Source organism: Cervus canadensis, chromosome 22 (assembly GCF_019320065.1).
Source record: "Cervus canadensis isolate Bull #8, Minnesota chromosome 22, ASM1932006v1, whole genome shotgun sequence".
Lineage (NCBI taxonomy): Eukaryota > Metazoa > Chordata > Mammalia > Artiodactyla > Cervidae > Cervus > Cervus canadensis.
The window spans coordinates 30,533,071-30,677,249 of record NC_057407.1 but is presented as its reverse complement, the minus strand read 5'-3'; the positions used below and the strand labels follow the sequence as shown (position 1 = coordinate 30,677,249).

The 144,179-nt window shown below is 44.5% G+C and overlaps 1 protein-coding gene and 1 long non-coding RNA gene across 2 annotated transcripts; both read left to right on the top strand.

Moving 5' to 3' along the window:
- Positions 1-22,934: 22,934 nt before the first annotated feature.
- On the top strand, positions 22,935-97,044 carry LOC122424529 (RING1 and YY1 binding protein). The gene is made up of 5 exons (XM_043442400.1): positions 22,935-23,160; positions 23,905-24,030; positions 92,219-92,395; positions 92,490-92,588; positions 93,038-97,044. Exons 1-5 carry the CDS (start codon positions 23,129-23,131, stop codon positions 93,288-93,290), a joined length of 687 nt encoding a protein of 228 aa, XP_043298335.1. The 5' UTR covers positions 22,935-23,128; the 3' UTR covers positions 93,291-97,044.
- Positions 97,045-99,173: 2,129 nt separating this feature from the next.
- Positions 99,174-139,235, top strand: LOC122424920. Its single transcript, XR_006264616.1, has 4 exons — positions 99,174-101,360; positions 135,226-135,444; positions 136,475-136,664; positions 137,876-139,235. It is a non-coding gene; the product is annotated as an uncharacterized LOC122424920 (long non-coding RNA).
- Positions 139,236-144,179: the final 4,944 nt, after the last annotated feature.

Here is a 144,179-nt window from a genome sequence, read left to right as displayed (position 1 = left end):
GCTGCCATGCTGGGAAGACCCCCAGACATCCTATGGAGAGATCCACATGGCGGGGAGGAGAGGCCTGCCAACAACCATCTGTGTGAACTTGGAGGTGAATCTTCTGAGGACTGCCAACATGTGAATAAATCTGAAAGTGGATCTTTGACACCTAAGTGGAGTCTTCCTGTTAAACTGCAGCCGTGGAAAACAGCTTGACTGCAACCTCCTTAGAGATTGAAGGGCAGTCAGGTAAGCTGCATATGTTTTCTGACACATGAAAGCCATGGGATAATGAAGACTTGTTTTAAGCTGGTAAATTTGGGGCAATTTGTTAGGCAGCAGTAGGTGACTAACACACCATCCAATGCATTTTGCTCAGATTGCAGTGCAGATCCCACCATGTTGGTCCACCTGTAACTCTGTTCTTCAGGATAGAAAAGTGTATGTATATCACAGTAGGTCAAATAGTAGAAACCCCAAAATGTCCACATCCTAATCCATGGAACCTATGAATATGTTAGGTCACATGGTAAAAGGGAAATTGCAGATGTAATTAAGGTTACAAACTTTAAAATAGAGAGATTATTCTGGATGATCCAGTGGGCCCAGTCGAATCACATGAAGCCTTAAAATCAGAGAACTTTCTCTGGCTGGAGGTAAGAGAGATTTGGCAGAAGTCAAAGTTGGAGAGATTTGAAGTGTGAGAGGAACCCCACCACTGCTGTGCTGGGGAGAATGTGTCCAGAATAAGATTGATTATGGGCAGCCTCTAGGGGCAAACACCAGCTCCCAGCAGACAGCCAGCAAGGACCTGGGAGGTCGGCCCTGCATCTGTCAGGAACTGAATTCAGCCAAAAACCTGAACAAGCTTGGAAGCAGTTCATCCAAAATGTCTCCAGGAGGAATGAAGCCCTGCTGATACCTTGATTTTGGCCTTGTGAAACCCAGAGCAGAGGAATCAGTCCAGCCAACTGGGACTTTGGATCTACAAAGGTATGAAAAAATACATTTGTGTTATTTTCAGTTACTAAGTTTGGGGTAATTTGGGTAGCAGTGGGAAATTAATATATTTACTTTATGATATTATATTATGAAAATTGTATTTGTTGGTTTTGAGTACTTTCCTATCAGGTATCATAGCTAAGCAGATGTTTCATAGTGTTATTTATCATTTTCCACTTAAGCCGCTGAAGCACTCATTCACCTTCTCAGTGCCTCTCTGTGTGGCGGGCTTGAGCGTTCCATGCATTGTTTTTCAAGGCTCGCTGGGAAAGACACTCCTTCTTTGGGAGCCTGGCGTCTGGCTGGAGAAAGACTGAGTGCCTACTGGTTGTTTCTGAGGCTACTAATCAATACTTACCATTAGGACGACAACTCCATGCATCACTAAGCTTTGACCTCTGTGCCCCAGAGTAGTCCCAAGATGCCAATTGATGTACAGGCAATATACATATTCCTCAAATGCCATACCCGTTTCATAGACTTCCCTGAATTAAATTTTAGAGGCTTTAGTGATGGCAAAATAATGTTGCTAATGTACTAGCACGCCCAGAATATTTAGAAAGGGTGATTGGATGAAAGTAATTATGTTTGTGCCTTTTAAAGAGATGTTTTGGATGGACGCTACATTTGGATTGATGGCCAGCTGCTCCTGTCTGCTACACAGCTGGGCGGTGCTGCCAGAGTGTCTCTTAAGTCAGCCTTGAAAATAAGTACATGCGTACAAGCCCAAGACCTGAAAGCAAACAACTGGCCCCCTCTAGAAATCACAAGGCAGGCCTAAAAATGCCTAAAAGAGCTTTAACTGCATTTTCCTTTTATCTATAACTTTTGGCAGTATATTTCCCCAGAAGTATGTATTTTTCAGGGAACTCTTCCTAATGGTCTACTATCATATAACATTGAGATCCTCTGAGTTAGAGGGGAGGATACTCCAGTTTTCCTGGATCTGTTCAAATGGGATCAATTGCCAAACAGTTGTTTGGATTAAAACCAAATGGTTAATCTAATCAGGCTTTTAAAAGGCAGTTATTTTGATTAAAGGAATCATATCTGAATGGCCTTTGGCAGCTTTTTATATCTAATCAGTGGGTCCCACACATTTAGCCCTTCTGTAGAACAAGGGGGTGTTAATTGCTCAGGTGAAAAGTGGTTTATCAGAAGAGAAGACTCATGAAACCCCATTGAAGGAAGGATAGCCAAGCCTCATAGGAACTGAAAAGCGTTTAAGAACCCAAAAGGGCAATTCTGTAAAGCAATTCTACTTCAATAAAAAATAAATAAATTTTAAAAAATGCAAATAAAAGAAAAGAAAAGAAGGAATCCAAAAGGGCTACTGCCTCCATCTCTTTCTGGAGCTGCCTGGTCTCCCATCATTGCTTTACTCTGGAATTCTCTGCTTAATGGTTGATGTGCCCAAGGCTAAAAGTTCTGTCAGCCTTGAGTTTACATCACTGTGAGTTCTGTACCCATCACCATCATGACAGACTTAATCCCAAGTCTGAATTCAGATGTGCTTAATTTTAAAGTCCCAGGGAAGAATCGTACTGGCTTGGTGTGGTCAGGTGTTTAGTTCTGGTCTAATCAACTGTGCCCAGGATGAGTCAGGTCATGAGACATGAAAGGCTGTTTCTACCAGGTGGTGGATGGAGCAAGGAGAAAATGGTAGATGCTTCCAGAATTTTTTCTAAACTGGTAATAACAGATGCCTGTTTTCTGCTTCTCTTCTTGGGTGTGTGTGCTCAGTCATGTCTAACTCTTTGCAACCCTGGAGACCGTAGCCTGCCAGGCTCCTCTGTCCAGGGAATTTTCCAGGCAAGAATACTGGAGTGCATTGCCATTTCCTGCTCCAGAGGATCTTCGTGACCCAGGGATCAAACCTGTGTCTCTTGTGTCTCCTGCATTGGCAGGCAGATTCTTTACTACTGCGCCATCTGAGAAGCCCACTTCTTTTCTTACCAGCCTGCAGACTCTTCAAAGGTAGAGGAGTTTTTTTCATCTTTGTCTTCACCACCACTTCAGCACTACTTAACTCAGTGCCTTATATATAGATGTTCTATAAGTAAAGAAAGACTAAGTAGCTCATGCCAACTTCTAATCATATGTACTTCTCAAAGTTCTTACCATATTGGTCATAACCTATCTGAGTGTTTAGGCAAAAAAAGTAGGATCAGGTAGGCTGACCACTCTTGCTTTCTTTTTTCTAGCACTGCTTTGGTTAACAATGACTATTACGTACTGTCCATTTTCCAAAGAGCTAACATAATGTAAAGTGTTTTATAAATCATTATCCCATTTATTTGCTGTGATAATCCCATGAAGAAACTGGAGTTCAGAGAAGTTAAGTAACTTGCCCATGGTCACACAACTCCAAAGAACTATGGCCAATTCTAAACCTAAATCTATAGCCCTGTCCTCTTAAGCACTGTCTATGCCTTCCTCCTGGGCCAGGAGGAGCTGTGAATGAGGCTGAGAGATGAAGCTAAGAGGAAAGATATTGGCTGAGTCAATGCCAATTTTGTGAACTAAACAAAATTGTTCCATGCTAACAGGTTTTGAAAGATTTTTGAACACAGCCTTGGGCCTTTCATGGTTCTGAGGTTTTCCTACAACTCCTCTTGATTGAGTCTTTCTAGATTGAGCTGCAGGATTTAAGTAATTCAACAAGAAATGAGTCCTCAGAATTCCCTTCCTTCCCTTTTAAGCTGGGTGAGAAGGTGTCCTTCATCTTTGTGCTTTTAACCACTGGAAAACGTTCCAAGGAATCCAAGACAAGACCTGGGTCAGGGCTGTCATTTTTTTTATTGTACTTTGCACAGTGAGAGCTAAAATCCAGGCTGCCCTCCACTCATCAAGGCATGAACCCTGATACCAGGCTGGCTGTATTGCTTAGAGGGAGAGGTGCCCTATTCTAATTCCAAGCTAGGGCACCACATGGGTGCACTGTGGTCCAGAAGCAACCTTGGATGGATTTAACATTGTTTCAGATCCTCCTGCTTTAGGTTTGGATTATGATCTGTGATGATGCCATTTCTGGATAATACCTCTAATCTCTGTAATGGTAAGAGGAATTCAAATTCTGTTAAGTTCTTCTCAAGCAAAAGACGTGTTGACATTGGTGCCTAGAACTTAGTTTCCACATGTTGGTGAGAAGGCAGGGTCATCTCCTTGCCACTTCCCAGCTGGTCTCTCTACCCACAGCTCTAATCCAAGCCACAGGGCAATCTTAGCAGTCTTGGCAATAGTAGGGAAAGAAATTGAAAACTCGGTTAGCAAAACGACTCGCCCCAGTCTTAGAGCAGGCCAGTGTTAACCCAGTGAAAGGCTGGCTTGCCTTAGAGCTCTTTCTTTCTGAGGACACTGAAAGTACTTCCGCCCAACCCCCAGGATGCTATGGGCACAACTAAAGGGTTACATACTATTTATGGCCTCTTTACTTTTGTTTCTAGATACTGTTAAGATGCCTTTCCAACAGGAGGCCATGATTTAAATTAGGCATGTGTGCTCATCCTGAAATACACACACTGGAGTATATTTGGAACAGAGATAGGATTTTAAAGAAAGAGAGTTTTGAGTTTCAAGATCCCCTCCTACCTGCTCCCTCACCCCAGTCTCATTCAATACCTGGAGATATTTATAACACAGCATTACCTTGGTAGTTACTGGTTATGAAACAATCAGTCTGCAGGGACAGAGCTGGGTGGGTTCAGATCTCATCCCTGTCTCTCACCAGCTCTATAACCTTAAGCAACATGCTTAAACACTCCAAGACTCATTTTCCTCATCTGAAAAACAGAGATAATAAGTTTCTTCTCCATAACCTCATTGGGAGGTTCAGTGAGAAAACACATGTAAAATAGTGAGGACAGAGCCAAGAACATTTGCATCCATAAATGACAGTTCTTCTTACATCTCAAGATGGGAAACTAAATTCTGGTTGAGAACTTGTTGAACACCTGAGACAGTTTTTGTCACCATTTGTTGGAGGTCCCCTGTACTCCATGTGAATGCTTTCAGAATTCAATCCTAGTCCCCCAAACCTTGTCTGCATTGCTTCTCATACCAGGAGGAAGTTCTGGCTACCGTGATGTGCACTTAGCCATGAGCACGCTTCTCCCTCTTGGTCTCCAGGCCCCAGAAGTGCAGTGTTAGGCCAGTGAGCTTGCAAACAAGAGTGCAAAGCTGGAAGGAATGGGCTGTCCATTGGATGTACTTGGGATGCAAAGTTGTGTGGAAAAATGAAATACTGAAAACTCAAAACACTGGTGGAGACAGAAAGCTCGTGACAGCAAATTTTCCATTCTTAGATACGATCGCTTCTACCTCTGGGATATAGTAAAACTTCCCAGTGGCTTCTTTTTAACCTAAGGAGGCAGTCAGTGAATGCACTGACTTTGGGAAGAGACAGCCCTGAGTTGGCTGTTACTAGGGACCTCGGGCAAGTTATTGAACTGCTATACACCCCAATTTTCTCTTTGATAACATGGGAATATTAATAACATCTATCTATCTCATTTATGTTTTGAGGATTAACTGAGATAATCAATGTAAAATGTGAGGCATATAGTAAGCACTCAGTATTTTATGGCCAGCATCATCATAATTATTGCCTACATCTTGTTGATGCCCTGTGTATGATCTCCAAAGCAATCAGCCTTCTGTCAACATCTCCGTTGTGAATATCAAATGTAAAATTTAATTGTTCTTTTTAAACTGAGGGCTTGTCCCATTCTGTAAAGTCTCTGGTTTGCTCCCCCATGATCCATTCTCTCCCTGTGAAAGGATGTTTTCTTACAGCAAACACTGCTGGTTGCCAACCCAGCTGTCAATTGCCCTTCTTTCTTGTAAACAGAACACCAATTCTACTCAGGCAGCAACCCACTCCAGTATTCTTGCCTGGAGAATCCCAGGGACGGAGGAGCCTGGTGGGCTGCCATCTATGGGGTCGCACAGAGTCGGACACGACTGAAGCGACTTAGCAGCAGCAGCAGCAGCCATATTTCATGTGACTAACCCTGAGGGAGGAATCATGATTTGGGTAAGCCATTTATGGCTGTCCCATTTACCTTTTTCTTAACTGGTCTAGAAGAAGGCATGTGCTTGAGTTTCCAATGAAATATAAGGGAAAGTCTCCCAAGAAAAGGAGAGAGTAGTGTGGGGTGAGCCTCATTTTGGCCACTGCTGTCTTCCTTTCTGCTTTAGGTACTCTCAGATGAAAATGTGATGCTTGGAGCTGCAGTTGCCATTTTGTGACCATGTGGTTATAAGCATGAGGGTGACAGAGCAGGAAAAAAAAAAAAAAAAAGAGGCCAGCTTCCTAATGACATTGCTAAGCTGCTAGACTGACTCTGGGGATGCTTGCTTTCAAATTTCTATTTTAGTACACAATAACTGTTCTTATGATTTGGCCTATTGTGAATCTGATTTTCTGCTACTTAATTGATATCCTCCTTTTCTGTTTGCCAAGTCTGGAAAATGACTGCTATACAAATTTTGCCTACATATAAAGACATTCAGTTTCCATTTTCTTTTCTACATTTGGATAATCAAGTGTCTTTAAATAACTTCCACACTCACCATTATAGTGAAACTGTTCTTGAAAAGGTCACCAATGACCTCTTGACTGACATGTCCAACAGCTTCATCTAATTTTACATCCTGCTGAACCCCTGATCCATTGGACAGCTTGACCGCTTTCTTATTCTTAAAGTGAGTCTCTTCCTTGGCAGATGTCACTGCTCTACTTCTCTGGTCCCTTCTCTGTTTTCCCTTCTCTTCCTGTCCTTCAACTATGATGAACCCTGACATCCTGCCCTTTGCCTTTTCCTTCTCATCTTTCTCTAGGCATTTTCCCTGAATGCTTTCTCCAGTTCTAGGCCTCCACAGACCCAAGCCACCACCATAAACGTGTTTCCAGGTGCAGGTCTTTCCTCAGTATCTAATCCACCTTTCTCTCTGTGCAAAAAATGTGCTCAGTTAGATGTCCCCCAGGACTATAAACACCATATTGCTAAAGTGAACTACGTCCCCTGCAAATTACTCCTCCTCTATGACACACCTCACTACTCACACCAGCCCTCAGCTGGAAATCTCAAAGTCATCCTCAGCACTCCTTCCCTCTCAACATTCAGTTAATCACGGAGTATAAGAATGCCTCTGCTCTCAGGAGTCTGTGGCAGCTTCTTTATGTTCATGGCCTCCATCTCCATTTGTCTTCTCTGTATCATGAAAGCCGCTCATGTGCCTCCAAGCTCTCCCCTCTCCAATCATCTGCATCACTGTTAGAGTGGATTTTCTCAAAGCAAATGGAATCATATCGCTGGATTTGAAATTTTCCAAGTGGATAGAGGTGTGTGTAAGGGGGTGTGGGTGGGAGATTGTATCAGTCCATCATGCCTTCCAAATAAAGTCCACACTGTACAGTATGTAGCATAGAAGACCCTCTAGTCTCTCTGGGAACAGCCTGGGATTTGTGTTTCATCTCCTATTATCTCCCCTCTACCTTCCCTGCATCCTTAGCTCGACTCCTCTTTCCCTTTACTGTGTCCTCTGATTTCATGCCAGACCCCCATTTCCCAGGGTTCTGAATTATCCTCTAGTTCTTAAATCCAACTGCATTTCTTCCCCAAAACATTCCCTGAGCCTGGGACTAAACCAGAGTTTCTCATCTTCAGCACTGTTAACATTTAGAGTTGGGTAGCTCTTGTTGTAGGGGCTGCCCTGGGCATTGTAGGATGTTTAGTAGCTTCCCTGGCCTCTACCCACTAGATGCCTGCATCTCCCTTCTCCCCACAGTTGAGACAAGAAAAACGTGTCTAGAGACTGTAAAATATTCTTTGGAGGATGAAATGCAACCCTCTGTACCACTGAGAGCGATTGAACTAGATCAGGTTTCCTTCTTATCACCCCATAGCTCCCTGTTCTTTCCCCATTGTAACACCTGTGGCACATTTTTAGAATGACCTCTCTGACTGTCTCATTTGTTTCAACAGACTTTTATCTCCAAGAGGGCATCTCACAGGGCCTGTCCCCAAAGAGGCATGCCATGCAGCTTCATGAAGGAGGCAGCTTCATGATGGGAGCCACCTTTCCTGTCCTCAACCTAGGGCCCCGTGTGGTGCTAACACACAGTAAGGCTCACAAATACCTGCTGAGTGAAGGAATGACTGAAGGATCCCATTAAAACACTCCTTCCCTGGTGAAACTTTTGTCAAATATTTGAGTGAATGTTAGAATTTTTTTTTCTCTTTACCCCATAATATTGTGTATGTGCCCCAGCACTTATTCCATTGGTTAATAATTACAGCCAACTTGTTAATAAATGTAAGTAGAAATTAAACCATGCCCTCTCTCTTTAGGCCTCTTTCCAGAAACAGGAAAACTAGGTCCATTCTTATGCCCAAGAAATGCATGATCTCCCTTTTCCTTAAACTGCTACACCTGTTCTGCCCCCGGCTGCTCTCAGCCACACCCTCCACACACGCTCATCCATCTTCCTTAGCTGACTTCAAAGAGGGCGGTCTCAGAGTTGCTGAGAATTAAGAACCGACTTCTGCTTCAAGGCCCCACCTTGCCCTGCTCTTCTCTGATTGTGCTCCCAGCTCTGGCAATGAATTCTGAGAGGTCTTAATAACATATGGCGCTCGCTCGTAGCCTCTCCTGGGGATGGGAAACACCACCCCGGCAACAGGCCCATCACCTGATGACTTGAAATACAAGAGGCTACAGTGGGCTCCTCTGGAAAGGAGTTGTGATATTATTCAAGTAAACAGACATTCAGACTGGTTCGCAGTGCTTTTCAGGTCTTTTATATCCTTCTACTTCTCTGTATTCTATTAATTTTTGAGAGATTGATATTGGAACTCCAACTAAAAATCTTAATTTATCGACTTAAAAAAGTAATTGTAATACATGCTGGAACTATATGTAACCTTGTTCTGTATTTTACAAATCTCCTGCAAATGTGTCATCCTACTTCAAAAATTTTTAAAAATTAAAAAAAAAAAACAAAAAAAACCCAAACATTCAAAACAGGGATCAAAAGGGAGAGCAGCCTGCTTGGGCAAAGAGAGTAGGACTCAGAGAAGAGTTGGGTGGCTTTCCCTGCACAATAGATGGTTATCATGCATTTTTTTAAATTCACAAAGGCCTATAGGGAGAAGATGCCGAAGTTAATATTTATATTTGGCATCCAGCCCTCCACATAGATAACAGCGTGGGGCCCGGTGTTTGGTTTGAGGTCAGCCCCGTTTAAACAGCCAGGCCGGGCGCAGACCCACATGCTGCACCTCTGATCTCAGTGTGTTGCAATCCAGATGTTCGGCAGAGGTGATGGACTCGGGTCATGGACAGTGAGAGGGTGTGCGGTGTTCTTCTAGCATCTTCCACAGGGAGCCCTGGACAGTAGACTTGGCCCTGAGCCCACTTTCCTCGCCAGAGTCAAGAAACAGTAGCAGCTGCAGTTGTTGCTAGGGATGAGGGATCATCCACTGGGGAGTTGAGATAGCCAGGAGGGGGAGGTGGGTAGCAGAAAGGAGGTCATGAAATTGACCGTGCTCAGCCACGGCCCACGTTTGGATTACTTGGAGACATTCTGCAACAGGAAAAATGTTAAGCTTTTAATGACAGCCCTGACAAACGTGATCCGTATGACCAAATCAGTCTCAAAAGCAACTGCTATCATTTATTAAAGGAGGATTTGCCAAATTGCATGGTTCTTCTAGGGTTTTCCAAATCCCACAGTTTGCCTCAAAAATGTGCACAAAGTGAGAGGGGTTTGAACTTTTTGAATTTAATGCAAAGCACATATGTTGTTTGGGTTTTGTTTGTTTGTTTGTTTTTGCAGTTGCAAAATATGTTATATAAAAAAGAACCGTATAGCAATAAAACGGTAATGTAAACACAAACCCTCCAAAAGGATGCAACATATTTCTAATGAAAGGAAACAACCACCTTCGCTTGATTCACACAAAAATAAAAAAATGATGAAGAGGGGCTGTTTCATTCACAGATTGTGGAGTCCTACTGTTTACTGCTCTCTGAATGAGTATTTTTAAGGCAAGACTTAAAAAAACAGGAATTTTCAGAATGAAGGAGCTCCTGGCATAGCAGAAAGGACGCTGATGTTGGCAGCCAAGCAACTCGAATTCCGGTCTTGACTGCTGACCCCTTGTTTCCTGGCTTCCAACCCCAGCACTCCATTCAAAGTGCTCTTGTCAAGGGTACCAGTGACCTTCTAATTGCTAAATCCAAAGGGCATTTTTCAGTCCACTTCTGACCCGACCTCTCTTCAGCAGATGACATAATTGCCCACTCTTTCCTCCTTGAAATCCTCTCGCCCTGTGCCTTCAACAGCACCACCCCATCCTAGGCCCTTCTCTTTTCCATCAGTGGCTACCAGCAGCTGCTGTGTGCTGAAGTCACACAGGGCTCTCTGAGTCTTTTCTTATGAACGTTTCACAGCAATTCTGGGAGCTAGGACTTAATGGTTCCACTTTACAGACAAGGAAAGTAAGGCTCTGAGCAATGAAGTAATCCTCACCCCAGGTCACATAGCTGATAAGTAACAGGACTGGAATTCCCATCTGGGGTTCTTTGAATCCAGACTCAAATTCTAAACTACCACACAGTCATTTCTCTTCCCCAGGCAGCCCCCTAAATACTGTTGTTCCCAGACCTCTGTTTGGCCCCTGTTTCTCTCTCTGCCCCATCCCTGCAGAAGTTCATCTACAGCGTTCCTCTCACAGCCCCTCTGTGGTATCTTCAGCCAAAATCTGTCCTCTGATCCACCTTTCCAAGATTTCTCTGTTTGCATGTGTCCCAGTCACCCTGTAGAGGTGGTGATGGTAAACTCACTAAAGGCCACTCCATTCCAGATATTTAGTCAAAGCCTATGGATTATTTAAGGAGTGGGAGCATGACCTGATTCTGCCAGGAGAGAGTTCTGAGAATGTCTAGGAAGTGTTTTTCTCCCTTTTATTTTTTTATTTTTGTTTTTCTCCCTTTTAAAGAGATAGATGAAAAATGGTTCCTTTTCTTCTTCTAGATGTTGTATTGCCTTGTAATACTGGAGTAGTGACAACCATCAGCAACCATAAGGGAAAGATGGAACTTGGGTTTTTAAGGACCAGTTGATGGCATCTTAACTAGGACAGGGGCTTCCAACTATGTTAAATAATACATTTTCTCATTGTTTGTATGGGCTTTTCTTTTGTTGTTTTTGTTGTTGCTACTTGCAGCCAAAAGCATCCTAAGTGTAACATCAAATTCATCATATCCACAACTCAACTCATTATCTCCTCCTCCAAACAGCCTCCTCTCATAACACTCTATCACTGTTAATATCACTATAATTGACTCATTCACCCAAGTCAGAAAACTGGACATCATCTTTGACTCCTCCCTCTGCTTCACCCACAAAGTGCAATCATGAATTAAGTCCAAGAGATTCTACTGTTGAAAATCTCTCGCTTTTTCCTTTCCATTAACCCTCTCCTTTTCTTTTCTTTGTCATTTTACTGGTTAACTGCCCCCTTTCTCAGTCTGACTCAAGTCACCACCATCTATACTACTCTCAAAGAGATTTTAAAAACACAGTACTGATTCTGCAACTTCCTTGATTAAAATGTGTCAACAGTCTACCCTTGTCTTCAAGATGAAATCCTTCCAATCCACATGGTTTCTTAGATGCTTCAAGATGGACTTACTTCTCTGGACTCTCACTTCTACCACTCCACACATGCTCTGAGTTCTAGCGCACCTGTATCTGTGGTCCACGAGCCAAGTATCACTGCACGTTTGGTTCCCTCAATGTCAGATGTCCTCCCTGAGTTGTTTCCCTAGACAATCCTGGCTGACTGTTCTCATGCACCTTACTTTGCTTCTAATATAACATAGCAGATGTGCATTTCAGTCATGTGAGAACAATATCTTTCCTTATTTTTATTTCTCTCTTCTTGATTTTAACTTGAACCCCCATCCCAACTCAATCTCGGTCCATTTGGTGCTTCCCCTTTCTCCAGCATTGTATTCAAGTTCTAGACAGTCTGGTGTCAGGGTGCTGAGCAGCGTGACTCCCTGGTCTCAGGGCATCTGTTCATCACAGGTCTCCACAGAGACATCTCTGGTTTTCTCTTCATGGCCACTTCCAGTCTAGGTGTTATCTTGGCAATGCCCGTTCCATGCTGGGTCCCTGGAATCTCTACAAGGTGGCTTTTGCTATATCTGCATAGATAGCCCCATACCTGCTTTGAGATCTTGCCACCTTCCTGGGGGTCTGCAGACAGACACCCCTGCTGTTCACCCCTTGCCCTCTCCGTCTCATTACCTCTTTGCCTTTTGTCTTTCCTGCGGCACCTGGGAAGTTTTCTTGTCTCATAAAAACACTTCCAAGGACCTCCCTGGAAGTCCAGTGGTTAAGACTCTGTGCTTTGACTACAGAGGACACAGGTCAGGGCACTAAAATTCCGTGTGCTGCATGGTGTGGCCCCCCAAAAATAAAACTTCTGTCTGCTTTCTTCTTCTGAAGATTTGCTTATTCCATACTTCCCCTAAGCTTCCCCGGGAACATGGAGAGTTGGGAACACAAGAGACAGAGACTGACAGGCCTTTTTTGCTTCTCCTGTGTCACATCGCTTCCTTTCAGACAGGGAATTAGCTGCTTGGGAAAGGGGGAAATGCCAGGAGACAAGAGAACGCAGGGCAGTTACAATCACCTGGCCACCGCCGCCTTCCCCCACCCGTCATTTTCTGCTCAAGGCTCATTTCTTTCAGCCCATGAGTTCCGGGAGATGAGGCCTGCCATTGCCTCTCTCCCAGGGCTGTCAGCACCTGAGAGCTGGCATGTGGTGGGTGCCTTGTAAGTAGGCTAAAATCTAAAGCTAAAAGTAAGAGAGGACTTTGGAGTCAGGGAGAGCCGAATGAGTCCTGCCAGCTGCCTTCCTTTTTGAGGGACCTGGAGCCAGTTACTGCATCTCTGCCCATGGGCAGTAGCCACGGGGAGGCAAGGGTGTGAAGAGGAGGTAAGAAACAGTGCTCCTCAAAGACAATGTCCCTCCTCCTAGCCTGCCCAGATTCTGATTGGACATTATCACCTCCCCTCAACCTTCATGTGGCCCACACTTCTATATCAGATGCCTCTCCTCTGCAGGTGCATTTAGTGAGACCATAGCTTTTTGTCCTGACCCACCAGGTGGGTCCCTCCACCCCTTCCAATGAGTGACTTCCAGGATTCTTGAGTTCCAGGCATTTAGTTAATGATGAAATATAAGAATTTGGAATTTGGTTCTGCCACGCCCTGGCTGTGGGAAATTGGACAAGTTTCTGAGTCTCAGTTTCCTCATCTGGAAAATGGGAATGATGATAAGTAACTTAACCCAGGCCTCCTGGGTTCACATCCCTGCGTGTGTGTGCATGTTCAGTCACTCAGTTGTGTCCGACTCTTTGTGGCCCCATGGACTGTAGCCCACTAGGCTCTGCTGTCCATGGAATTTTTCAGGCAAGAAGACTGGAGCAGGTTGCCATTGCCTACTCCAGGGAATCTTCCCCAATAAGGATTGAACCCGCGTCTCCTGCATTGGCAGTTGGATTCTTTACCACTAGCACCAACTGGGAAGCCCCTGCCACTTTCCAAATGCGCAGCTCAGGACAACTGATTTTTGTCTTAGTTTCCTTCTGTATAAAAGAGGCTCCATCACAGAACCTACCTCACAGGGTTTTTGTTAACATTCACTGAGTTAAAAAACCTAAATTGGGAATTCCCTGGTGGTCTAGTGGGTCAGATTCCACCACCCCCTACCCCCAAAAGAAAAACTCAGAAAACGAAAGCAAAACAAAAAAGCTTAAATTGTTTACCATCTCAACTGTAAGTACTCTGTGTATGTTGGTTATTATGATCCTCCTGTGGCCTCTCTTTACTGCCCACAAACTCATGACACTATATTAGTCTGCTTGGGCTTCTCTAACAAAATACCACAGATGTGGGTCAGGGTGTGGCTTAGACAACAGAAATGTATTGTCTCACAGTGCTGGAGGCTGGAAGTCCAAGATCAAGATGTTGGCAGGTTTAGTTTCTCCTGAGGCCTCTTTCCTTGGTGTGCAGACAGCTACCTCCTGGCTGTGTCCTCACTTGACCTTTCTTCTGTGCATATACATCTCTAGGTCTCTTCCTCTTCTTACAAGGACACTGGTCAGATTGGATTAGGGCCCACACTAATGGGCTCATTTCAGCTTTAACGCTGCTTTAGAGGCGTCTCTCCAGATATAGTCACATTCTGGGGTGACTGGGGTTGGGGTTTAACATATGAATTTATGTGGGGGACACAATTCAGTCCATGACAACATGTAAATAAATCCCACCATTACATACATGTTCTGCAAGGAACCTCTTAATCTAATTCTTGAAAATGAAGTCCAGGGTGTTTGGCTTTAGGGGATTTCTTTTGTGGTTTAGTAGTGAGGACCTGCTCTCAGAACAGCAGGTTTTGAAGCTCCTGTTTAAAACCTGCTCAGGGGTCTGTGACTTGCCTGATCTTCATGGAGCATCTTCATTCTGAGGAAGAGGATGATAACTCACATGAGGATAGCTGTGAGGACCAAGGGCACAATGTGGGTGAAACCCTGCATAACCTCCGCACCCACAGGTTTTTGCCTCTGCCCTAAGAAGACAAAACTAGATGGATTGTCTTGACTCTCCTTTCCATCCTCAAAATTCTATGACTGTGATTCTAAGGGTGGAAATGCAAGCATCAAAAACAAGCTGCTGGGGCATCAGTTTCTGGGCCCAAGGTATCAGTAGATATACTTGAATCAATGCAGGAAATCACACCCGTCACAGAGACCCCTTGCTCTGCATATTCCGAAGCCCCAGCTGCAGCAGTGCCGATGTGTATCATTCAGTCCCATGGTCCTGGCACATGTGGCTTGTCTGCTTTGGCAAGAACTCACAGTAACATGGGACCATAAACTAGATATGCTGGTGCAGAGAACCTCCTTGTCTTTAAGAGGACCCCGTGATGCTGTCAAAAAAGACCACCTGAAGTTCCATCTCTGCCACCTTCCTCAGGCTCCCTCCAAAACCGACGGTTATTTTTCAGTGAAGGTTGTCCTCTAGCAGCAGAGATGAAGGGATGGAGCTGGGGAATCAATGTTGAGTTTGAATTCAAACCCTGTCCCCGACTCTGGGCACTTCGCTGACTTGGTTTCTTCATCTGCCAAACAGCCATAATAGTTCTTGGCTCACTGGGGTGTCTGGGGTTTCCATGGGGTAACAGATGTAAAAGTGCTTCATTCATTCCACCAGTAATTTTTGAGTAGTCACGCACGACTTAGTAACTAAACAGCAACAACAACTGTGTGTAGGAACATTTCCTACACTCTTTTAGGCACTAGGGATACAGAATGAAGCAAAGCCATCATCCTAGAGAAATTAAATTCTAGTGGACACATCAGGCAAAAACAAATAATACATCATGCTATGCCAGGATGTGTAAAACATAATGAGGAGACAGCACTGATGGGGGTGGTGGGGGAGGGTGGTGATACCAGGTAAGATGGCTTAGTCAGAGAAGTTCTCTTTGAAGAGGGGGTGTTTAGACCCATGTTTGGACCATGAGAGAGACGAAGCCATTGGAATATCTGGGGGAAGAACAGGCAGAAACACCCTAAGGGATGGCTGCACTTGGCAGGAAACTGCAAGAGGCGCTGAGTTGGGAGTGGATGAAATCAGCAGGCCTGAAGACCAGGGTCAAAATTCTGGGTTTCATACCATTTTAAAGCACTATATGTAATTTTTAGTTATTAATTCCATTTAGCTCATGAATCACTCAAAAAATGTATGATTTATTAATTTTTTATGTACTGTGAGGTTGGAATAAAAACAGAATGTTTACTTTGTCATCTTAAAATTGATTAAGAAGAAAAGATCAACATCTTTGATACATTTTATATTGATAAAATGAAGACTATTAAATGTAAAGACAGAAAGAAAATGTTAGGGGAAAAAAAAAGGTTCTGAATTTTAACCAAAGTGTCATGAGAAGTCATTAGAGGATTCTGAGCAAGCGGAGTGACTCTGTCATCTACATCTTAGAAGGATCCTCCGACTACTGTTTGGAGAAGAGACTTTAAAGAATCATGGTAATCACTAAGCTGATTGCCAAGTATTTCTTGCCCCTCCCGGGTACACGGTGGGTTGCATTCCCTATTGCCAAGTGGGGCTATAAGACTCTGACCAACGAGTTGGGGGGACAGAAGCCACAAGTGTCACTTCCAGGGAAAGCAGTTAATTGCCAGTATGAGACCCTCCAGGGCTCGTTTTCCTTCTGCGTCAGCAGTCAGCAGTATTGGAGGTGAAGCTTGGGTCTGGAGGTGGACAGAGCTGCAGCTGGCCACATTGCTTAAGTGAGAAATCAACCTTCATCAGGATGAATCATGAAGATCTGGGGACTGTAACCATAACCTAACTGAATCTATCCTAACAGCTTCCAGGAGCAAGAGGGAAGTAGGGAGCCATTTAGAAGGTGATCCCAGCTTAACCTGGAGTGATAGCAATGGGGATGAAGAGGAGTGGTCAGATTCAGGATATGGATTTGCTGATGGACGGGAGATAGGGTATAAGACAAAGAGATGAGTCATGGATGCCTCCAAGGATTACGGCCTGAGTAACTGGGTGAATTACTGGAAAGAACACCTAGGAAAGCACAGGCTTACCCACAGTGCTAGGCATACAGCAAAACTACAAAAGTGTAGCTTTGCGGTTATTACCATAAAGAGGGCAGGCAATGTGGAATGTGGGGGCTTGGGGACCTTTTCAATTCCAAATGATCAAAAGTCAGATTTATTGAGGCATAATTTATATGGGCTTCCCGGGTGGTGCTGGTGATAAAGAACCCACCTGCCAATGCAGGAGATGTAAGAGACGTGGGTTTGAACCCTGGGTCGGAAAGATCCCCTGGAGGAGGGCATGGAAACCCACTCCACTATTCTTGCCTAGGCAATTTCATGGACAGAGGAGGCTGGTGGGCTACCATCCATAAGGTCACAAAGAGTTGGACACAACTTAAGTGACTTAGTACGATTTATACAGTGATAGCTACTTTTTTGGTTGACTAGGTCTGAGTTTTGTAGACACGTATTTTGTCTTAGCCACCTCCGCAATCAAGATGTAAGTTACTTCCATTGCGTCCCCAATTCCCTTTTGCTGTTCTTCCTTGTGTAGTCAAATCCTCTCTCCACCCCTGGCAACCACTGATCTGTTCTCCATCCCTGTGGTTTTGGTTTTTCCACAGTGTCACCTGAATAGAATCACACCCTATGAAACCTCTGGAGACTGGCTTCTTTCACTCAGGATGATGCATTTGAGATTCACCTGTGCTGCCCAGATATGTCCAGAGTTTATTCCTTTGCCTTGCTGTGTAGTATTCTGTGGTGTGGAGGTACCTACGGCTCATTGTTTCTGATTCACCAGCTGAAGGGCATTTGGGTCGTTTCCAAATTTTGGTGATGAGGCATCAATATCTGAGTACAGGTTTTTGTGTGAACATATGTCTTTACTTCTCTTTGTAAATTTCTAGAAGTGGGATTGCTGGCTCATATAGTAAGTGTATGTTTAACTTTGTAAGAAACTGTCAAACTGTTGTTTCAGAGGAATCATACCATATTGCACTCCCACTGGTGTTGTTTGGGGGTGGCTCCATGTCTTCCCCGGCCCTTGGGAATGTCAGGATTTTTTATTTAAGCCTTTCTAAGGTACAGTGAGTGGTATCTCACTGTGGCTTAATTTGCATTTCTCTAATGAATATGATGTAGAGTGTCTTTTCACATGCTTATTAACCATTCATACTTTTTTTGGACAAAATGTCCATTCAAATCTTTTCCTCATGTTTCATCAGATTACTTGTTTTTCAATTGTATCATAAAAATTCTTCATATATCCTGGATGTAATTCCTTTATCAACTATGTGTTTTGCAGATATTTTCTCCCAGTCTTTGACTTTTCATTTTCTAAATAGTGTCTCTCAAAGAGCAAACGTTTTTAATTTTGATGAAGTCCAAGCTACCAACTTTTTCTTTTATAGATCATGTGGTTTTGTTTGCTTGCTTTTTGTATCTAAGAAATCTAGGTCTATCCAAGTCATAAAGGTTTTCTTCTTTATTTTCTTTTGGAAGTTTTATAGTTTTGGGTTTTGCACTAAGGTCTCACCTATTTTGAATTAATTTTTGTAAATGTGACATGATATTGCCTACGGTGCAAGAAGCAGATCAATAAAACTTGCTCTCTCTGATGAGCATGTGTACAGGTGACAGTGTAGCTCGTGGAAAACGCTGGTTAAGTTTCAAACACAGATGTTCTGGGAAGCTCCACCTCTTTCTGACTCCAAGGTTGCTTCTTTAGAAGTTAATCCTATCTTCAGTAACTCTCTACAGATGTCTTCAGTGGTACCAGCACAGGCCTGAGTTTTTCAGTGAAATGAGCCAGGTTTTCTCCAGTTCCTAAGATACTGTAGGTAGTCAGATGCTTCAAGAAATGTTTTCTCTTAAACCACTGAAGGAATATTCAGTGCAAAGTAGGGCATTAAATCTTAGCAATTACGATCTAAATCTTAATCTTCCTAGCTTCTGTCCTTCTTGGGTGACTTTTTCATTCACTAAGTGATACTGGTTTTTTCTTCCTGTTTCACTCAGTAACACTATCTTGCAATGTTTCTTTAAAGTTATTCAGATCTTGGTACACTTTAAATATCAAAGATAAAATTAGTGAGGAGAGAGCGTTAGGAAGCCAACAGAGAATTGTCCACTTGTGATTTGGTCAACTGAGGACATTTTAAGCAGGCAAATACCATCTACTATTGCCAACACTCATTTAAAAAAGGAGCATTTAAATTGCCCAAACCTCCAAGAAATGAAAAAAATTGGAAGGACATAATATCAGAATAAAAAATAGTGTTTGCCGAGAACCAACTAATTGGTAATTTATTTGGATCTAGTATAGTATTCATACATTTACCCCTTTAGCTTTCTCATTTCACTGCAGATTGGGGACAATCTTATCCCAAACTATAGTTTGCACTCAGACTAAAGGAAGGTATATCATGGAGAGAGCAAGCCCTAAGGTATTGGAGAAAGGCTTTTCTCTCTCACTTAAAGTTCCAGTCTTAGTATTTAGGTTTTTTGTCTGGGAGTAAAGACAGGAGAAAGCTGAGCTGATAACATTTCAGAACTTTCCTTTGACAGGCACCAGTAGTTTTGCATCTTTCTTGGGCACAAGAAAGGAGGAAAGTTCTTTATGAACTGCCTTCCTGTTCAACTCCCAAGGAGATCTAATCCTCCCACTGTGTCCAGGCTCCAAGGGGATCAGCCTCTCCCAGGCCCTCATTCATGAAAGCAGACCACAGACAGTCCCCAGCAGAGAGTCTTGTTAAACTCATCCGTGGCTTCAACAGCACTTAGGATAAAGACTGTACTTTCACCTTAGCCCACCCCACCAAACAGGACATAGCCAAGGGCTACATCTTCAGTCTCAGGTCTCCTCTGTTGCAGGCCTCCTGGTACAGCTGCTTGCCTCGGACTTCTTCAAAGCTCCACATCCCTGAATGTTCTTCCTTTGTCTTCTTCTAGGCAATCTCGCCTTGCATCCTGTACTTTGCAGTAGTTGTCACAATCATAATTAATTACTCAGATAAAGTCTGCCTTCTCAAGTAGAATGCAAACTCCACAAGAACAGGAATCAAGTCTATCTTGTTTATCTGATCTTCTTGTCCCTGGCAAGGGGCAAGGCACCAAGTTGCTATGCAATAAATTATTGTTAAATGAAAGAAATCCTCTTCAATGCGTGATTACCAGGCACTGTTCTAGGCATTTATATATAACAGTGTGTGTATGTTGGAGTGGGGATGGTGGTGTGGGAGAGAAAAAGAAAAAAAAAAATCCTTGCTGCTATAGAGCTTCTATCCTACTGGGCAAAGATCTGCTAAACAAGATAAGTAAACGGCATGGTATGTTTAGCGGTGATAAGTGAAAAGGACAAAAAAAGTAAGGCAGTTAAAGAACACGTAGAGGGCTGGTGGACGATATTTTTAGATTAGATGACTTGAGAAAACCTCACTGAGAACGTGGCTTTTGAGCAAAGACATGAAGGAGGTAAGGCATCTGTAAATGTAGTTATCAGGATGGGGTGTGGAGGAAGAGCATTCCAAGCATAGGGAATGGCAAGTGCAAAGGCCCTGCGGTGGGAACATGACATTCCTGGAACAGTCAGCATAATGAAAGTGGTGAATAAGGAGGAAGGAAGCAAAGTGTCCAAATGTAGTCTTTTTATCTGCCCTGTGTATCCATGGAATCATTTACACCAGACATTTCTTGGAGAGTGCTTCTGACCAGTGTGTATTCTAAAATCATGGGTTTCTAATAGTTTTAAAGCAGTAGAACCTCTCCTTCCAGTGAAATATGAAATGGAAGTTCAAGATAGGAAACCTTGATAGGAAGTTCAAGATAGCCACCAGCAAGAGGGTGGCTCTCTGCCAATTCTCATCCATCCCTTCACCTCACACTAGTTCCAAGTAACATGGTAGAAGAAGATTTGTTCCCCACCCAGCTCAGGTTGAATGCACTGCTCTAGAATCATAGTCTGATGCTCTGTCTAGAGACATGCTGTTCTCCAGCATGGAGTAGACTTGTCTGGCTCCTGTAACCGCAAGGAGACTCTCAGTAGATATTTACCTCCAACATGTGAATGAACTTAAAAGCTTCTACAGTTACAACCACATGGTGTGATGTGTGGGTCTGATATGTTCCCAGAAACTAGTTCTCTATTCTGGAACTTCTTTTTTCTTCAAATTGGGTTTGAATCTTTTTCTTTTTTTAAAAAAAGGTAAAACAGGTCAAATACACAGAAATACAGGTTGGTCTCCTGTGGATAGCTAAATGACCGTGTATTTGCAGTGGTATTCTACACACTTAAGCAAGTGAAAATGAACTACTAGGACAGGCAACAGTATGGATTAATACCACACATATTTTGTTGAGCAAAAGCTGCCAGCCAAACACTTCAGTACATACCATATGATCTTCAGGCAAAGCTAGTCTGCAGGCAGAAAAGACGGAAAGATTCTATATCTTGATCCGGATTTTGCATGCAAAGGTGTAGTGGATACATGTAAAAATTCATGGAGCTATCAAAACAATTCCTGTTTTGTTTTACTCTAGATAAACAATAATAAAGTCAGTGTCCTTCCCACTACCTGTGGCTCCCAGCTACCCAGTTTCCCTCCCCAGGCGCTACTCCTCCAGCTGGGATTTCTTAATTCCCCTTTTCTCGCTGTACCTTCACGCTAGGGGCAGAGTCCTGGGAGCATGCCAGGCAGACACCAGAGGCCAAGGCTGTGGGCACTGGGCCACGGCTTGTGTACATGCCCCTTGTCTTTCTCTGGCCTCGTCGGCCCTCAGCCCCATGCCTCCCTCCCCCTCTCCTCCTTTTCTCCCTGAAGGTTGGCCTGGGAGGTTGCTGACCCTGGCTGAACAGTGTTGTCCCTCCTGGCCCTCCAGGGTGTGCCTCCCTAGAAAGGACACCTTGTGCTGATCAAGGTTATCACTGACACATCCCTCCCTCTTTTATTCTCTCTCTTCTAATCCCTGGACTGATCCTAGGACTTCTTGCTCCGTGGGTACTCTGTCTCAGAGAAGTGAGCTTCCCTGGTCTCCTGCCCTGGAACGCTTCCTTTTTATAGGGCAGCCTTGATAGCAGCCCACTCTGTGTTTGCATATAAACTGGGGGGAGGGGAGCTATCCCAGTGGAAGCCGAGGGCCCCTCTTATTTTCGCTCCACGCCCCTATCCCCACCCCTCAATTTCTAGCATCATCCTCTGACCCTGTCCCTACCCCCACCCAGGGCTTCAGCCCAGTCAAGCCTTTTATCTTATCATCCGGGTCCTCCCTCTACCATGATTCCCCACTGCGTGAGGGCAGAGGGGCCTGAGTCACGTTCAAGTCAATTTGGCAAGCGTTCTTGGAGCAGGCTAAAAAGTAAAGGGTACTACTTGTTCCTGGCCTCCAAGAAGCTTCTAAAGCAGGGGAAATGGTGCACAACTCAGGCCCAGTTATAATAGTTCTCAAACCACCACTTTCTATTGGTCCTTTCTAAGTGCCAGGTACTGACCTGCTTGCTTTTCGTGCATTACGTCCCTGAATTTGCCAAACAACCAAAGGAGGAGAATGGCACCGAGGCACAAGGTTTAAACTGCTGACATGTGGCTGCTGGCATTTGAACAGTAACTTCCCTAGGGAAACGCCCCATTTACACTCGGTGGGGTTCAAGCAGAAGCTGAGTGTCTGGCCTTGGGGGACATTTAGTTGTGCCACACCTCTTCTGCACAGTTCCCTCCTGCGTCAAGGGCTTAGGAAGGGGCTTCGGGGCGGTGTTATCGACTGGAGGCAGGGAATTTATGAGAGGCAGGTACAAAGCTCCGCGTGGCAGAGGAGCATAAGGGCGCGGGGGAACCCGGGCCAAAAGAGGCCCTGCCAGCTCCGGGGGCACTGCAAGCCTCGAGGCATTGCGAGCGTCGCGGCGGTTGAAAGCCCCACCGGCTCGCGCAAACTGCGCCCAACTACTTCCCCGGGGCGGCTTCGGGGCGCGGGGCCCGGCGACAGCCCTACGGGGCGGCCGCGCGGGGGCGAAAGCCCAGCGAGGGTACCCGGGCGCGGCCACGTGCGCCCTGGCGGGCTCGCACGTTCCGCCACGCCGGGCCGCGGGGCCACCAGCAGGCACGCGCGCCCCCAGCGCGCACACACTCCGGGGCACGCACACCGACGGCCCGGCCCACGTCCACCACGCCCCGCCCTCCCCCGCGCCCCGCCCCCGCCCTCGCGGCGCCGGCCGCCGCCTTCCCATTGGCCGCCCGGCGAGTGACGCGCGGCGCCCGGCCCCGCCCCTCGTCAGTCACTCGGCGGAGGCGGCGCTGGCGGGGACTAGTCTCGTCCGGAGACTGGCAGCGGCGGCGTCGGCGGCGGCCGGAGCTCGAGCCCCAGCGGCTGAGGGCGGGCGGGCGGGCGCGGGGGAGGGAGGGGGGCCGGTCCGCGACGACTCCCCGGACGGCGTTTCTCCTCCGAGCAGCGCCGGTGTCGGATTTGGGGGGGGCGGGGGTACAGCCCATCCATGACCATGGGCGACAAGAAGAGCCCGACCAGGTACCTGCTCCGAGCCGAGGGGGCGGAAGGGGAGGGAGGGCTGGGGGCGGGCGGGGGCCGGCGACGACTAGGCCCCGGAGCCACCCGGGGCGGGGGGAGGCGCTGCTAAGATGGAGATCCGGGGGCGGGGGGAGGCGGCGGCGGCGGGCGGTGGCGGCGGCGGCGGGAGGCGGTGTCGCTCCCGCTCGGGGCCGGCGGCCGTGCGCGCCGCAGCCATGGCGGCTCCTCCTCAGCCGCCCTCCGCCGCCGCCGCCGCCACTCCTCCCAGACAAAGGGAGATTTAACCAGGTGGGGAGGGAGGGAGGGCGCGAGCATGGGAGGGGAGAGGGAAGGAGCCAGCCCACTCCCCGCCGCCGGCCTCGGGCTGCCCCTGCGCGCCCCCTCCAGGTCCGGCCCGCGGCTCCCCTCCCGGCCCCCCCAGCCCCACGCTCAAGTCCACAAGTCCGCCCGCTTCCTGCGCCCGCCGCGGCCCTTCCCGGGGCGCCGCCGCCGCCTACTGTGCGAGGCAGCACAGCCCGGGCCCGGAGGCTGCAGGGTGCCGGTGGGGGCGCCCCGTCCCCTCCCCCGGTCCTTCCTCTCGGGCCCGAAAAGGGTGGGTGGGTGGTCGTCTTAGCGAAGTTTCCAGCGCCGGATTCCTGGGAAATTACGACGGCTCACCAGCGCCTGTGTTTTTGCTGTCGCTCCCTCTTTTTCCTGCTCCCTGACTCTTCCCTCCCCTTTCCCCCACTCCTCACTCCTCTGAAGGCCAAAAAGACAAGCAAAACCTGCCGCAGACGAAGGCTTTTGGGATTGTAGCGTCTGCACCTTCAGAAACAGCGCCGAAGCCTTTAAATGCAGTATCTGCGATGTGAGGAAAGGCACCTCCACCAGGTACTTGAAGATCTCGGTTACCTTTTGTTAGAGGACTTTTTTTTTTAATCAAGATTGGGGAGAGGGTTGTGAGCTCTACTTCCTACCCTCTTTCCAACTTGTTGATTACAGCTTTTTCTGCATTTGCGGGTTGGGGGGATTGATGTGTGGTTTTGATTGTGTGTAATTTCATGTTGGGTGCAAAGCCTCATGTTCACTGAATGATTTATGGGAGAGAATTTTTCCAGGTTTCATCTATTTCAAACAGACGCTGGATTTATTTGACACTTGTATCCATTGGCTTATTGGTATTGGCTCCAAAAGACAGGAAGCAGTACTTTTGCTATGGATTGTAGTACATTGGACCTTTTATTTTTGCCATGTGCAGAATGTTTTTAATTTGCCTATCCTGATTTATTTTTCTCTTCGCTGAGAAATTTGGTGGTGGTTGTACAGTAACGGGGTTGTTGTGTTTTTCCTGTCTTGAACTGCAGCTGTCTTTCTTTTTTTTAACCCCCTTGCACTTGACAATAAATGGTGGGGTTTGATAACGTGCATTTTTTGAAAGACCGAACTGCCAGTTTGTGTGTGTCTGTCTTTTTCTGATTAGCTTATGAGGGATGGTGATGGAGGACGGATTTTTGGAAAATGTGTAATGAACAGTGTGATTATATTGAAGTTTGTGTTTAGAGCTTTATTGTAATGAAAGAATGTTGAAGGAATTCCTTTTCATTCTAGTGGAGGTAGTAAAGTGTATGGTATCAAAAAGAGTTGAACTACTTCAGATTTAACATTTAGATATACTTGAATGAAATGTCAAAGCTGATTTTTTAAGTCTTTCGGTCATCTTTTAACTTTATCTTGTATTTGTTTCGGTGATTTTAGCTTGAAGTTAAACTAATTCTTTATGTCATTTAATGGGCAGACATTGGGGGAATGTGTGTGTGTCTGTGTGAAAGTAAGATGGAATGAGTGATTTTCCTGTGCATCTTTAAAGTTGATTGCTGAAAGTTTCATTTCATCAGGTACTTGTTTTTGAATTGATAATGTTCCAACGTGACCGTGTAGTAGTACTGCACAGTTCTAACTGAATGTTGTTCTTTGACTAAATGAATGTGTCCTGTTAGGGTTTGGTTGCTTTGTTTATACCTGGGACTAAATAGGATATTGAGTAACCTAAAGAATGTAACTGGGATGAATTGGTCCGATTACTGGTGGAACACTTCTGTGAATTTCACTGACTGTACGTAATGAGACCTTTAAGTAAAAATACTCCAGGGCTAAAAGTATTTCCCCATAGGTACTTTTTAAAGTAAATTCATATCAATATTTGGTGCTATTATAGAGCAGATTTAGTTAGAAACACCCATTGGGAGCTCAGTAGATCTTGTTTTGCTACTTAAAACAGGGAATTCCATCAAATGACATGAAAGTTTAGAAATGTATTTGTTATTTAAAGCAATAGTGATTGTATTTTATTTGAGTAATGTTTTTTTACGTGTAGAATCCCTCAGAGGCCAAACCTCTTTATTGTGGTTTTGCTTTGAGTGTTACCGTAGATGATGTTGAAGTAATGACTAGGAAACTCCTGAGAACTTGAGAACTTTACTGGTGAAGAGAAACTTAAAGCAAATTCAAAAGTTTACATCCAGTGTATTGCTGGGAATAATTATCTGATAACAAAGTGCATTTCAGTTTCTACATGTATTAAGAAAAACCTGACTCATCAACTTTTGGAAGCACGTGGAAGGTGTTGATTTTAAAAACAATGTAGATGTTTAAAATTTTTTCAGACCCATAGATGACAACATTAGAATTAAGTTTTTTTAAACAAATATATTAAATTCTTAATAATGAAAATATTTCAGGAACACGATACCCATCTATTGTCTTTTAAGAATATGATTTTTTTGAGGTCTGTGGTTGTATAGGATTTGAACACAGATTTAAGAGATCTGAGGATTTAGATTCTTAACCAACTCATGATACTTTTACATAACTTAATTTCGTGTTGGTTGTTGTCAGTATTTTGGTGTGTTAGATCTAAAAGTCTTTATAAAAAACTGTTCTAAAAGTCATTAATAAGAAGGCAAATAACATTTTGGCCTTCCTATGCTGTGAATGGGTTTCCTGTAGAAGGGTGAATTTCACAGATTTTCATTCTGGGCTACCCAGTGTATTAACTGTTGGCTGATTTCTCTGTGATACTAGTTACTACTGCTTTGTCCTTTCTCCAGGCCTTTTTTATTTATAATTTAATTGATTCAACAAAGGTTTGACATTTCTGCCTTTTATAGTTTTCTTTATTAAAAAAAAATTTTGCCACACAGCATGTGGGATCTTAGTTCCTGACCAGGAGTCGAACCTGCACCCCCCACAGTGGGAATGTTGAGTCTTAGCCACTGGATCACTCAGGAAGTCCCATACCTTGCGTAGTTTTAATCAGATGTGGTATTAACGGCAGTAGAAAACTTGCTGGGTTTTGGATACTGGGTAATAAGCAAAATTTTTTTGAGTTTTAGTATAATTTTTAAGTAATTAAAGGACTTCTAATCTGCTGACTGGTACAGAAATTGGGTTTTATTGCTCTGAGCTGATATTTTATAACAGCCTTCACAGTTGGGTAGCTAATGGTAATTCTGGAGTTTGTTCATCATTCATGTCATTGTTGTTGCCATCATCTGTCTGTCAATCAAATAAGGAAGTCAGCTTTGAATTAATGGTAGTCCAGTAGGATCCAGATTTTCTTTGAGAATAGAATTGGTATTCTTCAGTTTGATTTGGAAAATACTGTCGCTCATCCAAAGAACATTTATTAAATTACTAGGATGCGAAAGATTACTGCTTAAGACATTGAAGACAGGAAGGGGGATTTTTAGAAGGTTGGTAAGACATCTATGGACTTCCCTTGTGGCTCAGACGGTAAAGCATCTGTCTTATCAATGCAGGAGACCTGGGTTCGATCCCTGGGTCGGGAAGATTGCCTGGAGAAGGAAATGGCAACCCACTCCAGTACTCTTGCCTAGAAAATGGAGGAGCCTGGTGCAGGCTACTGTCCATAGGGTCGCAAAGAGTTGGACACGACTGAGCGATTTCACTTCACAAGACATGTATAGGAATGACCATAATCCAAGTTACAAAGGCTTTAAGAGAGGTATGTGTAAAATGCTACAGGAGGTCTGAGCAATCTGGCTTGGGCATCAATTAGAGGAACTCCCCTCCCTTCAGTTCTTCTGGAGAAGAATTGATTTCTCCAGAATTACCTGCCATCTTTCACTATTATTGCCATGTGTACCAGATAAATTTAATTCTCCAGGTAGAGTCATGAAAATGATTCAGAAGGCCTTTTCTTTTTGTAGCAGCATAGAGCAGAATGAAAGGTCAGAAGCTCCAAAGGAATCTGTTAAGGGAAGAAAGAGGCAATACTTTGTTGGCTACTTGGAGGTTCAGAGGGCAGTGGAAATCTTTATTTTGGATTTGTTTTGCATCTCTTTAGTTCTTAAATACACTCCTTTCACCAACTATTTCATTCCACTCTTTATTTTTTTTTTAACAGCTTTATTAAGACATACTAGAAGATTCACCAGTTGTAGAAGTTTTAATTCAGTGATTTTTGGTAATTTTAAAAATTGACTATACAGCCATCACCACAAGCGATAGAACATTTCTATCGCTGTGAATGGCTTCCTTATGCCTGTTCTGTGATACACTTTAAAAAAATTATTTATTTAGTGAGTGATTTATTTTTGGCTGTCCTGGTCTTCTAGTTGTAGCAAGTGGGGGCTACTCTCTAGTTGGGTGGCTTGGGCTTCTCATTGTGCTGGCTTCTCTTGTTGTGGAGCATGGTCTCTAGGGCTTGTGGGCTTCAGTAGTTGAGGCACCTGCTGCTGAAATGTTCGTTTTCCCACCATGCTGCTGTACCCTGAGCTTTTCAAGGTAGAAGATAAAGGAGTGTGTATGGAAGGTGGTGGTAAGTGGGAAGAAACACTATCCCTTCCCTAGGTGATAGCCTAAGTAGTATTTCCCAGCCCACTTTGCAATTCTCATGAAAGAGGATATCAGCTTTTAAAAGGGGGAAAAAAACCAACAAAACCACAAACTCACAAATTTACCTAACTGTTGTTCTTCTAAGTTGAAGTTCTTGAGTATTGGACAGGGTAATAACTTCCCAGACATGTTGATAAATGTATTTTACTTTTGGTCTTGTTAATTCTCTGGATGCAATTATCTGTAAATAAATATTGTAAAATAAAAAATTACTAAGATACTGCTGCAGCTCTTCTTGATTAGTGGTGCTTTGATAATAGTGCTGCACTGAATATTATCCCCCTGAAAAATGTACTCTATTTAGAGCTTTTACAGACGAGTAAAAGTGAGGTTAGGTGTGTAATAAAATGGTGTGGCCTTAAAGAAAAGGAAAAAAAGCCTGGTACTCAGGATATTGAATGGGGATTGGTAGTACTCAGTTGTCTCTGTGTAAAATAATTCCCTTGTCTGGGAACTCCCTGATTCTTTGCAGTTGTAACTTGGACGTTTTCTCCCCTTAAATTCAGATACCCTGAAAACTCAAGAGTCTCCTGACTTGTCATGAAGTTCTTTAGAAGTTTTAGGGGGAAAGTGCACATATTTAGCGAAACATGGAAAGTTTTCGTCTTTGCTGAAAGCTTCAGAAGTGCATCATCCTGTGATACTTTTCAGATAGGAAGACTCCCAGAAAGCTGGGGAGTCTCCACTGTGGCCTCATCTAGAGTGGAGCAGGGTTTCCTTGCCCATAGTTCTGGGTCATCTGCCACTGCGATTCTGCTTAGGCCACATTGTTGTTTTTGTTTTTTTAAGTTTTACAATTTTTATTAATGTTTGGCTGCCCTGGGTTCTTTGTTGCTATGCTTGAACTTTCTCCAGTTGCGGAGAGTGGGGGACGACTCTTCATCGCGGTGAACCGGCTCCTGAATGCGGTGGATTCTCTTGTTGTAGAGCACAGGCTATAGGGTACATTGTCTTCGGTAGTTGCAGGATGGGTTTAGTTGCTCTGTGGCATGTGGGATCTTTCCAGACCAGGGATTGGACCCATGTCCCCTGCATCGGCAGGTGGATGCTCAACCACTGGACCGCCAGGAACTCCCCGCACTGGTTTTATTTTAGTGTTTGCCTTTTCATAAAATTTCTCCATGAAGTACATAGAAAATTATCCATCTTCCAAATCATCAAACTTCGTTAAACATTTCAGCCTCTTCAGTTCAGTTCAGTCGCTCAGTAATGTCCGACTCTTTGTGACACCATGAATTGCAGCACGCCAGGCCTCCCTGTCCATCACCAACTCCGGGAGTTTACCCAAACCCATGTCCCATTGAGTCGGTGATGCCATCCAACCATCTCATCCTCTGTCGTCCCCTTCTCCTCCTGCCCCCAATCCTTCCCAGCATCAGGGTCTTTTCCAGTGAGTCAACTCTTCGCATGAGGTGGCCAAAGTATTGGAGTTTCAGCTTCAACATCAGTCCTTCCAATGAACACCCAGGACTGATCTCCTTTAGGATGGACTGGTTGGATCTCCTTGCAGTCCATGGGACTCTCAAGAGTCTTCTGCAACACCACAGTTCAAAAGCATCAATTCTTTGGCGCTCAGCTTTCTTCACCATCCAACTCTCACATGCATACATGACTACTGTAAAAACCATAGCCTTGACTATACGGACCTTTGTTGTTGGCAAAGTAATGTTTCTGCTTTTTAATATGCTATCCAGGTTGGTCATAACTTTCCTTTCAAGGAGTAAGCATCTTTTAATTTCATGGCTGCAGTCACCATCTGCAGTGATTTTTGGAACCCAAAAAATTAAAGTCTGACACTGTTTTCACTGTTTCCCCATCTATTTCCCATGAAGTGATGGGACCGGATGCCATGATCTTAGTTTTCTGAATGTTGAGCTTTAAGCCAACTTGTTCACTCTCCTCCTTCACTTTCATCAAGAGGTTTTTTAGTTCCTCTTTTCTTTCTGCCGTAAGGGTGGTGTTGTCTGCATTTCTGAGGTTATTGATATTTCTCCGCCACAATCTTGCCTCATAGTTGGTGCAAAAGTGGATGCAGGTTTAGAGATTATTCTTAACCCAGAAACGAAGTGATAATTTATTTTGTGTTTGCTGTTACACTGGACTTAACTGATTTATTGGTACTGACTTGATCTTATGTATACTTGGTGACCTTAAAGTGTCAATAAATTACCTGGGTAGTTGTGATTGACAAGCTTTTATTGAGTTCACAGTCATCTGGGCTCTGTGTACGTGGTGTACAGACAGGTGAGATCTTTGTTTTCATGAAGCTTAAAGTACTATGGAGAGGAAAAGAAAATAAACAAGTGACCAAAAGAAAAATATCGTTTCAGCTGGAGATCAGTGCTCCAAGGAAATTGGAGCAGGATAGGGAACTAGAGTGGTGAGAACTGGGTGGAGCAACTGCTTTACAGATAGTATTGAGATGCACCCTGGCCGTTTTAGGAAACGCTGATGCTGCTTTCTTCTCAAACAAGGGGATAACTTTTTTTTTAGAGGTTTGCCTGCACCATTTAGCTCATTTGGTTGGGGACAGTTTACAGAGTTCGCGCGTTCATGCCCAGACTGAGCTTTAGTTGCACTTGTAGACTAAAGTCTGGCCAGCTAGCATGCCAGTAGCATTTGACCCTTGAACAACTGGGAGATGAGGGGTGCTGATTCCCATGCCTCTGTGTGTAGCTGGTAACAGTTGTCCCTCAGTATCCAAAGGGCATTAGTTCCAGGACCTGCCTTGGTGGTGGTGGTTTAGTTGCTAAGTCGTGTCCGACTCTTGTGACCCCCGTGGACTGTAGCCCGCCAGGCTCCTCTGTCCATGGGATTTTCCAGGCAAGAGTACTGGAGTAGGTTGCCATTTCCTTCTGCAGGGGATCATCCCGACCCAGGAATGGAACCCAGGTCTCCTGCATTGCAGGCTGTCTTCAGTTTTGCAGCTGTGAATTCAACCAACCATGGAATGTGTAGTGCTGTAGTATGTGTTTATTGAAAAAAATCCGTGTATAAGTGGGCCTGTGTAGTTCAAATCCATGTTGTGTAAGGGTTAACTGTTACTCAAATAGATGTTAAATGGATTCAGTTATGTGTGATTTTTTTCATGCATCATGTATTTATTGTGTGCTTTCATAGATGCTGAAGAAATTCCAACTAACTGTATGTAGTTTAGCAAAATAGTTACCAGCACTAACACATCAATTTTTTAGAACTTGAGGAAATAGTGGATCTCCAGATGGCCTCTTTACAACTCGAACTAAAACATTTTGCAGTCACTGTGGTTCTCATTTGCCCTCTTGCCGCATCGCCAGGGTCTTTTCTCTTTGTGACATCTTTTATACTTCCTATCATTTGCTCTCCTGGGTTTTTTTTTTTTTTTGCTTGTTTATTTTTAAGTGAACTTCGTGAACTGTAGCATACATAGAGAGATGTGCACAGATCATAATCCTAAAACCTGATGAACTTTCACAAAGTGAGCACACCTGTGTAACTAGCAGCCAGATTAAGAAACAATATTAATAGGACTCCAAAAGCCCCTTGGGCCCCCTTCCAGTCACTTCCCCCATCCCAACCCTGTCCTTCTGACATTGGAGATGAGTTTTGCTTGCTTTTAACTTTACAGTATGTACACTTCTGAGTCTGGCTTCTTACACTCATTCTTAGGTTTGTGAATATTCATGTTGTGTGTGGTTCTTGCTTATTTTACCAGTGCTGTTTTATCGTAAGAACATCTTAAGTGTTTAACTGCATGCAGACCTCTGACATGTTCTAGAGAGAGAATCTCTCTTCAACTTCTGTTCACTACCTACATACTTGAACTCAGCCATCTCCTTCCAGCAGCAGCATAAATCCACATATCATTAGGTGCAAGGAAGAAAACCTGGTATGTGGAACTTTCTAGAGTATATAAATACAGTAAACTTTTGCCTGTCATGAGTAATATTGTTCATCAATCATTTATATTTCAAGGCATTGGTTAAATAAACAGAAAATTCCTGCTCTGAAGGAACCTCACAAGCTTGTTGAAAAGATAAGACTATAAAAAGATGACCAGTGATTGTGAATGCCAGTGATTTTTAGAGGAGGTGGAGACCCTGTTTTGAGGGGTATTTGGGGGAAGACCTCCTCACTGAACCTGAGATTTAAACTATGCCTTTTTGGTTCTTGACATGGATTTTGTTGTACAAGTTGATACAAGTTAGTTCTGTGCTTTCTCCTTTTTAACTGTTCACACTCAGATGTCACCCGTACCTTCCCACTTCTCTCTACAGCCTGATAATTCCCAGATACTGTTTATTAACCACCTGTCACCACCCCCATGCATGAATACACGTGACACAGATCCAACTGGTTCTTGGGCCACTTGGACAGCTTAGATTATCTCCTGGTTCTCATTGTTCTTGGGGTAAAGTCCAAATCCTTACCATCACAAAGGGTTTCTGATTTGATCCTTCACTGTTTCTTTAGAATTTCTGGATGCAGCCTGCGCCCACACCATCTGCCCTACGCACACAGCACTTGTGTGTTTCATACCAAACTGCTTGGTTTTCCTCGTATGGACCATACTGTCTCATTTCCATACCTCCACACATTCTTTTCCTCTGGATTTCTTCTCAGATGTGCCTCCTTCCTTAGCCTGGCTGGCGCCTGTTTGTCCTTCTAGAGGTCTTGGGAAGTCTTTTTCCAGTGCCCTACAGTCATGTATACCCCTTCATAACATTTGAGCTGTATTTTTGTTTGATTACCTGTTATGTTTTCCCCTTTTTGAGGGTATGACCTTTCTTTTCACATCATTCTGTGTATGTGTTCCAGTGCCGGGCGCTCAGTAGGGGCTCAGTAAATGTGTACACAATAGATGAAGACTGGAAGTTTGAATTGGAGTTGCCTTTAAAGCTGTTCCAGTTAAAGAGTTCTAATACATACTCTTGAACATTAGGCTTGCGTTTTGTCTGTAAAGTTATTGAATTAGGGGAAATTTGTCTTTATAAAGTATGTCCTTAAGAAGTAGTATTCTCATTTTCTGGTTTTGTTTCCTAAACACGTTCTAGAAATTAAGCACAGACTGCAACCTTGGAGACCCTGGCCTGTACACTTAAAGTACTTCTGGAGTGGCTTTGGTCTTCAGAGCTGGAGCACACTTAGCTAAACAGTAACTGGGACCGTTCTTCTCTTCTTTTGCACGTTTGGTGATTTAAGCTGCCAAAAGTCATATGGAGAAGTCTGCTAATAAAGCAGAGGATCAATCATGTTGTGTAAAACCAGTTTTGAGGTGTGATAAGGAACTAGGCAGCAGTCCATGGGATTGCAAGAGTCAGACACGACTTAGCGACTAAACAAGGAGCTAGAGTGTGCTTGTGAGCTGGCACCTAAAGGCAGTTTAAAAATGGCTGCAGAGCATCTTAAGTGTTGTTGAAAGTGTTATGCCATGCTGTCCACTGTGTTAACACCCATAACTTGATAGTTGCACCTTGTACATGGTATACATTGCTGTTATTTGAATTAATTACTGCTGTTAAGTTGAAGTCTTGGCTCATTCATTTATTTATTTAGCTATAATTTCAGTTCTATGCAGTGATTGACACAGATGGATGCCAAAGATGAATTCTCAGTAAAGGCATTGCAAATAAACCCCTGTGTAACTCAGAAATCAGAAGTACAGACCTTTTTCGACTTAAAATGGGATTATGGCCAGAACCATCATAAGTTGAAAACACTGAAAGTTGAAAATTCATTTAAAATGCCTAACTTGCTGAATATCACAGCTTGGCTTAGACTACCTTAAACACTGCAGAATGCTTATGATGGCCTATAGTTGGGCAAAATCACCTAACACAGAGGCAATTCTATAGTGAACTGTTGAATGTCTCATGTAATGTTTGAATACTGTACTGAAAGTGAAAAATAGAATGGTTGTCTGGGTACAGAATGGTTGTAAGTGCATCAGTTGTTTGTCCTGCTGATTTTGGGGCTGTGGGACCTGCCTTCTGCCCAGCATCACCAGAGAATACTGTACCCCATGCCTCTGGCCCAAGGAAAGATCAAAATTTGAAGTGGTTTCTACTGACTGTGTATCACTTTGCCCCATTGGAAAGTTGAAAAATCCTAAGTTGTGAGCCATCAGTAAGTTGAGGACTGTGTATAGTTAAAATCACAGGGTAAACAGCTGAAATTTTTATTTTTAAATATAATTAGATCTTTATTGCTCCTCTCCTTTCCTCCCTCAGTCAATTTAGAAAATCTATGTAGATTATCCTTTGATTGGGAAAAGAAACTAGGAGTTGGGGGGGGGGGAAGTGTAAAAGAAGCATCTTAAAACTTATTCATAACATTTTCTCTATAATTTGAGATCATTAGCAATACAATTGAAGAGAACACTTCAAAAGCCTTTGGAAGGGACAAGAAATTAAGGGTGCTGTAGGATGCCAGTTCTGTAGGATGCCAGTTTCATCAACTTATTGGGTCTTAAAATATCACATGTGTGGTGATTAGTTGGAGAAAACAAACCTGGTGACTGCTTTCTAAGAACAGATCAGATTTCATATGTAGGCTCTCAGTTATTGATTAAGTAGGTCTGGGGTAGCATTGCATTTCTTACAAGTTCCAAGATGATGTTGATGCTGCTGGTCTAGGGAGCATACGTTGAAAACTGGTTTAGATGACCTTAAATTCTCCTTTAAGGAGAAAACCAGCCAGTTGTCATGAAGATTGCTTTTGATGTTTGTCATGGAAAAATTATGTCTTGGCATTTTAAAGTGAACTTAAGTGATAACATTCTAAGAAGCATATTTTTAATCCAGAGCTGGTATTAGTATCGAGTCCTCCACATTGTGTGGAATGTAGGAGTATTGATAAGTTGGGGGACCATATCAAGTAAACTAGATTATTTTTTGCATCCTAAAATCAGTGATTATCTTGCATTACTAATGCTTGGAAAAAACATTATCTTGAATTTTACATATATTTATTTAAACACCTCTTTCTTTGCACCATAAGTCAGAGAGACAGAACCAGGTCTTAAAATCAATGCACCGACATTCCAGTAAAATGTTGGCAAAGAAAATGAACAGATAATTTATGAAAGTACTACAAATTAAGTCAGAAAATGTGGGAAATGTATACAGCCTTCCCATTATTCAAATATATACCAAACAAGATAATGTTTTTTGCAAGTAAGAAATTAAAGATGGAAAAATATGTTTTAGCAAGACTAGGAAGTGAACTTTCTCACAGACCATTGGCGGGTGGTGTGTATGTTGATTTAAGTTTTTTGAAGGTCATTATGGCATTTGGTAGCAAATGTCTTTAAAATATTTGTATCTCGTTACCCAATAATTTGTCATATAGGAATTTTTGTGATCTGTATGCAAAAATTTTTGTGTATGTATACTAATGGCATCATTTTAACAAAAAATGAAGTTACCCACGTAGGAATCTGCATGGAATTGTTAGAAGTTGTCAAATAGCTATAAATATTTTGCACCTTTTAAAAATGTTTTGAGATCTCTCATACAGTGGTGGTGGGAATGTAGAATGGTACAACTACTCTGAAAAAAAGTTCGGGCAGTTTTTTTTTTTTTTTTTAACAAAACTCACCGGATGCCCTGGGAATTTGACTCCTGAACATTTATCCCAGGGAAATTAAAACTTGTATTCACACAAAATCTGTTCATAGGTGTCCATGGCAGCTTTACTTGTAACAGGCTGAAACTGGAAAGAAAAGTGTCTTTCAGAGTGTGAATGGTGCATCCGTGGACGACGACTCAGGTCGTAAAAAGGAGCAAACTGCTGATGCACCCAGCTGGCCCTTGTGCTGAGAGAAAAAAGCCAGTTTCCAAAGGTCAGCTATTGGAGGATGCTAGTAACATTCTTGAAATACAGGATTGATGGTTGTCAGGCATTAGGGATGATGGGGAAAGGAGGGAGGTTGATGTGATTGTAAAGAGATAGCAGGAGGGAGATACTTGTGGTGATGAAATAGATCTGAATCTTGATGGTAGTGATGGCTTCATGAACCCACATGTGTGATGAGATGGCATAGAACTGTTTACATGTATTACAGCAATGCAAATTTCCTGGTTTTGATATTGTACTATAATCAGGAAGATGCAATTTTGAGGAAATTAGGTAAGGTTTATATAGGACCTTGTACTATTTTCCCCACTTCCTATGAATATATAATTCCAAATAAAAATTTAACTCAGCATTAAAGAAACTAAGATCATGGCATCCAGTCCCATCACTTTATGGCAAATAGAAGGGGAAAAAGTGGAAGCAGTGACAGATTTTGTTTTCTTGGGCTCCAAAATCAACTCAACGGACATGAATTTGAACAAATTCCAGGAGATAGTGAAGGACAGAGGAGCCTGGTGTGCTGCAGTCCGTGGGATCACATAGAGTTGTAAATGACTAAGTGACTGAACAACAACAAAAAGTTAAGGGAAAAAATTGAGAAATAATGTGTAATAAAGGAAAATGCTCTTAATTTATTAGAGAAAGCAAGTTATAAAATGATAAGCAGTGTAATCCCACATTAAATATTATTTCATGTGATTTCATCTGATACACATACCTAGAAGTAATGACTGATCAAAATATTGTTTGGTGGGATGATGGGATTTTTTTGTATGTGTACTTTTCTGTAGTTTCTGTAGTGTTAATGAGCCAGTATCAGTTTTGTAGTTGGAAAAACCAATGTTCATGATAGAAAATTTTAAAAATAATTACCTGATTCTAGAAATTGAAATTTAAATAAGCAAAATCATATTTTAGGTTAAGGAAATGTAAAGTTCTGTTTATGCTGATTACACTTAGATTTTTTTTAATGTTTACTTTTGAATATTTACTAATTTCTGTCTGTGCTGGGTCTTCGCCGCTGCGCAGGCGTTCTGTAGCTGTGGCCGCAGGCATCACTCGTTGCGATACACAGGCTTCCCGTTGCAGGTGCTTCTCGGGCGTACAGGCTTTAGTTGTTGCGGCACGCGGGCTGAGTCGTTGCGGCTGCAGGCCTCTAGCGTGCAGGGTCAGTAGTTCTGGCGCACGGGCTTAACCGCCCCGCAGCATGTGGGGTCTTCCTGGATCAGAGATCAAACCAGCGTCTCCTGCATTGGCAGGTGGACTCTTTACTACTGAGCCTCCAGGGAAGCCCTGGTAAAACTACCTTAGTGTTAAAACAGCTGTCAAGATGGGAAAGTACCTGTATACTCTAAAACATACTGTGTTTATAAATTTAATGTTGTCTTGTGCTCTTGTCGTATAACATCGCTTATATGTGGAATCCAGAAAAATAGAACAGATGAACTTACTTGCAACGGAGAAACAGAGACACGGAAATAGAGAACAGATGGGATACCAAGGTGGGCAGGAGATGCGGGATGAACTGGGAGATTGGTACTGAAGCATATACACTGCTGGGTGTAGAATAGATAGCTAATGAGAACCTACTGAATAGCGCAGGGAACTCCACTCAGGGCTCTGTGTTGACCTAAATGGCAAGGAAATCCAAAAAGGGGGTGGGGGGAATACATTGGATTGGCCAAAAAAGTTGTTTAGATTTTTCCATAGCATGGTACAGAAAAACTTGAATGACCTTTTCTGCCAACCCAGTTTGTATATGTTAGCTGATTTTCTTTGCTGTACAGAGAAACTAACACAACGTTATAAAGCAACTGTATTCAGTAAAAATTAATTTAAAAATTAAAACATTTAACTGTGCTCTTCTGATTCACAAAATCCTGTATTTCTAAATCAGTGTTGTCCGGTATATGCATTATAAGCCACAAGTAATTTTAAAGTTTCTAGTAGCAACAATAAATGAAATGAGGTGAAATTAGTTTTAGAATATATTTTCTTTAATCCATTATATTGAAGTCATGATTTCAGCTTGTAATCAATATAAAATTGCAGTGAGATACTGTACTTTCTTTTCTCATACCAGGTGTTCAAAATCCGTTTTACAGTAACATCACGAGTCAGTTCAGACGAGCCACATTGCAAGTGCTCAGTAGCCACAAGTCCCTCCCGGCTCTCATCCTGGAGAGTAGCAGCAGTGGTAGCTGAAAGGCAGGGCTTTGGTGTCAGACCTAAGTTTGAGTAACATCAGGTCTGTCACATGCAATGTTGAGAATCTTGGGTGTGTTACTTTAACTTGTGCTGTAGTTTTTTAGTTACGGATAGTAGCTTCTCCGTAGGAGTATGCTAAGGATTAGATGAGTGAATGTATACGGATCTGGCACAGAACACATACTGTAAGAAGTATATAACTAGTGGTAATGTTGTTATTCCAATACATTGTGTATTGAATTAAAAAGACTAACCATTCTAAAGGCACAGCTGATTTCTTAGTATTATTACTAGTGAATAAATATGTAGGAAGCATATGAGATAATCTTTGGTTCCAGAATTAAAGTTTTGGGCACTAACTTTTACGGCTGAATGAATGGACAAATATTTGAGCATTTATGTGCAAAATACTGCATGAGGCACTCAAACATTTGGACTGTAAGTTCTAAGATGATATCCTCAAATACAGTGTATTTGCATAGTACTTTACATTTTGCATACCAGTTTTATGTCTGTTTTCCCAGTACAGTACTCAGAGCAATCCCAGAGGTGGTAGTTATTCCAGCTTTCACTGTTGAAGAAGCTGAGACTCAGAAAACTGAAATAACTTACTTGATTTCATACCCAAGTTAGTAGAATAGAACAGAAAAGTGAGTGTAATTAAACAGGCAAATATGATACCAAAGTGTTCTAACTATATTCTTTTGATTCTTTCCCTTCCACATTTTCCACCTCAGGGGAGAAACACATCATCCTCATCTAGGGCCATTTAAATTAGGAGAGGGTGGTGATAGAATGAGAGTTGAATAGCTACCTCTCTCAGAATTATCCTGTCATTATTAGTTGAATCAGTTCACCTGTGTTTTAAAATGTAGATATAAGTCTGTGTAGACTAGGTGATACATTTTGCTCTTTGTGATGTTTCTCATAAAGTTGAGGGTTTATCATTCTATCTCTTGGCTAAATATACCCATAAAAATGGACTAAGTATGCTATATATGCTGACTGCCTTAAAATCATATTCTTTGAAGTGCTGTTTGTCTGAAGTGCTGTTCATCGCTTGACTTACTCAGAAAATTACACAATTCTTTGAAAGAACATTGCATGCCACCATTAAAAGTCAGTGGTGAGAGGCAATGAGTTTGTGAATGATTGACTCTCTCAAGGCAGTGGTGCAGTATAAGGCAGTCGTCTCCTGGGTGGAGTCAGGTGGAACAAGTATCATTAGGTGTTCAGTTTCTGCATTATAATATGTAGATTCTCTTTTCACTTTGTGCATTGTGGAACTTCTGGATTCTTCTTCAATTAAGAAGTTACATTTACAGGACCTCCAATTTGTTGCTCTCAAGTCATCTTCACACAAATACTTTGGTGTACATCATTGAAGCATATTTATAAGAATGGGAATTATGTTTTGGTGCTCAGGACAAGCTTGATAACTGGGGGAGGTAGGTGAAATGTTCTTTGCCCCTTAGTTTTCTCTTTGCCTTCTCAGATAGTTGTCCTTTGGCTTAGCATGATTTACCTGACAATGCCTCTCTTCCTGTCTATATTATCTTTACTGTAGATTGAGGGCTATAAATCTTACACAAAGAACCCATCAGAACTCCTACAAAAGAGTCATCATTTCTGATCTTGGTGATACTTAACAACATGAAATTCTGCTTCAGTATTTGTTTTCTTTTATTGGAGGGGTGTGAGAATTGTGGGATGTAGCTATTCTGATTGACTTTGGGGATGAAATTTGATATAGTCATGTTTCAAACATTTCTACTATTTTGTCAGGGGCAGTCCTAATGCCTAGACTTTCTTACAGGTTTCACCGTACACAGTGTCTGCTGCTACAGTTATATAATTTAAAAATAATATATTGTAATAAAACATACATGTACAGATTTGTGTACAAAGTTGGAATGTAAAACTGGGTTGCAGTTAACACTTGAAATACCCTGAAATTCACAGAACTGAATGGTGTCTGTGTTTCCTCCAGTTTTGAAATACTGTGATTTGTGTCAGTTTTGGTAGCTTATAATATAATGACCCTTAAATATCATGGATGCCAAATACTTGTCTTAAAATATATGGAAAATAATGTATTTGTAATGTGTTAACCCTCCACTCACAAGGTGTAACACTGGATGCACATTTCACAATCTCTCAATAGGAGTTCTTCATTTGTGAAAACTTTCTGGCATTGTCGAGTTTATATGTGGCTATGTAGTTTCTTATTTAAGTTATAGTTAATCTTTTTATTTTGAAATTCTTCATTTATGAGTTAACAAATCCTTGTCCCTGATTTTGCCAAATAAATTAAGCTCATTGTAGACTGACCAAAACAGAGATTCAGTGAATCTCCTATTAAGGATCTTTAAGATAAGGGCTTCCTGACAGACACCGAGTGTGGAAGATGATTTTTTTTTTTTTTTGGTAAGTAAAGACAGGTGTACTGCAGCCCTAGGGGTATTCTTACTTACCTCTTTATTATAGCATTTAATTAAAAGAACAGGTTTATAGAATGGATAAAAAACAAAGTCCTATTGTATAGCTCAGGGAATTATGTTTAATACCCTGTGATAAACTAGTGGAAAAGAACATGAAAAAGAATGTGTACACACACACATATATAACTGAGTCACTTTGCTGCACGGCGGAAATTAACACAGCATTGAAATCAGCTGTACCTCAATCAGATGTTGCTGATTTTTTTTTAAGTTTGTATTATTACTAAAATAGTTAATGCTTGCATCATACCCCAAGGCAAAGCTGGGTTCTAATAGAACAGGTGTACTTTGGACTTTCTCATGCTTAGCGTTTATTGGACAACTTCATCGAGTGAGCTTGGAACTGTAAATGTAACACAGATCCAGAAGGAGCTTCATTGGGGGTAACAGGAAGGACAGTGGGATATAGCTCTTCAAAGACTTGATCAGTTCTGCACTCAACCCAATAATAATGCTGATAAGGGCCTCCATTTAATGAGCATTTAACATATAGCAGGCACAGTGTTCATTTCATGCATTGTCTCATTTAATCCTTACATGGCTATGGTGTGTATATAGTTACATTTCCATTTTACAGATAATGAATCTTAGAGTTCACATTCCTAATGAAAGTTAAAATAGCAGTTACACTTGACATGGATCTTCCAACTTCACAGGATTTCCTTTTGTTTTCTGTTTAATCTTGTCTGAAAATGGTATTGCCATCTCTTTTGCCGTGCAATCCGAATATATGAATTTAGACACCCACCTGTAGCAGTCAGATACAGAATTCTGTTGATTTATTTCTCCTATCTTTCTGTTGTTACTACCTTAATTTAGTTCCTGATTATCTCATATTTTATTTAATCATGTACTTAATCACAAGCCTATAGTTGAGACCTGCACCTGGACCATTGCATTAGCCTTGAGGCTTGTCTGCCAGTTAATGTCACATCTCCAGAAAACATGTGGCTGATGTAGCTGATCTGCTTAGAATTCTTGGTGGTTGCCTTGTTGTCCAAGGAGGTATTGACTTGTTTCCTTAAAGATGACGTAGAAGGCCCACCTCGGTTTGGCGCTCTCCTACCCACCCGCTCATCCATGCCATCCACGTCTTATCATGCACCTTCCAGTCAGACTTAGTGTTCCTTCAACATGTTCTTTCATGCTGTTGTGCTGCCTAATGACTCTTAACAGCTGCCTTGATCCAGCTCCTGGAAACTCTTTTGGGAAACCTTCCTTGATTCTTTTCTTTTGTGATCGTTGAAGCACGTTGTATGCATCTCTAGCACAGCATCATTTTGTACCAGAACCTCTTGTTTTTGTTTGTTACCCAAGTTTAGTTTTGAAGATTTCATGAGCATGCACAGTGTGCATACGGTTACATTTTCAGAGGCAGGGTCTTCTCTGCTGTTGCTGTTGTATTCTTCATTGAACCCTCTAGGGTGTAATCCATTCTGCTAATCTCTTTTTTAAAAAATCCTGTTTCCTTTTAAAAATAATTATAGAGTATTGGTTTACCCTCTTTGCACATGTCCATTAAAAAAAAAACAAACCTTCGTAAGTGACTAGGAAATACTGCCAACCCTAGTTTACTTCCCTCTCTTTAGTTTCTAATTTTACATTTATTCTTTGCATAGTCTATTGTTACTGTTCAGTTAGGTCTCTTGATTTTCTCCCTTTCAAGTTGATACGTGCTTTTCTGCTCACAGTTGAGACAACAATTGATTGCAAAATAGAATTCTTCTCTAGTGGTGTCTGTTTTAAAAAGATGATCCTTCTCAGGAGAACTAAGAATGCCCTCCTCTTAAATTCCATTCTCTTCTGTGCTTGCTGGCTTAAGGTTTTAGAAACAGTTATCTTGTAAGTTTTGTAAAACAGTGACTAGAGGGTCTAGACTCAAGAGTATGGCTGAAGGAGGAAAAGGTGGATTAAAATTGACAGGATCGTGAAGTCTTATTTTTCCTAGAAATTTTGCAGCTGTATGGGACTCAGAATGATTGTATTTCTCTTTGCAAAAGGATCTTCAACAGGTGGACTAGCGAATTTTTTGAATTGCTTAATAATTTAGACATGTTTGAATTTTACCTGTTAATTTTTCAGGAGTGAAGTCCCGGATCTTTCCCTTTTCAGCTGGTAAGCCTCTGAATTAGTATTTTCAGAACTCTTTGATTTAATAATGAATTTCATGTGATAAGATATATTTCCTGATGCATTATTACGTTTCGGTAAAAATGAATTTGTTACATTTTAAATTAACCTGTTCGCTAATATAAGCAGTTAATAACTGGAGCATGAATTTTGAGACTAAATTCTCAGTGAAAATAGAGACTAAAAGTTTCTAAATAGATGTTAACATGGAAACTTAATGCCTAGTTTTAGAGGATATTTATTTACAAGCAGGAAATGTGCTGTAAAAATTGAATAATTTTAGTATACAGCAACTGGGCTGATCAGTAGATAGGGAAACTTTTGCTGAATTTAGTATTAGAGTACTAATCCTAGTACTTAATCAACTTAAGCTAACTTGACAAGACTTCACGATCCTCCATGGTTTTGAAGGTGTATTTTCAGAATTAATTTTGTTCGTAACCTGCTCACAGAAAATTGGTGTAAGGATATTGCTTTGTTTTTCTCAGTGACTAATAGAATCCTAAAATGTCCTTTTTAGTTTTGTTTCCTGTCACCAAAGTTTGTTTTGTTTCCAGTCAGTGATTTTGTGAGTAAACAGGTCTTGATTATCTTTTCCCATTCCCCTTTATTTTATCTAGGGTCTATATAGTTTTATATGAAATAATACTTCAGAAATTTTTGTTTGTAATTCTTGTCCAAATGTCTATAAAGTAAAATTCAAATTTACATTAGTTTAGCTTCTTAGTTATAGGCAGTATGGTGAAGTGAAAAACCTTTCAAACTCTGACATAATGACGAATATATCTTGAAAACTTTTGTGTCATTTAAACTTTTCAAACCCTGGTGCTAATGGATGAGATTTTCAATATAGGTCAGAGCTAACTTGGCTTATGGTGGTGGCTGCTATGAATTTCATTTTACAAGTCTTTTACTTTTATGTAATTGAGTAAACCTACCTGAATTGTAGAATGTAAGATAGAGTATGTAGATTTTTTTGTGTCCTTTGTATTTTTTTCTTTCCTTTAAAGAATAAACTTTTGAACTTACGAATTCTTTATAGTCAGAATATTTGTAGTGTGCAGATAAATCAGACTTCTTCTCTAGTTCTGTTCTTGAGTATATAATTTGACCTTCAGGTTAGCAAATATTTGGAATACATTGTATTGCCTGTAAATGAAGACATTTGTAACTCATTCCATTGGCTGTATTTAAAATCAGAGAAAACAGTATTCTTGGCCTCCCCTACTTCTGCTTTGTGAGATGAAGCAAAATAAGAGTGATGAATGTGGAGTGATGAATGCATCAGTTTCCAGTTGTCTTACATGATTTAGAATTTCCTCATCTAACTCCCAAGTTCATTTTAATCATTTTAGTTTCAACCTTTTTATCACTGCTGTCACACACACCCCTGCCCGCCCCAAAAAACCCCCAAATAAAACACTAGACAAACCCAAGCCCTGGAATTGGACCAAAAAAGGCTTACGGCAAATGGAAATTGATAAATTAGTACTTTTCTTTGCTTAGCTCTGAGTTTTCCAGACTCAGAACTTCCAGACTCAGAGCTGACTAGATAACTGACCTTTAGGTAAATTCAGCCTGGCTGTGTTTTGTTACTTTCATATCTTTTCTTGTGCTGGACATAAAATGGTTTGGACCAGATACTGGTGTAAATATAAAAAGAGTAGGATTTCTGTATGTAGGGAATATGAGAAATAGCATAGTGACCCCCAAATCACATGAAGTTGTAAACAAGCTTGATTTATGGTCTCTTCCAGTCATCAGGAAAACCACTCTATGCCTTGGTGAAACTCTGGCAGTGCAGATTGTTTCTGAAGAGATGCATGTTATAATTTATAGGGTGTGTGGTGTGTGTGTGTGAAATGGTAATGATCATATTGATACTAAATTTACAGCTAAAATGTCAGGCTCTATTGCCAGTTAAAATTACTAGGAATGAATATAGAGTATTTTGAAAATACTTAAGTTAGTGAGAAGATAACTCTGCTCTACAAGAAGATGATCTATTTGTAGCATTTCTAGAATGTATCATCAAATAGTACTAAACAGTTAGATTTTTATCTCCTGATTTTAAAAGATGATGAACAGTAAAAGTTGTGTAAATTATGTACACTAACATATAATTTCTGTGTAAACTGTGTGTTATACGTAATCCTTTGTATTAAGAGAAACCAAGAGGTATTATACTACAGTCAGGAAATAAAGCACAACATCTTGTCATATATGTTTATTTTTTCTCAGTTTTGTTAAGGTATATTTGGCATATAAAAAACTCCACACTTAAAGAGTGTAAACTGGGAAACCACCACCAAGAAGATAACGATCACCCGTCACCCCTAAAAGTTCACCCTCGCCCCTGGTAACTGCCTTCGCGCCTTTTGTCTCCAGGCGACCGCTAATCTGCTTTGTGTCCCTGTAGATTAGCTTGCGTTTTCTTGAATTTTATCTAAATGTTATCGCACACTATGTACTTCTTTGGGTCTGCTTTCTTTGAATTAGCTTGCTTATTTTGAGAGTCATCCGTGTTTATTGCTTTTGACTGCTGAGTAATATTCCATTGCATGCATATTCTGCTGTTTGTTTATTCCTTCACCTGTTGATGGGTATTTTGAGTTTACATTTTCTGACCAAGTCTTGAGTGTAGACGTATGCTTTCACTTCTCTTGAGTACATATCTAGGGGTAAGATCAGTGAGTATGGTTAACTTTTTAATAAGTTGCCAAACTATCTTTTTCAAAGTGATTATATTATTTCAAATCTCCAAAACAGTGTATGAGAGTTTTAGCTGCTCTACATCTTTCCGACCTTGATGTGGGTGGTCAGTCTTTTTAATTTTAGGCTAATAGAGGACTTCCAATGGTATCTCATTGTGGTTTTGTTTCCCTAATAAAGAATGATGTTGAGCGCGTTTTCATGTGTTTAGTTGTCATCTGTGTATTTTTTTTAAGTTCTTACTTTCTTTTTTGTATCTTTGTTTTAAAATTTGGTTGCTTGATTTACTGAATTGTGAGTTCTTTATTCTCGATTTGGATATATGTTTTGAAAGTGTGTTGAAGAGAAGATTTACTAATTTTGATGAAGTTTTAATTTCTATTTTTCTTTCATAATCTGTGTCATTTAAGAAATCTTTGCCAAACATTAACAGTATAGTTTTCTCAGATCATATTCTAGAAGCTTTATAGTTACAGTGTCTACACTTAAGTGTTGTTATTGTCTTCACCTCTTCCACTGTTGATGTTATCTTTGGAAATCTATGGTTTGGTTGCTTGACGGGTTGCTTCTTATTTGAGATGAGGGTTTCAAGGTGTAACTTGCTTTCTCTCACCATGTTTCTGTTCTTGAACCCGTCTGATTTCCCTCCGTGGGAAGCATGTAAGAGATGGGTGTGCTTTTTTCCTTTTTTTAAAGCTACCATCTATATGATATCTACCTCCTTTCCCTTTGTAAGATGTCCTTTGTTTTTGAATCATTTCGTATTGCTTATTCTTCTTGATGACTTTTAAAAAATATTTATTATGTATTTGGCTGCTCTGGTTCTTAGTTGTAGCACACGGGATCTGTGATCTTTATTGCAGCAGTGGGATCCTTAGTTGCAGCATATGGGTTTTAGTTCCCTGACCAGGGATTGAACCCAGGCCCCCTGCATTGGAAGCACAACTGGACCACCAGGAAAGTCCCCTTGATGACTTTATTTATAAGCAGTTGTGCAACAGCTGGACTACTCTTAAAGAGGTAGAATGCTTTACTTCTCTTTTTGAAGCTCATCTGGTTGTACATTTCTTTGCATTAGAAATACTGTCTAGAAATATGGACTGCTCACCTTGTCTTGTAGAGTTGATGTTTGATGAAGCTGCTTATGTGAGACTCCTCATCAGAAGACCACCTACAAGGACATGATGAAAGGAGTTTCTGAGTGGAGAACTGAAGTGATTTAAATGTTTTAGAGAAAATACTTAAGAAAATATCAGAATTTTTAAAAAGTTAGGTTTGTTGTGGTATTTGTATATAGTAGTATCAAAACTTTTCATGTATATGTCTGAACTTGGCTTTGTAATTACCATCAAGAGAAAGATTATTTTCATCATCCCCAAAGTACCATTTAGCACTCACATCAGCAGTATAGGAATTCCATTTCGATGTGTCCTTCTTAGCAGGTATTGCCAGTTGCTGTTTTGAGTGGTAGCTTGTGGTGGTACTGCATCGTAATTTTTATTTTCATTTCACTGATGAATAAGGATAAGCCGTTTTCATTTGCTTATGGAACTCACCCATGTATCTTTGATAAAACGAACTCAGTTTTTTGCCCATTTTAAAATGTTTTGTTTCTTTGTTCCTGAGCTTCTAAATTTTTTCATGTATCCTGGATAACAGTTCTTTATCAGATAGGTATTTTGATAGTACACAGAATATTATACATCTATATTACATAGATGTGGATTTTGTAAAAAAAAAAATTTCCTGGTCTGTAGCTTTATATTTTCCTAATAGTATCTTTCATCGAGGAGGGAGAATTTGAAAGATTTGGTCAGAAGGTACAAACTTCAGTTATAAATAAGCAGTAGGGATGTAATGCACAGCATGATGACTATAGTTTCCACTGCTTCATGATACACAGTAGTTCCCCCCTTATCCATGGGTGATACTTTCCAAGACTCCTAAAGGATTCCTGTACCTGTGGGTAGGTAGTACTGAACCCTTATCGTTGTTCAGTCACTAAGTTGTGTCTGACTCATTGTGACCCCATGGACTGCAGCACTCCAGGCTTCCCTGTCCTTCACCATCTCTCGGAGCTTGCCCGAACTCATGTCCATTGAGTCTGTGATGCCATCCAACCATCACATCCTCTGTCATCCCCTTGTCCTCCTGCCTTCAATCTTTCCCAGCATCAGGATCTTTTCTGATGAGTAATTGCTAGTATGTAGAGATAAAATTGATGATTGTATTCACTTATTTTAGTAATTTTTTTGGTATGTTCTTTGGGATTTTCTGCAAACTCTGAATAAAGACAGTTTTATTTTGGTCTTTTTAGAATGTCTGCTTACTCCCTGGGCAAGAACCTCCAGTACAGTGTTGAATAGAAGCCTTAGTTTGCTAGTTTTTTGAAAATTACTACAGTGAATGAATGTTGCTTTCTTACTGCATTTATTGAGATACCGGGTTTTTTTTTTTGGCTGGTGGGGGCCGGGGGTTGCTGCACAGCTTGTGGGATCTTGGTTTTCTGGACCAGGGATGGATCGCAACTTCTGTAGTGAGAGAGCAGAGTCCTAACCACTAGACTGCCTGGGAAGTCCCAACATACAGTTTGTTTGTTTAATCTGTGAACATGGTGAATTATTTTGATTTTTCAAATAGTGAAACAGCTTTGCATTCACAGTATAAAACCCACTGAGTCATCATGTTTATTGTTTTTATGCATTTCTGGATTCAGTTTGCTAGAAATTTGTTAACAAGTTTTGGGTCTGTATTTGTGAGAAAGATTGGTCTGTAGTTTTCTTGTGTTAGACCTTTGTCTAACTTTAATAATGCAGGCCTTTGATATTTTAAACAGTAAATTGAAAAAAATATTTGTTTTTTTCTGGAGGAGATCTGTAGAATTCTTTTCCAGGAGAGACACTAATGAAATATCTTGGCCTGGAGGGTTTCTTCTGGATTTGTTAATTGCTGTAGGTTATTTAAGTACAAATCAGTTAATTTAGTAGATACAGGTCTATTTATATTATCTCTTCTTAAGTGAGCTTTGACTGGAAAAGTTCCTTGACACATAGTTCATCTAAGCAGTCAGTCTTAAGCATAAAGTTGTTTGCAATTTTCCCATAAACTTCTAATGTTCGTAAGCGTTAGTAGTGCTGTCTCTTCTTTCATTCCTGATAGAGATGATTTTTTTATATTCTTTTTTCCTTGACTTAATATGTTAACCCCTTTCAAAAACTAACATACAGCATAATCCTCTAAGTAAATAGAAAAGTACAGAAGAGTAGAAATAAGTACCTGTGTACTCTTACCACTCGGTGTCAATAAATGTTAACATCTCTTTTTCTACATTTGCTTTATGTATGTTAATCGCTCAAGTTGTGTCCGACTCTTTGTGACCCCCGTCGACTGTAGCCTGCCAGTCTCCTCTGGCAGGGGAATTCTCCAGGCAGGAATACTGGAGTGGGTTGCCATTCCCTTCTCCAGAGGGTCTTCCTGACCAGGAATCAAACCTGGGTCTCCCGCATTGCAGCAGGTTCCGTACTGTCTGAGCCACCAGGGAAGCCCCAATGTTTAAACAGTGAACATGTAGTCGGAGTTTAAATGGTGAGTACTCCACTTCTTGAAGCTGGTGTATCATTCATGTGCGCACTTTCCTGTTCTTAGTACTTGTTTGTAAGAATTCATTATCAGTGTATAAACCTTTTTTCTTTGGGAAATCTGCCTAAATGGTGTACAGTACCTCTCCTTTTGCATCTTCTTTTTTTTTTTTCCACTCAGTTTTGTTTGAGAGATATCCATGTTGATACTAGATCTGACTTGCACATTGTAATTGCTGTGTAGTTTTTTTTGTGCTGTGTAGTATTTTATTGGGTAAAATATAGCTTGTCTATTCTTAGGTAAGTTGCTTCTCCTTTTTCTTTATAATAGCACTGTTGGAAGCATCTTAGAAAATTTTTCTTGTGATAAGTGTGTGAGTTTCTTTAGAGATCTTTAAGTGGAATTGATGGATCGTAAGATATGAGCTTCTTCAGTATTAAGAATCATAGTCATCCCTGGGTATTACCAGGGGATTATTTCCAGGAACCCGTGAAGATACTAAACTCTGAGAATACTCAAGTATCTTAAATGAACTGGCATAGTATTTGCATATACCCTACACACATCCTCCTGTGTACTTTAAATCATCTCTAGATTAATTTTAATACCTTATACAAAGTAAACGCTATGTAAATTGTTGCTGTCACACTGCAAATTGAATTTTGGGTCTTGGAACTTTTTGGAAATATTTTCCTTTTTTGCAAGTAGTTTCAGTTAGCAGTTGGTTGAACCCGTGAATGTGGATCCTGCAGATAGAGGGTTGACTGTATTAAATTGTCCTCCAGACTCTTTGCCAGCAACAAAATTCCAGTTTTCCTATATAAGGCATACCTTGTTTTATTGTGCTTCACAGGTAATGCATTTTTTTTTTCTTTTTTGACAAATGGAATGTTGTGACAGTCCTGTGTCAAACAAATCAGTTAACATTTTTCCAAAAGCTTTTGCTCAGTTTGTGTCTCTGTCACTTTTTGGTAATTATTGCAATATTTCAAGCTTTTTCATTGTTATATGATAATGATCTGTGATCTTTGATGTTACTATCGCAAAATCTTATGCACTGAAGACTTAGATGATAGCATTTTTAAGCAATATTTTCTAATTAAGGTGTGTATTTTTTCTTAAAGCCCATGACATTTAATAAACTACAGTATAGTGTAAACATACCTTTTATATGCACTGGAAAATCAGAAAGTTCATTTGAGTCACTTTATTGCTGTGTTCTGGAACTGAACCCAGGATATCTCCAGGGTATGTCTATAATGCCAGCAGTGGGATTATCAGATTTAAATTTGAGAAGGGAGAATGGAATCTATAGGATGGGGAAGGATTTTTCTTGGTTTTGACTTACATTTCCTTTGTCAAAAAGGTTAAACATCTTTTCATATGTTTGTTAGCTATTTGAAATCCATCTATATTTGTTAGCTATTGAAATGTTGAGAGGGCTTAATCTTCTGAACGTTCTTCCAGAGTTATAATTTTGAACTTTGGCATTCCTTTTTTGTTGCTTTATAGAATCTCTTCTCATATTTTCTATCCTTTTGTCTTTAGTTATCTGTTTAGCTCAGGGTGCAAAGGACTACAGTGTGTGCCCATTTTGATTATCTTTCTATTGTTATAACTACCAGGTAATGTTTATAGTTTTAAATGACTACTTTACAGCTTCTCCTTTCTTTGAAACGGACAGGAAATCTTACCCATTTCTACCCAATCCTCCTTTTCCTGGCAGCTGTTCATTCGTTTGAAGACTAGATAGTGCCATCAGTAGGTCACCAGGTTCCAGGGACTGAATCTCTCAGGCTTTTGTTGTTGTTGTTCTTCAGTTGCTAAGTCATCTCCAACTCTTTGTGACCCCATGGACTGTAGCATGCCCGGCTTCCCTGTCTTTCACTGCCTCCCAGAATTGACTCAACTCCACTGAGTTGACTCGGTGATGCCATCCAACTGTCTCATCCTCTGTCACCCCTTCTCTCAGTCTTTCCCAGCATCAGGGTCTTTTCCAGTGAGTTGGCTCTCTGTACCAGCTGGCCAAAGTATTGGCGCTTCAGCATCAGTCCTTCCAGTGAATATTCAGGGTTGATATCCTTTAGGATTGACTGGTTTGCTCTGCTTGCTGTCCAGGGAACTCTCAAGAGTCTTCTCCAGCACCACAATTCAAAAGCATCAGTTCTTCGGCGCTCAGCCTTCTTTATGGTCCAACTCTCACATATGTAAATGATTACTGAAAAAACCATAGCTTTGACTATACTGACCTTTGTCACAGGCTTTCTAGTGGGCATAAAAGGTGAAAGAAGATGAAATCAGATTTGCAAAAGACAGGTGGAAGCAGAATGGCAGTTTATAGTGATACTTCTTTCCACTAACCAGAATGCCCAGATATCCTTATCCAATGCACTTTGTTACATGCCAGGATACTAAGAACCCAGGTTAGTGATTTGAGCTTATTTGGTAAACCTGGAATTTGCAACAAAAGGTGTGTCTGTCTGTGTGTCTTACGGTTTTTTAAAGGCATGTCTTAGATACCTTTCTGATTGATAATAAGATTGTTCTTGTTTTCGGTGAAAATTTTAAGTCTATCTTCAGAAATTGTTTCATGTGACTTGGTGTAGAAGTTTTAAGTGCTGAATTTCTTTTTGCCAAAAGTTAATGATTGATTTTTGATCAAAACTTTTCTTCTGGTGAGGAAGTTTATGCCCCATAAAAAAGAATAATATATAGCAAGGCTTAAACATGCTTCCTCAGAATATGTGATACATTGGTATTGCACAGAAGTAGTAATATAAATATAAATATAGTGATTTTTTTTTTTAACTTAAAAAACCTTTACCTAGAAATACACGTAGGTTCACGTGCAGTTTTAAGAAATACTACAGAGAAATTCTATATGTCCATTACCCTGTTTTTCCCAGTGGTAATATTTGCCTGACTAACACCACTTTCAGAAAATTGACACTGATACAATCTGTAAACTTCTTTCAGTTTCCTATATTTTTACTCAGACCCCCTTTGTTGGTGGTGGGTGTGAAAGAATTTTGTGTATTTGCTTTTTTATAATACAACCATGTACGTAGTTTGACCACTATCACAGTCAAGGCACAGGATAGCCCCATTACAAGATCCTTCATGCTGTTCTTCTATAGCCATCATTACCACCCCCAGCCTCTCTCGCAGCCACTGAACTACTCAACTGTTCTCCATCTCTGTAGAATGTTATATAAATGGAGTCATACATATGTAATTTTTTGAAATTGGATTTTTTTTCCTCATTGTAATTCCTTTGAAATCCATTCAGGTTGTGTGTATCAATAGTTGATTCCTTTTTATTGCTAAGTCGTATTCCATGATATGAATGTACCATAATTGTGACATAGACCCATCAAAGAACATTTGGGTTATTTACACTTTGGGGCTATGAACAAATAGCTCGGTTCAGTCACTCAGTCGTGTCTGACTCTCTGCAACCCCATGGGCTGCAGCACGCCAGGCCTTTTTGTCCATCACCAACTCCCAGAGTTTATCTAAACTCATGTCCACTGGGTCAGTGATGCCATCCAACCATCTCATCCTCTGTCATCCCCTTCTCCTCCCGCCTTCAGTCTTTCCCAGCATCAGGGTCTTTTCAAATGAGTCAGCTCTTCACATCAGATGGCCAAAAGTATTGGAGTTTCAGCTTCAGCATCAGTCCTTCCAGTGAACATTCAGGACTGATCTCCTTTGGGATGGACTGGTTGGATCTCCTTGTAGTCCACCGGACTCTCAAGAGTTTTCTCCAACACCGCAGTTCAAAAGCATCAATTCTTTGCCGCTCAGCTTTCTTTATAGTCCAACTCTCACATCCGTACACGACTACTGGAAAAGCCATACCCTTGACTAGACGGACCTTTGTTGGCAAAGTAATGTCTCAGCTTTTTAACATGCTGTCTAGGTTGATCATAACTTCTATTCCAAGGAGTAAACGTCTTTTTATTTCATGGCTGCAGTCATCATCTGCAGTGATTTTGGAGCCCAAAAAAATAGTCTCACTGTTTCCCCATCTATTTGCCATGAAGTGATGGGATCGGATGCCATGAACTTAGTTCACAGTGTTGAGCTTTAAGCCAACTTTTTCACTCTCCTCTTTCACTTTCGTCAAGAGGCTCTTTTGTTCTTCTCTTTCTGCCATAGGGGTGGTGTCATCTGCATATCTGAGGTTACTGATATTTTGCCCAGCAATCTTGATTCCAGCTTCTGCTTCATCCAGCCCAGCGTTTCTCATGATGTACTCTGCATATAAGTTAAATAACCACGGTGACAATATACAGCCATGATGTACTCCTTTTCCTATTTGGAACCAGTCTGTTGTTCCATGTCCAGTTCTAACTGTTGCTTCCTGACCTGCATACAGGTTTCCCAAGAGGCACGTCAGGTGGTCTGTTAGGAGGCTTGCCTGTGGGTGTCCGGGAATATCTGGCAAAGGCGTGAGTCAGTGGTGGCCTGCTGCAGGGTTGGGGGCATGGACTGTAACAGTACATACCTGGGATCTTTTGAGGGAGGTCACCATTATGTTATTACCTCCATCATAGTTTGGCCCCAGGTAAATAGCAGGGAAGGAACACATCTCCACCCATCAACAGAAGATTGGATTAAAGATTTACTGAGCATGGCCCCGCCCATCAGAACAAGAACCAGTGTCCCCCTCAGTCAATCTATCCTCTCAGGAAGCTTTCATAATCCTCTTATCCTTCTCCATAAGTGGGCTGACAGACTGAAAACCATACTCACAGTAAACTAACCAATCTGAATCACATGGACCAAATCTGAATCACATGGACCACCGCCTTGTCTAACTCAATGAAACTATGAGCCAAGCCGTGTAGGGCCACCCAAGATGGATGGGTCATGGTGAAGAGTTCTGACAAAATGTGGGAATGGAGAAGGGAATGGCAAACCTGTTCAGTATTCCTGCCTTGAGAACCCTGTGAACAGTATGAACAAGTAAAACTGGTAGAAATGTTTGTGTGGCTTCCCTGGTGGCTCAGATGGTAAAGAATATGCCTGCAGTGCAGGAGACCTGGGTTCAGTCCCTGGTTTCCCCTGGAGAAGGGAATGGCTTTCCACTCCAGTATTCTCGGCTGGAGAATTCCATGGCCAGAGAGGAGACTGGCAGGCCACAGTCCATGGGGTCACAAAGAACAAAAGTGACTGAACGACTGAAACAAATGTTTGTGTACAGGTTTTATGTGAACCTCAGTTTGCTTCTCTAGGAAAAGTGCCCAAGAGTGCGATTAGTGGCAGGGCAATTCTTTTTTTTAAACACTCCAGTTAGGACTGGAATATGTGTGCTGTGTAGCATTTTCTAAACAACATGTCTTAAATGATAAATTGCTACCATCTTGAGTTTCTTTTAATTCTAATAGAATTTATATTTGAAAACAGCCTATTGTTTAATTGGTACATAAAGAATAAGAAGTGAGAAAGTTTTGAAAATTTATAATTTAGAGGATTGGGTTTAAAGTTAACAGCATTATTGCATTGTATACTATACAATTCACCCATGAAACGATTCAGTGAGCTTTAGTGAACTGATACCGTTGTACAGCCACCACTAAAGCCCAGTTTTAGAACACAGCGGCTTAGAAAGTTCCCTTGGACCTGTTTGCAGTGAGTCCTCACTGTCCAGGCAACCACTCATAGGTTTTAGTCTCTCTCTAAATTTCATGGCAGTGGAATAATTCACTGTATATTCTTTTGTATCTGGCTTCTTTCACTTAGTACAACGTTTTGGAGGTTTGTCCACCTTGTTTCATTATTCTAGTAGTATTTGGTTGCATGGTTAAACCAAGTTGTCTGTATTCTCACCATTTAATGGGTTAGGATTTTTTCCAGTTGTGACTGTTAAGAATAATGCAGCTATAAACATTTGTGTGGTTATTATTATTATTTGTGTGTTGTTTCTCTTGAGTAGATAACCTAGGAGTGGATTCCTGACTTTTGTATGTTTAACTTCTATGAGACTGTCAGAGCTTTCCAAAGGGGTTGTACTTTTTTATATTCCCACCAACAACGTATGAGGGTTACATTTTCTCCACATCCTCACCAACACTTGGTTGTACTGTATTTTTTATTGTAGTCTTTTAGTGAATGTGTTGAAACTTCATTGTGGTTTTAATTTGCAGTTCTGAAATGACTAATGGAAGAGCATCTTTTCTTGTGCTTATTAGCCATTTGTGTATCTTCTTCAGTCAAATGTCTATTTAGATATTTTGCCCATTTAAAAAATTGAGTTGTCTGTGTTTTTAGAATTGTAAGAGTTTTATGTTCTGAATATATGTCCTTTATCAAATATATGTGCCTTGTCTTTTTCTTATTGATATGTTTTGAAGGGCAGAAGTTTTAAATTTATCATTTTCATCCTCTTATGGAAACACATTTTTTTAAGAAGGCAGTCTTACCAGTGAAAAAAGATGTACTTACCTTGTGACCTTTATTCATCTGTTTCTAAAATATACTGAGCTCCAGCCTTGATTGTTTTCTTGGTTTTAGCTTTTTTTACCCAACAATGAAACAACAGCTTATAATACCCAGAGCCTTCTCAAGGTATTATAAATCTTGTGTGAAAAATTAGGTTTTCATCATTTTACTTTATAGTGAAAAAGTAATAAATAATTCTCCCCTGGGTCTGTTTCAGACCACTTCTTGAATATCAGGTAATTAAACTTGATTGAGATACACAATATACATGTTAAAACTAGTGCCAAATGCTATCAGAAATTCAGGGTAGTGGGGAACCAGTGTCTCTGAACTCTGGAGCTCAATCACACCAATGTAATTCTCGCTTGAGAGGTATCCTTCATATCTCACTTTTGTCTTAGTTTGACATTGGCTCACTAATAGTAAATTATTGAATTGCAAGGTATATCTTCACTAAATTCTGTTTGTTTGGTTTCTTAAAATTTGATCAGGAAAGGAATGCAAACTGTACACCTATTTTGGCGTTGGAGTTGAATTTCTTAGCCACTCATCTTCATAAGCAGAAGGCAGCAGAATGATACCACTTAATTGAAAGTGAACTTCTCAGGTGGATCTCAAGATGGGTTCAGGAGGATTATTTGAGTACTTTCTCACTGCTTTGCATCAACCATCTTTTATGAATCTCCCTGTTCCAGAACAGTCCTGGCTTTGGGTCAGTATGTATTCATATATGGATAGCAGACCACATAAGAGACTCTGATAATGAAGATCAGAAATTAGAACGGCCTGAGATTGCCTCTCAGGACACTTTTTAGTATGAACTGTGTGTAAACTTCCTATGCATGTTTTTGCCTGTAATAGTTAAAAATTTTGGTGCCAAGAAGTAAAATGTCATATCTAAAGTTGATGACATGGAAAAGTTAACAGGGATTTAGTTGTGGCTTCAGTGAAGGCATCTTAACTGAAAGAATTCTATGAGGGAGAATGTGCGTAGCATCCAGGGTGTTGGTGGAGTAACATGTTACGGTCTCGTGCAGGATCAATCCCATCAGAAAATTGTTCAGTTGCATCCGACTCTTTGCAACCCCATGGACTGCAGCACGCCAGGCTTCTCTATCCCTTACTATCTCCCTGAGTTTTCTCAAACTTGTATCCATTGAGTTGATGATGCCATCCAGCCATCTCATCCTCTGTTGCCCCATTCTCCTCCTGCCCTTAATCTTTCCCAGCATCGGTCTTTTCCAGATGAGTCAGTTCTTCACATCAGGTGGCCAAAGTATTGAGCTTCAGCATCAGTCCTTACATTGACTATTCAGGGTTGATTTTGTTCAGGTTTCATTGGTTTGATCTCTTTGCTTTCTAAGGGACTCTCAGGAGTCTTTTGGGAAGTTGTCTTTGTTTTACACTGTACACCATGCCATGAAGGTTGATCTTTCAGACGTGGAACACCTGCTTGTGCAGATATTTACTTGTTGCAGTTTTCCCCAGCATAGTTGATTACACAAAAGTGAAAATATGGGAAATTGTTTTAATAAGCATGCTATCATCTTTCAGACCTCTACTCTCTAGAGGTTTGCCAGAAATGTATTTCGAGTAAGTATAGTCTTCAAGCCTTCTATGGTGATAGGTCCTGCTGAGTTAACCACAAACTTTTTTGGTTAGGCTGCAGTTAGCCAAGCGGCACTTGGTTGTATAGGCAATCTTATCCTATCCTGTTACCAACCACATCTAGTAAGCTGAGGACCCTCCAACCTAGTTTGGATGCCCTCTCAATTACGAACCAGGGTGAGTGTTTCGCAGACTCTTGAGAAAATGTGGAGAGTTAACAAGCAGGTGAGTGGACTTCCTGTCTTTAATTTTCTTCCTCAAAGTAATGGTGTTACTCTCACTGACCATGTTTTAGCTATATGGTTTAATGAGGTTTTCTTCACAGCATTTACAGCTGGTGATTTTTGTCTTTCTGTTTTTGAAGAATATTCTCTGATGCACTTGTTTGTCACTGTCAGTGCCAGAGTATGCAGGGAGGATGTTTGGGGAAGGAATTCTGATTCGGCCAGGAAACTTGGACTGCTGTATCTGTAGACTGCTCTACTCCACTTAGGCATGAACATGCATTAAAAAGGTGAATCTGCTAATAAATAATGGAACCCCATTTGTTGCAATATAGAAAAAATGTTAGATAATCTATTGTCCTTTATTTGTACCATTAGTGTAGCTGCATAAGGGTCGATTGGGACCTTTCTGAGTCTCTTAAGTGATAAAAGTGACCCATCTTCCCTTTGCCTCCCTAGAGATCTCGTCCTTTAAAGTTGCCAAGGTGCGTATGTCATCCTGCTCACCTATGAAATGGTTTTATGGGCTGTGGGTCATTCTCTGTTTACATTTGGTTCTGGAGATAAATGTTGAGGTGACTTCTCATCACAGATTCACAAATTGGCTGACTCATCCTTATTTTTTGCTATTTGTTGGTCTAAAATTTGTCTCTTGGGCTGAAGTTGATTGCTCATTTCTCATATATAAGTTGTATTTAAGTTTGTGTTCTGAAGTGTCTGTATATTAATAGCTTAAAATATATACTTTAAAGTTTCTAAATCTTGGCAAAAGTTTGAGTAATAACCACTATTAAAACATGTGACACTGAAAATAAATGACTTTGGCTTGAGCCAAGTAAGTTCAAACTTAGCTCGTTCTAAAAGTATAAATGAGACATGAGATGTTAATAAGTTGAATTTATAAAATATTTTCTTATAGAAGCATTAAAGATGAAATTTACATTTTCTGACTTTTTCAAAAATTACTACAAATGAAATACCTATAGGTTTGATGGTCTTAGCATATTTCTCCTGATAGTAATCAGTTTCTCACTGACTTGAACAACTGTCACTAATAAGTAAACAAATCTAAAAGTATTTTCAGACTTTAAAAAAGTTGACATTGAAATGTAAACAGATAAGCTTAGTTCTTATTACAATGTGTGTTCAAGTGGATATAAACGTTGAATTTGGGAAGCGTTATAAAGTAATGCTTCTTTCCTGTTGTTGGTATTGCTAATTGTCACTGCATCACAGTGTCCTTTTTTCCTTTGGAGTGGTGTGTATCGCCTGTGAAGAGGACTAATAAATAGTGAAGCGGAAGGGAGAGTGCCTGCAAGGGCTTGAGCACGGGATGTGGCTCTCAGCTCTCCCTGCTTTGTTCCTAAGCTATAAAATGAAAGGCTTACCTTTAATAGAGCTCAGCAGTGCTTTGCAGCTCCAAATCCTTAAATGCATGGGTTCTAAATGTGTTTTACCTAGTTTTGTTCTAAATAAATAGCATCACCTGAGATGCTCAGCAATTAAATTATTTGCAAATATTGTACAGTTGTGGACTCGCATATCTTACTGCTTTCCCCCCCTCACCTCTAAGAAAAAACTATTAACACCAATGGAAATTTCTTACCATCTATTAGCTTTCAGATGAGCAGAACCCTCAGGTTGAGTTTTTATACACATACTATGTATAGAACACATATACATTCTGTATGTGTTCTGAAGAGATAAACATTCTGTGTACAGTCGTAGGATAACTAACTGCACAGAGTTCTTAAACCCAACGGACTTTCTTAATGGTTCTGAAGAGAGTTGAACTCTGTTGCTCTAAGGCTTCCATTGGAGGTAGTGAATTACCTTCTCCCACATGCAGTCACAATCATATTAGTTTATGTGTGTATGTATGTATACACACACACATATATTCCTGTCTGCATCTTTGGGAGACTTGAGAAATAATTAGATCGTTTTGTGTGTGCTCTGTGGTTCAAGTTGAGAAAGGCTGTGGACACTGATGTGGTATAGTCAGTTCTCCTGTGAATTTACGAATGCACAACAGGAGGCTGCAGCAGAGGTGTTCTGTGTAGTTAAGAAATCGGCACCTGGCATATGCTGTTAGTTTTCCGAGAACCCAGACGCCCAGTGAGCACCTACAGTCCTTTCTGTCATTGGTGATCATGTGCTTTGGCTGCCCAAATTATTTGGAGTTCCCCACACTTAAAAACTTGTTTGTCTCTCCCCTTGCATGTTTCCCCTCCTCAGAATGTTCCCCTCCTCAGAATGCCTGATAGGCATTTATAGTATGGTTTTGCAGCAGTGTATCTGGGTAACAAACAGCAGAACGTTTTGGTCCATGTGCGTATAGAAATGCAATCTTGGCTTTGTTAATACCACACTCAAAAAAAAAAAGCCACACTCAAATCATCTGAGCCCATAACTGCTATTACCAGCTGACAAAAGCATAAAGACATTAAAAAACAGCGTAAGTGATGTAAAGGCTGCATATGTCAAATACAGGTATGTTATTAGTGGCATAGAACAAGGCAGAAAGATCTTTAAATAAATAGAGCTTCAAAGGAGGTACATACCCAGAAAACCTAAACTGAAATGGTCAATACTGTCACTTTGAGGCCTTCCCAGGTGGCTCAGTGGTAAAGAATCTGCCTGCCAGTGCAGGAGATGCAAGTTCAATCCCTGGGTTGGGTAGATCCCTGAAGGGGAGAATATGGCAACCCACTCCAGTATTCTTGCCTTGAGAATCCCATGGACAGAGGAGTCTGTGGGCTACAGTCCACAGGGTCGCAAAGAGTCGAACCGTACTTAGCAATTGAGCACCAGCACATATTTTCATTATATAGAACGCTTTAAAAAGTCAGTACCATTCTTGGGCCTCTCATAGTTTCTTATTTGTGAAACTGTTATTTTGAGAGAATTGTTTGAGGATGTATGAGCAAGTGTGTTGAAAGTGAGAAAGCAACAAAATAGAAGTGTGAAATGTTAGTGAAACCGGAACAGATTCTGAAGTTTGAATTGTTGAGAAGTTTCTAGAATTGTCATCTCTTTTCTCAAAGAGGTTAATACATAAGGCTTTGCATATAGTGAATGTTCAATAAATATTTCTTGAGTCAAGGAAACAAGTGAGGCTTGGGGATATATAATGAACAAAAATGACACTGTGGCTTGGATTGGAGTGCAAAAAGAGTGGTCCAGGCCAAAGAATCTTCTGGAGAATGTCCAGAAGTGCCAGTGCTACCTGTCAATGAATTGTGAGGGTAAAAACTTAGATCTGGCTTCTAGTGCTTGAGGGAACTCATGCTGAAACTTTTGAGGGAGCTGCTGCTGCTGCTAAGTCACTTCAGTCGTGTCTGACTCTGCGACCCCATAGACAGCAGCCTACCAGGCTCCTCCGTCCCTGGGATTCTCCAGGCAAGAACACTGGAGTGGGTTGCCATTTCCTTCTCCAGTGCATGAAAGTGAAAAGTGAAAGTGAAGTCGCTCAGTTGTATCCGACTCTTCGTGACCCCATGGACTGCCACTTGTTTGGAAAATCCATGGGATTTTCCAGGCAGGAGTACTGGAGTGGGGTGCCGTTGCCTTCTACTTTGAGGGAGGGAATGGTGTAATCAGTGACAGTGAATGAACTTTGACACTCCTTGTGATAAACTGAAGACAGGACAATACTAGAGGCTTGAAGGTGTGTAGGAAAAATAGCTCAGGTGAGCTGTACATTGATCGACAGTGGGAGGTGGAATAATAACCATTTATTGAGGGACCTTTATATGCTAGGCCTGGTACCAGGCGTATGCTTTTTTTATCTTCACAGCAGCCGTGGAGACACACCTAGTTACTGCCATTTTAAAGATGAAGGTAGACATAACCCATCCAGAACACACGGAGTCAGTATGATGTATTAACTCCAGTTGCAGAGGAAGGTGTTACATGACACCTTCCCACTTCGGGAAAAGTGGGAGTGGGTGGAAATTCCTCTTTGTTTGTTGTTACACTGAACATTGTCTTACTGTGAGGAAGGATCTTTAACCACTTTGGAAATTCATACTACCGGTTCATTTGATAATGAATGGTGGGGTAGCATATTGTAAAGATCCTGAATTGGGGGAGAAAAAATAACAAATACATACATTGGAAAGTAAAACTAAGAGCTCTGTCCAGTAACTAACTTGCCACTTGAGTAACCTAAGTGTATTAACCACCCAAAGAAGAAATAAAAGTAAAATTTTGATCATTCAAGTATTTGATGGTGTCCACTGTGTTTTATTCTGCAGAGCCCCTACCTAGAACAGATGATGTTCTCCTCTCTGATGTCTTCACACTTCTTTACTTTATGTAGATCTTACAGGTTTATATGCAGCAGTCCACTTCATTTAAGCTTTGTATTCCTTCATGCAAACCGCCTTTCTAATTGCATTTCTTTCTGAAATGCTTGTATCAGCTTGTCACCTTCCTTCCCTCAGTCACCCCAGAGATCTGGATCAAGTAGATTGCTCTAGTGTTGAGGTGCAGCTGTTCTGTGGGGAGTCATGATTTACTGCTGCGCACTGCTGGCGCTCTTTGCCTGTTGATTCACCAGTCTCCCGAATGAGAAGCCGCCTGCCTGGGCAGGAGATGTGGATGTGGTGGGTTTGCGGGTTAAGAGTCAAGTATGGCTTAGCAACTAAACAACAAAATGCAGTGTTTAGCTTGCTTAAGATATTTTATCTTGTTTTTTTACTTTGTATGTCCTGAATATTTTTGTTTATATGTCTAGATCATAATCTCCAAAAGGGAACTGTAGTATCTTCCACTTGTTTGGCATTGAATCCAGTGTGAGCAGGCTCATTTCTTTTTAAAAAAAAAAAAAGAAAAATTATAATAAGGAACAAACTTAGTCATTCTAGTTTTGTGTGTGTTTTAAGCTACACCAATTGGATGGAATAATAAAGGCAAAGGAAATGGTTTTAGGACTACTAAATTACAGAGTTTATAGAAACAACTTTTAAGTACCACATGAAAAGCACTGTATTTGTAAAAGATGCCTGATGTGTTATAAAATAATTCTGACTTTTTTCTGCCAGTTCTAAGATTTATATTAAGTTAATATTTTAAACACAAAGACATACTCTTGCCTTAATGGTGGTGATGATGGAATAGAACCCATTTCCTTGAATGCAGCTGTTGTTAAAGAGTTCTGGATGGCATTTTCAAGTCATCTCATTTTTTCAAAGTGTAATTCTGGGAAGAAAATAAGAATTTGCATGAAAAGTGTTGTTTATTATATCATCAAAATGTAGAATGGGATATTCTTGTTAATAGATTTAAAGAAAAAAAAACATTTTATGTATGTTTGAAACTTAGAAGTTTGGAGGTGAGAGGCATTTGGTGAGCAGACATTGTTTTCTATTTCATTAATTCCTTCAAGACTCCTCAAGACACTTGATGTTAGGCTGACAGTTCCATGTGCTCCATCTTTCAGGCACACTGTCCAGGGTCCAGCCTGTCGCTAACAGAAGTAAAGACATTAAGGATCCCAGTAATCCACTGTCACATCAATCTGTGTATTCTGATCAGTGGAACTGGGAGAAATTGTGGGCCTTAAGGGCCACAGACAGTGAAAGGTACTTCTGCCATTGAGGTGAGACTCTTTAAATGGAAAATGACTTCAAATAATGGTGCCAAGATGGTGTCGTTTACAGTTGGCCCAGGTTCATCTTAGAATGGAAAGTTCTTGGAGAGAGCTAATTTTTCTCATTGTGTCACCTGTAATTGTTCTTAGAATGGCTTCACTTTTAAAATAGAGAAGGTGAAAATTGCATTGTATCTTTTGAGATAATTGTCACCAAATTCTGATTGTTTTCATATGTAAACTGCCTACTTGAAATCTTTATGCTTAGTGCATCAACCTCATACCTCTGGAGAGATGCACAGAAAATCCACATTTGCCAGAGAAATCTAAAATTACTCCGAAGTTGCATTTGATTTTGAGTTATTAAAAACATTACCTTTGTATATAACCAGGATTGGGGGATAGAGTCCTATTATTACAGATAATATCGACTAGCAGTTTTCTTATATAACAAACATAAGCTATAGTTAAAGTCTCTCTGCTTAAACTCAGGCAATTTTAATAGCTTAAGAGCTGACCTACATTACTTTGTATTTGAGTTCCTAAGACTGTTTGCATGCTTGCAGCTTCAGAAGCAGTTTTGAGTGCCCTTCTTTCCTCTCATTCTTGGCATCCTGCTGTCTAATATTCTCTGTTGATTTCTCGGAGCTTTTTGCCTTAGATGGCAAGTAGACACAAATCCAGTGGTTTCCTTTTCCCTGTTGTTTTTTTTTTCTTTTTTTGCTGATAATGGAGGTTGGGGGGAAGCTTTTCTCTTGAACAGAAGTCACCCTTCTTGCTTCGTCTGACATCTTATAGATTTTACTTCTTTCCCAAAATCAAGAGTTTTGACTAGTATTCAAGACTGAACTTACTTTCAGGGTTCTTATTACTCTAGCTCAGCACCTCACTCCATCTCCACCTCATTTTTTATACCAACTTGCTTGTTTGAAAAGGATCTGAAAAGAATGAGTGTGGTTCCTGGGACTCAGGTACTCAGATCTATGTTTGGGGACCCCAGCAATTGGGTTAAATCCAGGAGGAATTAGGGGGCAATGTCTAGCAGTTAAGGAAGGGCTATGAGAAACATGGGGCTATTTCTGAGAAGCTTGTTAGGAGAGTTTATTCCTACAATGGCTCTCCATGTAGACTTCACACTGGAGTCTCCCGGGGAGCGTGGTTCGTTTGCCTAGGTGGGCAGTGTCTGTTGGTGGGACTGGAGCCTCATTATGCTTTCCCGGCTGCCTTGTTAATTCTAATGTGCAGTCGGTATTGAGAGTTACTGATCTAAGGGTGAACATAGTAGTTGACAATCAGTGATATGAATCTGGTAGGACTGTCCACCAAAGCTGTTCCTTCTTTAGCAGTTTCTGTGTCTTTTAATCTTTCAGCGTATTCCTGTTGTTGAACTCAACTTTTCATTAAGCTAGTGAATTTTACTTTTCTATAAAATAGTATGTAGTAGACAGTACAGAGGACTTAGAGTACTTGAGTACCTGCTCCCTGAATAATAGTAGAGATCTGGCTCCCTGCCTGGCCTTCAGGTCTCATCTTCTGGTGCCCGCCCAGTCTGCAAATCTGCCACCTTGGTCTTCTCTTAGTATGACCTAACACCATACTATTTTCCTTCTGACCATCGGGCCGTTTCCCATGTTTTCCCTACCTGAGACCGCCTCTGTTTGATCCTCCCCCACCACCCATCTCTGGTTAACTCCATCAGCCTACCCCAAAGCCACTTTCTTTGAATATGCTCTCCGTGTTCCTGTGCTTTTTCACTTGTAATTTTCTATGCATGTGTGTGGTTATTTGCTGCTTTGATTCCCTGTTTAGACCTAGCTTTTTAAGAACAGGGATGAACCTGTTTTTACCCACCGTTGGTTGTGTCTAGCATCTAGCCCAGGGCTTGAGACACAGCGTGTGTTGAATGAGTGAATTAAAGTGGCAGTGTAACGACCAAATTCCATAATCTTGTATGTGTCTATAGAACCAAATAAATAGGAAAGCTGTTAGGAACTCAGAGACTTCTGAGGCTGGAGATACTGAGTAGCATATAGGTTTTATCTTAAAGCTTTCAGGAGTGCTGTTTTGAGGATTCTGGAGCCCCATTTGAACTCTGCACATTTGCTCTGGTTTGGAAGGGAGAGAGATTGTGCTAGGTGTTGTCTTCCATGGGCTTTGCAGGATGGACGATCAGGAGTCAGTATGGAAAAATAGTGGTTTATAAAGAGTGATTATTGTTAGAGAAATTGTTATTCAGTGGTAGCAAAACTTACAGACACAGATTAGTTAAAACTTTGGGTGCTTTTTTTTTCTTTTAAGGAAATTGGGATAATTCACACCTTGGGTTTAAAATTGGCAGGCAAAGCAACTGTTTATTAAAACCACCTGTTTATTAATAGCAGAGGAGTCTGAGGACACATGTCTAATATTTAGGAATGTATTTTCACATATCTGTGAATGTTAATTTCAGAATATTTACATGGATTTTATAAGGAAAACACTGTTATGGAATAAAAAGAGCAAGACCACTATACTCAGGAGTTAGAAGACAGTAAATAACAGTTAAAACCTTTGGTAGATCACTAAGTATCTACATTTCATTTTGTCATCTGTAAAATAGGAGAAATTGAACTAAATGTTTTCTAACTGGGAAGAACAGAGAGATCATTGTTACCTACAGCTCTTTTTTGGTCTGAATTTACCCTACCTCACAGCTTAAATGAAAACAAAATGAAAGATAATTACAGATGCACCTCCCTTAATTCCTGCTTTTAATTGTCCAGGGAATAAAGTGCATGGTGATTCATCAGTGTTATTTGCTAATGACCAGCCTTGCAGGAAGCCTGATGCTGAAGCTCACTGGCAAGCATTTGGCAAAGCTGCAGTATCCAGGACGGCAGAAGGGAGGCCTTTCTGTAATCTTGGTGGCCAGCTCTTCTGGAAAGTTGCCAGGCAAAAATCACCCTCCGTGGCCGAGGTAGAGCTTTAGGGGGTCAATTTAGAACTTGTACACATATTGAGGTGTGGGCTTTTCAAGTAACAGAAAATGAGACTTCACCTATAGATGCCTCTTCTTGCTCACCCCACAGGGAATGGTTGACCTGGTCTAAGCGCCTGCGTTGTCACGTCTCAGGACTTAACCTCTGTACATGGTTGCTAGTATCTGGGCCTTCATCAGAAAATTCCTTCTCCAGCTCACTTTGTTCAGCGTCCCCCCAAAATCTCCCCTCCCCCAAATTACTGATAATAATATAACAGTCTGTTTGTCCCTAAATTCTCTTCTTAAGGGTCCAGTGGCCCTAAGTGAAGACGGTTGCCCTCTGGTTTTTAAAAGTATGAGGGAGCCATGGGAAACTCAGACAAAATTTGAATTTCAGGTGACAATGTCAATGCCATATATTCTTTTTCCTAGTCCTAATTTTCTACTTTGGTCTTTCATTTTATATATATTTATAATCTCTGATTAAGAAAGTTGTAATCCACTTCCTCCTTTGTGGTATTCAGTGGAAGTAGAATAAAGGTTCAACAGTTTTAAGTTTTCTTAAAACATTGAATTTCTCTAAAGTACTTCATATTTTTTAAAGAATTTTATTTCAGTATGGACTCCAGATACATACACAGCTTTATGTTAAGTATATCTAAAATATTAAAAGACTTTAAACAGTATCCATATCATTCTTGGATTGAAACTGGATCCTTACCCCATCACCAAATGTGAGAGATAGACAATGGGGTCTTTCCTAAAAGCTCTCAGCCACTAAACAGGAAAACCGTGTTAACCAAGGGAATGCAAGACTATGTATAATTTCACAGTGAGTAGCCAGCTATCTGTTTGTGGCAGATGTAGCTTGATCCTGTTATTTTTCCTGTGGGGGTTTTCAGGGTCATGGCCCACCAGACTGATTTCAAGTGCTGTCAGTGATATTTCCACTTACGGGAGGACATTTACCAAGAAACCTTTATTGGGAGAAAATAGATTTCTAATGAGAAAATTAATGTCTCTGTAATTTTAGAGACAGAGACAAAATATTGTCTTAAGGCAAATTAAACAATGAGAGTAGCATTCCCTTTAGATAACATTTCACTGACTTTTTAGAGTGTTTTCCTAATAAAAGAGCATAAGCAAATTGTGTGTTTTTCAAACCTTAATTTCTTTTCATTGTCCTGCACCACTCCCCTTTTAACTATAAGAACACCTGCTTACCACCTAATAACAGTTAAGTAGACACAATGAAATTATTTTAGGCTTCTTCATATTTGTTTTAAATGTAAGAGTTGTGAGTATCTGAAGAGTTGACATGAGGTCAGAGCTGAGTTACTTAACGTTAATTATTGAATAAGATTCACTTCTGGCTTCCTTGAATTAACCATTATTCCCTCTAGAGTCGATCTGATGAGACTATATAATCTTAAAGGTTTTGTAGAAAATAGATATATTTTAACGTGGAACAGGCGTTCTCGTTCCTAGTCATTTTTCTTTTAAACTATTGTCTATTTGGGAAATGTAGGAGGCATGTGTCCATATGTGAACTATTGATATCTATTGCTGTGTAACAAGTTATCCCCCAAATAGCAACTTAAAACAAATGTTGTCTCACAGCCTTTTCAGTTCTATTGAAATACAATTGAATTATGTATAAACACACATAAATAGCACTGATACAAGTTTAAGGTGTATAGCATGACTTGACTTAAATACATTGTGAAATGATAACCACAGTAATTTTTGTTAGCATTCATCATCTCAGGTACCAGAAAAAGGGAAAAAAATATTTTTTCCTTACGATGAGAATTTAAGATTTACTCTCTTAAGCACTTTTCAAATTAACACACAGGAGTGTTTAATCTTCATGTTGTGTGCTACATCCTCAGTACTTACTTAATTTTAATTACTGGAAGTTTGTCCCTTTTCACCACCGTTAACCAAGTCTCACCCCTTTAAAAAGGCTAAGGAATCTGAGAGTGGCTCAGCAGGGTGATTCTGGCTCAGGGTCGCTAATGAGATTGTATCAAGATGTTGGATGGGGCTGCAGTCATCTGAAGGCTTGACTGGGGCCAGAGGATCTGCTTTTCTAGATGACTGCCTGTGTGACTTTGCTGAAAACTTCAGTTCCTTGCTAGCTGTCGGCAGGCAAGGCAGGAAGTCTTAGCTGCTCATCACATGAACCTCTTTTTAAGGGCTTGTAAGCATCCTCAGTACATGACTGCTGGCTTCTTTCAGTGGCCCAAGAGAGAGCAGAGAGGATGCTGCAGTCCCCTCTTATTCTCAGCTCAGAGCACCTGAGTCCTGTTCTGTCCGTTAGATGCCTGTTATAAAGTGAAGGGACAGAAGGAAGGTATAGGAGTAGGTATCTTTTGGGTGGAATTAGGAGCCCTGGTTTATTTGGGTAGTATATTTGTGTTTGTATTTTGTTGGTGTCATGGTGTGTGTTTGAAGAGCATGTACTTTTGAGGGGTGTGTGGTTTTCTGTGAAGTGGATTTGGGAGATTGTTCAAGGGGCGTGAGTGGGCATGTATATGTGTCTGTCCGAAGGGGTGTGTGCTGGTATATGTGAGATGAGATTGAGGTGAGGTAACAGTGTGAGGCAGTTTCTATCAGGAAGGAAGACTGATTGATTGGTGGAATAAGGTAGACTCTTCACCGTCTCAGGTGGATTGAGATTTCATTTGGAGGCCTCCAAGAGTCATTTCTGCTTTTGGACTCTGCCTTTGCTGTGAAATGGAAGTATTTTGTTACGCGCGCGCACACACACACATGTCGATTGTCCCTTGGACAGCAGGGACCTCAAAGCAGTGAATCCTTAAGGAAATCAACCCTGAACAATCATTGGAAGAACTGATGCCGTAGCTCTGATACTTCAGCTGAAGCTCTAATACTTAAGCCACCTGATATGAAGAGCCAACTCATTGGAAAAGACCCTGATACTGGGAAAGATTGAGGGCAAGAGGAGAAGAGGGCGACAGGATGAGATGCTTGGATGTCCTCACCGACTCAGGAGTCATAAGTTTGAGCGAACTCCGGGAGATGGTGAAGGACAGGGAAGCCTGGCGTGCTGCAGACCTTGGGGTCACAAAGAGGAGGACACAACTTAGCAACTGAACAACAAAAACATGTATTTAATGTGGATGTCCTTTGTACACAAGCCTGTTGAATTTGTCTCACCCAAGCTACCCATTTTCGCCTGTTTCCATCAACTTAGTCAAGGATCTGTTTGAAGTATCACCAAACTCTTATATTAACATTTTCACATTGGGCCTAGTGGATTCAGTTATGAAAGAGATTAAATAAATCTTTGTATAAGACTTATTCCCTCATGTTGAAACATATTCCAAAGCATTTCTATTCTGAGAGAACTTTAAAATGCAGATTTTGAATTCAGGGCTATTTGCCCATGTGTCACAGGAGAAAAGAAACAGAACATCCTTTAATACTAGACGATTGGTGATTTTTCTTAGTCTTCAAGCTAACAGTTTATAGAGGCTTGGATTTCAAAAGAGAATAAGTAAAAACTATTCTTACATCACAAAATACTTGCAGTTTATTAGTTAGGGAAATTAATACACAAGCAGAAACTCAATTTAAGAATAGACAAGCAAGTTTGAGCTTAAACTCTTGTGTTAATTCTTCTCTAATAAAAGGTAATGATGGGACCAAAGTGGAAAGGGAAAGATGGAATGATTCTGGGATGTGGGTGTTCTGTTACACTCTAATGGTAATAATGTCTGTGACTATATAGAAAAAAGGTAGGATGGCATTTGTGTGTGGCCATGTTCAGTCATTTTCATTTAGCTAAGTTTTTGGATGCTGATCAAGGACTGTCTTAAATTCAGTATTTGCAGTTTTCATAGTTGATAAAGAGAAAGATTGGACAGCTTCAATGATACCATCCTGAGATTCTGTAAGTCCCAGATGGAATCTTAGCCTGTCATCCCTGTTGTTCTTGTTTGTTTTTATATAAACTAGTGTTTGTTGTACCTGTCTTAACTGTGGGATCTACAAATCTGTTCAAGTTAAACCCTGACATTTACTTGTGGGCACTTTTTTCTGAGTAGATTAATAGTTACCATATTTGCAAAAGTTTGCAAGAAGGACCCACATACCCACCCAGGTTAAGAATGGCTGAAGAATTTATTTGCAACACACATAGTGTTCTTTATCTCTGTTTCCTCAAGCACTTAGCACAGTGACTAAGTATGTCCTAGGGATATGAGTCTGGTATTTTTCTGGGAAAATTTATTGCTGTAGATGTCCCATAATTCCCTCTATTAATGCATGTTTTGCTTCCTTTTTCTTCTTGAGCCCCAGAACCTCAGAATAAAATGCAGAGCATCTTAAGGAGACCAGTTCTCTTGGGTCATTTTGAGAATTTTTAGTTTTTTAAAGTCACTAGGTAGATACATTGCACCACTCCCTAGAGCTTTAAAGGGGTATTAACCGAAGTTAACTATTTCAGGTCAAGTGGGTATAGAGAGGGGGAAATCCAAGCAGACCTCAAAACGAGAATACTAAGTGTATATAGGGCTTCCGTGGTGGCTCAGTGGTGAAGAATCCGCCTGCCAATGTAGGGCATCACTTGGATCCCTGACCTGGGAAGGTCCTGCGTGCCTCAGGGCGACTACGCCTGGGCGCCACAACCCATGCTCCGCGCACAGGAGAAGCCACTGCAGTAAGCCCGCACACCACAGCCAGAGAAAAGTGTGCCCAACAACAAAGATCCACCAGAGCCAAAAATAAACAAGCGTTCTTAAAAATGGTATTTAAAAATTAATTCTGTGTTTAAAATCCAGTTTTGTTTTTAAGCACGATGTATTTTTATTGCAGTGGTAGCGACTCAAGTGCTGAGTGATCCAAAGGAGTAAATCAAATCATACACTGTTTTGCCTGTTCTGATATGCCAGATTCCCATAATTTAACCTTCCTGACATGGTGACATATACAAAAATTGTTGACATTTTAGTTGGTGTTAACAAGTAGAGGTGTAAAAATTTCCCTTTGACATCTGGTAAGAAAACAAGACATGAGTTGGGGCTTGGAGTAGATGAATAGTTTTAGTTACGCACTGACCGTTCTCTTAAAAACTCTGAAAATTTTTTTAAGAGTCTTGGTTAGGCACTTACCTGGTAGTTTACTGTGTGGAGAGGCAAATTAAAGCCAGATTCTTGTGACAATGACTAGTTTTCTCTAAGCATACTGCTCATCTGTAAAATAAAGGAAATTTTTCATTATTATTAAAAAGCAATTGCTTTGAAGCTAAGCAGAGTAGCAGCCAGTGTACATGAGCCGCCTTTGCAGGTGTTCCCCTGTCTGTCTGCATTCCTGGATAACCATGCAACCACAGTAAGATTACCGTGCGAATTGTGATACGTAAAGTGTATGAACTCATTCCCATACTAGTTACTAACTTGGACTTTATCACAGACACAGCACTTTGAAGAGTTAATTTTTATTACTAGAAGAAAGAACAACAGTGAAACACAACTTCTTTCAGAATAACACAATACCACCGCTACTCCGTTCTAAAGAAAAAAAAGCACCAGTCCTCATACTTGAATTTACTTCAGTGGTGAGATGGATGGAACACAAGAAGAACACCGTATGAAAGTTACAAACTCAGTGAATATAGTAAACAAACTCAATGAATATAGTAAGGAAAACCAAAGAAGGTTCTGTAATCAAATGTGGAATCATTGGGTAAAAACAGTGCTGTGCAGATTCAGTGTAGACGTTTTCTTTAATGTTTACCGTCTGTTGAACATGTTGTGGCGTGTGTTTCTCTGGATAACTTAGCTTCTCACAGCTGGAAAACTGAGGGGGGGCCATTGCTATGTGCGGTGCCTCCCCCCACCATTGAACCTCTTGCTCTCCTTCTTGTTTCTTCTTTTTAAGCATGTTCATATTTTTCTTAACTCTATGGGAGAGTTTTAGTTTAGCCAAAACATAATCAACAAACAGTTAATCATATTCTTCAGTAGTGGGAAAGGTTAAATGAAGCTGATTCTGTTAAAAGTACACCAAGGAAGACAACAAATTGGGAGTTAATGAATATTACTTAAGAGTTTCATGCAGTTCTAAAACTTCTGAATTGAATTTGCTCATTCTTCAGAAGTCATTTGTTGTGTAGGAAACACCTCTTCTCTGTTGAAGATATTAATGGTTAGTCCCCATGTCCTTACAGATATCCCTGCCAGTCAAGAATAGATTTCCTAGCTTCTGTTTGAAGGGAAAGGTTTTGGTCTTGATTTATTGTGTTTGTTGTTCTCAGGAGATGTTTCCTATTTATAGAGTGAATATGACTGTTGATGAGTTTGTGTCTCCCTGAAGTTTTCCTTTCCGGGCCTCCTGAATTGTAGGCAGATTCTTTACTGATTGAGCCACTTGGGAATTGCTGAAGTTTTCCTTGCTAGATTTTAAGTTTGGCGAGATTATGTGGCTGTGGCTTATTTGTTAAGAACAGTTAGGTATAGGAGGAAGTTTTAAATGAATTTTTTGTGATTGATGAATTTGATGCAGTAATAACTCATGTAAAAAAACAAATTCCTTTTAAAGACATTTGGACAAGACCCTGAATTAGTGGTTAAAAATTGAATGCATTGTAATCTGCTTCTAAAAGAATTGTGTTCTCAAGTCTGGGCATGTTATTTTAAGAGCATTCCAGTTTCTCAGAATGAGCCCTGGTTGTGGGTGTGGGTGCTCTTATTTTAACAGGAAGAGTGGACAACTGTTAGGGCAACAGAGATGGCAGAAGTATAGGATATGATCATCAATTTATATACTGTGAAAACGCTGTACGGGGACTGTATGGGACCAGAGCAGCTCTGTGCACTTCTCCAAAGGAATTCAGTGTAATAGCGACCTGAAGTAACCAGAAGGTAAATTGTTTTCCGTGTAATGTTTAACAATACTGGGAATTCAAAATATAATTTTTAAAAACCTTAAAAAAGAGAAAACTGTTTGGCAAGTTCACTCAACTCACCAGTGGTGCTCAGTAAATGTTGTGTGGCAGTTAAGACTTGTCTTTTTTTCCATATTGAATGATTATTTAGGTAGTATCAACCCTCTGAGGCATTTATTGGTATGAAACTTAGGAAAGCATTTTTCTGTTTTTACTAAACCAGTTTTAAAAACTTGGATTTGCTTAACATCGTGCATACAAAAGTGTGTGTGTGTGAAGGTGAAAACCAAAATAGTTCTGCTCCTCTACACCGAAGTGTACGTTTTGCTGGTTCTAACATTTTATCTCATCTGTATTGAGACGAATGTAGGACATGTATTTTTCTCTCTGTTAAGTGGTTGGGAAAACTGAGGCTGAAGGCTGTGGTTCTTAAAAATCATTCTTCAAATTGGTAAGAGAACTGGGGGTAAAACGCCATTTTCTTACTATCTGACTCTTCACTAGACCAGTTGTATTCAGATTAAGAAATACAGCAAGCAGATTACCTGTATAAATATTGTTATCCTGTGAAATTTTACTGTCTGACCCCACATCCATGATTCCCTTCACTGAACCCCTTAAATTTCTATCATCCAAAGTGGTAGATCTCCCCCAGCTATCCTTTCTAGGCTTGCCACCTGTCTGGTGTGTCCCCATCTCATCAGTTGATCTTTACAGACCTTTATATAATACACACACTCTTACTCGTTTGGGTCAATTGGGTAACTTTTAAGAGCTAGTTGATAGTAGTTTCTTGAAAAGCTGCTTAGCTCAGAGTCAAAATGCTTTTTACTCCGTTACTCTACACCTAAATTAGACAAGTCATCGTCTGTTATTTTCTTCTTTCGGAGTCCGGTACCTCAATTAAGGTAGGCAACCCACCAGCCTTCTGGTTTGTTTATAACTTTCTTCAGTGGACACAGCTTAACCACAGAATCGTGTAGAGACATCAGCCTCCCTGCCCATCACTCGGTTTCTGCAGTTACCGTATTGACAAGCTCCTTGATCTTCACAAGCACTGCGAAAGTTATTGTTTCTTATAAGCCGTCACCTGCATTTGTGTAAATGTACCTCCTGGACAAAAAGTTGGCTCAACATCATTAATCATGGGGAGTTGCAAGTTAAAGCCACATTGCAGTGCTAGTATACATGCACTAGAATGACTCAGAGACTGGCGGTAGCAAGTGCTCTTAAGGATGGGGAGCAGTTGGAAAACCCTGCAGTCACTTTTGAGAGTTTGGCGGTTTCTTATAAAGTTAAATATATATTGTACTTGCCATGGATTTTTTTAGCCAAGAGAAATGAAAACATGTCCACACAAAGACTTGTACATGAATGTTCATAGCAGCTTGATTCATGAGAGCTGAAAGCTGCAGATAGCCCCACTGTCCATCCGCAGGAGCCTCGGTGAACAGAACACACAGCAACAGGGATGACTCTCAGAAAATGCTGTGCTCGCTGAAAGTAGCTGTGTAAAACAGCGGAGATATGCCATCTAATTCCATTTTATGTGAAACTCCAGGAAAGACTCATTTAATCCACAGTGAGGGAGAACATAGGGCTTCCCTAGTAGCTCAGCCGGTGAAGAAGGCACCTGTAATGCAGGAACCCTGGTTTCTGGTTTCCTGGGTAAGGAAACAGCTTGGGTGGTCTCCTGGAGCTGGGAGTGGAGATTGTCTGGGAAATGACACTGAAGAACCTTGATGAGAAGTGGTGATTTCACTGCTGTATGTATTTGTCGAAACAAACTGTACTCTCAAAACAACGTGTGTTTTGTTGTGTGTAAATTGTACGTCCTTCTTAAGATTTGTTCTAGGCAGAGATGGTCCAAGTCAGCAGACCTCAGCACTGGTTCCTCTTTCTAGCTCCCCTGACCCTGCCCTTTTTTGGATGTTTGGATGGCAGGTGAATAGGCACCTATAAGCAAACAGGAAGGAGTTTGGGAAGCCCCACTTTTCTTTAGTGCTTTTAGAGCCGTGGAAAGGGCAGGATAATGTCTGAAGGAACAGTGTCTTTGTTGCCTTCTTCCACCACAGGCTGTTTATTCTTTGGAACATCCACTCAGCCTTGGGTCTTGTACCTTTATTCCTGTGCAGAATACGTCCAGTTTCTTCCAGAGTCTGAAATCTTTTCCCTTTCCCTCTGCAGAATGCCAGAAAAATATATTGTGTTTTTAGAGGACACTTCATCTGACTAACTGGAATTGTATCATTATTCCACCTGGAATTTTTAACACTGGCTACAAAATGTTTGATGATTAAGTATGTCAACTCACTCCAGTCTTCTTGCCTGGAAAATCCCATGGATGGAGGAGCCTGGTAGGCTACAGTCCATAGGGTCGCAAAGAGTCGGACACAACTGAGCGACTCCACTTTCACTCACTTTAGAACACAAAAGTTTTCTGTTGATAGAAGCATTAGATTAATGATGACATTCTGAGAAAATGTACTCCTTATGATACCCACAGCTCTAATTTGCTTAGATATTACCCAGTTTCTGTTAGTGGTTATGCTGTGTAGAATATATCCCTGATTAGGATAAGATGTGATGATATATCACTTTGAATGACAAGTGTTTTATTCCTTCTCTAACTGGACTATAAGGATTTTCTCTGAGTATATAGCACTTCGGAATAGAAAATAGTCCAAGGAACATTTGATCCTAAAAACTTCTATACTTTTGGGCTGGAAAAGGGGCTGGAACCTATCAAAAAAACTCAGCCTGAAAAAAGAGCTCCTGATGACCAAAGCTGGGACAATTTGCACGACAAAAAAAAAATGATAGAATTGGGTTTTAACCTATAGGATATGAGAAATAGCCGTGAATTCATACTGATAAAAAAAATGAAATAAATGAATTCAAAGATAGAGCTCTTAACTTACAGAAAAATTCCGGTTAATAAATGTAGAAGATCAAATCACCCTGGGGCCAAAACAATAGCAATATTTGCAGAATCCATGTTGGAATGATAAAGTTAGTGGGTGAAAGTTTGTGGAGAAATGGCATATTGTTACATATATAGTTTCCAGATAACTCTCTTAAAGTATTTAATCAATAATAACTTTTAAAGTGAAGAAATCTGACAGACATCACCTTGTACACCTCATCATGGTTAACATCAGTGGGGATAAGACATGGAAACATCCGGAACTCCTTGCTGTGATGAGTCTGTAGAATGCATGTCTTTGCTCTGGTATTGTCAGAACGTATAATCTCATCGTGATCATGAGATAAGCCCAAATTGAGGGACATTTCTCCACAATAAGTGACTAATACTCACAGAAGTGTCCAGGCCATCAAAGAGACTGAGGAACTATCAGAGATAGGAGGAGGCTAAACATAAGGAAAAACAAACTCTGATGTGGATGCCTAGATGGGAATTTGATGGAGATAAGAAAGTTTGTGGGGAAACTGGTGAGACTTTTCAGAAAAGAGTGTCCTGTTCAGTTAACAGAATTGTACCAGTGGACTAGTTTTCTTGTTTTGATAATTATACTGTGTTTATATAAGATGTTAACATTAGGCGAAGCTGAATGAGGGGTATGTGGGAACTCTGTGCCATTTTTGAAACTCTAAAAATTAAAGTGAAACATTGAAAATTTCATTTCAGACTTCAAAAAAGACCTTGCAAATCTTTCATTGTACCTCTGCAAATGAGTTAATCAAATTTTCAGCAAATCTTTGTTTGATGAAAGTGCACTTGCAGCAATTTAGTTTAAGAAGAAAAAAGTCCCTTTCAAATGAAGGCATTTCAAAGTTATTTTTGGCACACGCAGAATCCTTACCTTGTTGGAAACTTATTACAGGCATGCAAATTGGCTTACTTTGATGCCAAAGGCAGATGCTTTTGAGTGGAATATCAACTTGAAAAGTGCCTGTACCAGAATGGTGCAGATACATGCATGTATGTGGTGTATCATCATCCCAGTTTAAGTATCCCTTTTTATAAGCTAAGGATTTAGATAAATCTGTGTAATTGAAGAGCTTGCTGGTACTGTGAGAATCCCACTTGGTTCTACATTACTTACTCTGGTGATAATGTGGTTTCTTTTAAGGTTAAGTAAGCAGACTTAACTAAATGTGCCATGCTTTGAGAAGTCAGCTGTTACTACTTACAGGTCTTTTTTACTTTGATAGAGAAACAGGAAACCAAGGGCATTCCTGAAGGACTTAGACTTGACTTCCTAGGAATTTTGTCCTAATTCCCTAGCCCTCGATATTTAAAAATACAGGCAATGTAAGACAGAATGTCAGAGTGTGCTTTTTTCGTACCTAGTATGGTTGTGGTTCTAGGGTGGGATATGTTGAAGTAGTTGGGATATTTGAGGTTAAGAGGAAAGGTGAAGGGTTTGGGGGCACATGTGATCTAGTGAAGGGTTAGAAGAGAATCAGATCACTTCGTATGGAAGGGCACATCCCTGAAGTGCCCTTCTGGCCGAATCACAGACCTGTTTTCAGTCTTCTTTAGTAGCAGTTCTCAGTACTACTGACCACTTCATGAAATCTTTCTCCTGCTCTTTTTGGTATACCAGTCTCCTTTGTTTTCCTCAGTTTTACTGGCTCCAGTTGAATTCCCTTTCTTAAGGTTCTTTGGGTGGGCCATGTAGGTTAGTGGAAAGAACAAAAATAAACTTGGAGTAAACTGCTCTAGCTTATTTGCTGTTGGACCTTTGGGCTTTGATTCCACCAAAAACATCAAAAAGTTATGAGAATTGTGAGTTATATATGTAAAAACTCAACACAGTGCCTTGTCATAGGAAGCATTTCATCATCTGTTTTCTTCCTTCACCTCTGACAAACTGAGAACTGTTCTCTCTGGGATAGATAGTTGTCTTCATTGAGAATCTGTCATGTCCTAGGCTTTTTGCTGAGTCTTGGCAGTATGAAAGATGAGTTATATGAAGTTCCTCAGTTCAGAAGCCCAGAGAGACAGTTCAGTATTGGAATACACTGTTATGTTACACGCTGGCAGAGCATCTGCTCTCTACCCAACCTTGTGCGGAGAATGCTGTCGGGAACAAGTGATTACTTTGAAGCAAGTTTGGAACGTGTAGCGTAAAATGTAAATGGTGGAGACTGCTGCAGAGATGTACATAATCTGGTGCAAAGCAACAAATAATATTGTACAGATATACAGATATTATAATGTAGAACATTAAGTGGTAGAGGTATGTCGTGTTTTGGGAACCCTGAAAACGTGACCACAAACTGTTGTTTGCCAGGAGAAATTGGGAACGCAGTGGCATATGAGTTGGGTCTTAAAATAGATATGACTTTTGCAGATGAAATGTGAGGTTCATTCAGCAGATAAGCAAATACAGCCATTGGTTTTGGTGTCCTCGGAGGTCCTGGAACCTGTCCCCCTCAGATACTAAGGGATGACTGCACTGACATATTTAAGTTTCTGTTCTTATCCTCCAAATTCTAATTATTTCCTTGAATTCTGAGAGATGTTTCATCCATGAGTAGCAAGTATGACCAGCATTTAATTCACAGATTATATGTGAAATCCCGTTGTTAACCTGTTCGCGGTCCTAGCACAACAGAATCCTGTATATTGAGCTGAAGGACTTCTCCAGCCCAGTGCATGTGTCTCTGACCAATAACTACAGTTAGTGTCAGAGTCTTCACCTTCATTCACGTCTAATTTTTCAACCATTTGAAATGGTTGAAACCTAAAATTTTTTCCTTCTCTTCCTGGAAATAAAAGACCATGATTAACCTCAAGTGCCCGAAGTATAAGATGTTGTTAGTTGTCAGAGTTGTAATTGTGTAGAAACCGTCTGATGGTCTTCCCTCAAGCATCTGTTTGGTGATTAAACAGACTGGTCTTGTGGTGTATTATACTCAGAAGTTGCTTTACATTTACTTCGTGTTTTTCCCCTAGAAAAGCCTCTGCATATTAAAATAACGTTACTTAAGATCTTGAGCAACTGATATGTTCCTGAACAAATGTGTGGTAGCTGCTTAAAATTACCAAAGACATCATGTTTAATCATTGTAACTGATCTATCTTATGATGGGTATGTATGTAAATTTCCCTGCTGCTATGCAGTATAGAAGTTTATCTAATAAAACTTCTGTAAATTATTTGAGAAGAGTGATAGTTACAACTTAATTTTTAAAAAGCCCCACAGTATCAATATATGAAAAGCTCTTAGGACCCTTCTTTCTGAATCCTACCCTCTTATAATCCCAAGCAATTAGAATGATGAATTATATTATATGTGTTTTTGACAGATATCTTGTGATAAAATTTTGATGGGCCAAGGGCTGTTTTTCTGCTGGGCTGCCTCCCTTTGTTTGTAAATATTTCTATTCCTTTTTATTATATTCTTGTATAAACCAGTTATTCTAACCTGGGACTGATTTTGCCACTCAGGAAATATTTAGCAATGTCTGTCAGAACTTGGGGGTGGAAGTGCTACTGGTATGTGGTGGGTAGTGGCCAGGGATGCTGCTCAACATCTACAGTGCATCAGGACAGCTCCCACAGCAAAGAGTTAGGAGCTCTCTAGCATATCACCAATGCAGTGGCTGGGAAACCATGCAGTAGACACCCTTACAAAGAGATGATAGGCTTTAAGAAAGTTTTGACTACCAATGATTTAAGAAGCCCATTATAATTTGACCATGAACTAGCCTGTTAGAACTGTTATTTTCTAGTACATATATTTTTGTTTTAAGATTAGATTTGAGGAAGTTCCTAAGATTACATTAATTTAGCCAACCCTCTTACCTCACAGGTGAGGAAACCAAGACCTGAAGAGGGCAGGTTTGTTAGACCTTGATTTCTTTAAATTATCCAAGTAGCCCCCCCCCCCCGCCCCCGAAGAATTACTAATTTTTCTGTGTGCTTTATAAATGCCCAGTTTTGTGACATGAACTATAATTTCAAAATGGTTAAACACATTAAAATGCGATCTCTGACAGCTGTAAAGTAATTTGCAGAGCAAATTGATTGCTTTAGTATAAAATTTCTTGGAGAAAGACTTGATTCGTCATCAAGTTTACTTGCATCTGAAGATACAGTTTGCTAAGAGATTTGTAGTGTCTGTGAGCCCTCTGAAAATCATTGACATGATTTACAAGGTAATTTAGGGTATCTTTGGGGGGTGGTGGGGAGAGGTCATATCAGAGCACTAAACCAGCAGTATAGTTTGTACAGTGCACTCCATGCAAACTTGCCTGTACCTTAAGAACAACTACTCTGTTCCGTTTTTATTAAATGCTGAATACAAGTATCTGAGCCATAGAGATTGCTTACTTACTCTGTTCTGATCTCTCTTATCAGTGAGGAAACTGAAGTTTGGAGAGAGTGTGTAATTCATCCAAAGTCATGGAGTTAGATTCCAAAATAAATGCAGAAAGCAGAAGAGAGAACCGAGCATCTCACCTGCTAAGTCCTGGGATGCAACTTGTGTGACAGGGACCAGCTCAGAAAACACACTGGACCCTCAGCAGAGATCTGGGCCAGTGAAATCTAATGCATCAGTTCAGTTCAGTTCAGTTCAGTCGCTCAGTCGTGTCCGACTCTTTGCAAACCCATGAACCGTAGCACGTCAGGCCTCCCACGTCCATTGAGTTGGTGATGCCATCCAACCATCTCATCCTCTGTCATCCCTTTTCCTGCCCTCAATCTTTCCCAGCATCAGGGTCTTTTAGCTCTTTGCATCAGGTGGCCAAAGTATTGGAGTTTCAGCTTCAACATCAGTCCTTCCGATGAACACACAGGACTGATCTCCTTTAGGATGGACTGGTTGGATCTCCTTGCAGTCCAAGGGACTCTCAAGAGTTTTGTCCAACACCACAGTTGAAAAGCATCAACTCTTCAGCACTCAGCTTTCTTTATAGTCCAGCTCTCACATCCATACACGACTACTGGAAAAACCATAGCCTTGACTAGACATATCTTGTTGGCAAAGGAATGTCTCTTTTTAATATGCTGTCTAGGTTGGTCATAAGTTTCCTTCCAAAGAGTAAGCGTCTTTTAATTTCATGGCTGCCATCAGCATCTGCAGTGATTTTGGAGCCCCAAAAAATAAAGTCTGACACTGTTTCCACTGTTTCCTCATTTATTTGCCATGAAGTGATGGGGTCGGATGCCATGAACTTAGTTTTCTGAATGTTGAGCTTTAAGCCAACTTTTTCACTCTCCTCTTTCACTTTCATCAACAGGCTCTTTAGTTCTTTGCTATCTGCCATAAGGGTGGTGTCATCTGCATATCTGAGGTTAGTGATATTTCTCCCGGCAATCTTGATTCCAGCTTGTGCTTCTTCCACCACAGCATTTCTCATGATGTACTCTGCATATAAGTTAATTAAGCAGGGTGACAATATACAGCCTTGATGTACTCCTTTCCCAATTTGGAACCAGTCTAATGCATCATATTTCATCAACTCTTTGGAAAACAAGCATTTCTGTACCTAGAGTGCGGAGTACCCTGCCTCTGCATATAGTTGACATTAGTTTAATGAATTTGGAAACATAAGCCAGAATGCCAAAGATGAAACCAGGATAAGAGACATCACAGGGACTGTTTTCTCTGTGCGCCTTTGCCCAGTTGGGCTTCAGGCAGCAGAGATGCTTGCCCAGAGAGTCGGGTTTTGGTACCTGCACGGACGTCCCTCCTTAACGAGGCAGGCGAGGGCGGTGTGTGTCCACCGCTCCTGTGGTCACAGCACCAGCAACTGCTGTGATTCGTGCACGGCCTCAGGTGCTGTCGCCACCCTGAAGCACTGCTCAGGCCAGATGCTCAGCCAGCAGACCACCCTTTTCAGTCTTCACGCTGAAGTCTTTTACGGTAGAATAGAATCTGTGTTGAGATATGGAATGGCAGGTGTCAAAGAGAAATGTGGTTAGCCATCTTCAGAAAAGGTCCATTTTGAAAACAGTTTAGGAAACATTTCTCCATACATGTCAACTATTCCATTCTTTGTCAGTGGACTGACTTTTTGTGAGAGAGATAAAGGACATATTTATGGGACATTTACTTTAGATATTTGAAGGACCATGATGAAATTCTGTTGTTTTAGGCACCACCTGGGTGAGGAAATGGAAGTAAGCCAGATTTACAGTCTGTAGTTAAAGTACTTTTAAGCCTCCTTCTTGGAAGTTTTCCTTGTGCTTGATAAGTTTAAAATTTGCATTTCTTAGCATTTTTTGGTCAGAGGATCTCTTGCACTGTTTAAAATTATTATGGACCCAAGTAACTTTTGTTCCTGTTGGCAATACCTGTAGATACTTTCTATATCAGATAAAACTGAGCAATGTTTAGAACACAAGAATTTGCCACGTTAGCTCTCAGAGTAGTGATGTCACTTTCCATTTAAGCTGGAAAACGAATAGGCAAGTAGTATTATGGAGATGATTATTATAGAAAATAGTTTGGGTGTTGTACACCCTCCCCAAAGGGTCTTGAATACTGCCAGGAGTCTCTGGACCACAGCCTGAGAACAGTTGGACCAGAATCTCTCTCCTTGCTGCCAGGTTGGTTTATAAAATAGAGATTTTGTTCTCAAGAATTGTAGCCACTTGTAGCTTCTCCTACTACTTTCTGAATGTATGGTCCTGAGTTACAGAAAAGTTGGTAGTGCAGACAGTTCATGGTGCTCAAGTAAGTGTGTTTTCAGAGCATAAGAGACATTTGAATACTCAAAACGACCATTTTGAATCTGTAGTAGAACATTTTAGATTCTGCTGTAAAGGATGCTTATGTTAGTTCTTTTGGAGCCAGTTTCCAGCCAAGTCGTATCTGGTGAATTTGTGCAGTACCATGTATAGTGGGGGCTTCCCTCGCGGCTCAGTCAGTAAAGAGTCTGCCTGCAGTACACAGCACCTGGATTTGATCCCTGGGTGGGGAAGGTCCCCTGGAGAAGGAGATGGCAGCCCATCCAGTATTCTTGCCTGGAGAGTCCCATGGACAGGGGAGCCTGGCGGGCTGTATCTGTGGGGTTGGAGAAGTCGGACACGACTGAGTGATTTGCACATGCACACACATCTGCGAAACCCAACTTTTGTCTTGAGATAACACAGAAAAACTGACAGCGAAGTCAGTGGGGGTCCTTAGTTCCGCTGTTGCTGTCAGACAGTGAGTAACTTAGAGACAGCCACATGAAGGGTTTCTGTTGCTAGAGAACCATTTCCTTGGAGCGACGCTTACCAGCCTCTCTGACTTGTATATCTTTCCCTTGGCCTCACAGCTGAGCAAGGGTGGTAGATGCAACTCCAGCTGGGGAGATAGTGCTTTGAAATGTATCTATTATTTTTAAGATGGTTTATCAGTATTTTGGATACTAGAGAATTTCAGAAAAACATCTTCTGCTTCACTGACTATGCTAAAGCCTTTGACTGTGTAGATCACAACAAACTGTGGGAAATTCTTAAAAAGATGGGAATACCAGACCACCTTATCTGCCTCCTGCGAAACCTGTATGCAAGTGAAGAAGCAACAGTGAGAACCAGTCATAGAATAATGGACTGGTTCCAAATTGGGAAAGGAGTACATCAAGGTTGTATATTATTTAACTTGTATGTAGAGAACATCTTGCAAAATGCCAGGCTAGATGAAGCACAAGCTGGAATCAAGATTGCCAGGAGAAATATCAATAACCTTAGATACGCAGATGACATCACCCTAATGACAGAAAGCATAGAGGAATTAAGGAGCCTCTTGTTGAAGGTGAAAGAGGAGAGTGAAAAAGCTGGCTTAAATCTCAACATTCAAAAAACAAAGATCATGGTATCTGGTCGCATCACTTCCCGGAAAATAGATGGGGAAAAAGTGAAAACAGTGACAGACTGTTTTCTTGGGCTCCAAAATCACTGCAGATGGTGACTGCAGCCATGAATTTCAAAGACGCTTGTTCTTTGGAAGAAAAGCTGTTACCAACTTATACAGCATATTAAAAAGCAGAGACACCACTTTGCCGACAAAGGTCGGTATAGTCAAAGCTATGGTTTTTCTCCAGTAGTCATGCACAGATGTGTAAGAGCTGGACAATAAAAAAGGCTGAGTGCCGAAGAATTGATACCTTCGAACCGTGGTGCTGGAGAAGACTTTTGAGAGTTTCTTGGACAGCAAGGAGATGAAGCCAGTCAATCCTGAAGAAAATCAACTCTGAATATTTATTGGGAGGACAGATGCTGAAGCTGAAGCCCCAATACTTTGGCCACTGATGCCAAGAGCCGGCTCATTGGGAAATACCCAGATGATGGGAAGGATTGAAGGCGGGAAGAGAAGGGAACAACAGAGGATGAGATGGTTGGATGGCATCACCAACTCAATGGACATGAGTTTGAGCAAACTCCAGGAGATGAGGAGATGATGAAGGACAGGGAAGCCTGGCATGCTTCAGTCCATGGGGTCACAGAGTCGGACACAACTGAGCAACTGAACAACAATCAGTATTTTGTGGAATGTCTGCGTGTTCTGTGTGTGTGTACTATGACAAGAGCTAAGTGAACTTGACCGCCTTTAATCTTGACTTAAGCCCTCTTAAGTTAGGTGTGGCTCCATTCCCACTTAGAGAATTACCCAGGCTCAGTAGCAGAGTCTGGATAAGGTCTAGAGCCTGTCCTGACTCAAAAGTCTGTACTTTGCCTATCATCTGTGAAAGCGAGGATGGAGAAGTTGATGAGAGAAAGGGAATGGCTTCCTTTTTTTTTAATCTGATAGTTGGAGTCCAGTTTGAGGGGGAAATTTTTGTTTCCTGATACAGAGCAGAGTGGTTCTCCTGAGTCAAGGAGGAGAACTCAGACCCCTTAAGGCCCTCCCAAGGGCTCATTCTAGAAGATAAGCCAGAGGATTTGAGAAACTTCATCAAGACGAGTATTTACTTGAGAGGGGAAAAACTCTTTAGGAGAGAAAAGATACTATTTGGGGAGCAGAGAGAATTTAATAGTGGCATGCAGTGTACGATCCTAGCAGTGAAGGTCCCAAGGTCACAGAAGTTCCGCACTACTTTGTGGTGTAGCCGAGTTCTCTGTGCCGAGAACAACTCTGCGGAAGGCCAAGAGTATTCCTCTTTCCAACACAAAGCCAGTTAGGTCTGGGTAATAATGACCTGGGCCTAAACCAGCAAGCTGAAATGGCACCCTAGTCACTGGGACTAAAGACTTGTAACAAGGTCTGATGCTGCTTCTTCCATCAGGGAAGAATTTGGTTGGAGTGCTGTGAGGTTTCATCTTTCCATAACTGAACAGATGTGTATTCATCTGTCTATTGGTCTATCAAGATAATCAGTCCTTTAAAATAGTGGCAAAGAAGGTGCTTAGATAGAAACTCCCTTGGAATTTACTAAACTAGATCATCTGCCATATTTTCTCATCTATTATTATTCATTGGGCTGGATTGACTCACATGGGTGATTCTTAGTAATAAGTGTACTATAGCAGTGCATCAAATACAAAAATGTACAGAAATTTTTATGAGATTAAAACCCTTAATTTAAAAACACTCAGCCTAGTTTGGCATAGCTGAAAGACTACCAGACTAATAGTCCTTGGTCTGGTTGTAAATCCTCTTTCTCTTTTTTTTTTAGGAATAATAGTGATTGTGTAACATACCTGTTAGTGTTGTTGTAAATAACCAGTAGTAGTTGTTGGATTTTAGTGTTTGTTTTTTCTTTTTAAAGAAGAATATGTGAAGGGGAAACAGGCCTAAAAGTAGTCTGATTATTCAAATCTGTTTTGACTGTGCCTGTTAGATATTAAAAGAAATCTTGTATCTCCTTTTAAGATTTTGTGGCCATTGATGTTGGAGCCAGAATCCTGACTTCTGTGTTCTGCTCACAGCATTTCTCCTCTGCTGTATCTTTGGGCTTTAAAATATAATGGGTCAGGAGTGGGGCGGGTAAGATGGACAGAAAACAACTTCTTCTTTTAGGACCTCTTTTCTGTTTTGCTGTAAAAGCCAGGAGCCATTAGTGTGTGGTTGACAATGTTGGGACAGACAAACTATGACCTTAAATCACCTTAAAAGGTAAATACAGGCATTAGCCCATGTAAAAATGGATTCTATCCCACAAATAAATTTGCTGTTTGATTGCTTTAACTTGGAATACATATTGTATGCAGACAAGTCCAGACAAAGATCAGATTTATTTAACCTCATTATGGCTTTATCAGGGTACTTCTGCAAAGGAAAAAAGTTTACAAAGCATTTTTACGCATTTGGCGTTCTATGAGGTTCCCATTTCCTTGAGGTTACATTTAACTATTCCCATTTCATTTTCACAATGTTGTAGTCGGAAATGGCTGTGCAGAGTACTTTTCTTTGTTCCCAGCTAGTGTGTGTGTGTGTGTGTGTGTGTGTTCATGTATGTATTGTGGGGCATCAGTAATAGAAAAATTCAGTCATTGTTGAGCGGGAGGAATGCATCCTAGTTAGTCCAGTGCACATGTGTAGACTCTTTTGAGTGTAGGGACTGGAAAATGGGTCATGTGGAGAAGTCTCTTTTATACAGAGTCATGATGTGATCCGCTCTCCTAATAGTGTGAGCTAAATGGACGGGCATTTTCAGAGTAGTTAGATCTTGAAATTGCTAATTCTTCAACTAACCGATTGCCAAGGCAAGGAAGGGGTTGGCTGGGGTCAGTGAAAAGGCAATGTTCAGAGCACTTAAGGGCAATGTAGGTTAACTTGGAGAAGATGTTTTGTAAGTTGCAGAGTACTTTTTTTTTTTTTTTTTTAATGAATAAATTGATTGTCTGATTCCAGAGCCTTTGAGGTATTTTTGTTGAAAATAGAGTTCCATAAGTGAGCCAGACACAAGTGATAGTTTAGGAAGAGCTGGACATTATGAAACAAAAGAAACCATGTGTTATTGCTCTTTGTTGCCTGAACTAAAGAAGTAGTTTCTCTTTTCTCTAGTTGTGGGAGCAGAGGAGATACAGAAAAGCACAGAAGTGATCTGATTCCCCAGGCACACAGTGGACAAGGAAAGGGCTGTGGGGGGGAAACATAAGGTTTGCCCCTGTTCCCCAGAAGTGCCGAGTACACACATCTAAGCGATCCAGGAAGATAGCTGGGTTTTGTTTGCTTTTTGCTCTCCTTTGTGTTCATGTGGGCTCAGATAGACAAGATTTCTTGATGGTGTCTGTTTGAAATTTCACAGCAGATTTTCTTTTGTAAACTATTATAAAAACAACAATAAACACAAAATTTTTGAGAAAACTAAAAATTTTGTTATTGACAGAATATAGTTTTGAAGAAGAAGATAGGAAAAAACTTTCATTGCCAAATGTACTTACAGAGGAAACCAGACCGACCCCCTGTTACATTTTAGCATTTCTGGTCAGGCTGTGTAGCATTTTTGTTGTTTTTATTATTTTTAGTTGATGGACTTTCAGACTTAGACACTAAAAGTAGTAAACCATGTTCATTGATCTGAGGTTTCCCCTGTATTGTGAAGGCTGTTGATTGCTTATTTAAGATTTGTTTCTTGGGAGACTTAGGTAATTTTGGAGAATCCAGGCTCTCAGCTCCACATTGAAGAACGGACTTCCCTACAACATGCTGGAAGTTCTGCCCATTAAACAAGCTGTTTACAGTGTGTTGTGTTAACATTTAAAAGATTGCATTGGGCATTGTAAATCTGTGAGAAGTAACTATTTCTCACTGATCAGCAGTATTAAATATCAGTGTTCCATAGACATCGGAAAACATTCTCACCAGTGTCTCTTCCCCCTACCCTTTCCCTTTAAGGATAACCAAGTAGTCCTGTCCTTGCTCCAGTGAGGACAGTGGGGTTATCAAGTGTGCTAGAATTCTTGCGCAGGTGTCCGTCAGAATTGTAGCCTGGATTGACCTGGGTCTTTCATTCCTAGCACCCTGAGCCCTCTCCCCACCCCACCCACCCCATACACGGGCGTGTGCACACAACACATGGGTGGCGGGGGGCAAGGACATTTTCAAGTTACTTTCATCAGAGGAGTTTTTGAATGATAGTTCAGTTGGGTCTGTGTTAAAAATCCCAGTGTAGCCATTTACTGTAAGCCTTAGCAGGGTCTTGCTCTTTCTGATCTAGAGGACATTGTGCTGACTCCTTCACAGTGTGCCTGTCCTTTGGTGGCTGTGAGGTGGTTCTGCTCCTCCTGCTTCACAGGCAGTTTAGAACGTTGAGCTGGGAGAACCCGTCAGGGTGGGAGTGGGGCTCATGTGGCTCTTATTGGAGCGGGCACATCCCCAACCCTCATGCCGCTGGAGCATGCTGGCCTAGAAATGAGGGGACGGATGGCAGGAGCTGCCAGGGCAGATCTGGCAGGGTGGTACCTTTGGAGGGCCTCCCACTGATGACCCCTTCTTGTTTCTTCATCTTCTCCTCCAGAAGTTATGCATTTAGTTCAGTAACACTGCACCATTTCAAAATGAATTAGATGCGTTTTCCTACCTCACCATGTTTCCTGATCTGAGAAAAACTGTGGAATTTGTTGGGGCAACTAGTTGGAAAAAAACACACTAATTAAAATAATGATTGTCAACTTGGTGGTGAGGGTTTTTTTGTGGGCAAGGGGCAAGTGGTGATGGAAGAGTTACTGGGTTGTTACTTGAGGACACTGAGAATGTACTTCTGAAACAACACAGGTGCCTTTAGCAGACATGCCATATTTCTTGGTAATCTGATCTCAGTTAGCCTTGCTGCTGCTGTTGTGTCCGACTCCATGTGATCCCATAGACGGCAGCCCACCAAGCTCCCCTGTCCCTGGGATTCTCCAGGCAAGAACACTGGAGTGGGTTGCCATTCCCCTCTCCAATGCGTGAAAGTGAAGCCGCTCAGTCGTGTCCAATTCTCAGCGACCCCATGGACTGCAGCCCACCAGGCCCCTCCATCCATGGGATTTTCCAGGCAAGAGTACTGGAGTGGGGTGCCATTGCCTTCTCCTAGTTAGCCTTGGGTCCTTTTCATTTGTGAAGTTTCGGTTTGGTTGCACATTAGAGGGGAGGAACACTTGTTTCACCGTTCTGGTCAGGCATTCATTTCCTTAGGGGCATGTGAGGACATCCTTATGGTTTTGTGTGAGTGCACGCGTGTAGATCGTGTCCTTTGGGTACCGGCTTGTGGCACATGGGCTGAAGCATTCTGAGGGGTTGCCTGCTGAGGTGTTAGGGTGGTCGTCCGTGGGAGGAGCGCCAGCCAGGCCCCGGGCCTGTCGCCTGTGTCCGGCGTGCCTTTGGCCTGGGCGCGCCGCCAGGGAGCGGGGTCCAGGTGCTGGGGAGCTGCTCTCAGGCGCACGAGGTGCCTGGCATAAAGGGCTGTTCGTGAGACAAGGGTGACTTCCTTTCATCTCTGCCTATCCCTAGCTCTCTGCTCTGGCAGTTCCAGCTGCCGACCATCCTAGGCACCACTTCTGATGTCCATGGTTTCAGGCTCTCTGCTCTGATTTCTCATTTCCATGTTCTGTCCATAACCCCCCAGGACCTGGCATCCCTCCCCGGTCTCAGAAGACCGTGCCTCCGCCAGTGCTGTTGTTGACTGTCTGCTGTCTCCCCTCTGCCCCGTGGCTGGCACTGCGGTCTGGCCTGCCTTCCGTCCTCCTCGCTCTACAGCACACGAGACTTCAGCCTCCCTTTCCTGTGGAAGTCTCCTCCAGCCGTGCTGACCCCTCTGTAGTGGCAGGACCATCCTTCATCTCACTGCGACATTTCTCCAAAAAAGTTCTTCTTGGCCACCCCTAGGTTATTCCTCTGACATCCTGTCGTCCCTTCACTTTCGCAGTCCCAATCTCATTGGGACTGGTCTCCTAAAAATCAGCGGTGACCTCCTGATCACCAGAGCCTGGGCTCTTTTCTCAGTCCTTATCTTACTTTGTCTTTCTCTGCAGCGTTTGTTTATTCTTCATTCAACCAGGAGGTAATTTTATTGGGTACCTGGTACTGTGCTGAATGCCATAGTGGCAAAGATGATTAAGATGCAGTCGTGCCATTCAGGAGTGTACATTTGATTGCTAGTTACATAGTGGTGTGGTAAGTAGCATTGTAGAACTTCACAGGATGTGCCTGGAGTGAGACAGGCCCCCCGTAACTCAAATTGGGCAGGCCTGGTGGACGAGGCTCGGGGTTCCTCCGGGCGAGGGTTTGGTGCGCCATGGAATGTCTGTTGAAGGTGGCCTTGGGCTGCTGTCCCGTTGTCATCTCGTCATTCTGTGTCGTGAAGCATACATACTAGCTTAATTGAAATTCTCCACCACGGTAGCTTTTTGTATGTATTTAGTTTAACTCTGATTAAGTTATTTCATCTTGAGCATTGGTTAGTGTAAGACAGTTTTGTTTTGTATTCTTACTCTGATTTACGCTGTCTGGTAATCCCTGTAGACAACTGATCTGATCTGTTTGTGTCCCTGGTGAGTACTTGTGAAATGGCTTGCAGTGGTGATTATCTTCTCTCTTAAGTATTAACAGATATGCTTCCTCTTTGAAGGAGTAGAATAGACGGCTGCTGCCTTAAGTAAGCGTCTAACTCTTTGTGACCCTGTGGATTGTAGTAGCCCGCCAGGCTCCTCTGTCCATGGAATTTCCCAGGCAAGAATAGTGAAGTGGATGCCATCCCCTTCTCCAGAGGATCTTCCTAACCCAGGGCTCGAACCTGGGTCTCCTGCATTGCAGACAGATTCTTCACTGTCTGAGCCACCAAGGAAGCAAACCTATGAAGAAGGAAAGTTGCCTTCCACATGAAAGGGCAGGGCCTTAGCTTAAGTGCCTCCCCCCTTTGTCTCCTAGGCACTGCACATCTGTGTTTGAATCCCTCGCTCGGTGGCAGGTGAGGCTGTGTGTGGTGGTGGCCCAGCCTGCGGTGACTGTATCTGGGGCGGGGTTTCGTTGTGTGCCATCCACTACCAAGGCCCGTGTTTGCTGGAGAACACAGGAGACGTGCCCTGGGGTCGGGCCTGTGTTCATCAGTTGCCTGCAAAGCCACCCAACTGTGGAGCCAGCACCGAGACACTCGGACAAAAGCCAGGGGCTTCCCCAAGCAGGCTGGCCTGATGAGGTTGTGGAGTAGGCGGCTGTCCCCCCTTCATCCCGTGTTTCTTCTCAGCCACATCACACCCTCTCCCAAGAGGTAGTTCAGGCAGTGTGTCCTCTTCCTAGCAGCAGCTTCTTCTTTTTTTTTTTTTTTTAATAAAATGGCATGATTATTTTTTGTTTTTCCTAGGTTTGTTTTTGATTTTTTCCTTCCATTTCCATTCCTCTACCACTGGTTCTTTTCTTGGATGAACCAGACCTCATCTGTCCAGTTACTTTTCTCTGGCCAGTGCCTCCATCGTGGCGAGCAGAGTGGGATACAGGGTCTGAGGGGGGTTGTCAGATGATGGCCGGCAGTTGCTTCACCTCATTAGTGACCCTAATTTAGATACATGCGTCCTACCTTGGGCTTCCCTTGTGGCTCAGCTGGTATAAAGAATCCGCCTGCAAAGTGGGAGACCTGGGTTCTATCCTGGGTTGAGAAGATCCCATGGAGAAGTGAAAGGCTACCCACTCCGGTATTCTGGCCTGGAGAATTCCATGGACTGTCTCGTCCTTGGGGTCACAAAGAGTTGGACATGAGTGAGTGACTTTCACCTTCACACCTTATACTTGGAGAGTTTATTATATTGTAAATGTCGATCTAGAAGCTGATGTCTTTGAAAATTAATACTGTGTGCTAAGCTTTCCTTTCTCCCTTTGCCATTTGGGTCTGAATGGTCATGCATTGTGAGAAACATTTGGCATCACTTAGACTTTGTGAACAATAGTGCTAAAAGCCAGTGTCAGTTGGAGACTGGCACACACATAATGGTTGACGGCACAATGAATGTATCCCTTTTCTAAGATTTTTTTTATAGTGATTTTCAGCGTTCACTCCCTTGGGAGCTCGTATGAACCACAGTTACCGTCCATTGCTCTGTGTTGTTGGGGGTGCCAGTCACAGAGCTGCAGGGGAGCAGACCAAGTCAGAATGATTAGATTGAGGAGTGAATGTCACACTTCTAATTTCATTCTCTTTTCAAGGGATTACCAGTGTCCATTTAATAAAATGAGATTAACCCTCTGCAGCAGCAGTGTTTGAAAGCTGTCAGTCAGTGTAATCTTGACAACTCAAAAGAAAGTAGTGTTCTCAGCACTCTGGAAGCAGTCATGTTTTATTGGCTGAAAGTCTTGACTGCACGGGGATGTGTGTATGTGTTTGAGCACATGTGTCTGTGTCATTAAAGGTGTACAGAGAGTGGATTTGAAAGAGGAAAAGTTTTATGGACTTAACCATACTACCGAGAAATAATAATGTAGAAATAACATCATATAATTTAGTTTTGAGTTGCCAGATACCAATAATAAAATCCCTAAACATTATGAGACCAAAATTAAAAATCAAAGAAATATAAATATTTATAAATAAAGCGCATAATGAGGCACCCTTTCTTGAATGTTGTAGAAAACCTCGGATCAACTCTCAGCTGGTGGCACAGCAGGTGGCCCAGCAGTACGCCACTCCCCCGCCCCCGAAGAAGGAGAAGAAGGAGAGAGCCGAAAAGCAAGACAAAGAGAAACCTGAGAAAGATAAAGAAATTAGTCCTAGTGTTACCAAGAAAAACACCAACAAGAAAACAAAGTAAGGTCTTGAGTAACTCAGTACAGTGCTGTGTTATTTTGCAGGCAAATCAAAGATATCTTTTAAGTGCCTCTTTTTCTGTCTCCCCATTTAGACCAAAGTCTGATATTCTGAAAGATCCTCCTAGCGAAGTGAACAGTATACAGTCTGCAAATGCTACAACAAAGACCAGTGAAACGAATCACACCTCAAGGTATCGGAAACTAGACTGAAATACATCACTGCCCGGATTTGGCTGCTCATAGTCAAGAGTCGGGGATGGTTTGTGCCTATGGGTTTGTAGGCTAAAGGGTGGGATGAAGAGCTGGGGTGGGACTGTTAACTTTCAAAATACATGCACATGTATATGAGCTATTTTTTTTAACACTGAGACCAAAACAGGAGAAAGATAAATTGATTTTGATTTCGCAGTGGTCCAAAGCTTTGCTGACTGGTCGTGATTTCCATTCTTTTTTTTTTTTTTTTTTGTGGTTTCCATTCTTGCTGCGCTTTTCAGCAGGTTTGGTGGTAAGCGTCGGCACCCGCGCTGGCGGCTTAGATTCATTGCCACAGTGTCATGAGGGGTGTGTGTGACGTTGGAACTGAAGTCCTTTGCACCCATACCTGATTTAACAGGCTCTTCCCCTGTGGTGTTGCTTTCAGGCCCCGGCTGAAAAACGTGGACAGGAGCACCGCGCAGCAGTTGGCAGTAACTGTGGGCAACGTCACCGTCATTATCACAGACTTTAAGGAAAAGACTCGCTCCTCCTCGACATCCTCATCCACAGTTACCTCCAGCGCGGGGTCAGAACAGCAGAACCAGAGCAGCTCGGGGTCGGAGAGCACAGACAAGGGCTCCTCCCGCTCCTCCACACCGAAGGGCGACATGTCAGCAGTAAATGATGAATCTTTCTGAAGTTGCACATGGAATTGTGAAAACTATGAATCAGGGTATGAAATTCACATCCTCCACCTGCCCATGCCGCTTGCACCCCCTGGAAAATCTTCTGTGGACATCGACCTCTTAGTGATGCTGCCAGGATAATTTCTGCTTGCCATGGGCATCTGGCCACCAAGGAATTTCGCACCCTGACGATTACTCTTGACACTTTTATGTATTCCATTGTTTTATATGATTTTCCTAACAATCATTTATAATTGGATGTGCTCCTGAATCTACTTTTTATAAAAAAAAAAAAAATCTGCTGTGCACAATTTTCCATGTACATTACAACTGGTTTTTTGTTTTTGTTTTGTTGGGGGAGGGCAGGGTGGGAGGGGGAGGGAACTTTTATTTATTGTGTTCACAGACTCCATCCTTGCAGCATATCCTTTTAAGTTTAGTTCTTTCTTCCAGTTATACTATGTACTATCAGTTTTGATATAACTATATATATATAAATATAAAATTATATATAAAAGGTTATTTGAAACCAATCCATGGCAACGCTGGTGCTTGATACACTGTGACGTGAACACAGCCTTGAACAGTTACAGACCTGGGACAGTCGTCTATGACCGCGCTGAAACTGAGCTAGAGTCAGTCTTAGTGAAGTACGCTCCAGCCCACGTGGGGGACTTGACTCTCATCTGTCTAAAAAGTACCGGGTGATATGAAAATATATATTTTTTAAACAATGTGATCTCAAATTTAAAGACTGCTCCAGATAGCCTGCATTTGTGGTGGAATGACTGACAAATCACAAGTGGTGTAGTCGGGAGGGCTTTGATCATTCGGAAGTAACTAAACTAGCTCCAGAATGCCAAGTATTCGTGTAAATTACGGTTACATGTTCACTTTGCTCTTCTTACATAAGCACTCATGAAAATATGGTATTCTGTAACTCGAATTCCATCCATTTTCCAGACCTCTACTCATGTCTGAGGTAAATTGATAAATTGTCTCTTAGTTTTAGCATTCAAACTGTCTAACCTGTACTTTTTGGTCCACACAAGAAGCAAATCCCTGTTTCCACTTTGCACGCGGTGTTTTGTTTAATCGAACTTTGTTTGCTTTACAGCCCCTTGTTTCCCTTACCATTCAGTGAGAATTCTTTTCCTTTCTTAAAGTCTAGTCTTGTTGTTTGACTGAACAGAGGTTATCAACCAGCACATCCAGTCCCGACATGGAGCTTTTCAGTTCCATGATGTGTCTCAGCTCCCTGCTGTGGGAAGGAATGCAAGTGGTGAAGAAATGGTTGAAGGGCGGGCAGCTAGAGTTGCAGGGAAAGCTCCTACTTCCTGTGAGCCTATGAGCTTTTACTTCCTCAACACAAAGACTCTTTTTAAAAATGATTCTTCTCACTTTTTTTTTTTAATGCCTTGCAAAAATAAAAAATGTGTAAAAGACCACTAATATGAATCCACCCCTCCTCATTTTATAAAAATGTTCTGTTTTGCTTTGTTTGGATTTAGGATCTCTCTTCTGTCTGACTCTTACATTCATATTCGCAGAGTTCGTAGACTTGAGAGTCATTTCAAGCATGGGAACTTGATGTCACCTTCCTTTGTTCGACCTGGGAGGGCAGCAGATTAGTGATGAAACGCTGCATTTTGGTGTGAAAAACCTGGTTTTGCATAAGAATAGAAGTAACTTCTGTGTATGGAGGCAACGAATAAAGAGAAAAATTAACAGCTTGATTTGAGTAGCCAACAGGAAAGGCTCCTTTCACATTTACATTAAAACTATTCTGTAGTCACTGATGTACCATCATTTAAATTCTGTTCTCAAAGGTATAGATGATAAAGCAGTGCCATTTGTTGCTATGGTCCTCTTCTCAAATGCATGGACAATGTTTCCCCTCTTTTTAAAAAATACTGCTTGTATCTGGGATGCAAGCTATACTTACCTTTTTAAATACATTTTTAAAGTATTTATTAATGAACCAAAGGAAATCAGATGCTTTCTATAAGCATCAGAATATATAATACATAGTGATTTGACTATGAATTTTAAATCCACATTTTAATATTAGTGGGGTATTGCAAAGACATTCCTTCTAAAGTTTTAATATTCCTTTTATTAAGGGTCTCAGGGAGGGTAAATTAGTCAGCCATATTTATTTTCCAGAGATGTAAGGATTGCTAAGTTTTTTAATTAACTTTTTAAAAAAACTTAAATGCCACCAAACTCATGTGGGTTGCACTGCTTTTGGAACCAGTAAGTGTTGGTATGCACTTTGTTCAGAAACACTGTGTACTTTTGCAAAATTAGTTTCATGTAAAGTGATTGGACCCCTAGACTAGTGGAAAAAGCTGATTAACCAGCTACTCAGAGGCTGCTAATTCATTGCCAATGTCTTGGTTTTTCAGTTCTGCCTCCGTGATAAATTTAAAAATAAAAAATAGGGGTGAAGGAAGGGAGGATCGCTTTAGAACAGGTGAGATGATGACATTGCCAGTTTGGTAGAAACTGCAGCTCGCGGTGGGAGTGCTCTCAGCAATCAGATGTTTTGGGGCCCGGCCTTTGGCTGCTGTTGTGTATTGTGTTACGACAGTGAAGCAATAGGTACTTTAGACTTTTAATTTCCAAAATGGATGACATCCCTCAGGCATGTATTCTGGAAATGGAATTCCTGTAACTTCCTGCTTTTGCAGTTTACCCTACAATTAGTAGGCAGCGTGTAAAAACACTAGTGTAGATGATAAAAGATATATATTGAAAGAGGACCAGAAATACTTGGTATTCAGCGGCACAGTAAGCAGGTTATAAAAACAAAACAAAAGCACAGTGTTAATGCTTGCAAGTTTCCATTTGTTTTAATACCACACAATCTTTCACACTCGTGCGTGTGCACGCACACACAGAGCTTACCCAACCTGCTCTGCTTGAGTCATGCAGTTCAAAAGGGAAAAAAAAAAGAAAAAAGGTAAAGACATCCTGATACCCTCAAAATATTTTCAATCAAAATCTTTCAGTTTTAATCTGGACATTTAAAACATTGGCAGAAGCTTCTGTGAGTTTAGTTCCACTAAGATGTTTCACCTGCCTTATCAAGACCATTCTCAGTCTACTTTTTTAAGCTACCATATCTTAAATTATTGAAAATTTATTAATTGCTGATATATAATAACCTTTGCTTGTATGTAACCGAAAATGGTTTAAGAGCCGACATTTAGAGTAAGACAATGGAGCTGAACAGTTTTTAATGCGCAAGCAGTTCTGTTCTTGTGTATGACTTGTAACCTTAATTTACTGTGTAAAGATGGTTACATTATTTCCTTAGCTTTGTTTGTTGGAGACAAATAGAGAATGCTTGTTAAGTATGTCAAAACATAATCTTATCTTGTGAATTTTTGTTAATGTATTATACGAGCTATATTTTTCATTTGCTCAGAAAGACAGCTTGTATAACGCTTTTGGAAGTTCTGCTCTGTAATGTCTTTAGAGCTGACAGTCTGTTAGATTTGTTTTTTTCTTCATGCTAAAGTGTCGGTGGTTTTGTGAACTGGTCAGAAATTCACAGGTCTTAAATGTTTGGGGGAAATTTATATTGGACACTTCTCTTTGTCTAGCAAATAAAAGATGTTAATATATTCCTGTTACTGGCATGTGCACGACTATGTTATTAGAAGCCACTTTATCGTTTTCCTGCTTTAAATAGAAATGTCTATTTATGAATTCTGCTTGTAGTTTTTTCACAAATAAAATAGTAAAATTTACACTGAAATCTTTATTTTTGTCTGTGTAGACATTAGCAAGTAGGAGGTTACTTTTTGTACTCAGATTTTTCACTTATGTAGTATTTCAGGAGAACTGGAGTTTTATCAGATGCTGAAGTTGATTTGGGTATCTCAGTACATGGCTCAGAGCTGCAGCAGAAAACAGTGGAACCAAAGAATGCCCGAATTTTGGAAGAAAGCAAACGAGTGTCTCTAAAGGAGTCCTTTGAGGTAGGCAGTGATGATATAATGAAGGAAGTGAAGATGATGGGTAACTGGTTAATTCAGTGCCTGAAGAACTGAAGAACCCTGGAAAGAACCCATTTCTGGCCAACTGCAGCTAACTGCAGGTTAACTGTGACCCTCGTGTAAAGGAAATAGTGTCAAACCTAAAAGCTGCATAAAGCCAGCATCTTGCCCAGTGCTAAGGAGGTCGTCACTTCCAAAGATGTGGAAACCACTTAGAACACTTTTAAGATTCACCCGATTACGCTTCCTAGTCTAGCAAATGGGAAGAGTGTAAATGGTGCAGGATCGTAATATGAAAATTGGTTTGTCCTGGTAAAAGAAAACTTAGCAAACGTCATTCTCTTTTGTCTTCCAGTACTGGGTTATAGCTGGAGTCTGGCTCTTCAAGAATCTTGGAAAGAATCTGGATGGATTGAAGAACAGGGAACAGATAGTGACTCATGTTTCCCAGGGCCCTCAGGCGATGGGCTGGCTGTGCCCTGACTCGCAGCGATCCTTGGTACCTGAGGAATCTTTATGGGTCCCCACACTGGCGCTACCCTTTGGGGAAGCTAGAGGCTGCCTCCCATAATAGATAAAGGCATACAGCTGAAGGCTGGTCCCTACCATGGAAGTGCAGGGATGTCTTTTAGTGAATGCCTTCAAGTTGTGAAGATGAGAAGGAAGGTGAAGTCTTCTTTCCTGTATCTTTAGCTAAACACCAGCCTTGATAACACATGTCTAGACACCCCTACTGAGGAATACCATGGCCAATGTATTAACACCACCATGGTAGGAAGCTCTTGCTGAGTTAATCTTGGTCGAGGTTAGGATGATGTCTTCAGCTGAAAAGTCCTGCATTCATTGTCCAGTAACATGGAAATCGGCCAGCCCCTTCCCCAGAGCAGTGAGGAGAAGGAAAGAGCTGTCATTGAGGCCCTGCATCTTTTTCATCCCTGACCTCCCAGCAGTTTAGAGCTCCTCTGAAACTTTAACATCATAGCAAGGAAAGCTTCAGAGCCACTGGTATGTTAGGCGTAAAAATTCTTGATCAATCTTGCTCGCTAATCATCGAGAGAAGCCAGGTTCTAATCTGGCCACCCTTACTGGTGCTTGTCGGGAAAGGTGAGTCTTCATCTGGCAGCCTGAGCTGTTACACACAGTAGGTATGAACCACTGAATGCTGCAAGGAAAGGCTCTGATTTTTCTAGAAAAGATCATTGGCCTTGTCTGGAGAGAGAAAGGGACTGAAATCTGGAGTGAAACCTGTTGTGTTCTGCTTGGTCACCCTGCCTTCTCTCCGGGCGTTAACTGCAAGGCTAGGGTGGCAGTCTGCTGTGGGGCATCCAGTGCCTAGTTATGCACCTGGTGCGGTTCTGAAAGATTGTGAGGAGGACTGATTATGTGGAGAAAGGGCATAGGCTGAGAGTGGCCCATTCCTGCAGCTGTTTTTAATCTAGACGGTGCACACCTGGTTTCCCTGCCTCGCTCGTGCCAGGCATCACAAATCGATCACAGTACTCTTCAGCTGAATTCAGACTCAGAAATCTCAACACGGCTCTCCAGGCATCCCACATCCGTGGGAGGTAAATGCCTTTGCCCTTCCTGCCCTGGATCAGACCTACCTGAGGCAATTGGGGAACCCTACAAGGCCATTTTAAATCAACTCTTCCGCTGTGGAGCACTTCCTGGAGCCATAGGAATCCCAAGCAGAAGGCAGCTGAGAGGCTTGAAGGAGTCAGGGAGGAAGAGAATGAAATATCCAACACACTAACTCTTCAGTAGCTCAGCACGGGACAAGAGGAGGAGGCCCGTGGTGGACACTGTCCCTTTAAGTGCCAGACGCCACGGTCCTGCCTTGTAGGCTGGACCAGAACTTGCCCAGGCTGCTGCACCGGTTCTGCTGACCTCCGAGACTCTTGGATGACAGGGCAGAACACCACGCGGATGTGATGCCGGGAAAGAACAGGACAAACCTTTGGAGCCAGAACGGGGTGAGACTCCCACCTCCACCTGACTGGGTGACCTTGGGCAAGTCAGCCTCCCCGGGCTCATTTTCCTCACCTCTGAAGCAAACCGCTCCTGCCCTGTTCTCTGCTCCCAAGTGTCATGGGCCAGTGGCCCATTCGTTGCTAATTTGCTGTTTCTAGTAACAGCAACATTTTCCTGCATGTTCATTCTACTGCTTCACTGGTGTTAATACTGGGAATGAATGAGAAGGGTTTTGTTTTGTTTTGTGATTGTCTTATCTTGTTTTTAAATATTTCCTTATCTATCTAATCTGTCTGCCACTTCCCACCGTGGAGGCCACATTTGAAACCACAGTAGCTTTGCAAGGGCATTGCTTCTTTCACTTTCAGGTTCCAATTAGTCACAGAGATAGGGCCATTCAGAGCTGTAAGGCAGCTCCACCGCAGAAGAGGGAAAGTCTTGGCGCTCGTAACTGTAACCGGAAAATCCTCCCGGAGTGTCTGCGTGCCAGCAGTGTGGTCATGGCAGGGGGCCGGCTCCACACCCTGCGGGCTTGTCCTCTCACTTTCCGGGAGGATTTAACAGCGTGCTCTGCTGTCAGCTGCGCTCTTGAATCCCCTCTCATCTTAGTGACACTCCTGCTTAAGTGAGTCATTCTTGACTCCCTGGACACCAGAAGCCTTTCTTCCTGACAGCAGGTGAGATGCTGGCAGCCTCTCAACGTGACCATCCACTTCAGTGCCTGTGAAAATCCCCACCGCCCTGCGACCCGGACATCTGAAGATTTTGCTTAATAGAGTCGGCTGCCGCTTGAGGGAGGTGTGCCCGGCTGGCTGGGGAGCCCAGCATGAGACCCGCTCTGCCTGCGCCGGGGACCCTCCGTGGCTGCTGCCTGGGAAAGGCTGGTGTGGCTGGAGGGGACGAGGGGAGGAGGCGGGCCACCTGGCATGCCTGAGGAGCGAAATACACAAGACAAAATTCTGAAATCGTGGAGAGGGGGCATGAAATGCTACTTCAACGTGAATTTCAACAATAGAACACAGGATCTCAAAGAAATTTCAGTTCTCTGTGTACTCCGCTGCCTTGATGAGTGCTTCTGTTGAAAAGTTCCAGGAAGCCTGCTATTTTCCTGCCCTTCAACCGCATGAAGCCTAGTTGGAAGAGAGGATGGAGGAGATGGTAAATAGGTATTTGACACGGTGTGGGCTCCAAGGCCCTACTACAGGCATTTCCTCGCCTCTAGCAGTCAGCAAATAGAGCCAGGGGCCTTCTCTCACAGACGCTCCTGAGCACCTCTGAAAAGCCTGCCACTCAACCCCGTAATGGCCTGCCCATAATCCGCTTCTGTTTTTCGCCCGTGTCTCCCCCCATGAAGCCGTGCCCCTCACAAAGCCCAGCACTGACTCTGCTGCTGTTTGATAGTAAAGGCCATAGTTCCAGGAGAGACTAGCTATATCCTCACCCCTCTTAACCCACTCCTCCCCACGTGCAGGTTCTGGCTTCAATTCTCTTGGAGAACAGGCTCTCCCAGTCCAGGGCCACTAGCTCTGCTTCTTGCGTCCCAAGAAGCATCAGGCCCTGTGGGATGAGCCGAGAGGGTGGCCAGCCTCTGCCCATGTTGAAAGACTTAACATTTCATTTCCTGACTATGTTTGGATGGCTGGCTGCAGCATGTGGACCTTCACTTCTGTCCACTCTGAACTCTTTGCCCGAAAGGAGTCTACCCAGGAAATGGCAGTCTGATGTGGTCTCCACTAAACCATTGCTGTGGGCCACACAGAGGCAGAACTGTCTTTACATCTTGACAGCCTTCGTCCAGTGTCACAAAGGCACAGCCAGCCTCAGCCCAGGTCTGTCTGATCAGAAGGGCCGTATGTGAATTTAAGAACAATGACATCTCCCAGTCACCAAGTAGAGACTTCACATCCTTGAATGATGGAAGGGAGGCAAACATCCTTTAGCTTTGCCTGATTCCTCAAGCTTCCAGCTTGGGACTTGAATGTGGTGGCTGCAACGCAGTCATCTCAGCCTATCAGATCACCCTAAGGATGGAAGCTACACAGTAAGGATAATAAGAGTTGAAAGATAGCAGTCTGGATGCCCTGCGCAGCTCCTGACCTCACAGGTGAGACAGAAACTTCTCTTTTATTTAAGCCATTGTGTATTAGTTAGGATTCTCCAGAGGGAAAGAACCCATAGGAGATAAACAGTTGACCCTTGACAACATAGGAGGGTTAGTTGTTGTTCAGTCACTCAGTTGTGTCCGACTCTGCAACCCCATGGACTGTAGCATGCCAGACTCCTCTGTCCTCTACTATCTTCCAGAGCCTGCTCAAATTTGTGTCCATTCAGTCGGTGACGCTATCTAATCATCTCATCCTCTGCTGCCCCCTTCTCCAAAAATCCAAGTGTAACTCACAGTCATCCCTTTGTAGTAACATCTGTGGTTCTGCATCTGCGGATTCAACCAATCAAAGATTCAACCAGCTACAAATCGTGTGGTGTTGTATTGATAGTATTTATTGAAAAAAATCTGAGTGTAAGTGAACTACCTGAGTAGTTCAAGTGTATCTACCTGAGTAGTTCAAGCTATGTTGTTCAAGAGTCAGCTACAGATAGAGAGAGAGATACAAGATTTCCAAGCATGGCTATAAAGAACTGAATTCTGGGAAGCCTACAATGGAGTTTTGGCGAGCAGGGACGCCCACTGGTACAGGTGATGGTGGGGAAGGGGCCAAGCCTTGGTGCCGGGGGTCTGCGCTGTACGGCTCAGTTCCAGTGCTTGCTAGGAAAATGAGTCCTCTCCGGCTTCCTCGAGGCTGAGGAATGCCATGTGGTATGCATTACCTACCAAGTTAATAGGCCATTTACCTTCCCCAAGGCTGGGGGCAAATGGACCTAATTGGTGCAGCCACTGGAATATTGTATGTCTCTCATTGTGGTCCCAGAACTTGAGACCCTCTTACTTTTGCATCCAGGACAACATGTGGAAAACATGGTGGTCTTCGGTCTCAACGGAAAAAGCAACAAAACCACATTTTAGATGGTGTGTGTGGGGGGGGGGTTTGAAGTGGTTTCTGGTTAATCCTAGCTGCATCAGGCCATCTGAGAGGTTGGCTAGAGCTGGGGGCTGCTAGAATGAGGAAACGATTTTGCTAAGCCAGGCTGTGTCTGCATTCCCAAATATGGAGTTCAAGGATTCATCTTGGAGAAAATGAAACAGAAGCTTCCAACAAAGGGTTCTTGGAAGTCGGTTTGTAATTAACCTTTCTGTGTAACATGAGATTTCTCAACTAGATGGAGGGGGGGAAATAGATTCCATTTTAATAATTAACAGATACTTGTAAACAGCAGTTCCAACATGCTTTATAGAGTATTGATAACTGTAGGCTGGGGTGTTAGTTGAGAAGCGTGTCTCAACTGATCCAATCTATCTCTTGCCTTGAATTTGGGTTTTCTCCTGTACTTGATAAAGAGGCTGGGCCTGGCCTGGCTCTGTGTGGGGGCTGCCGCACAGCTCCTGGAGCCTGGGGCCTTGGTTACAGGCTCTGCCCTTGATTAACTAAGCAACCTCGCAGACTCGTCTCCAAACCATAATTGAATTCCCACTTGATCCGTTTGACCCCAGCTTCCCCCGGAGCCAACTCCCCTGTGGATGGTGTGCTCTGGGAACCCGCGAGGGTGCAGGGGTGGCCACCTGTGCCCTCCTGGGCAGAATGCAGCCCCTGGACAAGTCTGATGTGACCCAGAGGAGTTGAAAAATGCTGTGGTGTGTGAGGCCGTCCGTGTATTAGTTAGCTAGAGCTGCCATAATAAAGTGCCCCAGACTGGGTGGCTTAACAACAGATACCTCACAATTCCTGGGGCTGGAAGTCCAAGGTCAGGGTGTTGACAGGGTTTCTTCTAGAGCTGTGAGGGAAGGGCCTGTCCCAGGCCTGTCTCCTTGCTTTGTCGGTGGCTGTCTTGCCGTTTCTGTCTGTATCATCTTCTCTCACTGTGTATCAGCCTCTGTCCCAATGTCCCCTATTTATGATGGAACCAGTCATAGTGGATTAGGGCCCACCCTAACAACTTCACTTTAACTACATCTGCAAAGACTCTGTTTCCTAATAAGGTCACATTCTGAGGTCCTGGGGGTTAGGGTTTCAACTTGTGGATTTTGAGGGGACACAGTTCAGTCCCTAACAGATGCCATGGCACTTCATTTGCCATGGTGCTGTCCATCCACTGGTTCTTTTTACTGGGTGCCTATCATTAAGTACGGGCTTCACAGGTACTTATAGTGATAAAGAACCTGCCTACCAATGCAGGAGATACAAGCAAGTGACTTGGGTTTGATCCCTGGGTTGGGAAGAGGGCACAGCAACCCACTCCACTATTCTTGCCTGGAGAATCTAATGGACGGAGGAGCCTGGCGGGCTACAGTCCATAGTGTAGCAGAGTCAGACACGACTGAAGCGACTTAGCACACATCATTAAGTACATTCCCTCCTGGTTTCTGTACACTTTTGGATTGTGGTTCTGCCCTCGTTTAAACGTTTTTTCATTCATTCATTCGTTTGTTCGTGCATTCATGTGTCAATCAAACATAGTAGTGCTTACTTTGAAAGATTGTTAGAAAATAAAACATTTATATTTTTAACTTCATGTCTGACAGATACTAGGTACTCAACTGCATTGATTCATCCATGCATTTACTGATGTTTATTAAGCAGCACTAAATGCCAGGAGCAAGGCTGGGCTGAGCCTGCAGAGTCGGGTGAGATATCTGCCCTGACGAACACGCAGGAGGCAGAAGTGTGTGAACAACACTGCTGAGTGCTCTGTGAAGATAGGGTTCCCGGGAACCTGGGGCTGGAGCAGAAAGATAGAGGCAAGAGGGCAAGGATGAGCTCCTAGAGGCAGTTTCTGTAGAGCCCATGGTCCACGGGAAGGCAGCTGAGCTTCCTTTTAGTGTCCTGGATGACGCTATTGGTAGTTTTTCAGCAGAGGGTGACAGAATCAAAGTTGTGCTGAGGGCATCGGGTTGGACTGGGCAAGAAGGGATTCTGGGAGAGACCATGGCAAAGCTGCCGCTGGTGTCCCAAGGAGAGAGATGGGACCTGGGCCTGGAGGACGGCGGTAGAGACAGGGAGAGGCAGTTGACTTTGAGAGATGAGGGTTAGAAGTGGCAGGAAGTGGCGATGGGCGAGTGGCTGTGCGGGGGAAGGGGGCAAGGATCGACTGGCCTGTGGAGCTTGCTGGGGGGTGTGGCTTGCCTCTGAGAGGAGCAGGAGGGTCTGGTTGGTGGTGAGATGTTGAATTTGAGGCAGAGGAGTCTGGACTTGATAAAGCGTGAAGAGTTGCTGTCTATCATGTGCTTGTGCATTCCACCGCTATTTATGGAGTGCTTGTCCACGGCCTGCGCAGTGCCGGAGGTCAGGGGTACTGCCGTGAGCAACGCAGAGCCCTATGCAGTGGACTTTCTAATGGGGAGATAGACAGCAGGCATGGGAGCACATAGATAAGAAGGTCGTTCCGAACCATGATAGGGAAATGAGACCAGGCCAGCTGATGGCGAGAGGTTAGGGGCTACCTAAGTTGGAGTGGACAGGAAAGGCCTCTCTGAAGAGATGATACTTGAGCTAAGGCGTGAATGGTGAGAATAAGTCACTTAAGGAAGAACTTGGGAAGTTCTTGGTGGACACGGAATATGCAAAGGCCCGAGGAGGGAGAGAAAGGCTTCAAATGAGATGGGAGTGAGAACCAGGGACCGGGCCCCTTGGGGAAAGACAGGCTAAAGGAAGGCGTTCATAATTTCCCTAGGACTGTGGAAAGTCAAGAAACCTTTAAAGCCAGAGAGGGCCAAATTTAAGAAAAGCTGAAGAAGAATTCTGGGGACCCTGTACCTATGGTTCTGTTTTGGCCTAACTTGGCTTGAGTTGTTTTCATCACTTGTATCCCAAGGGTCTTGATGAACCCATCTGGGAAGAAAACTCTTTCTCTATAAGGGGACGGGGGTGCAGGGCGGGGCGTGTGTCACAATCTGAGAAGCGCAGAGCTGTAGAGCTCTGAGGGGCCATAGGGCTGAGCTGGTAGAGTGAAGTGCCCACAGCTTCCCCTGAAGACTTACGAGAGCCAGGACCCAGGTCTCAGTTTTCTGGAAGAGCCACTCTTTCAGCAGTTTTTCATGTAGGGGGTCTGCATGCTCGTTTACTGATGCTGTCCTTGCCTGAAACTGTTTGGAAACCACTAAGCCAAGTGTGGGATGGGGAAACTTTTACAGATGGGGAAACTGAGGCTTCGGGAGATTAGTGAGTGCCTGAGTAGCACAGCTGTGAAGAGGTCACCCCGAGTGGGAGGCAGCCCTGCAGCCTCTTATTTCAGGGCCCTTTGTGGTGGAGAAGGCAGCCTGCCTGGGACGGGAATTTTGCTCTGGCTCAGAGAATGTCCTGCCTGGATGTGGCCAGGCAGGGGCTTGGAGGAGCTAAGCCTTGGATCCATCTCTCCTTGAAGTGGACCCAGGACTGTGTACCCAGGACCACGAAGTGCAGCCTAAAGTAGGGACCAGGGGCACAACTTTGGAATCAGGGCTGAGTTCCAACACTGGAGCTGTGCCCAGCTGACTGTGGGATGTAGGCACGTCAGTTGAAGTCCCGAGCCTCAGTTTCCTTACCTGGGATAAAAAGTGCAGCAGTCCCGGCAGGATGCAGTGAGATCACAGTGAGACCCCGCACGGAGTCTGTAACTCTGCACCTGTTGCCCGGCAAGCCCTGAATTAGCTACTGCTCAGCTATTAATGCCATTGCTTCACAAGAAACGTTATTTCATTCAAAGGCTCACACTGCAGGACTGGAGACAGGAGGCCCCCAAAGGCAGAGCCTAGAGAAGGCCCGATCAAGCCTGGTTTGTCCATTGGCCTGGAAATCCCGCCTCACAGTACATTTCTGATGGAGGGGAAGCGTGAGAGTTCAGTGTGTTCACACTTAATGGAATTGTGAATTTTTCTTCCTGCTGTGGCTCTTTCTCATGGACCAAAGTTGCAGGAAATACTGCAACTGCTGTTCTCTCATCTTTGTTTTATTTTTATCTGATGAATGATTAAAATAAGTATGTTGGCTTGTGATTTCAAGGAACTCAAGGAAAAAACAAAACAAAAAGAGAAAACCTGTATAAGGCCTGAGTAGGCCCAGCTTGGGTCACATCACCAAACTGGAACCAGTCATCTGGTTAAGGGGATACAGTATTCCCATAGGCCAAAAATGGATTTCTCCTTCTTGTGCTAGAACTATTAGAGTGTCACATATCCAGAAATTTTGTGAAGCAGAGTAGAAGCCTGAAGGCTTGGGTAGGCTATCTTTGTAGCTCTGGGACCGTAAGGTGAAGCTAATACTGAGGAATACAAGGCCAAAGGATGAGAAAGAATTGTGAGAACATTGAACATCTGGATCCAGCTGTACCTGAAAGCCCTAAAACTCTACAGTAAAGTCTTTGGAGGAATGGAAGTGGGCTTAAGCCAGTTTGAATTGGATCTTGCCACTGAAAACTCCTTAATACTAGTTCAGAAGTAGAGCTGAAGGTGGTAGAAAGAGATGACTAAGACCAGCCTTGGGTTCAGATCCTTGCCTGGCGCCTGAGAGTTGTATGCCCTGGTTGAGCCTCAGCCTCCTCATCTGTAAAATGGGCATAGTAGTACTCTCTTTGATGACTGTTGTGCTGCTAAACTAAAACAGGTTTTCTGGGTTTGGCAAGTTGTAGGTACTCAGTGAATGGTCAATGTTTACTATAACCAGAGGATTCAGAAGCGGGCTTCCTATCCTCCCTGGGCCAGGATCCAGACTCACAGTTTGTTTGTCCGCAGATCCCACAAGTCACACGACAGCCCTTCCTGTCGCCCACAGGAGGATGGGGTTGGCACGGGCTCTGAGCTCTGGCAGGCCTGCACCTTCTCTTCCAGAACCTCCCCCTCGCCCGTCCTCCTGCCCATCCTCCCAACCCGGAGGGCTCAGCACCTTGGAAATACTGCTGTCCCAGTCCCACAGACCAGCCAGGCTCTGCGCCTGGGGGGAGCCTCCTCCCTTTCCAGAATCACAGGCTCTTGGAGACGGGAACCAGGGACCCTGGGAGCTCCTCCTGCTTTGGTGGAAGGAAGAGGGAGGCTCTCCGGGGGGCTCTGCTAGAGCCAGGAGGTGGCACGCCCAGAATCCAAACCCTGCTCTCCGCCTCGCCCTGCTCCCCACCCTCAGCTCCTTCCCTGGGAGGGGAGGTGGACTTTCTCAGCACATGCCCACGTGGCAGTCACTCAATTTTAGGGCACATGCCAGGGAGTGTTTTTAATTTTAGCAGCTTTGTATTCATTTGGACATGATCCCCCTGCCCCTTCCACAGGACAAAGCCGGGTCCACAGGAGAGGAATCCCTGTCTGCTTTGTCCCAACTGCATTTCCAGAGCCTTAAATACTGCCTGGCACATAGTCAGCGCTTCATAAATGTTTGGTTGACTGAACCAGAAAATAAAATTTTGGAGTGAATGTATAGCCAGCAGTGCACTTTCTCCCCACTCAGAGATCAAGTTCTCTTTGGAAATCCACTGGAGTAGGACAACAGTAGGTCGGTTTGAAGATAAATACTAAGGGATGAGGGGCGGCGTGTGTGTGGAGGTGGAAGCAGCGGTCACGTGGAGCCTGGGTGCCTGGATTCAAACAGCGCCGGGTGACTCAGACCCTGCACCCCTGCCAGCAAAATCGCCTGTGATTCTTTGTGGGCTGAAGCAAGAAATGAGCACACCCTTCCCAGGTATATTAGTTTCCGTGGGTGTCATAACAGATTAACCACAACTTGGCAGACTTACAGCGACCGAACTGTCTTCTCTCACAGTTCTGGGGGCTAATACCTGACATCATGGTGTGGGCAGGGGCACACTCCCTTGAAAGGCTCCATGGGGGGGTCCTTTCTCATCTCTCTCAGCTCTTGGGGGCTCCAGGCATGCAGGGGCATGTGGCCACATCATTCCAGTCTCTGCCTCTCTCTTCATGTGCCCTTCTCTGTGTCTATGTTTTGTCTGCTGTCTCTTAGAAGGGTTATTGGTCACAGGATTGAGCACCTAGCCTGGAAATCTAGGGTGGGCCCATCTTGAGTGCCTTTGTTATATCTGCAAAGACCCTCTCCCCCAAGGTTCCGGGGGTTAGGACTGTTTGGTGGTCCCAGATCAACCTATGATACCAGGGGGTCTGGAACCCGTGGAGCATCAACCCCAGTCCTGCATGTCACCTTCTCCAGGGAAGCCCAGCTGTGTCCCAGCGCCTCTCAGGGGTGACATCCCTGGGGACATTTGATGGAGTCTGAGAGAGGAACGGCAGACTCCTAGGGAGGGCTACTCGCAGGCAGCCACCATGGGACCTCCTTCTCTGGCCAGCAGTTCCGTACAAGGAGAAGGGTGTTTGACTGGGAGGATTTGGCCGCTGGGGACTTCACTGAGGGAAGGAATCTGTCTACTTCTCTGGAGTGGCCTAGTCCCTCTGCAGACTTCTATGAGTATCACTTTCTTTTCTTTAAAAAAAAATTTTTTATCTTTTTGGCTTAGGTCTTAGTTGCAGCATGTGGGATCTTTATTTGTGGGATCTAGTGGGATCTTAGTTGCAGCACGTGGGATCTAGTTCCCCGATCAGGGATCAGACTCGGGCCCCTTGCGTTGGGAGCGTAGAGTCTTAGCCACTGGACCACCAGGGAGGTTCCGAATGTCACTTTCTGAATGTCTGTGGGGAGGAAGAAAGGAGCACCTGGGTGGGGAATGTGGCTCAGGGGTCCTGCAGGCCTGGATGCCCACATGTCTGTGTTACTGTCAAACATTCATACATCACCGGCTGGCAGTGGAGAGAACAGTGAACCACCCAGATACAGTCCAGCCCTCATAGGGCTGGCAGCCTAGGGCAAAAGAGAGGGTAAAAGTGAACCTGTAGATAAAATGATGACAAGCTATTATTGCTGCGAGAAAGGAAACAGACTGTGTGTGGAGATGGTTAAGCTTAACCACAGGGGAGGCCTTGCAGAGGAAATGGAATTTGAGCTGAGACTTAAAACTGGGGAAAAGCATTCCAGACAAAGGAATAGCATGTGCAAAGGTCCTGAGGTTAGAAAGAGCCCAGCCATCAGATAAATGGAAAAATGTCCAGTGGGTTGGAATGTGATCTATGGGGGAGAAAGGGAAGGAGGTTAGCAGGTGCCAAGTCCTTCTGGCCCTGTCAAGCTGTAGGGGAAGTTTGGGTTTTATTCCAAAGATTTCAAATAGGTTGTGCCAGGCCTTGAATTAGATTTTTGAAGGTTCCCTTTGGAGAAATGGGCACAAAACATGGCAGGGCAGGGGTTGGCAACCTTTCCCTGTGGATGTTCAGATAGTAAATATTTTGGGCTTTGGGGGCCATCAAATCTCTGTCTTGACTAATCAGCTCTGCTATTGTGTAGCCCAAAAGTACCCAGAAGTAATTCGTAAGCAACCTGGTGTGGCTGTGTTCCAATAATACTTTATAAAATTGGGCAGCACTTGGACTGGACTGCAGTCAGTGGTTTGCTGATTCCTGTTGCTGGGGGACCAAGTCTGAAATGAGAAGAGCACTATGGCCCTGAGTGAGTAACTTAACCTTTGGCATTCTCAGCGTTCTCATCTGTAGAGTAGGCACACCTTACCTCAAAGAGACATTTGTGATATTTCTGAATATTAATGGACAGAAAAGTACTGAGCGTAGAACCCAGGCTTGTGGTCAGAGGTGGACGCATGGTGGCCACACACCAGTGGCTGCTCTCTTATCTCATTGAACCAGGGTGGTTGGATGTGTAAAGAAAAGCCCTGAAAGCGTGGGGTCAGTAGCGTTATACACATGCTGGTCCTCACATTGCTTTGGCGGCTGATTGAAATGCTTGCATATGGAATTGCATAAATCCAGCAGTGCCATGGATTAGAGCCTCCTCTTCAGTCGGGCTGACATTCTGCACATTTTCCTCCCTGCTCATCACTGTGGCCTCACCTCCCCACCTCCTCACCCCCTGCCTTGGCCGGCCCAGCTGCTCCTCCCGTCACTCTCTTTCCCCTTTAGGGAGATATCTTTGCAGCCACAGCTGCCACTGAGCTGCCCCTCTGGGCCGCAGATGGGGTTTAATGACACAATCCTTGTTTACACCTTCCCGTGGCTTTTCTTTCCTCTCCCACCATGGGTGATTTTGAGACTTCTTTTTCTGGCTTGGTAGGAAGGAAACTATGCAGAAAGGTAAGTTTTCTGTTTTTCTTGAGCATTCTGGCTGGAGAAGAGGGAGGTGAGACAGAAACATTTTGGGGAGACTCTGAGCTCATTCAGCTTCTGGCTGATCCTGGGGGAACAGCTCGGGAGGAGAGGTAAGGAGGCTCATGCGGGACCTTTCCTGCCATGCTTCCTCCTGTTGTTGGGGTCATTACCACGGATGCTGAGCTCAGAGAGCAGGTACTTCAGGGGAGGGCGGAGCTCCTCTTGAGGTACTGCATGGGGGGGACCCTGTTGTGAAACTCAAGGAAGCAGAGTCAAGAGAGATGTGTAGAGAGGCAGAGTATGTGGCCAGGACCTCAGGGCAGAGAAATAGATGATCCCCAAACCCAGAGAGAGAAAGAGAAGGCAGATGGATGGATAGATTGATACAGATACACACACACACACACACACACACACACACACTGCACATAGATACTTAAAATACAGAGCATGTCTTCTCTACGCAGTTAAGTGAGAGCCATTCCTTCATCAGCAAAGATTTCTTGAGCACCAACAATGGGCTGGGCATTGGCTGGCACAGATTACACAATGCCAAGTGAAAGAGGCATGCTCCCTGCTCTCACGGCACATTCAGTCTGTTGTGAAATCTAATGCCCTGGGCCAACAGAAACTATTTTTATTCCTCTCGTTATTTCCTAGGGTGAGTCACCTAGCAGCACTGCCATTACCCCATCATCAGCCAGAAGGCAGAGGGCAGGACCTGATTGCCTGGTATCCACATAAGTGCATTTTCAGAGGCTGACCGGCGTCCTTGAGCAAGCTGTGAACGTACGGGAGTCAGACCCACCTAGGTTCAGATCGCTAGCTTTGCCGCAGGTTCCTGCTCTTTCCTTCTCCTCACTTTGTGAATGGCCCCATCACCCACTCTAAGGCCAGACACTTAAGGGATCACCTGGGGCACCTTCCTTTAACCCTTCTGTCTAATCCATCAAGCCCCTGTGGACCCTGGTCCAGGGGTCTTGAATTAGCGCCCCAGCGCTCCTGTCCTGCTGCAGGCCAGGCCTCCATCTTCCACAGGTGGGCACAGAGCATCTTTCTACTAAGGATCAGATGAACCCAGGTCTCAGAGCTGGGTGAATCTGAACTCCTCACTCACTCCCTGCTTCAAGCCCTCAGGGGCTCCCCAGTTTTTTTCCTAGTTTGTGTGCTGTGTGCTATGTCGCTTCAGTAGTGTCCGACTCGTTGCAAGCCTATGGACTGTAGCCTGCCAGGCTTCTCGTCCATGGGATTTTCCAGGCAAGAATAACTGGAGTGGAGTTTAGATCCCTCTTCCTTCCACAAACCAGCCCCGCCCCTCTCACTCCTGCCTCCTGGGTAGCTGAGCTCGTTTCTATCCCCAAACCCTCTGTGTTCTGGCCTCCCGAGCTTGGCACTTGCCTTGCCCCCTGTTGGGAGCTCCTATGCCCCTGGTGGTCCTCTTGCCTCCTTCTCATCCTTCAGACCTTTGCTGGGCTTCCCCTGGGACCCCAGCCCAGCCCGTCCTCTACCCTTCTGTTACCCTCCCCCCGCCCCCACCACCTACACACACAAGACTCCCTGCAGCAGCACTGCGCACAGATGAATTGAAATCAGTGTTTGGGAACCGAATCTAATTCCTGCCTGTGTCCCCTGTGGCCATGAGCTCTCAGGGGCAGGGCTTGGCCTGTCTTGCCCACCGCTGGCCTTCAACTGGCCTGTCTCCCCCACCCCTGGGCATCCTCCTAATTTCTACCCCTAGGGCCCATTTCAGGCAACAGGAGGTAAAAACAAACAAACAAACAAACAAAAAAACCTCTCTGTTTCCCCATCTGTAAAAAAGCAGGGAGTAATACTCCCAGGGTTGTTTTGAAGATTAGTGTGTAGATAACCAGTGTCTCAATATTGGGACACTGATCTCGAATTATGCCCTGGCCTTGTGTGACCTGGACCCCTCTACTTCTGAACCAAGAAGGGCCTGGGTGAACAGTCCCCTAGGGACCACAGTGGTCAGCATGCTACCCTGAGCCTTCTCTGTGAAAGCAGAGAAAGACATGGTGACCCTGAGGTCCCTGCCTAACTGAGGCTCCGGGTACTTTCCAGAAGCCACCATGGGGAGGAAGCGACTATTGACGCCTGCATGTCCCAGCCCCACCCTGGGGGAACACATCCGCAGGACCTGGGAATTCATCTTCTCTCATCTTCATTTTTAGGAACAGTGTATCTGCCCGGCGCTAGTTTGCCCTGGATTTCTTGCCTGAGCCGCAAAGGTTTCTAAAACCTTCACAGCCCTGTGCCAGTGGGCTGCCTCCCCCACCCCCGCAACGAAGCCACAGCCTCAACTAAGAATTCAGAACCCTGGTTCAGAGTGGAAGCCTGGCTCTGAGCCCCAGGTTTGATCATGCTGCTCAGTCATTTGCTGGGTGCCCTCAGCCAGGTCACAGCCCCTGCGTGTGTAACGTGACCTTCCCAGGGAGGAAAGGGCTGGTGTGCCCATTCAGTGAGAAGTGGTGGGTAAGTAGAGTCCAGAAGCCCAGTCCCGAGGCCCCCTGGAGACCAACAGCTGACCAGGATGACCTGGCTGGTAAATATAGAGCTGGGCTTCAAGCCCCAGAGTCACAGGTCCCACCGGGGCTCAAGGCCTTAGAGGGCTCTGGGATATGGACCCCAAAGCCATCTCCTCCCACCCAGGGAAGCTCTGAGCTGGGCAAGCTGGGCTTCTCACCCTCAGTGGCTGGGTGATCTTCGGCAAGTGACTTTACGTCTCTGTACTTCAGTTGCCCCATTCGGCGTCACTGTTGGTGCTGAGAACACAGCAGTGAACAAGGCAGACAAAAGACCCAGTCTTTGTGCAGTTTACATTCTAGTTGGAGGAGACAAGAAAGAAATACATGAATTTCTAATACACCCGTTGGTGATGAGTGGAATGGAGAAAAGTGAGGCAGGATAGAAGAATGAGGAGTACCAGGGTGTGGGTTTGAGCACTAGAAGAGGTTGAAGGAATAAGCCCTATGGATTTCTGGGGGAAAGGTGTTCCAAGCAATGAAAAAAGCAAGTGCAAAGGCCCTAGGCTAGAGGGACTTTCAGATGTGATTAATGTAAGGAATTTGAGATGGGAGATGACCCAGGTGAATCCAGTGTAATCACAGAGGCCTTTATTAAGAGGGAGGCAGGGGATTGGAGGGCTAGAAGACCACATGAAAAGGGAAGCAAGAGGTCCCGTGATCAAAGGTAGGGCCACAAACCAGGGGAGGTAGTGGCCTCTAGAAATTAGGAAAAACAAGTTTCTCGGCTAAAGACATCGGAAGGAGCTCAGTTCTCCTGACACCTCAATTTTCTTTGAAACTCAGCGCTCCAGAAATGTTAAGAGAATATGTTTGTGGCCATTTCTAACAATAGCCAAAGGAAACAAATCTAGGAAGTGGCTCGTTTCTTCTTTTGTAAAAGGAACAGGGATAACCCCTGCCTGAGGGGCTGCAGAATTGGGAGAGCTGCTCAGAGACTGCCTGCTGCCCTGGACATGGTGAAGGGGTCCCTCCCTCCCATAAGTGTTGCTGGGAGCCCCGAGTGGGAGGTCTTCACTTTGCCTCGACCGTCCCCAGCCCCAGACCTAGGGCTGCTTCCCCTGCCCCATCACCCTGGTACTGCACCCTGGCTCCGCTAGCCGGGTCAGGTGCCCCCAGGCGCTCCTCTCTCTCCCATCTCCGGGTCTTTCACAGACCTTCACTTCTGCCTGGAGTGCCCCCAGCCGGTGCCATCTGTGCCTTGGGCTAGCCCTCGATGTCTGTGACTCCTCTAGTCCTTTCTCATTCCCTCCTCTGTCCTTAACTTAGCCCTTAGCACGCCCTTGGTATTTAAGGCTTATTTTCTTCTTTGTTTTTCTCTCTCAGGGAAAGACAAATGGCTCCTATTTATGAGTCCTTATTGCGAGCAGTCAGGGTCACTGTGAAGAGCTGCAGAGGCTGTGGCTGATCATGTAGAATGTGAATAGCACCTTGTAGAATTGTGTAAGGTGGCAGCCACTAGGCTAAGTGCTCGTTTCCTCATTGCAATGAGCCCCAGGGTAAGGTTAAGACCATTTTGCAAATGAGGAAGCAGGTTTGGGACAGAACGGACAGACTCTCAGCTCCCAGCGCCTTTTATTTTTTCAGCTTCGATTGAGCACTTTGTCCAGCCCTCTCCATGGCTCTGAGACTGATGCTGTAGTCACCTCCATTGTGTAGACGGGACAATTAAGACTCAGGGGAGGAGTCACAGGCCCAGGGTCACAGGTCTAGAAACCGACTGAGCTGGGATTCCAATGCTGGTCTGCCTGAGGTCTTAAGCCTCAGGAATGAGGAAGGAATGAATCAGGAGATGGCCTTCAGTTCCTTGGCTGTGACCTTGGGGATGCTTCGTTACCTGGTTTGTGATAATTTGCTGCTACAGGTGGCTCTGAGAGTCTAATGAGATCATGTCCTCAGCAGCCCTTTGAGAACAGGGCAGCAGCATTACTGTGGGGGTGGAGAGCGAGGGATTTTTCTGGGTTCCACACCCAGGTTCTCAGCCCTCTGGGGAAATTCCACCCCTTGGCCCGCCCTGGCGCAGACAGGAGCCTGGCCTTTTCTCCTGGCCCTGGAGAGACTTGAGAACACTGGGTGTTCCTGGAAGAGGCCCCTGCCCCACCATGGCTGCTCAAGAACCCTGGGTCCTTGGCTCTTCCCAGGGGAACCCCTGAGACTTTCCTTCTGATTTTGCCTCCCTGTCCCCTGGGGGCCTGGCCAGGCCAGTGTCTGTGGTGTCTGCAGAGGCTGTTGGATCTTTTGGGGGCCCGGGGGCACCTCAGGGTGGCTGGGAGGGCCTGGCGGGGCTCAGTCAAGGAGCTGTTTCCCGGCTGAGTGGCTGCTCCCAGCACTCTGAGGCTGAGTGAACTTCCTGGCTTCCTTTCAAAGATCTTCATTAATCTCAACATCTTTGATATGAGTATGAATATCATGAGAGCTCACGCTGCTTGGTCCTTCACCAGGAGCCAAGTACTGAGCTGCAGTCTTTATCTGGATTATATACTTTTCTCACAAGCTTAGAGAGGAAGAGCCATTACTGACACCGTTCCCTTGGTGGGTGAGGAAACCACACATTGAATAAGTGGCACAGATATCTGTGAACCCAACTGGAGTTCTGCTAAACGGCCTGCGGTTAGAAATACCAGCTGAACAGATTGAGGAAACTGAGGCTCAGAGAGGTGGAGAGCCTTGCCCAAGGTCATTAACTTTGCTCCTGACAACCAGTGCCCTCTGGGAGAGTGGGAGCAGGTTGGAGTTCACTGCTTTCCTGAACTCCGGTGGGGCGGCCCCAGGAGGGCTGTGTTTTGGGAAATGCCTTAGGGCCCTGAGGGTGGTGGGCCTCTGTTTCCTCAGCTATAAAATGGCAGCGGTAACAGAAGTGTGCCTGACAGACACAGGCTCCTTCCTTAAGGCTTCCTCAGCCCTGAGTTACAAGGCCTGAATTTTCTAGAGCTGCATTTGGCCCGCAGCCAAGCCCCACCGTAACTCCAGTCCCGGGCCCTGCCCCACGCCTGCCGGGCTGGCCTCCTTCCCCTCCCCCACACCGGGCTCCTATAATTGGAGTCCTGTCTGTGAGTTATTGGCTCAATATTTTTACAGGTTTCCCCCCAGCCCCCCTTCTCCTCACTGCCCCCGAATAAAGGAGCCGCATGACTCCAGCCAAAAACACAGCTCAGAGCATGTGTGCCAGTGACCCAGCCCCTGTGAGGGTGAGGTGGAGAACTTTCCATGTGGGCCCAGCCCTGGGCAGGGCCTGTTCCAGTTCTCCCTCTGGCAGCTCCTGCCTGCCGCCTCCTGCCGCTCCACAGAAGCCGCTCTGTCCCCTCAGGCTGGGCCGGCTCCCTGCAGGGCCTCTAATGGTTCTTCTGGGACAAGTAGCGACTCTGTTTGCAGGCTGCCCAGGAGGCAGTCAGCCAGGAAAAGTCAGTCAGTCTGTCACTGTCTCACAGTCGGACTCCGACACACAACCTGGGCCACACAGTGAGGCAGGGCCCCTCACAAGTCCAGTCACAGCTGTGGTCAGCCGGTCACTTGGCCAGCCTCAATGGGTCAGGCAGCCGGGCAGATAGCCACTGACTCACAGATGGACTTGGTTACACCTAGTCACGGCTGTTCACACCAGGGCTCACAGGCACCGGGTCATCCAGCCAGTCTGTCAGTCACCGCCTCACAGTCAGACCCAGCGCTCCATTCAGAGCTACACTGCCAGCCCTGGCCACTCACCGTGTGGGTCACAGCCATGGTCAACATGCCTCCTGCCAACTGGTGAGTCACAACCTGTCAGTCAGCCCACCTCCGGCAGCCACCCAGCCATCTAAACCACCTTGTCCTGTCATCTAGCAGCCCATCAAAGTCAGCCGGCCCGCATGTTGCACAGTCAGCTGGTAGAATATTGTCTCACAGTCAGACTCAGGTACACAGGCCCAGTCAGGCAGGCAATCACCCGTCAGTCCGGTCTGTCTCAGGCAGCCCATGGCAGTCAAGGCCGCCGGACAGTCAGTTTTCAGTGATTGAGGCAGACAGTCGGTCCACTCAGCCAGACCAGCCTGTTTCTACTGAGCTGTTGGTCACAGTGAGACACAGGCAGCCACTGACCTGTGTCCAGGTCAGTGCCAGCCACAAGGTAACACCAGCCAGCCAGTCAGTCATTCTCAGAGAGTCACAGGTGCAGGCACCAGAGGCAGCTAAGGCCCTGGGGTTGCCGGCAGACATTTGGTCATCCAGTCAATCTGAAAGAGGCAACCCTTCCTCCAGCTTTAGTCCTTCAGGCAATAACACCACTCAAGGCTGTTGAACCTGGAGTCATAGTTACCCAGTTACCTAGTTAGTCTGAATCGGCCACAGCCCCACTGAATTAGTCACAGGAGTCGGGCAGTCAAAAAAGTAAGTCACAATAAGTTCCTAGGTATCCATTCAGTTTTAATTAGGCAAACAACCAGTCAACTACCCACCACCAAACCCATTATCATGAACCAGTCAGCCAGTTGGTCATGCAATCTGTGAGCTAGTGTGCTGATCAACCAGTCCCTTGGCCAGTCAGGCTCCATCCATCAGCCTAGTTTCAGGCAGTCCAGTCAGCTGTGGTCAGTTGCAGGCTTCCACAATCTGAGGCCAGGTCCAACCCAGTCACAGTCAACCAGCCACCATTCACTCATCTAACCTCGTGTGCACCAAGGTTCAGGCTGGCTTCTTACAGAACCAGATAAATTGTTAGCAAATCTCTGACAGAAATCCTAAATCAAACCCCAAACATGCCTTAACCCCCTTCAGCAGTATCCAGAAACATCAAATCAGGCTTTGCTCCTGATTTGTTAGGAAGAGTGGGGGTGAGGGGCAAGTAAGCCGATTTACGACTCCAGTGAAACTCACGTCAGCCAGCAAGGCTGAAGACCACCAGAACAGGGCGGGAGACCCTGGACAGCTTTCTACCCATACCACCTATATGCTCTTGGGGGTGTTCTCAGAGCAGGGACCACCCAGTGCTCTTCGCAGAGGAAGCAGGTGGGGGACAATGAGAGCACCGGATGCCCCAGAAACCCCTGGCATCCTCCTATTCCTCATGCTGCCTCTCACCTCTTGTTCTCTACTCCCTCTTCCATCCTCACCTCCCACCTGCTCTGCCCAGATCCGCACCCAACCCTCCCCCATCTCTTCAGATCCTGTCCTTGGCATCCCATAGTGCTAGTAACCTCCTCCACACATACACATGTACACGTCTCTCCTTCACTTACCTCCTCATTTCAGAGCATCCTGATCCAAGCAGCCTGGGGAGGGGGACGCTCAAGCCCCCTCTGTGCCCTGTCCCCCCTTTCTGCTTTCATGAATTGAGATACCCTTAAGGGGACCCTCTCCTGGCTTGCAAAGGGGCCTGAGAAGGAGATGCAGCTTTTCCTGCTGCAACGCCCCCTCCTCCCCGCTCTCTGCAGGAAAGGGATGACAGGGAAAAGCCTGGGAGGGTGGTGTCCATCTCCCTGACTTCCTGTGGTGGCCCCAGGATTTCCCTGGAGCCTGGCAGGAGTTCTCATCATGGGGCAAACAGGCTCCAGTCCAGCAGGAGAGTCAGCGAGGATTTCTCAGCCTGAGGGAGGGCCGGTCCAGAGGCACTGAGGCTGCCTCTGGCTGGACTGGATCTGCTCCTTGCAGAGGGGCTATGGGCCCCTGCTTTCACCGGGACTCGCCCGCTTGTGACATCAGTGGACACGGGTTAGTTTTCAGAGCCTCAGATCCTACCTCCTAGGGTCAAGGTGTGGAAGAAGGTAAGAAAACATTGAAAGGGATTAGGTCCCTGTTGACTTGGGGCTATTTTTTTCCAAGCAGGCAAACTGATGGTCCAGGCTAAAGGGGCTCATGGAAGCTTCTTCCCATGACTCTTCTCAACCTGATTCCACACACATCCAGCCCTGCCAGCAACTCCAGTCACTAAGGGCTTCCTGTGCATCAGTGATGTTAGATGGGCTGTCAACACTTTACTCCTCCAGTTATCACGTGAAGTCTGTGCTTTTGCTGTGCCCATTTTACAGAGGAAGAAATTGAGGTTCCAGAAGTTGGAGTAATTTGCCCAAAGTCATGGTGCTAAGCAGCAGAGCCAGAACTGTCTGACCCCTAAGGCCCAGGGGATGCCTCGCCTTGTTCTGAGAGCCACATGTGCACCCCATGCCCTGTCCTGCAACCTTTCATTCTTTCCTCCCCAGTGTTACACTTCCCTTTCTTCCTGCCTCCCCTTCCTGCCTCCCACTGTCTGGGACTCCACTCTCTGATTGATGTCCTTCAATATTTGTTCTTCCTTCTTCAGAAACTGAACCTCCACTTAGGTTAGGTGGATGTTAGGTGGATGCATGATCCCCTGGGATAAAGAGGACGTGCCTGCAGCTGACCTTGCTGTCCTATCTTTATGCCTGTGTTAGGGCTGACAGGATGCAAAATCAGGCTACTCTTTGCCTTCGGGATGGCTTTTCTATGAATTGAAGAAAGCTGCCGGTGGTCTGCTAGTAGATGAGGCTCCGTGGCCTAGGGCGGGGAGGGTGGCTGGCTGTGTGTGGAGGAAGATGCAGACCCGCGTCGGGGCACATTGCCGGGGACAGAGTGCGGACTGGGGTTTCAGTCACCCTGTAAACCAGTCCTGGCATGGGGGTGATGAGCGGGCTCAGCCCTCTGGCCCAGCCCTCGGTTCTGCCCCAGGCAGAGGGGGAGGGAAGGGTCAGCGTTGAGCAGTCTGTGGAGTGTTTGGCAGGGGCTCTGGGGTCTGGGACCCCAGGACCGGCTGTCTTGGGGCCTGTGACCGTCCTTACTCAGCTTCCCCCACCCGCCTCCCGTATTGGCCTCTCTCCCAGCTCCCTTCCCCACCTCTCAGCTGTCCCCATTTTCCTTCCTCCTCCTCTGCCCGCTCCCCTGTCTCCCAGCTTCTTCCTCCTCTCCCCCTTCCCTTGACCCTCCTCCGCACTCAGCCCTCCTCCTTTCTCCCCACCCCCATCTCTTCCTCTCCTTTTGGGTGTCTTTCACTTGGTAGATCCTCCATCTCATTCCCAGGGGTCTGTCAGTTTAAAGATCCCTCTTGCCCCCTCCCTCAGTCTGTAGGTCTCTTTTGGCTTGTCTGTCTGTCGGCTTCTCCTCCCCGCCTTCCTCCCTGCCCCCGCCTTCCCTTATTTCCTTCCTTTGTCCTCTGGGGAATCTCCAGCCATGAACTCAGGTTTGCAGGAGTGTTCTGTGCATGCAGTGTTCTGTATGCTAACCGATCCAGACTCCAAGCCCGTTTATCCCGCTCAGTCCCCCTGGAGCCTCCCCAGCGTCTTTCCTGCAGGGTTTGCCTGCAGGATAGGGCCTCTTCAGCCTTTCCCCACCCTCATTGCTGCCTCATTGCCAAGTCCAGCGCATCCTTTGAAGTCTCCCAGGGCAGCTCCTTCTAAGCCACACTGGGGCCTGGCATTCTTCAGTATCAGATATGGGGGATCAGCCTCCTAGGGATCCCACAGGGGAGCCATCAGCTACTCTCCCCAGCCCCACCCACTGCCCTGAGGGTGCCCTGAGCACTTTAAAGTTCTATCCCTTTCCTAGGCAATGTTCCCCTCTCTTCCCTCTGGGAGCCCAGACTAATCTAGATTTCACAACAGCCAGAGGCTATCTCCAAGCCCTGCAGTAACCCCGAAGGGCCTGGCTCCCTGCTGGAGCCACTGTGAGCCAGCACAAACAGCTCTCCTTCTTTCTGCTTCTTCCCCAGCAGCAAAGGCAAAGCAAACAGACATCAACAGAAGGCTCAGTTAAACTTCGCCCCGTCACCACCACCTGCCGCGCCCCCCTCCCCCCAATTCTCTGTATTCTCGAGTCACTGCTTTGCACAAGCTTGATCTGTCTTAAGCCTTGCCCCGCACGCAGCTGGGGAGCTGCACACCTGTGTCCCGGGGGTGGTGATGCAGCGGGAGCGCCTGTCCAACCAGATTCCCAGCAGGATCGCCGCTCTAGGCTCTCCCGACAGCCTCTACTTGGGCAGTCTTCTGGTTTAAAGACAACTCAAGCATCTTGGGAAAGAGTGCTGAGGCCTTTGAAGAGGGGTTGGGTGTCATGTTTTTCTTATCCCAGGTACAACCCCCGCCCCCCGGCCCCCACCACCCACTCCAGCTTCTGCTCCATCTCCTAGTTACCTGATAGGCTGTTTGCTGCTAACATGTGCTGACCCGAGGTTGCTGATCAGCTGGGTGGATATCGGTGGAGGCAGAGGCCCTCAGGGGACTCGGGAGGGGTGCATGGCAGCCCCAGGGACACTTCAGAAACTCTGGCTGAGGAATTGAGCTATGAAAGGAATGTAGGCAAAGACTAGGAGGCACTCAGACGCTATCTTTTGGGGATGGGGGAGGTGGTAGGAGAAAGGCCTCTGGTGTATGTATCTCCACATCTTTTGAGTCTTGGTCCAGATAACAGGAATCTTAAAAAAAACCCTTTACAGGCCCTGGCTTTGCAGGAAGTGAGGGTTGTGTCTTAAACTATAAACCTTCCCATTAGCAGTAAGAGCCCCAGGACCCCACCCAGCACCTTCTGAGATGCGGCTGCCTTGCAGGAGAGATTTCTGTAAGGGACCATCTGGTCGCCTCCCAGCGGCAGCGCTCCCCTTCTGCATCCCCAGCGGCTCTGTGGAGGACTTTATTTGGATTCATGCTTGGCGGTGATGATATTTTTTTGAGGGGCCTGCAGGGTGAAAGGCAGTGTCAGAAGCCCTTAATTCTGAGACTCGAGCGGGCTTTGCAAAGACAGTTCCTCCCCACAATGACAGTTCCTTCCCTGCTGAGCACAAACCTAGCATTTTCCTCCCTTTCAGGTTCCAAGTAGGAGGGCCAGGCCACAGTGTGAAATGCTCTTAGAGGAGTCCTGCTGGGGTGACAAGGCGGAAGAAAAAGGCAGATGGCTCCCCACTGCCCTTGGGATGACATCCAAATGGCCTGCCTGCTGGATTCACAAAGGCCATCCTCACCCTACCCCTGGGCACTGCTCCAGCCTGTGCCCTTGTTATTTGTAGCCCATTCCAGCCATTAGAATGTCTTCAGTCTTTGGAACAGGTCTCCTGGCACCCCAATCTACCCCCTCTTTAGAGAACACTCTTCCCTCCCTTTACCTCTTGGCCAACTCCTATGCATCCCTCAGGACTTGGACATCACTTCCTCCAGGAAGTCTTTCCTTAATGCTGAGAGGAGAGTCAGGAGAGTGTAAGTATTAGGAGTTCAGGCACAGTTGGGTTAGACTCTCACTTCGCTAGCTGTATTAGTTGCCTAGGGCCGCTGTAACGAAGTATCCTAAGCTGGGTGATTCAAACAACTGAAATTTATTGTCACAGAATTCTGCTTGAAGTCCAACATCAGGGCGTCAGCAGAGTGAATCTGCTGCCTGCCTCTCCCCTAGCTCGTGGGAGCCTCAGGCATTCCTTTCCCTGTAGATGCCCTTCTCCTTTGCCTCTGCATTGTCTTCCCTCTGTGTGATGTCTCTGTGTCCAAACGTCCTGTCTTTATAAGGACAACGGTCAGTCATGTTGATTAGAGCTCACCCTCATGACCTCATCTTAGCTTTACCTTTGTAGAAAGCATTTCTCCAATTCAGGTTGTATTTTGAAGTACTAGGGTTTAGGATTTCAAGGTATCTTTTAGGGGGAGATTCAGTTCAACCCGTAACCCTACTCTGTGACCTTGAATGAGTCACTTAATGTCTCTGAGCCCTGTTTTTCTCATCTGTTAAAGGAGGGTTGTGAGAGGGAAAAAGCATTGCTCCGGGATGCTGGGGACATTGGCTCAAGGCTTAGTTCCACTGCCCAGCTGTGTGACCTTAGGGAAGCCCCTTGTCCTCTCTGAATCGGTTATCTACTGCAGCAGACAAGCGCTCCCAAGCTTAGGGGCTTAAAACAACAACTGTCATATATTTTGCTCATAAATCTGCAATTTGGGCAGGGCTCGGTGGAGAGAGCTCTTTCTGAGTTCTGTGTGACAAAAGCTGAAGCAGCTCAGACTGAGGCTGCAGGATGAGTTAAGGTGACTCAGTCACGTGCCCAGCAAGTAGAAGCTGCCTGTGGGCTGGGCACTCAGCCAGGGCTGTGAGCCAGGGACCTTGGTTTTTCTTGTGAGCCTCTCACTGGAGCTTCTTGGTCTTCACAGCGTGGTGACTGGCTTCCAAGAGTGTAGTGTGGTGGTCAGGTCAAGCTTCCAGAGACCTCAATATTCCCCGACACCTCAAAGGTGCCATTTACTTGTGTCCCCTTGGGAAAGCACTTCACCTCCCCAGGGGTTCACTTCCCTGTCTGAAAAAGGAGGCTGAGAACGGATGCCTCATTGTGGGTAGCAAAGGAGAGGATGCGTGTGCAGATCTTTGCTCAGAACAAAGCACAGATGACATTCTCCGTAAATATCTTCTTTTTCCGTAAACATTGCTTCCCAGGTTCCTAAAATGGAACTAGTGTCAGAGGTGGGACCCACAGAGGTATTCCATGAAGTCACTGTTTGTGGCCATACGATGGCAGAAATGTAAGGAACCTGTAACCTACACGAATGAATGAATGAACGCTTTCTGTCTTAGGCTGTGTCCCTTCAGAAGCAGACTTTGAGGCAAAGATTGGGGAGGACTCCGGGAAACACAGGCAGGTGTGGAGAGAAATGAGACAGGGCAGGGACGCCGCCAAGGTGGTGCGTATTAATGAGCAGGTCACTGCTGTCGGCAACTGGGACTTGGTGCCATTGGGTCCCCTGGGAGAATTGTCCTGCTTGAGATCCGAGGAAGCTGGATGATTGATCCCCACCTCCTGACTGTTTCGCTTGAGGCTGCTCCTGGGGGTGTTTACTGCACAAACTCTGCAGTCAGGCTCACCCCTGAGGCCAGGGGTTCCCGAAGATGAGGGCTGTCCAGGTGCTTGCCTGAGAAGACTTTGGGTGTCAAAGAACAAGGATGTAGGTGAAGCACCTAGAAACTCGGTTTGGGGTCTCAGGGCTCCCTGATTCTGGATGTCTTTCAAAGGCAACACATGATTCTGTACATGGTCTCCCCTTGGTCCTCCACCCTCCCCTACACTCTGAATGTTCCCATAGAACAATGGGTGTCTGTCTGCATGAACCTTCCTCCCACTGGCATCTTCTCAGGCTTTTTCTCCCCATTGCCTCTAAAGCAGGTCATCTGACCTGTGACTCTGAAGAGTTGGGGCTGGCTGGGAAATTGGTGGATAGGTCTGGGAGGAGCTGGTTTGCATGAGAACATTTAAAACATGTTTGGCTAAAGAAGCAGGGAAGTTTCCTGCAGGGGTGTCTGGAGGTTGGGCGTGAACCGCTGGCCTGTTGTTGGTGCTCCCCGCCCCCTCCCTGCAGCCCCACATCTGGCTCTGAGTTCTCTGCAGGAAGGGGCTGCAGCAGAAACTGAGGTCCCCTTCTCTGTGGGCTGAGGGGACAAGCTGGGCCTGGTCACTGACACTGCACTTGATGTTGGGGTTGGGTTCTATGCCCGGCTAGGCCACTGTCTGGTGGTGACCTTGGACATGTCACTTTGTTCTCCAAGCTTATTCTTCTGCATCTGTAAAATGGGGTCAGTTCTTCAGCTCTGCCTCACAGGGCCAATGTGAGCTTGGCATTAGACCTGCATGTACTTGATAAATGATAAAGTGGGGTGAAGAGCAGCCCCCACTGCAGCCTGAAACCAGAACTCTAGGGGTGTGTTCATGGAGAATTTGAGCCTTCGAGGAACCAGAGGGGCACATACGCTATTGGCCACCTTGGCATTGGGGACGTGAATGAGGACCCCCTCCCAAGACTCCAGCAGTGAAGATTGATGGAGCGGGGCCTCCAGAGGAGAGGGTGTCTGCGGCAAACTCTGGAGGCAGTGAGTTCATAATACTGAGCAAGACACACCTTGGAAAACTCACCACATCCAGGGAAAATGGGGCCAGAAAGAAAGGACTGCGGTGCGTGCAGGGGAGGCAGGGCTACACGATGCTTGCTGACTTTACTCACAGAAACTAGCGTTGATTGAGCTTCTACTATATACTCAGCCCCATGTGGAGTGCTTGCCTCAAAAAAATCCTATTTTATCCAAGCAGCAATGGAATGAGGTTGAAACTATCTTTTGTCTTCATTTAATAGATGAGCAAACTGGGTCTCAGAAAGGAGAAGCAGATTCCCGGGGTGGGGGTGGGGTGGGGGACACACAGCTAGTCCCTGGCAGAGTTTGGGCTCGAACTCACATCTGGGGGTTGACTGTAGAATCTGGATGTTTCCCACAAACACAATTAAAAGAAAGTCTCGCTTTATTCTGAGCAGGAGGAAAACAAAGTGAGGAACTGGTCTAGCATGCGGATCAGAGGAATTTGCCAAGAGGGCCAGAGTTCTCCAGTGGGACCAGCTATGTAATTTGTTGACCCCCAGAACTTTCCAACTGCAGATATGGAGCCCCTGGTTCCAAAATGATTTGAGAATTTCAAGGTGGTGACAGTTCGGTGTGAAGCTGAATGTGTGGCCCTCCTAAGTGCGGGGCCTGGGTGACCGCATGGACCACACACCCACAGAGGCCCTGGTCTTGTACCCCTGTTGCCAACAGCTAGTGGCCACAGGTGGGGTTCTCTGTGGCAGGATGAGTACAGGGCAAGCTCCAGGGCCAGATAGCCTGAGTTCGAACCCTGGGCTCCCAGCTTTCTAGTTAATGACCCTGAGTAACTTCTTTAACCTCTCTGAACCTCAGTTTCCTCATCTGCAAAACGGGATATTGTTAATTCCTATTTTCTAGGAGTAGTGTGAGGTGGAAATAATATGATGCAGGTGAACTGTGGAGCCTGGCCCACAGTACATACCAGCAGTACCAGGTACTAGAGTCAACAGTCCCTCCGCCTCCCACCTCCCCCAGGGCACAGACGCCAAGGAAATGCCAGGTCCCAGCTGTCATTCCCTCATGCTGCTCAACCCCGGGCCAGAATCTTAGAGATTGCAGCGTTTCTGCTCTAGCAACCCTTCCTCCACTCCCCATCCCCCAGGCTTTTAATGAGTTTAGTATTTTCATCAAATCATTCTTCCTACAACACAGGACTGGGGGAGGCTAAAAATAGCTCCCCGAGTCACATGACCGCTCCAAATGCGGAGGCTCCCAGCAAAGGTACAAGTGCGACTCCCTGTTTCCTAGGAAATGAGAGTCATTGTGATGCCTGCCGCCAGGCCTCTGCCAACGCAGCCAGGGCGCTAGCAAAAGCACATTGTTTCCTGTGACATCCCCGCGTGTGACAGGCGGAGGGTGAGGGCGCCGGGGGGGCAGAGCCCCCACAGCCGGCAGATCCATGGCCTGGGGCCCTGGGGTCTGAGCCAGAAGCTGCCCCTTGCCTTCAGGAGTAAGGGGACCCCAAGGCAAGAGCTTCCCCACGCTTGGATTCTCTGACCCCATCTTTCCACCCAGGAGCGGTCAGGGAAATGCTTTGCCAGCAGGAATGATGTTTTTTTTTTTCTGTTCCTTACACTTTCTACCTCTTGTTCTCCTGTCAGCGACTTGCAACTAAAGGTATTCTATTGTTTGGCATTGAAAGTGAATCTGTAAACAAACATTCCCTCATGGAAACCTTGCCAGGTTCCTCCTCTCCCCACCCACCACTCCCCCGCTAGTATGAGATAATTCCTGGTTCCCTAGACCAGTCGTGAGACTCCCACACTTGAGTGCCTCACAGTCCCCTGGAGGGTTCATGAATCCCCTGATGCTGGTCACAGCCCTGAGAGTTTCTCATCCTGTAGGAGTAGGGTTGGGACCAAGACTTCGCATGTCCAGGTAGTTCCCACAAGACGCTGGTGCTGTGCTCCAAGGAAAAAATTTTGAGAACCACCACCCTAGATGCTGTGGCCACTATTTCCCATCCCCTCCACCTGCCCCCACCCCTCCTTCCCTTCCTTCTCTGTTGTCATCTTAGAGCAACCCCATGTCACCTCTGTGCCCTGGCCCTGCCCCAGTAAGACTCTCTGGCCTGAATCTGCGTCTTGCTGCCTGGGCTGCCCTTTCTCCCACTTCTCACTGGCTACCTCACACTTTAAGTGTAAGAATTACAGTAAAAATGATTGCTTATTGATCAGGAACCATAGAGTCCTCCCTCTTCACAATGCTGTGTGGTAAACATTGTTTTTATTTCCATTCTCTCCACTGTCATTATCTCCATCCTGTGATAAGAAAACCAAGACTCAGATGGCAAGTCATAACCCCAAGTCACAGAGCTAGAAAACAGCTGGGATTTAAGGTGGTCTGGATTTTAAGCCCATAGGTAAGTCACAGCTCGTCTGCGTCACTCGGGAGCCTTCCTAAATCTTCTAGACTAGATTTTGTATACTTTCTTGGAGTCCTCCTATACTCCATATGTGTCTTTATTAATGCACTGGCAGCCTTGTACAACAGTTACCCTTTGATGGGTCCGTCTCCTGATTTAGATTGTTTGTTGCTTAAAGCTGTGGACTTTGTCCTGACTCATAACATCACAAGTGCCTAGAACAGGGTCTGGCATTAATAAGTGCTCAATAAATGCTCATTTGCTGGCTGACTGACTGAATAAAGGTTGTTTAAATGTTTGCTGAGTGCATAAATCGTTGCTACCTGATTATTCATCAGGTAATGCATAAACAATAGGTGCTCATTGCTGGAATAAATGAATGAGCTTATTTGTTCATTCAGTTCTCTAGACATGTTGGTTGGCTGAATGAATAAACTGATGGTAGCTACTGAAAATGCTTGCTGGATATATTAATGAATACATGAATGACTGGTAGGTGTTCATTAAGTGTCTGTTGCCTGGCTGGGTGCAAGGATGGGTTGGACTCGTAGTAGGATGTATGGGTGGTTAAATGTAGACTGGATAACCAGTTAGGTAGGCTGGTGAAAGTGAAAGTAAAGGTGATAGTCAAAGTTGCTCAGTCGTGTCCAACTCTTTGTGCTCCCAAGGGCTACACAGTCCATAGAATTCTCCAGGCCAGAATACTGGAGTGGGTAGCCTTTCCCTTCTCCAGGAGATCTTCCCAACCCAGGTCTCCCACATTGCAGGCTGATTCTTTACCAGCTGAGCCACAAAGGAAGCCCAGGTAGGTTGGTAGATGGATAAATAGATGAAGAGATTGGTGAGGTGGGTGAGTAGCTGGATGGATGTGTGGGCGGATGAGGGGATGGATGGATGGATGGATTGGTGTATAGTTGGATGGATGGGTAAATAGCTGGAGAAGTAGGTCGGTGAGTTGGTGGGTGCATGGTTAGATAAGGAAGGGGCTGGGAGACAGGGTCATGACTCTGGCCTTGTTAGCATAGGTACTCTATGTGTGATGCCGCTTCTATCAGATGGATGACAAAGAGTGAGTTATGCATGGAACCCCAGGAGTCTGCAGTCAGCAGGGCAGCCGGAGGGTTCTCTGGGCCACCAGCTATGACTTGGGAAGCCAGGTGGATGATGCATCATGAGTGTCACAAGGGGGCTGTGAAACTGTTTTAAATGTCAGGATGTCATCCAGCTGCGAGACTGGGTCTTGACGTTTGTCATGTTCCCGAATCACTTGTTTTAATGACTAATTATTTTCCCTCTTCTGACATGGCTCCTTGGGGGAGAGTGGGGGCGCTTGGCTGGAAGCCGGGAACCTGTGCTTGGCAATTGAATTCACTAACAAGCCAGAAGTGAATTAACCCCGATCTGCCAGGTGTGCTGCAGAACCTGGCAGGCCCAGTTCCCAGGCCCAGGCAGGTGCCGCTCGGCTGGGAGGGCCTTCCAGGGCTGGCAGGCACCCGAAGAGAATTCAGAATGTCTAAGCCCAAACCCAGATGGCTGTCCGAAAATCTCTGAAAATGCAGGTTATTGGCTTAGGAGCTACTTGCTTTTGATCTAAATGAAATGATTAGCCTTGTAGTTTTTATAAAAAAGTACTTGCTACGTATGGGCCATTGTATAAATACTTCACCTGAAATATCTCATTTCCTCCTTGCCATAGCCCTCTTATCATTATCTTCTCCATTTTACAGTTGGGGAAACTGAGGGACAGAAATTGTTATAGAGGTTTTAAAACATGTCTTGAAAATTATCTGATGTTCCCTTCAAGAGGTGAAGTCTAAATTCCCTTCCCCTTAAATTTGAACTGGGATTAGCAACTTGATAATGCAGAGCAGAATGAGGTAGAGATGGCCTATGTGACTTCTGAAACTAGATCAGGATGGTGGTAAAGCCTGCTCCTGGCTCTTTCTTGAGACGTATGCCTCTAGAGACTTGAACCTCCATTAAAGAACTCAGGCTGCCTTGAAACTGCCATGCTGGAGGGAGATACCTTGTGGGGAGACCACGTCCACATGGAGAGAGCTCTGAAGTGCTCTAGTCATTCTTGTCTCAGCAGTTTTGCATCTTTCTTGCCCTGGTACCAGACACATGAGTGAGGAAGACTTGGAGGTGATTCTATCCCCAGGTCATGCCTGACTGTAGCTGCAAGGTTGACTGTGAGGGAGAACCACCCAGCTGAGCCCGGCCCAACCCCATATCACGAGTCATAATAGTAAAATGACTGTTGTGAAGTTTGGAGAGGTTTTTATGTAGCAGTAACAGGGACAATGGTGAAATGTCCTAGATGATACAGCCAGAGAATGGCCCAGCCACTGTGTGAACTGGACAAGTTGGCTCAGGAGCCACAAGCTTAACCTGTAAAGTAGTCCAGACTTGCCTTCGTGGTCTTGCCTCTTTAATCTACCATTGCATGGACTAGTCTCAACCTTGGAGGCTTGGAAGAGGATTCAGTTAAATAATTTGAGTAAAGCATTGTGTTCAGTGCTTGGAACATAGTAAATGCACCATCCTCGTTAAATGCATTAACTTCATCCTTGCAGACCCTCAGACATAAACTTTGTCCTTATCCTCACATTGCTTTCTTCTTCTCACATCATACATCTAACATGTCTACAGACCCATTTAGTGCCACCGTCTTTGGATCCAGAAAGTCACTCCTTCTTCCTTCCTCCCATCCTGGTCTCTTCAGTCTCTTCTCAACAAAACAGCCAGAGAAATCCTGATAAAACTCAAGTCAAATCTTTCACCTCTGCCCTAGGCCTTTAGGGAACAGCCCATTCCTCTCAGCTCAATAAACAAAAGTCCTTTCAATGGCCTGCAATGTGCTGCACAATCTCCCTTCTCATCACATTCCTCCCTGATTCATCTCCTGAGATGACCGCTGGCCCCCAAATGCTCACTCCAATAACACAAGTTCCTTGCTAGAACAAGCCAGCCCACCCTTCCTCAGGGCTTGGCTTCTGCCGTTCCCTCTGCCTGAATTGCTTTGCCAGCTAATGTTGACATGGCTTACTTCTTTGCATCTTTCAGACCATGGCTTGAATGTCACCTTCTTTTTGGGACCACTCCTCACCTCCCATTTAAAATGGCAGCCCCATTCTCTCCCCTCCTTTCCCTTTTCATTCTTCTCCATAGCACCTGTTGCCACCTAACCACTGATGTCTATTCTTTCTCATTCACCTATTTCTTTTATCTACCTCCACTAGAAAGTGGGCACAGGAAAACACAGATCTTTGTTTTGATCACTGCCCCTGGGAGAGTGTGTGGCACACAAGAGGTGCTCAATAAATGCTTGATAGGTGATAAATGAATGGTTGTTGACTGTAATTATCAAGGGGACCAGGTAGGAAGCTGTTGAGATACTCCGAGTGAGGACAGAGACGAGGGCTGTGGAATCTGGTGGGGAAGGAAGGAATGATGATGATGCCTGGCGTTCTGGTCCACGCGAGGAGCCCCCCACCAGGAGATGTGGTGGGAGGAGCCAGCTGTGGACAGAGGGAATGATGCCATGTTGGTATGGGGCAAGGTGGAGGTGCTGCTGGGATGTCCAGGTGAGGTCTAGGTTGGCGACAGAAATGAAGACTGGGGATGTGGTGGAAAGCCCAGCATGGAAGAATCCTAGGAACCCCGGGATAGTGGAACGCAGGGGGATTGGACAGTGAGAACAGAGAACAGGGAGGACAGAGGCCCTCCCCCTACTGTGAAGCCCGTGGGAGCCAGGGGGTCACATTTTGGAGGAGAGGGGCCTGTGGGGAACAGATGCGCCTGTATCCCTGCTGGAAGAAGAGGGAGCCGCTGGGGTTTCACTGGCTTGTCTTTAGGTGTGAAGACAGGTCTGGGATTGTAAGAGCTTCCGGTTTGTTGAAGGAGGCCAGAAATCTGGATTTTCATGGGAAACTTACTCTTGTCTTGAGAGAGTTTATACAAGCTTTGCAAAAGTGCTATATGGATCAAACAATGCACGTCTGTGAGCTGGATTCAGCCCATGGGCACTCAACTGACAAGCTCTGGAGTAAGATAAGGAGGGGAAGGGCTGGGGGCAGACCCTGGGGCATACAGTCTCAGGGCGTGTTGTCTGGCTGAAGGCACAGGAGGCTGGGGTGCTCTAGGCAGTGGGTTGAAGTGCTGACCATCAGGTGAGGGCCAAGAATCTTAGAAACCTGGCCCTCAAGGCATCACAGCAGAGCCTCCCAGAGCAGGTCTGTGAAATGGTAGGGGCAGAAGTCAGACTTCACTTTTCTATTCAAAAGGTTTCCACCTTCCATAGAAGGGTCAGCCAAGGGGAGACACAAATGGGGGTTTCTTTGCTTCAGACGGGGGCTGCCCCTAGAAGAGGAAGGGGCCAGGACAAACCAGCCAGTGTGAGGCCGATGCCCCCAACACCCGCTTCAAGGACACCTTCAGAGACCTCCTGGAATCCTGTGATTCTCAGACATTTTGAAATTAAATGTTAATGACGGTCACAACAGAAGAGTGAGGTTTGTGGCTCCCCGCCTCCAACTCCCATACCAAACACAGCCCGGGGTGGACACTGTGGTCTCCCCACTGAGTTACTGAGAAAGCCGGAAGCAGCACTGCCTGCTAGGACTTGCCACGCCGACGGCAGCACCATCAATACAGCACCCACAGGCCGCGTGTGGCTACCGAGCGCGTGAGGTGTGTTGAGTGCGGCAGGGCAGCAGGAAGCTTCATTTAATTGAATTTAAATGTGAGTGGCCTCCTGGGGTTAGCAGCTGCCTGAGTGGCCAGGGTAGGTCTAGAGATCTGGAAGAAACTGTCATGGGTATAAAGACAGGAGTCTGCTCTTCTCTGCCGTGGCTCCCTCCTCTCGGGGCTGGATAGCCAAGAAGAGGCTGGACGGCCTCCTTGGGGCCCACGTGCACACCCCGGCCCCCTCTTTGCCATTTCCCAGGAGCATCTCTGACGTCCAGGTCTTCTCCGGCCCAGCGGACAGCTGGACGTGAAGCCGGGCTCAGCGGAGGGTCCCGTGTAGGTTATGCACCCGGGCCTCACGCTGCAGCTCATTTCCTGCCCGAGGGCTCTGCCTACCTGGGCACCAGCCCAACTCATAATAAAAAAAGCCACTTTTAGCTTTCTTTCCTCATCTCTCATGTGAGTTTGTCTTCCAAAGGGACTTTGTGGGACCGAAGTGTGTGTGGCGGGGGAGAGCCGGTGGCTCTGGTTTGGCAGGATTGCCGCATTCCCGAGTTCCTAAGACATTTGCATCGAATTAGCTGTAAGCCCCTAACAATGGTATTTTCTTATTTTTTTCTTCTGGTATTCTAATTAAAACAAAAGAACTTCACATATAACATATGAACACAGTTCCTGTGTAAAAGGTTAAAGTAGTTCAGAAGGCTTTCTCTACAGGTAAAATGGCCCGTGGCCTTCCCCTCAGCCCTCCCACACAGACACACACATAGACAGAAACTGATCCAGAAAGACATACAGACATACACAGACATATGTGCCCATGTGCACACACAGAGACACACACAGACATTGAAACACAAGGACAGATAGACATACACAGACATTGACACACAAAGACATACAGACACACACAGACACACACACAAATAGACATGCAGACACACTCACACAGACACATAGGTGGGTGTTTTACCCCCAAAGGCGTCATACTAAATTCGTTTTTCTGTGGCTTTCTTGTCTCACTCATCACATCTTAGGGCATCTCGCCCTTTCTGTTCATGGAGTTAAGTCCTATTTCTTTTGAACTGCTGTATGGTGTTCCACCATATCCACGTGGTTCAGTTCAGTTCAGTTCAGTCGCTCAGTCGTGTCCGACTCTTTGCGACCCCATGAATCACAGCACGCCAGGCCTCCCTGTCCATCACCAACTCCCCGGAGTTTACTCAAACCCATGTCCATCGAGTCGGTGATGCCATCCAACCATCTCATCCTCTGTCGTCCCCTTCTCCTCCTGCCCCCAATCCCTCCCAGCATCAGGGTATTTTCCAATGAGTCGACTCTTTGCATGAGGTGGCCAAAGTATTGGAGTTTCAGCTTCATCATCAGTCCGTCCAATGAACACCCAGAACTGATCTCCCCCAGGATGGACTGGTTGGATCTCCTTGCAGTCCAAGGGACTCTCAAGAGTCTTCTCCAACACCACAGTTCAAAAGCATCAATTTTTTGGCATGGTACAGTTTATGTAATCACTCCTTGTTGATGGACACTTCTGTTTCTCTAGCTGTTAATAGCACAAACTGTATTGCAGCAGACATGCTTGTCTGTGCCTCCTTGTGCAAGAGTGTGAGCATAAGCCAACACACATGTGTAATAGAGTTGTGCAGTCCAGATCACTGCTCAGCACGTATTCGCTCCTCCCTTATTCCCAACTCTGTGACACGCAGGTACCTTCCCGTCCCGTTGATGCCAGGCTTGACTATGGGGCTCCCCTAAGCCTTCAAAGGCCTTGAATGTTTCTGCTTGTCCCTCTTGTCCTTCTGCCATCACCAGATGAGGGACGTTCCCCAGGGAGCTACTGATCCAAGGAGATGGGAGACAGGGTTCAGATCAGCCCAACCCCTGCTGAACTGCAGGTAAATGAGCTGGAAAATAAATGCTTGTTGTTTTGTGCAGCTGAAATTTCAAGGTTGTGACCCAGGAAAGGTTGCCTGACCCAGGAATGAAAACTGGAAGCGCTTTGAACATCTATCAATATGTTTCTTGACATGCCCTTGGACCCGGCCTTCTATTTCCAGGTGTCCAGCTTTCCGAAACACTGCACACCAAAACACATGAACCATGATCCTTAGGCCGATGCCTACTTGGTAGGAGTGGGTGTCCTCTTTCCCATTTGATGGGTGGGACTGTCTAGGCATCGAGCTATGAAGTCACTTAGCAACTCATCCTGGGAGCCCATGGGGGGCTGGGGAGTTCCTAGGGCTGGCTCCGCCTCTACTCAGAGCGACAGCCCCAGGGATCAACAACCCCCACGGCTGTGCGTGTTCAGGCACCCCCAGCCTGTCTGAGGCCACAGATCATGGACTGAGAGCCTTGAAGTTTTATCACCCTGGGAGCTTTTTCCCTGCAGGAGCTGAAGCCCATATGCAAGCAGTTCTGATCCCTAGAGGGCTGCCGGGGGCTCAAGATTGGCTGAGAAAACTCATCAGACAGAATGCCTGGGGAAAGAAGAATTTTCCATTGGATTGAAGTTGACTATTTTCCATTCATCCCCCAAAGAGCCAATCTTTTCACCAAAGAACTGCATTTTCTAGACTCTCTGTATCCCCCTGGTCCTCCAGTGGTCTCTTGGACAGGATTGCAGGAGAACTTGCTTGTGGAGGAAGATGCTCCGTGCTGCAGCCAGCTGTCTGTTGCTGGGGCTCCTCCTGCTCCCTCCCTCAGCCACTCAGCAAGGCCAAGGGGGCGGAAGATTGACTGTGCCATAAAGTCTCATGGACACTCGTGCAGAGAAGTTGTCTTTTGCTGGGGGGAAGCCCAGCTGGAATCTTGGAGCTGGGAGATAGATCTGTCTGCGGGCTGTCCCCACTCACTTCTCCGTCCCTCTCTCACTGTGAGCTCAGGGCTGATAATTCTGTCAACTTGGAGCACTCGCCTGGCTTGGCAGTGAGTGGAAAGGAGGAGTTTTTCCCCAGCAGAGACTTCGCATGTCCATGGTTATTTATGATGGATGCTGTTTGGGGACGGAAAGTTGAAGGCTGGGAAGAGGGAGTGGCTTCCTGTAGGGCGTTAGAGTCATTAGGGTCTCTGTGCCCAGCTGAGGTTATGGGCCTCTGGGCATCCACTGGCATAGCCTGCCACAACAGGGAAGGAATAGATGAGCAGAGAAAACTGTACTCCTCAACCATCCTGGCTGTCCACTAGCCCATCCAGAGGGGCTGCTTCATCTTTCATCAGGTCATGGAGGAAGGTCTTGTTCCTTTTCCAACTGCTTCCTCTTATTTCCTTGTAGGTCTGTGATGCTGTCTCTGTGATGGTAAGGAGGTGGCCCCTGATTAAAGCAGTTGTGGGCACAGGACTGATTGTCCACAGGCTGGTCAACAACTTAGGAGGTGGCAGGCATGAAGCCTTGCCCAGCTGGCATCATAGGCTCACCTCAGGACCAGATACATTCTTCCCTTTGCTGTGAGGAAGTGAGGGATCTCATTCATTCTCAAAACAACCCTATGAGGTAGGTACAATTATCACCATTTTACAGATGCATAAACTGAGGGACAGAGAAGTTAAGAATTGTGCCCAAGATCACACAGCTAGCATATAGCAGAGCTGGTATCAAAGCCAGGCCTGACTGACCCCAAATGCCACCCAGCCTCATAACAACCACTTCCCTAGATGACCTCATCTGCAGGAGAAGATCGGGAAGACAGGAGAATCGGGGATGACAGGCTTCTTCCCCGAGCCTCATAGAGTTCCACATATGACAATAACCCTCCCTACCCACACTCAGCAGCTTTATATAGCCAGGGTGGGGCTCTGGTTTCGGTCGGCAGTCTGATCAAAGTCCATGGCTTTTGGTTTGCTAGCTTTTGCCTAAAATAGCCAGATCATTGCTGCCGAAGTGAATCACTCAGGTTGAGTTGTGAAAGTCAGTCGCCTCCCTCCTGGTCATGCCCCTCCCCAGGGAAGCCTTTACCCTTGCTTTGCCTGCTTTGGAGTGATCAATGTCAAAGCCAGAGTCCTGGACCCCAGCATCAGCTCTTGTCACCCTGCAGTCAGAGAACCCAGGTCTGGTGGGGATTGATCTTGGGTAGGGATGCAGATGTTGCCAATGGAGTTCTGCCCAGCCCCAACCTCCTATAAGCAACCTGGAGTGCTGGAGGGCCAGGCTGGGGTGGTGGGGGTCCCTCTGCCTGGCAACTCCTGGCAGACATGCTGCCTGGGGCTCCCTAATGCTCACTTCTGCATACAGCACCTCCAGGCTGGGCCAACACTAATATTTACATTCAAAGGCAAGGCTGCGGCTAAGGGCTGCTTCCCATCCCCATGGCTCTCCTGGGCCCAGGGGATGGAGTTACAGAGTGGGGTGCTGGGTGACTGCCTGTGTGGGCTGAACAGGAGCCAAGGGAGATGGCGGACAGGGAATCAGGTCCAAGGCCTCAAATAACAAAAATAACTATTGTGATCACACTAGCAATTATTTATAAAGTTCTTACTTTCTGTCCGATGCTGGGATAAGTCTTTCTCATGCATTTCAATTTTAGTTCTCACCCTGGTTCTTCAAGGCAGTTTTACAAGCTAGAAGACAGAGGCAGAGGGAAATAAGTAGCTTCCCCAAGGTCACGCAACTAGTCAGTGATGAACCTGGTGTCCAGCTGGAGCGTATGAGCCTTGGCAATTCTCAAGCCCAGTTTCTACAAGGAATTGGCGGTTTAATGTAGTGACTGAAGCCTGGTAAGTGTGAAGCAGTAGGGAGTGGTGGGGACTGGGGCTCACTGGAGAGGAAACCCCTGTCTCATTCTCAGCTCAAGATAGTTGTTGCCACAAGGAAATGTGGACCCAGTGGGGCTGGCTTGTCTGATTTTCAAGAGAAAATCTTGGCATGCTTATTTCTCAAATCAGGAGGAGTATACATATTTATGCATCTACAGGTTTTTATTTGAAGTATTTCAATTTTTAAATGTTGGCAACACATCCCTTTTCTTAAAAAAACATGGTGGGAGCCAAGTCAAACATGGCTTCAGGCGATCACTCTGCTCCTCCGCAGAGCCCAGCTTGTTTGCCTGGCCCTCTGCCTCCTCCATGCAGAAGGGCATCACTGAGAATTCAGCTCAAGGCCCACAGTCCAGACAGTCACCTCTGGGCCACGTTCAGGCTGGGAACCTGGGAATAGTGGTACCCTTTGATCTAGATGATCAGGGCCCCACTAGTCCTACACTTTGGAGGGTCACCTCCCACTGTCCCCCCGCCCATGAAGAAGAGGAGGGTCTGCTGGGCCAAGGGATCTGCCCACCCAGAGCTCACACCCCTTCTTCTAGACCAGCCTCTGACTCCTGGGGACCCCAGAAGTCCCTACATCAGAGGCCCAGAGCCCGTTTGCCAGACCAGTGTATCAGTTTTCCGTTGCTATAAAAGAAGCCACATGGCCTTAACCACAGTCATCCCATTGTTATTACCTCTCACGGCGCTGGGGCTGGCAGGGTCAGTGCAGCGGTCACCCCTCGGGTCTCTCCTGCCGTCCAGTTGGTGGCGGCCAGGGCTAAAGTCATTCTGAGGTTCTTTTACCCACATGTCTGCGGTCTCTGGCTGTCAGCTGAGTCTTGGCCGGGGCTGCCAGCCAGAACATCTGCACGTGGCCTCTCCAGGGCCCCTGTTTCCTCATCGCGGGGTGAATTACGCTCAGAGCAAGGGTCCCAAGATGGGGAACCAGGAGGAAGCTGGGTCACCTTTACCATCTAGCCTGTGGGGTCACTTCTGCCCTATTTACTGGTGGAGGCAGAAACGAAAGTCTGGCCAGGTTCAAGGGGAGGGATGTGAACTCCCCCTTGATGGTGGAGGGGCAAGATGTCATGGGGAGAAGAACCTGGGTGGTGAAAGATGCTTCCTTCTGGGACCGTTTGGGAGAGTGTTTTCTGCAGCAGTCTGCGTGTTTCTCTTCTCTGCAGGCCTCCTCTGAGGACCGGCTAGCAGCGGGAGAGGCCCCGGGGCGGTTGCATGGGCTCGGAGCAGTCTGATGGGGCATAGGCTGCACAGGCCAGCGCCCAGGCCCCCTGACCTGCCTGTGTCAGGGGCAGGTTGCCTGGAGGGCAGGGCAGGCCCTCTGGATGCGCTTTGAGGAGCCCCCACTGACAGCCGCATGTGGACAAGGCAGAGGCCAGCTCCTGAGGGATCAGAGTGACGGCCGCCGCCGAGCAGGAAGGGCCCAAGGGGAGGAGAGAGACGGAGATAAATGACCCCCTGTGTGTCCACCGACCTCCCGGCCGAGCATCTTGACTGAGTGTGTAAAGGAGAATCAGCACTCGGCTTGCAGGGAGCCGTGAGGGATTCTCCGTGATACTTGCTGGTCAGAACTTGGTTTCGCTCAGATGAGACAAAAAGACACACAAGTCAGATATCAAATAATGCAAGTCACTGGGTAAGTTTGGGTCAAAGCGCAGGCCTTTCTAAGGATTTTTTTTTTTTTAATGATTTATTTATGGTCATACTTCTTGGCATGGCTGCAGGATCTTAGTTCCCAGACCGGGGATGAAACCCCTGCCCCCTGGGGTCTTAACAACTGAACGGCCAAGGGAAGTCCCAGGCCTTTCTAGAAGGAAGAGGTCAGTGTCCTGGTTCTCTTACCCCCTGCAAATCAAAATCACCTGCTGGAGCTTGGTGACCTAGTGATGCCCGTGTCCTGTCAGCTCAGTTCTGAAGCAATCTGTCCCGTGGAGGCCTAGACTTGGGGATTTTTCTGAACTTATTTTTCATAAAGGTAACATTGGTTTATAACGTTATAAAAGTGTCATGTGTAACAACCTTCTATTTCTACTTCTGTCTACACTATAGCACGCTCACCACTGAAAGTTTAGTTTCCATCACTCACCCTACTGTTGGGTCCCCTTTACCCATTTCACCCTCCTCCATGCCCCTTCCCCCTGGGAACCACTACATTCCCTGTATCTGCCTGTTGAGTTTGGTTTGTTTGTTTATTTTGTTCTGTTTTTTATATTCCATGTATGAGTGATATCATGCAGTATTTGTCTGTCTCCATCTGACTTATTTCACTTAGCATAATGCCCTCCAGGTCTCGCAGGGGGATTTTTAAAAGCTCCCCAGTGATTCTCATCTGCAGCCAAGGTTGAAACCCACTGAGCCAGAGCAGAAATAGCTGGAGGGCAAAGACTCCCCTGCCTTAATGAGGGAATGGCTGAATAGACAGAGGGCAAAAGAAGGCATTCCAGGTGGGTGGAACAGCGGGAGCAAAGGAGACCCAGGTGGGAATGTGCTTTGTAGCATTAGGAAATATCCAACACAGGGATGGACGTTAATGTACTAGCCTAGGTGATGATAATAATAAAAAAATATTGACATGTACAGACACTGTGTTATGAACTCACAGATATAATCTCATATGGTCCTCACTACTACTGCTCTGTGGGGTATTTTTTTTGGGGGGGCGGGGTAGGTATTTTAGTTCATGTTTTACAGAGGAGAAAAGTGAGGCTCGCAGAGATTCTGTAATTTTCCCATCGTTAACCCAGACCTGGGATTTGAACACCTGACTCTAATTTTGAAAATGATACTTGGAGAGTTTGATTCATATGTGGGTGAATTCTCGTGCTCGCTTCAGCAGCTTATATACACATGTGTGGACCTGAGCTAGAGGTGACAGGGAGCCAGTGTAAACTGGGCTTCAAGCAAGTGGCTGGCATGTTGGAGAAGGTCCCCATGAGGTGCTGAGCGTGGCAGGGCTGTGTGGAGGGAAAAGGTAGGAGGGGGGGGTGTGTGTGTAAGAGAGGGTGTGTCAGGTGAGGACTGACAACCTTCCTGAGCATCTTAAGCCTCCTGGCCCTGGCTCTTCTGCTTGCCTGGAACTGTCTCACCCTCTTTTCCGCCTGTCTCCCGGCACATTGTCCATGCATAGCTGATCTGTCACCTCCTCCAGGAGTCAGACAAGCTGAGTTTTGAGTTGGAAATCTGACGTGCTCGAGTCCATGTTCTTGGGCAAGTTATTCAGCCTCCCTGATTCTCAGTTTCTTCATCTGTAGAATGAAGAGTGAAAATAGTCCTGGAGGATTAGATATTATCATGCATATAAAGCTCTTAGGATGCATTATAGTTGCTATTTGTCTGTCTGCTTCCCCCTTGAGACTCTAAGCCCTTGAGGGATGAGGCAGTCTTGGTATCCACTGCAACCCTGTGCTATAGTCCTAGCAGGGTGCTTGGCATGGCATGGTTCTGGGAGGGTTCTTGGTACAAACTGGGAAATTCTGGACCTGATCTAAAGGTCACCTGATGTAGGTGTGGTAAGGACTGCGAGATAATCTCACCCAAGACGTTGCCCCTTGTATCCATCTAAATGGTCACACCTTCCAGACTCTGGCAGCCAGCGTGGTCACGTGATGCTGTGGCTATGAACCAGCCAGCCTGTCTCAGTTTGCATTCTCAGAAGCAGACTCTTTAAGGCAAAGATTCAAGAGCCAGCAATTTATTTGGAAGATGATTCCAGGAAGGATTGGTATGGCAGTGGAGAAATGAAACAGGGAGAAGAAGGCAAATGCAGACCCTGTGAGTGAGCAAGGGGGCAGCTGGGGCTCTGTTATCCTGGGAGCCTCTGAGGGTGAGAAAGCTGGAGTATTTGTCCACCATCTGCTGTCTGTCATTGGTTGAGGCTGCCCCTGGGCCCCATTAACTCTGACTTCAGGTCTGCTCTGTGTGGTGACCTGAACAAGCTACTGGGGCTGAAGGAAAATGTAGAAGTAGTTTCTGTGGTGCCCAACTAACGAGTGTCCAGGGGATGTGAGGGGGCAGGCACCAACAGTGTCTCTTACAGAAGTGTAAGTGGTTAAAGAGAACTTCCTGAAAAGCCCCACAAAAGGTAGTCAGACTCACCTGATAAGGGCTTTTTTGCTTATGACCTTCCCACTTTGCTCTTGCTTAGAATATAGTTTTAATGGCTGGAGCTGTGACAGTCACGTTATGTCCATGAGGAAAAGACCAACAGAACCATCAAGATTTCTTGCTGGTCTGACAGCATTTACTTAGAAAACAATTTACCACGAGACATAATGTCATATAAAAGGGAAAAAAAGCAACACTTTATAGTTTCAAACAGCCAATGATATTTGGATTTCATGTTGCTTTCAGCCTAATCCAGTTTTAGTTCAAAAGTTGTAAATATTGAAGAATGAATGAATAAACTCTGGGCAGAGGGTTGGGGTAAGGTAGAGAATACCTTTTGCTTACAGAGATACCCAGCAGGTTTGACTATATTCCTAGACTCTAAGGGCTGGATAATAATAATTTTTGCTCATTATTTTATCCTCAGCCTGTACAGAGAAGTCTTGTAATAATTGTGTCCTGAGTAGGTTAATGACCAATGATCCTGGGGGAGGAGAGGGATCTGCAGGTGCTCTGGACAAAATTGATTTGCATTTACATTTATGGAACATTCTCCCATGTATCAGGCTGTACTTTTTTTTTTTTTTTACTAACCGGGAAGGACTGGGGAGGAGAAAGAAAGGAAAGCAAATGAGCTAGGATTAAGTACCAGCGGACCTTGGAGATATATGGGTTCAGTTCTAAACCACTGCAATACAGTGAATATCACAAGAAAGCGAGTCACACAAAGTTTTCTCTTTCCCAGTGCACATAAAAGTGATGTTTGGGAATTTCCTGGTGGTCCAGTGGTTAGGACTCTGTGCTTCTACTGTAGAGGACACTGGTTCTATCCCTCGTTGGGGAACTGTCCTGCAAGCCTCACAGCGTGACCCCCCCCCCCCCAAAAAAGTGATATAGTCTGTTGAGTGTGCAGTAGGGCTTCCCTGGCGGCTCAGATGGTTAAGAATCCACCTGCAATGCAGGAGACCCAGGTTCAATCCCTGGGTCCAGAAGATCCCCAGAAGAAGGAGATGGCAACAACATTCCTCCAGTATTCTTGCCTGCAGAATTCCATGGACAGATTTTCTTCATGGACTCTGAAGGCTTATTAAAACGTACCCAAGATCAGCTGACTGATTTGTGGTGGGCCTCTCCACCAGCACCATGTGGGAACTCAGAAGGAACAAGTGCTACTAACTTTGGGACAAATTCAGCAGAGGAACTCCATGATCTGGTCTTGTACTGAGGACCAACATTACACAGGGTCCCAGTGGGCTCTGTGGTGGCAACTCCATCTCACCACACCTGGTTCCCTCCTATCCTCCAGGCCTCAGAGACCTCAAGAGACCCGTTCCAACCCTGAACTTGAATGTGCAGGTGTTGAAGGTGTTACACAGGACCAGGGTTCTTGGGCTTCCCCAATCACTAGAAATTGACTAGAGGCCAGACAAGAAATTCAGGAAGGCTTTCCTGGAGCCCCTGCTGCAGCAGGCGGGGAGTAAGAGCAAACAACAGGTTCCCTTGCTGGCCCCCGTGCAGGGCAGCGGGGAGTTGCGGGGAGAGGGGAATCAAGCTTGTTCCTTACATGGGGTGAGGGTTGGGGTGTGTCCAGGCGTGAGGCTGGAGAGGTAGCTTAGGCATTTGCCCACCCCTTTCACGGCGTTGTGTGCAGCGGGCATGCTCAGTACCCTGCATTTGCTCTCCAAGCACTGTTTTCGCTCCAGGCTCTTCAAAAGTGGCAGTTGGCTTTTTTGGTCTCTTTGTATCTTTTGCGTCCAGAATTTGCCCCAGCTGCACATGTGTGCAGCTATTTTTAGTTCCATGTAGTTTCTTTGTATTTCTTTGCTTAAGGAGAGGTGTGTCCAGGTGCAATCACTGCAGGAGAGGGTCCCAGGTCCCAGCCTGTCTCAAAAGGAGTTGCCTTGGCATGGAAGACTAAAGGAAGTGCCTTTTAGCAAAGTTCTGGATGGAAATGTCTTCCAAGTTAGGATGAGGTGCTTAATTCTCCAACTTTGTCCCTGAACAGGCTTCTTCCTCCTCGGGACTGTCCTGGTGCTGCCGATGGCAGAGTTGCCATCACCAAGATTGCAGACCACAGTGAACTATCTGTGGCTGGTCCCACTCACCCAGGGGAAAAGAGAAGAGTTCCCCTCATCACCTGGCTGGAGGTCTTCCCCAAGGGGGTGATGATTTCCCCAAAATGTCTATATGGTACTTGATGACGTTATTAAGATTCATTGAGGAAACCATGTTCCTGTTCAGAAGCTCAGGTAGAAGCCCCTCTGACTTTCCTGTAAGCGGGCTTCCTTGTTGATTGAGGGTTAGAGCCCTACCTGTTCCCATGATCCCCATCACAAACTCTGTGACCACCACAGTCTCAGATCAAGTGACTTTTCTAAGGATGAAGCCCTCAAAGGAGAGAAGGAAAGGGGTAGGGGGCTGAGAAGCCCCACTTAGTCTCGACCTGAGAGACAATGGTACCAGTGCAGGCAATGCTGGGCTTTGGGTTTCTCTCTGCGGGGGCTGCCACTCCCTCCTCCAGCATCTTGTCACCTAAGAGATGGTTTTCCTAAGGTGACACTTAGCCACAGGCATAGCTCTACTTGGTGTGAAACAAGTAAGCAAACACTGTCTTTCTACTTCTCGACAGAACTGTTGGAGAGTGTGGGGTGGGAGGCGACGTGTTCTTTGCTCCTGGTGTTTCCACCTCACCTCCTCTTCCATTCCACCCGCAGTGCACTCTGTACTTATTGCCTCGGGGAGGGGATGACTCAGCAGAAAGTGAGAGCAAAGAGTGTCAGCTCCTGGCTTTGGAGTTTCAAAAGCTTAGGCCTCAGGGGGATGGGAGGGACTGGCAGGCATAAATAATAGATGTGAGGGAAGGGCTGGGGAAGAGGGAGAATGCTGAACCTGGCGGAAGGAAAGGATCCCTCCGGCTGGGGGATGGGAGAGAGAAGGAGGGGATGTGATGATAAAGGACAGTGGACAGGGCACCTCCTGGGCAAGAGGGGCTGTGGTTTCCAAATGCTGCCTGGCCCCCCGGGGAGGGAACACCCAGGTCTTCAGCCAGGGATGCCCAAGGGAGCCCGGTCAGGACCTCTGAGCTCCGCAGTTTCTTCCTGTGGTCGCTGTGTGCTGTCAATACACCGGAGCATAAACTATACAGGTAGGCAGGCCCTGGGCCCCTGCAGGAGTGAGAGTGATGGGACAGACAGAACCCCTCATCACTCCCAGCCCCCCGCCCTAGCTGGACTTGCCAAGATGTTCCTGCTGAGTGGGGCAGGGCACACAGAGCCAGGGGCTCTTGGAAGCTTGTTGGATCACAGTATGGGGAGGAGAGATAAGATGGGCTGTGGGTTCTTGTGCATCCCTGAGGGCCAACTGTCA

Coding starts and splice junctions, on each gene's coding strand:
- LOC122424529 (XM_043442400.1), top strand. CDS start 23,129: ATGACCATGGGCGACAAGAAGAGCCCGACCAG. Junction 92,396..92,489: donor AACACCAACAAGAAAACAAA/GTAAGGTCTTGA, acceptor CTCCCCATTTAG/ACCAAAGTCTGATATTCTGA. Junction 92,589..93,037: donor GAAACGAATCACACCTCAAG/GTATCGGAAACT, acceptor TGTTGCTTTCAG/GCCCCGGCTGAAAAACGTGG.